The 142,737-nt window shown below is 35.0% G+C and overlaps 13 protein-coding genes and 1 long non-coding RNA gene across 19 annotated transcripts; 7 read left to right on the top strand and 7 right to left on the bottom strand.

The window, feature by feature from the left end:
- Positions 1-1,015: 1,015 nt before the first annotated feature.
- On the top strand, positions 1,016-18,165 carry LOC147399177 (UDP-glycosyltransferase 83A1-like). Of its 3 annotated transcripts, none has more exons than XM_086448638.1 (2): positions 1,016-1,821; positions 17,143-18,165. In XM_086448638.1, exons 1-2 carry the CDS (start codon positions 1,323-1,325, stop codon positions 18,012-18,014), a joined length of 1,371 nt encoding a protein of 456 aa, XP_086304764.1. In that variant the 5' UTR covers positions 1,016-1,322; the 3' UTR covers positions 18,015-18,165. The 3 variants fall into 3 exon arrangements, with proteins under 3 accessions (XP_086304764.1, XP_086304763.1, XP_086304765.1); XM_086448637.1 differs by lacking the exon at positions 17,143-18,165 and adding an exon at positions 2,039-3,018 and having other exon boundaries at positions 1,034-1,821; XM_086448639.1 differs by lacking the exon at positions 1,016-1,821 and adding an exon at positions 16,180-16,666.
- On the top strand, positions 8,112-10,172 carry LOC147399179 (UDP-glycosyltransferase 83A1-like). Its single transcript, XM_086448636.1, has 2 exons — positions 8,112-8,908; positions 9,154-10,172. Exons 1-2 carry the CDS (start codon positions 8,353-8,355, stop codon positions 10,023-10,025), a joined length of 1,428 nt encoding a protein of 475 aa, XP_086304762.1. The 5' UTR covers positions 8,112-8,352; the 3' UTR covers positions 10,026-10,172.
- On the bottom strand, positions 16,201-17,159 carry LOC147399178 (uncharacterized). The gene is made up of 3 exons (XR_015180102.1): positions 16,823-17,159; positions 16,424-16,748; positions 16,201-16,339 (listed from the first exon to the last, which is right to left on the bottom strand). It is a non-coding gene; the product is annotated as an uncharacterized LOC147399178 (long non-coding RNA).
- An 11,968-nt stretch (positions 18,166-30,133) lies between the features above and the next one.
- On the bottom strand, positions 30,134-32,667 carry LOC147399176 (expansin-A23-like). The gene is made up of 2 exons (XM_086448634.1): positions 32,485-32,667; positions 30,134-30,878 (listed from the first exon to the last, which is right to left on the bottom strand). Exons 1-2 carry the CDS (start codon positions 32,639-32,641, stop codon positions 30,268-30,270), a joined length of 768 nt encoding a protein of 255 aa, XP_086304760.1. The 5' UTR covers positions 32,642-32,667; the 3' UTR covers positions 30,134-30,267.
- Positions 32,668-35,300: 2,633 nt separating this feature from the next.
- Positions 35,301-36,290, bottom strand: LOC147399175 (expansin-A25-like). The gene is made up of 2 exons (XM_086449041.1): positions 36,129-36,290; positions 35,301-36,016 (listed from the first exon to the last, which is right to left on the bottom strand). Exons 1-2 carry the CDS (start codon positions 36,238-36,240, stop codon positions 35,406-35,408), a joined length of 723 nt encoding a protein of 240 aa, XP_086305167.1. The 5' UTR covers positions 36,241-36,290; the 3' UTR covers positions 35,301-35,405.
- Positions 36,291-41,277: 4,987 nt separating this feature from the next.
- EMB2773 (PHD finger family protein) lies at positions 41,278-58,482 on the top strand. Of its 3 annotated transcripts, none has more exons than XM_086448631.1 (28): positions 41,278-41,828; positions 42,020-42,129; positions 43,493-43,629; positions 43,710-43,809; positions 43,900-44,156; positions 46,712-46,819; positions 47,008-47,119; positions 47,331-47,427; positions 47,545-47,731; positions 47,826-48,245; positions 48,321-48,853; positions 48,931-49,141; positions 49,220-49,270; positions 49,384-49,542; positions 49,632-49,799; positions 50,790-51,089; positions 51,169-51,336; positions 52,282-52,451; positions 52,738-52,846; positions 54,449-54,616; positions 54,708-54,812; positions 54,892-55,125; positions 55,314-55,447; positions 55,529-55,813; positions 55,900-56,203; positions 56,578-56,670; positions 56,794-56,919; positions 58,004-58,482. In XM_086448631.1, the coding sequence occupies exons 1-28, from the start codon at positions 41,578-41,580 to the stop codon at positions 58,232-58,234; spliced, it is 5,328 nt and encodes a 1,775-aa protein (XP_086304757.1). In that variant the 5' UTR covers positions 41,278-41,577; the 3' UTR covers positions 58,235-58,482. The 3 variants fall into 3 exon arrangements, with proteins under 3 accessions (XP_086304757.1, XP_086304759.1, XP_086304758.1); XM_086448633.1 differs by having other exon boundaries at positions 41,280-41,828; positions 51,184-51,336; positions 54,455-54,616; XM_086448632.1 differs by having other exon boundaries at positions 41,280-41,828; positions 51,184-51,336.
- A 1,511-nt stretch (positions 58,483-59,993) lies between these two features.
- On the bottom strand, positions 59,994-64,446 carry LOC147399173 (biotin carboxyl carrier protein of acetyl-CoA carboxylase, chloroplastic-like). The gene is made up of 7 exons (XM_086448630.1): positions 64,179-64,446; positions 62,195-62,248; positions 61,940-62,106; positions 61,540-61,855; positions 61,284-61,355; positions 60,266-60,331; positions 59,994-60,187 (listed from the first exon to the last, which is right to left on the bottom strand). Exons 1-7 carry the CDS (start codon positions 64,353-64,355, stop codon positions 60,164-60,166), a joined length of 876 nt encoding a protein of 291 aa, XP_086304756.1. The 5' UTR covers positions 64,356-64,446; the 3' UTR covers positions 59,994-60,163.
- Positions 64,447-66,034: 1,588 nt separating this feature from the next.
- On the bottom strand, positions 66,035-69,481 carry LOC147399172 (microtubule-destabilizing protein 60-like). Its single transcript, XM_086448629.1, has 8 exons — positions 68,433-69,481; positions 68,288-68,333; positions 68,061-68,153; positions 67,569-67,688; positions 67,070-67,168; positions 66,679-66,738; positions 66,491-66,585; positions 66,035-66,334 (listed from the first exon to the last, which is right to left on the bottom strand). Exons 1-8 carry the CDS (start codon positions 69,311-69,313, stop codon positions 66,223-66,225), a joined length of 1,506 nt encoding a protein of 501 aa, XP_086304755.1. The 5' UTR covers positions 69,314-69,481; the 3' UTR covers positions 66,035-66,222.
- Positions 69,482-75,483: 6,002 nt separating this feature from the next.
- On the top strand, positions 75,484-78,274 carry LOC147399171 (UDP-glucose 6-dehydrogenase 4). Its single transcript, XM_086448628.1, has 2 exons — positions 75,484-75,692; positions 76,524-78,274. The coding sequence occupies exon 2, from the start codon at positions 76,546-76,548 to the stop codon at positions 77,986-77,988; it is 1,443 nt and encodes a 480-aa protein (XP_086304754.1). The 5' UTR covers positions 75,484-75,692; positions 76,524-76,545; the 3' UTR covers positions 77,989-78,274.
- Positions 78,275-79,848: 1,574 nt separating this feature from the next.
- On the bottom strand, positions 79,849-95,926 carry LOC147399170 (pre-mRNA-splicing factor ATP-dependent RNA helicase DEAH1-like). Its single transcript, XM_086448627.1, has 28 exons — positions 95,666-95,926; positions 95,433-95,559; positions 95,188-95,318; positions 94,197-94,382; positions 94,009-94,077; positions 92,740-92,826; positions 91,957-91,990; positions 91,825-91,879; positions 90,603-90,662; positions 90,371-90,442; positions 89,453-89,516; positions 89,230-89,309; positions 88,984-89,051; positions 88,826-88,883; positions 88,042-88,099; positions 87,842-87,910; positions 87,637-87,705; positions 87,326-87,415; positions 86,776-86,862; positions 85,914-86,029; positions 85,760-85,826; positions 84,613-85,653; positions 83,864-83,926; positions 82,892-83,015; positions 82,706-82,806; positions 81,747-81,809; positions 81,577-81,649; positions 79,849-80,140 (listed from the first exon to the last, which is right to left on the bottom strand). The coding sequence occupies exons 2-28, from the start codon at positions 95,530-95,532 to the stop codon at positions 80,091-80,093; spliced, it is 3,135 nt and encodes a 1,044-aa protein (XP_086304753.1). The 5' UTR covers positions 95,533-95,559; positions 95,666-95,926; the 3' UTR covers positions 79,849-80,090.
- An 8,187-nt stretch (positions 95,927-104,113) lies between these two features.
- LOC147399169 (uncharacterized) lies at positions 104,114-106,394 on the top strand. Its single transcript, XM_086448626.1, has one exon. The coding sequence runs from the start codon at positions 104,582-104,584 to the stop codon at positions 106,253-106,255; it is 1,674 nt and encodes a 557-aa protein (XP_086304752.1). The 5' UTR covers positions 104,114-104,581; the 3' UTR covers positions 106,256-106,394.
- Positions 106,395-110,629: 4,235 nt separating this feature from the next.
- On the top strand, positions 110,630-112,648 carry LOC147399168 (uncharacterized). Its single transcript, XM_086446791.1, has 2 exons — positions 110,630-111,679; positions 111,833-112,648. Exons 1-2 carry the CDS (start codon positions 110,630-110,632, stop codon positions 112,646-112,648), a joined length of 1,866 nt encoding a protein of 621 aa, XP_086302917.1.
- Positions 112,649-115,022: 2,374 nt separating this feature from the next.
- On the top strand, positions 115,023-119,393 carry LOC147399167 (uncharacterized). The gene is made up of 3 exons (XM_086448625.1): positions 115,023-115,588; positions 116,633-117,040; positions 118,624-119,393. Exons 1-3 carry the CDS (start codon positions 115,181-115,183, stop codon positions 119,221-119,223), a joined length of 1,416 nt encoding a protein of 471 aa, XP_086304751.1. The 5' UTR covers positions 115,023-115,180; the 3' UTR covers positions 119,224-119,393.
- Positions 119,394-123,278: 3,885 nt separating this feature from the next.
- On the bottom strand, positions 123,279-129,647 carry LOC147399166 (putative WRKY transcription factor 57). Of its 2 annotated transcripts, none has more exons than XM_086448623.1 (4): positions 129,001-129,647; positions 127,669-127,812; positions 126,428-126,817; positions 123,279-123,794 (listed from the first exon to the last, which is right to left on the bottom strand). In XM_086448623.1, the coding sequence occupies exons 1-3, from the start codon at positions 129,384-129,386 to the stop codon at positions 126,436-126,438; spliced, it is 912 nt and encodes a 303-aa protein (XP_086304749.1). In that variant the 5' UTR covers positions 129,387-129,647; the 3' UTR covers positions 123,279-123,794; positions 126,428-126,435. The 2 variants fall into 2 exon arrangements, with proteins under 2 accessions (XP_086304749.1, XP_086304748.1); XM_086448622.1 differs by having other exon boundaries at positions 126,423-126,817; positions 129,001-129,646.
- Positions 129,648-142,737: the final 13,090 nt, after the last annotated feature.

Here is a 142,737-nt window from a genome sequence, read left to right as displayed (position 1 = left end):
CTTTCTAAATGCTCCTCGTCTTAACTAGATCAAAGAAACAATTGTTGCAAAGCCTCAAGATTCAAAAATTTAATAGAACATTATATCGTAGTTCATTAACTTTGTTTGGATTGAGAGAAGCGGAGAGAAAAGAAACACATTAAGAGAAGAGAGGAGAAAAGAAAGGAAACTCAATTTCTCTCCACCATGTTTGGATTGACAATAGAGAAATTAGGACAACCTTGGAATTTTAAAATATCTTAAAAGAGATCTAGGGGAAGAGTTGGAATTATAAAATATTTTAAAAGAGTTTCTCTCCACTTTTGGAAAGAAAGAAAACTCACATGTTTTTTTCTCCTCTCTTCTCACCCCACTTAACAGTCCAAACAATAGAAATGGAGAGAAACTCATTTATTTTCTCTTATCTTCTTTCCATTTCTCTCAATCCAAACATGGCAAATAATTTTCCTTCCAATTATAGGAACTTCTTTCTAAATGTCCTCTTATCTTTTGGAGCTAAAACGGTGAATTTTTTTCTTTCTAAATGTTCCATACCTTTTAACAAAAATGTTGAAAGTACTGAAAATATCACTTTCTCATCTCTTTTAACGTTTCTGAATTTATCAAGAGGGATTGTGATTCATTTAGGAGATTTGTGACAGCGAATGATGAACCAGTTTTTCGAAAAGGATTGTGGCCCATTTTGGAGATTTGTTATTGACCACTAAAAAATTGATTATTTTAAATCAAAAATCTTGAAACCCAATTAAGTCAGTTGACTTTTCATAAATTCGGCCGATATTTTTAATACAACATTGAAGGTTTGTGGGGTTCAAGTTCAGCTTAACCATTAAAACAAGAGGAGTGGGTCACGTGTTGGTTTAGATACCTACCATTATTGACTACAAGATCTTTTTTTGAAGTCAAGGTTGGTGATGGCGGGAATTAAACTCAGGTCTATAATATCATTGTCCGTAAAGTACCTACTAAAGTCGACACCTTTAGAAGCCAAAGTCGAAGAACTTTAGAATACAATAAATTGCCCTCAAGTTTGAAGACAAAGGCCTACTGGAAAAATAGAAAATAATGGGCATTTCCATCATTTGTCTCAAGTCTCTCGTGGAAGACTACTCTCAAAGGAGATATGCCATCAGTTCGAAACCGGGGAGTTGCCTCCAATTTTCACAAAAACTTGGATGGGTTTCTCAAAATTTTCCATTAGAGAAAAAAAAAAAAAAGACATATATCACTAGTAAAAGTAGGGATGATTGGGAGAACAAATGAGCCTGTACTAGTGAGAAATTAAGAGCATAGACACAAGTAGAGGAACAACAACAACAATCATGAGCACCCGCAACCAGCCGCACGTGTTAGTTCTTCCATACCCGGCGCAAGGCCATGTGATGCCTCTCATGAAATTCTCATGTTGCTTGGCTGATAGAGGGATCAAGGTGACATTTGTGAACACTGAGTGCACCCATGCTAGAGTCATGGATGCATTACCTGCAGTAGTCAAGGAAAATGAAGTTGGTCAGATTCGTCTAGTCGCAATTCCAGATGGGCTTACACCAGAAGAACGGAGCGACCCCTTCAACATACTTGACACTATCCCAAGAACCATGCCAACCCATTTAGAGAAATTTATTAGGAACATAAGTGAATCTAGTACGAGCTGTGAGAAGATCGCATGTGTCATCGTGGACACGACCATGGGATGGGCTTTGGAAGTTGCCAAGAAAATGGGAATACGGGGAGCTGCCTTTCTTCCAGCAGCTGCAGCAAACAAGGCACTGGGGCTTAACCTTCCAAAGCTAATTGATGCGGGATTTATCGATGAGAATGGCAAGAACTTTCTGGTTCAATTATATATCTAATTTCTTTTTCGTCGCCATCTTATCTCAAATATCAGAAACTAACTTAGTGAATCATTTTTCTCCAATCAATTCTATCTGATGTCGCATAACTCATGTATTTAACTGTATGTAATACACTAATTTTCTTCTTTTTTTTTCATCCTCTTTGTTTCTTTTCTTATCTTTTTTTGGTTTTGGTTTTGTAGGAACTTCGAAGAAGAATGACACGATCTACTTGTCTTCAACCATGCCCCCAATAAACACTGCGAACCTCTCGTGGCACTCCCTAGGTGACCAGACTGTGCAACAGAAAATTTTTCGATCTATGCTTAAAGATAACCAAATTAAAGAGTTTGCAGATTGGTATATCTGCAACTCATTCCATGAGCTTGAGCCTGGAGCTATTGCCATGGTACCAAACATACTACCAATAGGCCCGTTACTTGCAAGCAATCAACTCGGAAACCTCTGGGCCGAGGACTCAACTTGCTTGAGCTGGCTCAATCAACAGGCTATTGGTTCAGTCATCTATGTTGCCTTTGGAAGTTCTACGATAATCAAACAGCACCAACTCGATGAACTAGCACTAGGGCTCGAACTTCTCGGCCGACCATTCTTATGGGTTGTTAGATCAGGCCTCACTGGTGGGCCCAGTTCCACATACCCAGATGGATTTCAAGATAGAATAGCTCAATTTGGAAAGATAGTAACTTGGGCACCTCAACAGAAGGTATTGGCTCACCCTTCTATTGCTTGTTTCATGAGCCATTGTGGATGGAACTCAACCATTGAGGGAGTATGCATGGGAGTTCCCTTTATATGTTGGCCGTACTTTGCTGACCAGTTTCTTAACAAAAGCTATATCATTGATGTTTGGAAGGTTGGTTTTGGGTTAGACCCAAATGAAAATAGGATCATCTCAAGGGAAGAAATTAAAACAAAGGTGAATCAACTACTTGGAGACAGAGTGATTAGAGAAAATGCTCTAAAACTAAAAGAAATGGCCATGAATAGTATTGGTAACGGTGGATCTTCGTGGAAGAATTTGGCAAAGTTTGTTGAAGCAATAAACACTTGAAGATGTTCTATTTCTCACTATCTCTAGATTTTCATCCAAATTTAAGCATGTAATCTGTCAAAACAAATCATTGTTTGATCAATACAACAATTATTTGCTTGGTTCAAATTTTATAAGAGAGCATTTGAAACAGTATTATTTTCATCATAGATCAATTTTTAGATCAAAAGTTATCGTACTTATAAAATTCAAATAAAAACATAATTATTTTTTAAGATATTAAGAAAGTAAAGAAAAAATATGTGTAGATATGTTTGATTACAATTAAATATCTTATAAATATTGTAAATATAGATAAAATAACTTGGACTTTGATTCGTGATTTTTAAGAAAACGAGTAGGAATACCATCATATATTCTGACGGTGAGTCCAAATAGTGGAGAGATTGAGGGATGTGAGGTGGAATTTGGATGAATGGATGTTTGTTTGGATTCTTTCAATCCTGTCTAGAGAGAGAAAATCAAATCAGATTTTGTGATGATTTTATATCTTTTCTTGAGTAGGTAAAGAGTTGGGAATCTTACTTTTGAGAGAGGATGGATGTGTTTGGCATCAGATTTCAATAATTATTCTTGGACAGAGTATTTTCAATAATTGATCGTGCCGTGCATGAATAAGACCACATTTTTATGTGGACTTAAAGAGAGTGTTTTGGAAACTTATCCCAAAAATGTAGAGGTCGCCACCCAATGTTGACTGGAGGGATGTCTTGTAATTGGAATTGTGATTCAGATAGATCATGATTTGTGTAATTGTTGACTATGAGCATCCGATGAGATTTTAGATTGGATCTATCGAACACTCTTGATCCAATTTGACTTGCCTTAGTCAAACCTTCTTAAATTGATTTGCTATCAAGATATGGGTTTTGTAAACGTGTGCCCTAGGCACACATTAGAGTACAATAAATTTGATTCTTTTTATTATTTGATGTTTTTTTAACTTTTTCTTTGTGTGAGTGAGTGATTTGACAATATTTTCTTGAGTGCTGATTTTGTGACTCAACTTGACAGGGCAACTCAAAAACTCACTGACATGGCACGTACAACATTCATAGATTTTTCTCTCGGGATATACAAGTGCACATGCTTTATGGGGATGTGCGGTTGTGCATCCCGAAAGGGAAAAATTATAGTTCTTGCCAGGTACACGTCAATTAGTTTTTTTTTTAATCACCCTATCAAGTTGAGTCACAAAATCTTTATACTTTTTTTTTATAAATAAGGTGCATATTGTATTGGAAAATTACTTAAAAGGATCGTGGTTGAGGGATTTCTTTTAGGAGCAAGATCCTCTGTAGCAAGCTTTTCCTATAGATCTTTATAGATATTTATCTACAATGGAGAGAGGATCACATTAAGAAAAAAAATAAAATATCCCTCTACTGTTAAAATCTTAGATTTGGTTTAAGAGTCATGATAATATAACTCCCCATTCTGACACATTCATCCCTACCCCCCCTGTCAATTAGTTTTTTTTTTTAATCACCCTGTCAAGTTGAGTCACAAAATCATTACACTTTTTTTTTTTATAAATACGGTGTATATTGTATAGGGAAAATTACTTAAAAGGATCGTGGCTGAGGGATTTCTTTTAAAAGCAAGATCCTCTATAGCAAGCTTTTCCTATAGATCTTCATAGCAATTTATCTACAATGGTGAGAGGATCACATTAAGAAAAAATAAAACATCCCTCTAGTGTTAAAATCTTAGATTTGGTTTAAGAGTCATGATAATATAACTCCCCATTCTGACACATTCCCCCCTACCCCCCCCCCAAAATCACAAAATCGTAAGAAAAAAAATTTATGATTATGTGTATCTAAAGGCAAATGATCCACGGTTCTGTAATGGGGCGTAGGGGATGTGTGCCAGAGAGGGAACATTAGAAAATCATTACACTAAAAGAAATTACAATTATTCTTATGCGTCCACCATTTCTCTATCTATTCTCGAGAGTAAAAATCCTAACAATTCCACCATCTTCTCTGTCTATTATCTCTTTCTTCTCTACCATCCACTTCTCTCTCTCTCTCTCTCTCTCTCATTCTTCTTCTTTGCATCTATAAAAGTTTAACAAAAGTTTCATGTTTCAATATGAATTTTCCCCTTTTCAATCTTACATTTTTTATCTTAATACCGAAAAAATCAATTGAGTCAAAGTCATTTATATGAGAAAATTTGCGTGTGAAATCTCCAATTTAGTATGTCGGTGCTGAATTATTATTCTAAAGCTCAGTAGGTACCCATCTAACCTACACACAAAGATTCGAGAACAGCATACTGAACTGAAGATTTACACACACAAAATTTGTTCAGTAGGTACTTATCAAATATGTTTTGTAATGTTAGATAGATACCTACCGAATAGAGCTTTCCTATGTAAATCTTTGTGTTCAGTATGCTTGTACGTACCAAATTGGTTTTGTAATCATCAGTAGGTACCTATCAAATCAATTAAAACAAATTCGATTTTGAACCTAGGAAGTTCGTTCGATGACTTTTAAGAATTTTAGTAAATGGGCATAAAGAGTATTATGAAAAATTAAATGGGTGAAATGAGTAAATGGGTGCCAAGAGCTTATATGGTGGGTGTGAGTAGCACGACTAAAATGTGAGACTGTGATATAGCAGCATCATAACATAAAGAACTGTTGTTAACACCCTAACTTTTACTTATTGCACCCCAAAGTCTTAAATTATTTTTACCTTTGTAATTACACATTAAATTATTAAAACACAACATTCAAGCATTACAAAACTTTTGGTTCAAATTATTATTTCAACATGAGTTTTCTAAACTGACTTCATTTGTCACTATGCTGACATGGCAGTGTTGAGAGAATCATAGATTTTTTTCCTCGAGATACAAGGAGAAAAATCTATGGTTCTCTCAACACAGCCACATCAACAATGTTGAGCATTGTGTTAAAGGAAGTCAATTCGCATATTCCTTTCAACATTACAAAGCGCCATAACCCATTGAAACAACTTCAAGAGTTGTTTACAATTAAGATTAGGTCATATAAAATTTTAAATCTAACAAATAAAAATATTTAAATATATATATAGAAGAAGTTTCTATTGGCAGCCCAAGTTTTACTTATTCTTAATCATTGACTTATTTTTTTGGGATTCTTTCCAAAATGTGTACAACTTATGTCCAAATTCCTATTATCATACATTGGTCATTTTAATTCTCAAAACACGTATTTCGAGTGAATTCATTACCTTAATAATCAATGAATTCACTGGTATATCTACGAAATCATAGATCTTAAAAGTGACAAACTCATGAGTCCATAGGTTATAAAAATGACATATGCACGTTTTGAGAATTAAAATGAACAATGTACCAAACTGAGAATTTCATCTTATTCGACGCAAGAAATGAAGAGTCAACTTTTCTTTTTTTTAATTAGGGTGTAATAAGTAAAAGTTGGAGTGCCAATAGCAACTCTCTGAAAATATGAACAAACCCCATATAATTATTATTATGGCAACTTCTTCCAACGATCCAATCACCAAAACCTGAAGATTTGAGATTGAATTCCTCCTCTACATACAATGTCCTCCTACCTCGGTGTTTCAAAGAATCTTTAATGCCGAAGTCAGATTTCTCAATCACATAAAAAACTTAAATGAAAATAATTATAATTTTTTAATAAAATAAAGTAGATTAGAAGATGTTTAGTCATAAAATCATATTCTATTTATATAATAAATATTTACATTCTAAATTAAAAAAATGTATTACAATCAAAATCCTGATTGACTCAATTGAGTTTTATTGACTCAGACAAGATTCTCAAAATATCGATCAAATCATCTTGTTTATATTTTATATAAACACCGTTTTGAACGATACCAAGATAATTTGGACGAGATTTAACATCATGTTTACATATGATTTACTTTTCTTCTAATAGCACTGTGGCATCATATCTCATCCCAGTCGTAATAATTTTCTCTTTTTAAAAAGTGTTTTATTATTCAATTTTAAACAAGTTGTCAATTTCATAAATAGCATAAAATTAATTTTATATTAAGAACTGAATCTTGAATATAATTTCAAATAAAATTTTAGATCTCAAATCAACTTCTCTAATATTTAATCTTTTAAACTTTGTGATTGCTTTTTAAGATATTTTTTTTGTGGTCCATTTTGGAGATTTGTTGTCGTCCACTACAAAAAAATAAAAAACTGGTTATATTTTCAAGCAAATTAAATTGAAGTCTTGTGGGGTTCAAGTTCAGCTTAGCCATTAAAACAAGAGGTAGAGTGGGTGACAGAAGACATGGTCCATATAAGTCCATCTTAAATGAGATGAATGATTTGGTGATGGAGGGAATTAAACTCGGGTATATGATGTATCATCATCCATACACTTTACCAACTAAGCTCGACACCTTCTGAAGACAAGGACCAACGAAGAACTTTTAAAAAAACAAAAAACAAAAAATTGTCCTTCAGTTTGAAGACAAAGGCCTAATGAAAAAAATAAATAAATAAAATAAGATTAAAGACTACTAGGGCTTTTCCATCATTTTTTTCAAGTCACTCATGGAAGACTATTCTCAAATGAAGTAGGTATGACATAAGTTCGAAACCAATTATCCACAAACGGTCTGTTTGGATTGAGAGAAACAGGAGAGAAGAGAACAAGAAGCAACTTTCTGTCCATTATGTTTGGATAGATAAGAGAGAAAAATAATAATAATAATAATAGAATAGGAAGTAATTTGTTCTATTTTCTCACTTTCTCTCCGATTTGGAGGAGAAAAAAAGTAAACAATTTTCTCTTCTTGATAAATTTGGAGATCCAATTCAAAATCAATTAGCAATGAGTGGAGATGCTCGGGTGCTTATAAGGAGAGAGACAAGGCAATGAATGTCTGTTGGGTTATGTCTTCTATTCTTGTATATGGAGATTGTCGTGGATTCAAACCAGATTTTTGATGATCCGTTAACGACCCGCATGACCCGTTTAATTGGTATTTGGTTTGGTTTTGGGTCCAACCCGTTTAACATATTTGTAACTCTAAGTATATAAAGGATAAGAGATGATACTCAAAAGGGTTGTAAGAGATATACGAGAGACAGAGAGAAATTGTAACTTAGTTCTTCTTTGGTTAATATAGTAAAATCGTTGTTTTCGCCCGTGGACGTAAGTCAATTCTTTGACCGAACCACATATATCTTGTGTCTTGTGAAATTCTTGTATTCTTGTTGATTTATCATTCGGATCATAGGATTGTGGGATTAAACTCAACACTCCTACTTTCTCTCCATTAATTTTCTCTTCTGTCCTCACTTAACTTCCCTAATTAACAAGAAAAAATGGAGAGAAAACCGATTCATTTCTCTTCTCTTCTCTCATTCCAAACAGAGTGTAAGAGAAAATAAAAACCTATATCACTAGTACAAGTAAGGATGAACAAATGAGAAAACATATAGACACAAGTGAAGTTACGACATCGACGACAACCACCATGAGCACCCGCAACCAGCCACATGTGCTAGTTCTTCCATACCCGGAACAAGGCCATGTGATGCCTCTCATGAAATTCTCATGTTGCTTGGCTGAAAGAGGAATCAAGATCACATTTGTGAACACTGAATGCACCCATGCTAGTGTCATGGCTTCATTACCTGCAACAGCCAAGGAAAATGAGATTGGTCAGATTCGTCTAGTCGCGATTCCAGATGGGCTTACACCAGAAGAACGGATCATACCCTTCAACACATTTCACACTATCCCTAAGACCATGCCAGTCCACTTGGAGAAATTTATTAGAAACATCAATAAATCTAGTAGTACCAGCTGCGATGACAAGATCATATGTGTCATCTTTGACACGGCCATGGGATGGGCTTTGAAAGTTGCCAAGAAGTTGGGAATACAGGGAGCTGCCTTTTTTCCATCAGCTGTAGCAGTAACAGTCTTGGGGCTTAACCTCCCAAAGCTAATTGATGCAGGATTTATCAATGAGAATGGCAAGATCTTTTTATTTCTTAAATTTATGTATCTAATTATTTTTCTACATCATCGTCAATCGTCACCACCATCTTATCTCAAGTATCTGAAACTAACATGATACGTCACATAAATCATATATAGTTTTCCCATCCCCTTACAACTACACAAACAACTGAAGTTGTTTAACGATAACGAGGAAGAACATGCACTACAAATTAATAATTAGTGTACACTAATGTTTCCTTCTGGAGGGGTTTTGCAGGAACTACGAAGAAGAATGAGATGATCTACTTGTCTCCAGACATGCCCCCAATGAGCACTGCGAACCTCGTGTGGCACTCCGTAGGTGACCAGAGTACCCAACAGAAAGTTTTTCAAATGATGCTTAAAGAAAACCAAATTACAGAGTCTGCAGATTGGTGTATCTGCAACTCATTCTATGAGCTTGAGCGTGGAGCTATTGCCATGGTTCCAAACGTACTACCAATAGGCCCATTACTTGCAAGCAATCAACTCGGAAACCTCTGGGCCGAGGACTCAACTTGCTTGAGCTGGCTCAATCGACAGGCTACTGGTTCAGTCATCTATGTTGCCTTTGGAAGTTCTACGAAAATCAAACAGCGCCAACTCGATGAACTAGCACTGGGGCTCGAACTTCTCGGCCAACCATTCTTATGGGTTGTTAGATCAGGCCTCACTGATGGGCTCACTGCCACATACCCAGATGGATTTCAAGATAGGGTAGCTCAATTTGGAAAGATAGTAACTTGGGCACCTCAACAGAAGGTGTTGGCTCACTCTTCTATTGCTTGTTTCTTAAGCCATTGTGGGTGGAACTCAACCATGGAGGGATTATGCATGGGAGTTCCCTTTATATGTTGGCCTTACTTTGCTGACCAGTTTCTTAACAAGAGCTACATCACTGATGTTTGGAAGGTTGGTTTTGGGTTGGACACAGATGAAAATGGGATCATCTCAAGGGAAGAAATTAGAAGAAAGGTGAATCAACTGCTTGGAGACAAAGAGATAAGAGAAAATGCTCTAAAACTGAAAGAAATGGCCATGAATAGTATTGGTAATGGTGGGTCTTCATGGAAGAATTTGGAAAAGTTTGCTGAAGCAATGAAGAGTTGATGAAGAGGTTCTAGTTCTCACTATCTCAAGATTTCCATCCAAATTTAAGCATGTAATCTGTGAAAATAAATCATTGTTTGATCTGTATAACAATTATTAGCTTGGTTCAAATTTGCAAGATATCAAATTTTATATGGGTATTGGTTAGAGATCTCGTGTGAGAGCTTTTGAATCAATAAATTTTTTTTTTTTTTATTAGTGAAGAATCTTTATTGAAGAAAGAAGCATGGTCAAGATGACCATACAAAGTGAGTACAAAGTAAAGACAAGAAAGAAATGAATCAATTCAACATACATCAATTTTCAGATCGAAAGTAATGGTATTATTAGAATTCAAACAAAAGTATAATTACTCTCTAATATATTAAAAGAGGAAAAGAAAAATATGTGAGTAGATATGTTTAGTTACAATTAAATGATTTAAAAATATTATATTGTAAATATACATGATATAAAAAGATTGTCATAAAGATGCCTTAGATAATGTTATTACCAAGAGTTTGCCGTGTAGGAACATTCTTGGCAAAAAAAACATAATCAAAATATTAAATGTCACAAAGGTCCGTTTTCATTGTATCAAAAAATAAATAAATAAATAAAAGAAGACAAGTTGAATTGCTGGCAGGGGATAAAGTTGCAAACACAAGAATACAAAAACATTATAAAAGCATAAGAAAATGATGAAAAACAGATGACAAAGGAATGCCTACAAAAAAAAATGACCTAATGAAGCTATAATCTTGCCTGGTAAACTGGAGGAGCTAATAAAAGAAGATCAATGAATCTGATGCAGATAATGAGATTGCACTGGAGGTTGCAGAGAAGATGGGAATTCAAATTGTTGATACAGGAATTATTAATCATGATGTTAAGATGATCCAAGCTATTTTATTTTATATAGAAGAGCTCATCAAGTCCTTTTAATTGATCCCAGATTAATTGAAATTCTTTGCAGGAACCCTGAATGATAAAACACTAGATGATCCAACAATTACCAAACCCAACAATGCCATCTAGTATGGCTCTGCATTGGTGACTTGATGACATAGAAACTCATGTTTGAAACAACAGTCAGAATTAACCAAGTTGTCAAAGTCGCTAACTAGCATATTTGCAACTCAAGTTACAAACTTGATCCGCAGCTTGTCCGAATCCGATCAGTCATTTACATTGCCTTTGGGAAGCTTCACAATCTTCGATCAAACCCAATTCCAGGAATTGGCACTGTGGTGGGTAGTGCGCCCATACATCATGGATGAATCATCTGATGCCTACCACCCATGTGGCTTCCAAACTAGGGTGGCCACTTCTGGGCAAAAATTGTAGGGTTGGGCCCTCAACATAAATGTTTTTTTCAGTCACCCACCCTTTTAGAAAAAGTCATCTTTGGACTATCCTTTCTTCAGCCATTGCTTGAGATCTTTGGAAAGAGAGAAACAATTGGGTGTTACAGAGTAAGGAAAGTACGTCTCAAGCGGTGATTTTGGAGATTTTGGGGTTACTTTACTTTTGATTGAAGATGGGTAAGGACTTTGCAGGAATGTGCTTTCAAGACTTTGTTTTCAATTGGGATTTCATTTATGACACTTAGCCCTCTTTTAGGCATGTTCTTCTTTTTTGGCTTTTTTTTTTTTTCCTCTTGTATGGGGGGCTATCTCAACCTCTTTTCCCCTTTTTGTTTCTAATAAAATTTTTAAAATTATCAACAACAACAAAAAAATTGAGGGCATAAGCAATGGGATCAGAAAAAAGAAATTTAGAAACCTCGAAAAAAAAATATATAAAAAAGTTAATTTCCACAGTTGAATTTTGAATTTATATTTGGAATTTCGGTAGTCTTCCATTTTCAACATCTTGAATGAAGTTCAAAACATTTTTTTTTTATTTGAATATGAGTTTGTCCATGAAATCTAGGAAGCTCTAATGTTGGATTGTCAATGTGGTAATCCATATGGGCCCAACTACTCTTAGTAATATTTGAAATTTACTAAGTTAGTAAGAAAATTAATTTTCTTATTGGGATATGATTTTCACTCAAATTCATCTTCAGTTTGAGTAAAACTCAATTTGATATAACTTTGAGTAAAGAATTAGAAATTTGAATTTGAATAAGGGTTGGAGATGGTCTTACAGTAACTTCAAAGAATAATAATAAAACGGGCTCAAAAAAAAAAAAAAACCCAAGGACACTCAACTGAAATGTGCAGTATACCATGAAGTTTTTGTATTTGTATCTCAAGGAAATATCTATGTTTTCGTGCACATTAAAGATGTCAAGGGTACCTGATTACCCAATGTGCCCGAAATTGATTAGTCGGCTTTGGGTCTATCCTTACGGAACCGATTATTTTTTAGTCCGATTCTAGGTAGCTATCTTAAGGACCCGACAAGAACCAGGTATCTAGCGGGTATCCGATAGTACCCGACTGATAAATTTATTTATTTATAATACTCATAATAAAGTTAATAGTCTAATTAAAAACTACCAAATAGCTATCTTGCAGTAAATGTACTTGAACTCAAATTAAAATATAAAGACAATATGAAGTGCTTAAATTTTACATTTTCCCTACTTGAACGTCCATTCATTTTTCGCATATTTTACAATTTCAACAACAAATAAATAGTTTGTACCATAATTCTATACAATTTTACTCCTTAATTGATTTGCTTGAAGAATTCATTGTTGGTCTTTATTTTCTATGAGGAATTACAAATTAAATTATTACATTTATAAATAATTATCTATTTTATTGGATACTTAAATTTTTTTCTTAATCAAAAAAAATTATCAATCTTAATGGGTACCCGATGGGTATCAAGTATTTGTAAGGTTAATTCTGGTTCCAAGGATGTCATACTCATAATCGAGATTTTATTTATGTTCTGATTCTAGGTATATGTAGAATCAACCCAGAAAGACACATTGACACCCCTAATGCACATGCCACGTTATCACGTCTGTATACTAATAATAATAATAGTAGTAGTAGTGGAAATCATATAGCTTAGTTAGTAAAGTCTTCGGGTGATGATACTAGACACCTTAGTTCAAATCTTGTCAACATCGACTTATTTAACTCATTAAAAGAAGGTTTGCCAATTAAATAATAACTCATAGGTTTACTAAGCAAACTGATTATAATGCCGTGATTACAATTTTCTTAGTTTTTACCAAAATAAATCATATTATATTAAATTTGAATATATTAGTGAGGGCATTTATAGCCACTCAAATTTTGGTGTTGAACTACCTTTACTCCGCCTTCCCTCATTATAGTAGCAAAGATGATTATTACCACTATCATTATTGTTGTTGTTATGGCAACTTCTTCCGATCACCAAAACCTTAAGATGAGATTGTGTTCCTCCTCTTTTACAATATCATTTTACCCTGATGTTTGAAAGAATCTTTAATGTCAAACCCAAATTTCTCTAGATTTTTTTTGGAACAAGATATCTCTAAGTCTAGCGAACTGACTATGGTCCATTGGATTTTGTCCAACTCATAGGACATCCTTATCCAGACTTAATCCCTGAGTGTCACACCATATCCAACACCTTATCACGTAACATCATTTAAGTAGTCACATTGTTGTAGAGAGGCATATAAAAATTTGAAGTTAGGACCAAGGAAGCATACCTAGACCCTCCTTATCATATCAACTAACCCCCAATGGGTATTTCTCTAGATTTTACGCGCAAAAGATAAAAAGCTTAAAAGCTAAGATATTATCTCGTACTAATAACTTGATTCCTTCTATTTCCATTATAAGTTGATGCCTCTACGGAAAAGTTAATTCATTGGAATCGACACCCCTTTTTTGTCTTTTTGAATTGTCTCTACATTAGCCATTCGTGTTTAAGAGTACAGCCCAACTTATCAAATCTGATTTTATGAACTGATTTAAACACCCTTTCGCCTTACTGATTATGAAATAGAACCATAAAATAGTAATCAATCAAATCTGATACAACGATCTAAACGAGATGATTGCGCCAATTAAGTGGTTTTATTTGCTCTATCTAATTATCCACCCTATTTGAGGGTGACTTTAGGCACTTTGATATAAAGTTACAAAATTTATAAAAATGCAATGGGTCGGGCTTTGGTACGATTCGGCCTGGCCTGTCATGAATCAGGTTTGGATTTGGGAGCTAGACCTATTGGGTAGTCCGACCCACCCAATTTGTTATATATAAAATATTTTTATACGAATGTATATAATAATTACTTCTAGAAAAAGTGTTTTGAGGGAAATTTTTCTTACTAAAAGGTCATGAATTCAAGGGAATACATATAAGTAAATGCTGATCCTGGACAAAAATCAAGGGTTGGGAAAGAGGTTTAAGATAAGGGTACTTTCGATTATTCGTTGTTGGTCTTTCGTAGATGACCATGATAAGGGGTATATTATCAGTCAAAAAATATAAGGGTTTCCCAAATATTCATCAAAACCTGAACTTGAACTAGCCAGGGAAAAAAAAATACCAAATACATGCTTGTCGTGCCCATTGAACTTGAACCTACATTCAACCCGACCAACCCCATTGACAACCATACATACAAGGTTTCAAAATTCTGTTTGACGTCTAGACAAAATAAACCATTTAACTCGATTTATAACGATTTATTTATATAAATTTAAATGGGAATAATTATATTTTTTTAATAGAATTAGGCAGATTAGAAGATGTTTAGTCATAAAATCATATTTTATTTATATAATAAATAGTTAAATTTTATATATAAAAAAATTTATTACAATCAAAATCTTGATCGAGTTTTACTAACTCAAACAAGATTCTCAAAATATCGATCGAATCATCTTGTTTATCTCAAGAGATGGTGTGAAGGCTGAAACACTATGTTGAACAAAACCGAAATAATTTGGACAAGATTTAAAATCATGTTTACATATGATTTACCTTTCTTCTAATATCACTGTTGCAGCATATCTCCTCCCCAGTCATAATAATTTTCTCTTTTTAAAAAGTCTTTTATTATTCAATTTTAAATAAGTTGTCATTTTCATAAATAGCATAAAATTATTTATATATTAAGAACTGAATCTTGAATATAATTTCAAATAAAACTTTAGAAAATCTCAAATCAACTTCTCTGCTATCATCACGTTTCTTATATTTTGCATACTAAAACTTTGTGATAAGAGGATCACAAAATATTTAATCTTTTAAATTTTGTGATTGCTTTTTAAGATATTGTTTTTGTGGTACATGTTGGAGAATTATTGTCGTCCACTAAAAAAAAATAAAAAGTTGGTTATATTTTCAAGCAAATTAAATTGAAGTCTTGCGGGGTTCAAGTTCAGCCTAGCCATAAAACAAGAGTTATAGTGAGTGACAAAAGACACGGTCCATACGAGTCCATCTTCAATGAGATATATCATCATCCATACACTTTGCCAACTAAGCTCGGCACCTTTTGAAAACAAGGATGGATGAAGAGCTTTTAAAAAAAAAAAGCAAAAAATTATCCTTCAGTTTGAAGACAAGGCCTAATGGAAAAAATAGAAAATAAGATTAAAGCGTACTAGGGCTTTTCCATCATTTTTTTAAGTCACTCACGAAAGACTACGAGGTAGGTATGACATAAGTTCGAAACCAATTATCCACAAATGGTCTGTTTCGATTGAGAGAAACGGAGAGACAAGAACCAGAAGCAACTTTCTCTCCATCATGTTTGGATAGATAGGAGAGAAAAAAATAAATAAATAATAATAATAATAATAGGAAGTAATTTGTTCTATTTTCTCACTTTCCCTCCAATTTGGGAGAGAAAAAAATTAAACAACTTTCTCTCCTTGATAAATTTGGAAGTCCAAGTCAAGACCAATTGGCAACGAGTGAAGAGGCCTAGGTGCTTATAAGGAAAGAGACAAGGCAATGAATGTCTGATGTGGGACTAAACTCAACACTCCTACTTCCCCTCCACTAATTTTCTCTTCTCTCTTCACTTAACTTTCCAAATTAATAAGAAAAATGGAGAGAAAACTGATTCCTTTCCTTCTCTTCTCTCAATCCAAACAGAGTGTAAAAGAAAATAAAAACATATATCACTAGTACAAGTAAGGATGAACAAGTGAGAAAACATATAGACACAAGTGAAGTTACGACGTCAACAACCACCACCATGAGCACCCGCAACCAGCCACATGTGCTAGTTCTTCCATACCCGGCACAAGGCCATGTGATGCCTCTCATGAAAATCTCATGTTACTTGGCTGAAAGAGGAATCAAGATCACATTTGTGAACACTGAATGCACCCATGCTAGTGTCATGGCTGCATTACCTGCAGCAGCCAAGGAAAATGAGTTTGGTCAGATTCATCTAGTCGCAATTCCAGATGGGCTTACACCAGAAGAACGTAGCATACCCTTCAACATATTTGACGGTATCCCTAGAACGATGCCACCCCACTTAGAGAAATTTATTAGGAACATCAGCTGCAACAGCAAGATCACATGTGTCATCACCGACACGACCATGGGATGGGCTTTGGAAGTTGCCAGGAAGATGGGAATAGGGGGAGCTGCCTTTTTTCCATCAGCTGTAGCAGTCAAGGTCTTGGGGCTTAACATTCCAAAGCTAATCGATGCAGGATTTATCGATGAGAATGGCAAGATCTTTTCACTTATATATCTAATACTTTTTCTATGGTTTGATAGATACCATCGTCGTCACCATCTTATCTCAAATATCTGGTTAGCAAATGAAGTTGGGTTCAAGAGGGTTTCAAACTTAGGACATGGGAAAAACACTCCACACCTCTTACCACTTAGCTAGGTTGGCACTTCACATGAGTCATAGTTTTCCCATCTCTTTTAAACAGCACAAACAAGCAAAGTTGATTAACGATGATGAGGAAGAACCTGTAAGAGGAAATGGATTAGAAATTACTAATAATTTAACTTAAAAAACGAACTAACAGAAATTCGTGAAGGAAAAATAATATTTCTGGTTATTGAATCATCTTCAACTATGAAACAGCTGTGATTACCAACAATTTATCATTATAGGTTATTATTTTGTGCATCTAATGTGTTTAACTATGCGTAGTACACTAATGGTTTTTTTTTTTTTTTGGTTTGGCAGGAACTTCGAAGAAGAATGAGACGATCTACTTGTCTCCAAACATGCCCCCAATGAACACTGCGAACCTCCCATGGCACTACATCGATGACCAAAATATGCAACAGAAAATTTTCTTATCGATGCTTAAAGAAAATCAAATTACAGAGTTTGCAGATTGGTATATCTGCAACTCATTCTACGAGCTTGAGCCTGCAGCTATGGCCATGGTTCCAAACATACTACCAATTGGCCCGTTACTTGCAAGCAATCAACTCGGAAACCTCTGGGCCGAGGACTCAACTTGCTTGAGCTGGCTCAATCAACAGGCAATTGGTTCAGTCATCTATGTTGCCTTCGGAAGTTTTGCGATAATCAAACAGCACCAACTCGATGAACTAGCACTGGGGCTCGAACTTCTCGGCCGACCATTCTTATGGGTTGTTAGATCAGGCATCACTGTTGGGGCCACTGCCACATACCCAGATGGATTTCATGATAGAGTAGCTCAATTTGGAAAGATAGTAACTTGGGCACCTCAACAGAAGGTGTTGTCTCACCCTTCTATTGCTTGTTTCGTAAGTCATTGTGGGTGGAACTCAACCATGGAGGGAGTATGCATGGGAGTTCCCTTCATTTGTTGGCCATACTTTGGTGACCAGCTTCTTGACAAAGGCTACATCACTGATGTTTGGAAGGTTGGTTTGGGGTTGGAACCAGATGAAAATGGGATCTTCTCCAGGGAAGAAATTAGAAGAAAGGTGAATCAACTCCTTGGAGACAAAGAGATAAGAGAAAATGCTCTAAAACTGAAAGAAATGGCCATGAATAGTATTGGTAATGGTGGGTCTTCATGGAAGAATTTGGAAAAGTTTGCTGAAGCAATGAAGAGTTGATGAAGAGGTTCTAGTTCTCACTATCTCAAGATTTCCATCCAAATTTAAGCATGTAATCTGTGAAAATAAATCATTGCTTGATCTGTGTAACAAGTATTTGCCTGGTTCAAATTTGCAAGATATCAAATTTTATATGGGTATTGGTTAGAGATCTCGTGTGAGAGCTTCTGAATCAATAATTTTTTTTTTTTTTATTAGTCAAAAATCTTTATTGAAGAAAGAAGCACGGTCAAGATGACCATACAAAGTGAGTACAAAGTAAAGACAAGAAAGAAAAGAATTAATTCAACATAAATCAATTTTCAGACCGAAAGTAATAGTGTCATTAGAATTCAAATAAAAATATAATTACTTTTTAATATATTGAAAGAAAAAAAGGAAATATATGTTTAGTTACAATTAACTGATTTAGAAATATTATATTGTAAATATAAATGATATAAAAGGTATGTCATAAAGATGCCTTAGAAAATGTTATCACCAAGAGTTCACCATGTAAGAACATTCTTGGCAAAAAAATAATCAAAAAATTAAATGTCACAAAGGTCCGTTTTCGTTATATCGAAAAAATAAATAAATAAATAAATAAAATAAGACAAGTTGAATTGCTTGCAGGGGAAAATTTTACAAACACAAGAATACAAAAACATTATAAAGCATAAGAAAATGCTGAAAAATAGAGGACAAAGGAATGCCTAAAAGAAGATCAATGAATCTGATGCAGATAAAGAGATTGCACTGGAGGTTGTAGAGAAGATGGGAATTCAAAGGGTCGATACATGAATTATTAATCGTGATGGTAAGATGATCCAAGCTATTTTATTTTATATAGAAGAGATCATCAAGTCCTTTTAATTCATCCCAGATTAATTGAAATTCTTTGCAGGAACTCTGAATGAAAAAACACTAGATGATCCAACAATCACCAAACCCAACAATGCCATCTAGTATGGCTCTGCATTGGTGACTTGATGTACATAGAAACTCATGTTTGAAACAATAGTCAGAATTAACCAAGCTGTCAAAGTCACTAACTAGCATATTTGCAACTCAAGTTACAAACTTGATCCGCAGCTTGTCCGAATCCAATCAGTCATTTATGTTGCCTTTGGGAAGCTTCACAATCTTCGATCGAACCCAATTCCAGGAATTGGCACTGTGGTGGGTAGTGCGCCCATACGTCATGGATGAATCATCTGATGCCTATCACCCATGTGGCTTCCTAACCATGGTGGCCACCTCTGGGCAAAAATTGTAGGCTTGGGCACCTCAACATAAATGTTTTGATTCACCCACCCTTTTAGAAAAAGACATCTTTTGGACTATCCTTTCTTTGGCCATTGTTTGGGATCTTTGGAAAGAGAAAAACAATTGGGTGTTACAGAGTAAGGAGAGTACGTCTCAAGCGGTGATTTTAGAGATTTTGGGGTTACTTTACTTTTGATTGAAGATGGGTAAGGACTTGGCAGGAATGTGCTTTCAAGACTTTGTTTTCAATTGGGATTTCATTTGTGACACTTAGCCCACTTTTAGGTGTGTTCTTCTCTTTTGGCTTTTTTATTTTCTTCCTCTTGTATGGGGGGCTATCTCAGCCTCCTTTCCCTTTTTTGTTTCTAATAAAAATTTTAAAATTATCAACAACAAAAAAATTGAGGGCTTAAGCAATGGGATCAGAAAAAAGAAATTTAGAAACCCCGGAAAAAAAGATTAATTTCCATTGATTTTAAATTTGGCATTTCGGTAGTCGTCCATTTTCATCATCTTGAATGAAGTTCAAAACATTTTTTTTTTAATTTGAACATGAGTTTTTCCATGAAATCTAGGAAACTCTAATGTTGGATTGTCAATGTGGTAATCCATATGGGCCAACTACTCTTAGTAATATTTGAAACTTACTAAGTTAATATGAAAAGTAATTTTCTTATGTAAAAAAAATGACCATTGGGATTTGAGTTTCACTCAAATTCATCCTCAATTTGATATAACTTTGAGTAAGGAATTAGAAATTTGAATTTGAGTAAAGGTTGGAGATGGTCTTACAGTAACTTCACTCAACTGAAATGTGCAATAAACCATGGAGTTTTTGTATATGTATCTCGAGGAAATATCTATGTTTTCAGGCACATTAAAGATGTCAAGGGTACTTGATTACCCGATGTATTTGAACTAAAATTAAAATATAAAGAGAATATGAAGTGTTTAAATTTTACATTTTCCCTACTTGAACGTCCATTCATTTTTCACATATTTTACAATTTCAACAACAAATAAATATTTTGTACCATAATTTTATACAATTTTACTCCTAAAAAATTGATTTGCTTGAAGAATTCATTGTTGGTCTTTATTTTCTATGAGGAATTACAAGTTAAATTATTACATTTATAAATAATTATCTATTTTATTGGATACTTAAATTTTTTTTTAATCGAAAGATATTATCAATCTTAATGGGTACCCGATGGGTATCGGGTATTTGTCGGGTTAGTTCTGATTCCAAGGATGTCATACTCAGAATCGAGATTTTATTTATGTTTTGATTCTAGGTATATGTAGAATCGACCCAGAAAGACACATTGACACCCCTAGTGCACACGCCACGTTATCACGCATGTATAATAATATTAATAATAATAGCAGTAGTAGTGGGAACCAAATAGCTTAGTTAGTAAAATCTTCATGTGATGATACTAGAGACCTAAGTTCAAATCTTGTCAACATTGACTTATTTAACTCATTAAAAGTAGGTTTACCAATTTAATAATAATAATAACTCATAAGTTTACTAAGCAAAGTGATTATAATGTCGTGGTTACAATTTTCTTAGATTTTACCAAAATAAATCATATTACATTAAATTTAAATATTTTAGTGGGGGCATTTATAGCCACTCAAATTTTGGTGTCGAACTCCCTTTACTCCTTCTTTCATTATAATAGCAAAGATGATTATTACTAGGGGTGCAACTCGGTTCGGGTTGGTTCGGTTTCGAGCAAAATTAGAACCGAACCGACCAAGGTCGGTTCCATTATATTGAAACCGAACCGAATTGATGTATAACCAAACCGACCTTCATTCGGTTTGGTTCGGTTCGGTTCGGTTCCATGGGTTGCCAAATACATGTCATCAATAATTAAGCAAAAAAAAAACATTTTACAATAAATTTTCTACTGCCATGCCACCTGCCATCTTACAGGTCATTCTACCAGCCATCTACAGGTCATCTTACAGTCGATGCAAAAGACGAGAGAGAGAGATGAACCGTCGGCTGCAGGAGTTGAGGCAACCCACAGCTGCAGCTGCACGCTCGTACAACCGCAAACAATTGCAAGAGAGAGAGGAATGATGGTCAATCGTTGGCCGCCATATTTGAGGCTGCAGTCGCAAGTGAGCTGCTGCACGCCGCACAATCGCACACAACTGCAAGAGAGAAAGAGAGAGAGAGAGAGAAGAAAGAAAATGAGGGAGGGATGATCGCCGAACGTCGACTGTTAGATTTGAGCCCACCGTCGCAGGTTGGCTGTAAGAGATGAGAACGATAATGAGAGTAGAGGGAAAGAACGAGTGAGATGTTTAGGGTTTAAAAAAAAAAATCTTATATGGGTTCGATTTTCGGTTTGGTTCAGTTATATATAAAGTCTGAACCAAGAACCGAACCAAATTCATCGGTTCTTCATTTTTTCAACCCAAAACCGTACCATTATTAATTTAAACCGAACCAAACCAATCCAAATCTCACGGTTTAGTTCGGTTCTCGGTTTGAACAGAATTAACTTGCACCCCTAATTATTACCACTATCATTACTGTTGTTGTTATGGCAACTTCTTCCGGTCACCAAAACCTTAAGATGAGATTGTGTTCCTGCTCTACCTACAATATCCTTTTACCCCGGTGTTTGAAAGAATCTTTAATGCCAAACTCAAATTTCTCTAGATTTTTTTTGAAACAGGGTATCTCTAAGTCTAATGGACTGACCATGGTCCATTGGATTTTGCCCAACCCATAAGGCATCCTTTTTCAAAATTAATATCTGAGTGTCACGCCTCATCCAATACTTTGTCAACTGACATCATGTAAGTTGTCACATTGTTATGGAAGGGCATATAAAAATTTGAAGTCAGGACCTAGGAAGCATACCCCCGGTGGGTATTTCTCTAGATTTTACTCGCAAAAGATAAAAAACTTAAAAGCTAAGATATTATCTCGTACTGATAAGTTGATTCCTTCTATTTCCATTATAAGTTGATGCCTCTATAGAAAGGTTAATTCATTGGAATCGGCACCCCTTTTTTTTTCTTTCTGAATTGTCTCTACATTAGCCATTCGTATTTAAGAGTACAGCGCAACTTATCAAATCTGATTTTATGATGAACTGATTTAAACACCCTTTCGCCTTACTGATTATGAAATAGAATCATAAAATAGTAATCAATCAAATCTGATACAACGATCTAAACAAGACGATTGCGCCAATCAATTGGTTTTATTTGCTCTATCTAATTATCCACCCTATTTGAGGGTGATTTTAGGCACTTTGATATAAAGTTACAAAATTTATAAAATGCCTTCGATAGTCATATAATTAGAACTAGCAATGGGTCGGGCTTTGGTACGATTCGGCCTAGCCCATTATGAACCAGGTTTGGATTTGGGAGATAGACCTATTGGGTAGTCCGACCCGCCCAATTTGTTATATATAAAATATTTTTATATGAATGTATATAATAATTACTTCTAGAAAAATTGTTTTGTGGGAAATTTTTCTTACTAAAAGATCATGCATTCAAGGGAATATATATATATATATATATATGTAAATGCTGATCCTGGACAAAAATCAAGGGTTGGGAAAGAGGTTTAAGATAAGGGTACTTTCGATTATTCATTGTTGGTCTTTCGTAGATGACCATGATAAAGTATATTATCAGTCAGAAAACACAAGGGGTATCCCAAATATTCATCAAAACCTGAAGGGGCATTTCTTAATTATTGAAAGATCAAACACTATTCTCCAGAAAAAGCTAGAGCTTTAAGCTGAAGGTTTGAAAAACGACATTTTTTTTTTTTTTTTGATAATTAATGTATAACATCTCAAAACAAATAAATAAAAACGAATGAACAAATCAAACAAAACCCAAATCACAAATCGACGAATCTCCCTCCAAAAAAGCTCGTAAACTTGAACCATTTAGAAATAAAAAGCAAAACCCATCATGAAAAATCTAAAATAAAGACAGATTAAATGAGCAACTTTTTTTTTCCATTAACGAAGTTACTACTATACAACCCCATTATTTTCATTTGAACCATAAAAATCAACCAATCTTTGCAAAATGTTAACTTGGGTTCTCAGAAAAACAATATAATCCGCAGTTTCTTCAAACAAGTTGTCTGCTTTCATCTCTGAGTTTGTTGAAGGAATCAGATTCTTCAAAGCTTCTAATTTTTCCGAAACACTTACTTGTTTTGTTTCTCGTTTGCTATTAAAGATCTTTTTAAACGATTTTCGAGCTCCACAGACACGAGGCTTCGATCTTCTTCTTCGCGAACTTCTCCTTCGAAGAGTCCTGATGAGGCTCTTTGGTCTGCAGTTCATGGCGTAAGAAGTCTCGTTTGTTTTTCTTTGAGGGTGTACGCGGTTTCGAGGGGTTTAAGTAATTGTAAACTAAGAAAATGACATTGTTTTTTCGAGGAAATTACATGAGTGCCATTTACAGCTTTTTCTTTTTATAGTACACAGTGCTTTTAGGCCTTTTGGCTTTAATATTTACGAAAATTCCTCAGTTTATAAATAATAAACTTTAAAAAGAAATTTTATTAAATTTTAAAGTGTGGACTCGGGTTCAACTCGATCCATGTAAGTTTGATTGGTGATTCAAGATATCAACTAATTGAACGGATGTGATTGGTGAATTAGTGTGGGCCCATGTTGGGTATCTTTGTAATTTGAACGCGTATGAACGCGGGAAAAGGACGGGCACAAGTTGCGAGTTAGAGAATTATGGAGTGGGAGGAGGCTGGCAAAAGCCTGCACTTCTGGAACGGCACATGTTGAGTTTGGATTTGTTATTTATATTCCTAAAATGCCCTTGTATGATTAAATAAAAAAAAGGTAAGAAATAATAATACCTGATGGACTTTTTGTGAGATTTTCATTAATTATTATTAAACTTTTAATTGGATAGATTTGGTATATTTTCTCAATCATTTTTATATCAAGTTAATAATCAAATTGATGATTATTTTAAAAATTAAAAAATCAAATTGGTCTATCCACATTGTAAGACCTTGGTTCACTTTTAAGGTGAATTACCATTTCGTATGTTGAAAATGAATTATTTACTATTTTGACTAACTGTTCATTTTAATTATCGATCATGAATGATCACATTTTCGTTATAAAAATTTTAGAGTGATTATTTTGTAGGTTTAAAGTGACAATTTCACATTAAACCTGTGAAACTGTCACTTTAAAAATCTCTGAATTTGTTATCGTTCATGATTTGGTAATTAAATTGAACAGTAAGTCGGAATCGTAAATTCATCAAAAGTTAATCACTTTTTCGTAAATATACCTCACTTTTATTGGACTGTTTATATTTATTACAAAATTTTAACAATATATATGATTTCTCCTAAATTATTCTCTTATATTTTAATAAAAAATTGATATTAAATATTTATTAGTAAAGTTTGAGTATTAAAGGATCTTCTTGTTACAAAATTATATAATCTTTCAATCCTATTATACGAAATTAAAATTTATTATGGTGCATCTGTGTTGTAGTGTGCTAGTTGTAGCACACTAGTGCTCCATGTCTTTCTTCCTAATGATTAATTCATGTTTCTATTTCGAACCGACAATGAAGACATTGCCACATCGTTCTCATGTCGTGGAAAAGATTAGAACCCCTGGCGTGTACAATTTGTGCCCTCACCCCCCAACAATATCTTTTAAAATGACAAAAAAAATAAGAAAATTATAGTTCATTCGATTCAAAATTAAAGAACAACCATTGTCGTCATCATCATCGAAGCCTTATCTCAAAGAAATCTTGAATAACTCATTTTGTAATAATTACAATATTTAGAAAATTTTAATTCTACTTGAATTGGATCAGACTTTATTGCAAAACATTTCAAATCGTTTTGGACCATCGACTCGATTCCTTCTTTTTTAAAATATTAATAAATAAATAAAAAAGTTTTCTAACCTAAATCCAAAATAACTGAGATTGTTTCTTTCTTAGATATCAATGCATATTTCTTACAAATCTATTTTCTTAAGGAATCCAATAGAACATTTTTTTTTTCTTTTGTAGCCATATGGAAAATGTGGTTTGAGACTAGAATTTTCTAGATAAATATATTTGAATGATATTTTTTATATTTTAAAATTTGGTAAGTCGTGATTTTCTAATTCGAAAATTTTCACTTGGTCTGTATACGATTGGAGTGGCAAGGACATAGAATCATAAATCTTTTTCTTAGGGATACACAAAGAAAAAGATCAACGGCTCTATACCCTTACCACGTAATCTGAGAACAAACGGAGTGAAAATTTTTAAGCCAAAAAATCATTAAGGAATAATTTGTAAATCAAACCATTATATATCCTCATTAATGGTATTGGTACCACATATATTAATAAATATTATCATGAGTAAAAAAGAAATGGCATTATTAGATAAAGTAGAGAAAATAAAAGGGCAATTTGGTCATTAAAATGGATGAGCGCTGGTGTCCTAGTTGTTTGGAGCGTGGCTTCCGTAAAAGGGCGCATGTGAAGGTGGCATGGCCAGCGAGGACAGAAAGAAGTGAAGAGAGGAGTGAGGGGTGGGTGCGCAGAGCGCACATGGGTGCACATGGGAGAGGAGTGGTGTAGGTTAGAGAGGAAGCATGTGACAAAGGTGGGACACTGATCCAAGAAGAAATATGTACAGCATGTTCTGCACATTCCCTGCATCGAATTGATGTGTGCTTCGCTGCACCCACCTTAGCCCCCCCTCCCTCTTATAACCTATTCCTTGTCGCACGTATATAGATTTATTATCTTGTAACTCACACGTGGTTCCAGGTGTATTAAATATTTTCATGACTGACACGTGTTTAATAAAATGCCCCATATGGGCCTAATATTTGGTAGGACCCGCTATTATTGGCTACTGACGCGGGATTTTCACATGTGAATGTGATAACTGTATGCATGCGGATTCTTTTCAACTTACACACTTGTTATGTTAATTAGATAAATAAGTACCACACCCAACATTTTTTTTTTTTTTATATCTTCCCCCTTGACTTGGGTCCATGATGATCCTTAAATAGTATTTTTTGGAAGATGTTGACGTATTGATGAAAAGACATCTATGGGTTTTATACACACATTCACGTCAACAATGTATAAAATCGATGTCAATTTTAATGTCAATATAGCATGACTCGTATTTTTTTTTTTTTTTTTTTACTATAATTCTCATGGTGATTTTTTATCATTTTAATTGGATTGTGCTAACAATCAATTACTTCAAAATCCTCTAGTTTTGGGAGCATAGATCAAATTTATTATAAATATTAAAAAAAAAAAAAATTCACAAGACTTCTTAAAAATCGTGATCAAAGATTTTTAAAAAGAACGGTAGTTTAAACTATGTGGATTTAGTGTTTTGTTAATGTGACAATATATCAACCGTCTTGAGACTTGATACAACTTAGATAAAAAAGAATCTCACAACCTATATGTCGGTCGAGTAAACTTTGGATTGGATTGAAAATAGAATCTCAGAGAGACTAGAAGTTAGAACTATGCATATACACGTCTTTTACATGTGCGAAGGAACAAATGGAATCATTTTATATGGAGATGTTCTATTTCTCTTTTCAAGAGTTCCTTTTGTGTCTAAAGGGAGGGGGAAACATTGATGGATGGAATGTGAGGGACATCATGATTCAAGGGGGTGTTGTTGGTATTTGGACACCTTTTGTACTTGTTTTTAACTCTGCTAACCATGTGCTTGCTTTTGTTTCTCGGTTGGCTCAGCCTCACTAACCGACACCGACTATGGGCCACATATATTGGTACTGCTCTCTCATGGCTTCGACCCCACCACCATTCTTTTCTAGAGAATATGTCTCTTTCATTCTAAGTTTTGGCCAATATTTGAGATATCTACCCCCCTAATGCTTTTAAATATATGACTTACCCCTTTGACTATGGTTTTCTATGAGAGACTAATTGAAAATGATGCAAATGTCCTCCTCATCTTCAACATCCAAATTCTTCAAACAACTCTTCAAAGTTTTTATGACTCAAAAATTGCACTCAATTCTGCTTAGATTTTGGCTAATTCCATCTTGGCTAGGTGATTAGAGGTAACCCAATGGCCCAACCTTGATGTCCGACTAGGCTAGGGTTAAAAATTATCTAGTTTAGATTGGGCCTGGGGCTATATCTTTTCTCATTTATCTTTGCAACTAGAGTCTCCCTACCGTACTAAGTAAGGATTTCACCCTTACTAAGGGTCCTTGGTCTCACTTCTTCTTGGCATACAAAAACATGATCCGGAGCTTCAGGGTTGTAAAGGACAAAATAACATGAATTTCGAAAAAGAAAGTTGCTTTTCACCTCAAATTTCATTTTTTTTTTAGGTTCGGGAGTTATGTGGAAGCTTGGTAGCCATCTATTTTCAAAATCAGTTCAAAAGAAATTATTTTTTTTTATCTAAGTTTTTCAATGAAATTAGAGGGCTGTAGTGTTGGATTTCTAATGTGGTAAAGCATTTGAGCAAAACGACCCTTAATAAGAATCAAAATCTTACCATACGTTAATATTAAGAAAAGAATTTCACTTGTAATAATGATCGAACGACAATTAACTTGATTTAGATCGAAATTGAAAATGTGCAATTTTACCATTAACAACACTCACTGTTTATAGGAATCCACTATCAAGCAATCAATCAATAATACCAAAATCACTCGTGTATTTGGTCATGATTATTGGAACAATGAAACACATCTCACATGTGCCATACTCCTAACTTTCTTTTTTTTCTTTGCTAAGTGAACAAAATTTGAATTTGAATTTGAATTGAAGTTGGGAAAATCCCTCAATTTGTAATTTTCGCCGGAGTGGTCCAAACTTGACTCAAGAAACAAAGTTTTCTTACTAGATTTTTCAGCAAATTAGCAGTTTTTGAAAAGTCGTTTTAGCTCTCTATTTCTCACCAATCACCGTTGCTTATGATAAAGCTTAAGCAAATATGTATTTATAGACAATAAAAATTTGGAAAACGATGGACTGCCTGCATTGGACACTGAGTTGGACTATCCAACCGTTGATTTTTAACTTGTATTTTAAAGAAAACAGATCTATGGTTATCCGTGCATTATCACACCAGCTTAGTGTTGAACGTAATGTCCAACACAGTCAGTGTACCACGACTCTAAAAATTTTCAAGAGGAAATCAAAATTAATGACATTTTAATTGTGGCATCAAGAGTAATTTAATGAAGTAAGCTTACTTCTTTCCAACAAACAAACAATTGAGAAAATATAATAATTCTCATTAGAAGTTCACTGTGAAAACCTTATCAAGAATAATATTTAAAATTTAACTCATGATATTTCTTTATTTCTATATATAATCAACATCAATATAGTTCTTGAAAACAGCACCTATATTAGTGGAGCATATTTAGTTAAAGGCTTTGGCTAGGTTGATTCACAAAAAATGGTTCAAGAAAAACATACAATCCCGAAGTGCCAACGTGTAACCACTTAGTTCAACTGCCTAGACTAATTCTCGAGATAAGTATTAATGGAATATCTATTATTGAGATACATAAAAATCCTATAAACACTTACATGGCCAGATTGTGTATTTTGTTCTTGAGTCATTTTTTGTAAGTCAATGAAATACAACCATTATTAAATAACTTAAATATTTTTTTTTTTTAATAGATTATCAACATCTCTAAATAATCAGATGGCACACTTCAAGCCAACTGATCTTATGGGAAAAGACAATAAGTTTGAAGAATTATTATTGGAAAAATGGTATTAGAGGAAAGACAATAAAGTTGGAAGGGTATTTTTAGAAAGGGGTTAGAAGAAGAAAGGCAATAAAGATAAAAGCGTCATTGAGATTCGTAGAGAAATTAAATCCCTACCTATTTTATATAGACTAGAGTTTGCCACGATTATCCTCTTTGAAATAAAAGGGTAAAAGAAGAAAAATAATAAAAGTATATGGATATTATTGGAAAAGAGATAGAAACATAAAAGAAATAAAGTTGTAGGAGTATTAATGAAAAAAATGTGGAAAGAGGAAAGAGAATAAAGGTGGAAGGGTAAAAAAGAGGTACTTTTGGAAAGGGAGGGGATAAAAGGGAATAAATTTGAAATTGTTCATCGAGATGCATACGATATTGAATTTGAATCACTCTTTATGGGGATAAACATTTGGGGAAGACAGCTATTATAATTTATTATATAGACTAGAGTTTGCATGTGCCTACAAGACATGCATCATCTCTGAGGTCAAAAGGGTAAAAAAGAAAATATAATAAAATTAGAAATATATTATTAGAAGGGAAAAACAAAGTTGAAGGAAGTGAAGAGGAAAAGTAATAAAATGAAATGGTATCCATCCCACTCTATTGTAATTGGATTGAAATGTTTATACCCCATCAATTGTAGTTGGAGTGGGACCTAGCAGTATGTTTTATCATATGGATTAGAATTTACATGTTTCTACTTCAAAAGTATCCTCTTTACAGTTAAAAGAGTAAAAGAGAAAATATAATAAAATTAGAAGGGGTACTATTGAAAAATGAGGTAAAAGAAGAAAGTTAGTAAAAATTGAGAGATATTATTGAAAAAGGGAGTAGAATAAAATTAAAGGGGATGAAGAGAAAAAGCCAATAGAGTGGGATACTCTGGATTCCATTTCATTGCAATTGGAGTGATACAGGTATACCCCATAATTGTACTTAGAGTAAGACTCATTGTTATGTTTTATTATTATAGATGGGACACCCACCACCATCCACAAAGCTAATAAACCTCATCAGTTTGTTTATTTATTTATTTATTTTGAAATTAACAAAGTTGAACTATTAATGAAACCATCACGCTTTTTTCTTTATTTTAATTATTCAAATAGAAATCCACTACAAGTCTGGTTCATTACATTTATGGAGCCAAAACCCACAAAAATCCCAACAAACATAAAATGAAAGAACCTAACATTAAAATTGCTTCCCCACAAAAGTCTGACCAAATTTCCAATTTGAAGGTGCAACATTATCAGACTGAACCATCTTGCCATCACTAGCAGTTACTTGAAAGCTCAAGCTTTGTCCTTGCAATCGAGTAAAAGTCTGCCAATTTTGGCCCCAATTTCGCGTCATTTGTATCCAATCAGTGCTCGATCCCTTAATTTTAAGGTTTGTAATGTCCCCTGCACCGGCAACATTGTATACTAGAACTAGCATCCAATAAGGATTGCCCTTGATCTCAAATTTCATTCCTCCGCTCTTGACACATGGGATTCGTCGGTATAAAACAGGAACAATGCCAGCCTTGTATACTCCTATCTTTAGGAACATGGGCAAGGAAAGGTCGAAATGCTTCTGAGGGGGGTTACACCATACGCCTACGGTCTTGGTGTAGTTAGGCGGGCAGAAGTTGGTCGCGGTTACATGTATTTTGCCGGGTAAGCACCATTGTGTTGAGTTGTGGCATTTGATCTCGAAGCAAGCGCCACACATTTCGCCATTGTTGAACAAGGCGGTGCTCAACGCAGTCGTCTCTAGGCCATAGCCTTGTTGGAACATGTTACCATAGCCACAAGCTCCAACTATGAACAAAAATTAGTTGAACTATATCTTCAATTTCTATTCATTATGATGTTATTTTAAAAAAACTCAATAAGAAAAAAATAGAAATTCACCCGCTATTAGATTCTTAAGTACGGTGGTACATGTTGTAAACTTCCACGTACCAAGAGTTTTCTTTCTTTCTTTATCTATATAAAACGATGAGTCGTGATTTTTTGACTCCCCTCCCTTGTCATACGCTCCTGACATGGCATGTGCGAGAATGTTGATTTTTCCTTGGGATACATAATTGTGCATCATTCTAAATAGGTGTGGTTTTGTATCCCGAGGAAAATCTATGATTCTAACACATGTCATGTTAAAGGTGTCAGTTTGTCATTATTCTTATTAAATGAGTTGTGATTTTTTGACGCGATTTCTTTCATTTGGTCTGTACTCAACTGATGTGGCAAGGGCACAAAACCATAGATCGTTTTCTTTGGGATACACAAGAAAAAAGATCTATGGTTTTGTGCCCTTGTCACGTCAACCGAGTATAGAGTGAAAAAAAATCGAGTCAAAAAATCATTAGCCTTATAAAATATACTATAAAATGATTTTGTAATCGTGAATTCATGATCTCCATTAATCCACTTTATAACCAAAAAGAAATATATTTTATAAATAGAAATAAATAGTTTTCAATTGATGCCAAATCGGTTTGAATCAATTTGAAAGGATTGACTCAATCGATTCAAATCAGAATCAAATAGTCCAAAGCATACTCCTCAGCCAATCCAATCCAAAATCTAGCTCTTGATAGTAATAAAAAAATGTTTTTGACGCAATCAAGATTCAAAAACTATTTCCACATGATTGACTACTAGATATTCTATTGCCACACGAACTTTTACAAAAAGCACCCCAATTCATATGATATTAATGAAGAATTAGCACAAATGTTGGGGTCCATTTTTTGAGAGTTTCTGTTGCCCCACAAACTTTCACCATCACCACACCAACCATGTGCAATTCTTTGGTGATTTACAGGGGGATTGATGTGGTATTAGTAAAAGTTGGTGTGACAGTAGAATCTCTCTTTTAATACCCTTTTTTTTTTGGCAGATTTACCAAAACATGCACAACATTTCGAATATTTACCAAAACAGTACACTGTAGCAATTAATTCCGAAAATGGTAAATTTACCGTTTTCGGAATTAATTTTTTTTTACCAAAACGGTAAAAACAGTAAAATGTATTTTTTTTTTACCGAAAATGCCCTTTTTTATTTTTTGACTGAAATTACGAAAATAAAATTGATTTTGGTAAAAAAAAATTATAAATACATATGATTGTTGGATTACCGAAAGAAAGTGAATCTTTTTAGTTGGATTTTCATTTTTTTAAGGTTAAAATTGTAAATATATATGTAAAACAAAAAAAAGGTATTTTCGGTAAAAAAATATATTTTTTACTGTTTTTACCGTTTTGGTAAAAAATATTAATTCCGAAAACGGTAAATTTACCGTTTTTGGAATTAATTGCTACAGTGTACCGTTTTCGGAATTAATTTCGAAAACTCTACCGTTTTGGTAAATTATTCCTTTTTTTTTCCTACCATTTGAAGAAGAGAAGTAGAAACTCACACATGGTCTCGTTGCCCTTCATATCACCATAAAATGTTGCATGGGCAGTACTCCATCGAACTTTTCCATGCCCACGACCACCAATCACAGAGGGCAGGACCATGGCCAAGACCAAAATCACATATACATAACTCGCCATTTTAGCTCTCCTTCTCATCTAACTATAACTTACTTTTGCTTGAGACAAAGCTTAATCTAATGGGTATATTTATAACCAAAAATTTGTGAACCTAATTTTCAAGATAAATTGGAAATTAATGTCATTCAGTTACTCCATAAAAGCAATTTAGTGATTAGTTTTTTATAGTAATTAACTATTGGCCATGGAATGTAAGTTAGCTAGTACATTTAATAACCAAAATAAATTATACATATTCAAAAATTAAAGATTTCGGTGGAAATATTTCCATAAACAAATGTTTTAAAAGTCAGACCAACAATACTGTCACCTAAGCAATTATTAGTTAGAATCAGGATCTAATACGGTGTCCCGTTCCTTTAAAATAAGAACGGTGTCTATGTGGCATGCTTTACTTAGAGTTTAAAACACTTTAGGCTCCTAACCAAGTTGTGCACGCAGCCCAATGTGTTTATTCTCCAATCGAAACGTGTCATGTAGACATTGTTCTTATATATGGGAACAGGACATTGTTCTGGATTGTGACTCAGTCAGAATCAGAATCCAATACAGTGTCTCGTTCCTCTTTTATAAGAACGATGTCTATTTGGCATGCTTTAGTTGAAGTTTAAAGCACCTTGGACTCCTAACCAAGCTGTGCACGCAACCCAATGTGTTTATTCTCCAATCGAAACTTGTCATGTAGACACTATTCCTATGTATAGGAACGGGACACCGTTTTGAATCGTGAATCTATTAGTTATTTTGATAATGGGGACCTTCTTATCCTTACTTGGACATGGAGTGCACATTTAACAATTGAAATAAATTATACATAATGTTGAATTCAAAAATTAAAGATTTTGGTAGAAATATTGCCATAAGTGTATTTTCAAAAAGAATTGGAAACTTGGGGCATTTTTGTTATGCCACCAAATCAATTTAATGATGCAAGGTTTTTTTTTTTTTTTTCTTCTAATAATTACCTATTTTGATGAATAGGGCCATTTTATTCTTAGATGGCCATGGAATATAAATTAACTATCACACTTAACAACTAAAATAAAATGTATATATTTTAATGTTCAAAAATTAAAGATTTCGGGTGAAAATTAGAAATTTTCTCATAAACCAATGTTTTTAAAATTGGACTAAAAACTTGCCAAATTAGTCAGAACGCATCATATCCTGGCTCAATTTGGATGGACCCACTTATTTTTAATTAAGAGTGAAGCTAAATCCACATTGTTCTTGGCCAACGCCCCTAATGCTCTTTTCTCTCTCTTGCACATAGTGAAAAAAGTAAACTTTCTGATTTGATAATCTTGTGACATTCAAAAATATGATTCGATGCAATGGAATTGTAAATGATAAAATTATATGAAATTTAAAAAATAATTATTTTTCACCATTGAATTTTATTTTTAAATTTAGGTGAATAGTGGCCGTCCATTTTCAATTCCTTGGATCAAGCTACAAAAACAATATTTTTTTAATATGAATATTTTCCTAAAATCTAAAAGGTTGTATTGTTAGATTGTCAATGTGATAATCAATGCGGGCCCAACTTTAAGATTTGAAATCTATAAAAATAAATATGTGGGTAGCGGGCAAGAGAGAGAAGCTTTCTCTATTACTGATGTCATTGCACCACATGTCAACCGATTGTTAGGTTGTGAGCCAACTCGACATAGGGTGTATGGGGTGTTGGACAAAAACAACGTCAATTTAGCATTTCTTTTATTATTAATAGGAAGATGCTGGATTGACACAAACGAAGAGACAAAGGTAACAAAAATGATGTGATGGTGCGCACATAACCATAGATGCTTTTTACTCGTATCTAGCGGAAAAACATCTACAGTAATATGCACGAAACCACGAGTTTTTGTCACCCTTGTGTCACCCCAGCATGACTCTTATGAATATATTTCTTTGTCTATTGAAACGTGATTACCAATAAATAGTGATTTTGCTAAAACATGAGCATATACGAATCTATTAAAATAGGCAACTTTGAAGTGATGTAAATCAAGAAATGATTCAAATTTATAAATTAAAAAAATATATATTAGAATCCTTCAATTAACTTGGGATCCTAAGGTCCTAATCTTTGAGAAAAACTATTTCAAATCATTATATAAAAAAATTCTTTCTAAAAAATAACATATTGTTTGTAAAGTATCAACTTAATAATAATTTTTTTCCACTAAAAAGATGATTTAATGACTTCTATTTTCAAAAATTAAAATTTACCATCTTTACAAGTAATAAAAAAAAAAAAATGACCTATTTTAAGCTCAAATATATAATTTATATGAAATTTGAAGAACTTTATATCATATATATTAATTTTAAAATATAGGATAACCTTCAATCATGTATAATGTAAAAATAAATGACAAAATAAACGGTTCCGAGTACCCATCAGATAGACCTAATGGTTCCGGTTCCTATCGTTTCGGTTCCGGGTAAATGGGTACCCATTGACACTCCTACTCGTAGACATTAGATTCACAAATTATTTTCTTGATCAAATAACAGCCAAGTTCTTGATCACTGGGCCCTATTGTACTGTCAAAAAAGGCCCAATGGCTTATGAACTGGGCATAAACCCATATATGGTACCACTGTAACAACAACAACAACAACAAAGATGAACAAATAAAACTAAGCAATAACTCTTGCTATTTTTTATTTAATTAGAAATCCATTACGAGTCCATTAATTCCTACTCTATCTTCGAAACCGAAAAAAAAAAAAACTCAAAATAAAACATTTGAACCAAACATGGTTGATCACATTAAAACTGTTTCCCAACAAAAGTCTGACCAAATTGCCAATTTGAAGGTGCAACATTATCAGACTGAACCATCTTACCATCACTAGTAGTTACTTGAAACGACAATCTTTGACCTTGCAATCGGGTATCAGTCTGCCAATTTTGACCCCAATTTCGCTTCATTTGTATCCAATTAGTGTTCGATCCCTTGATTTTAAGGTCAGTAACGTCTCCTGCACCCGCAACGTTATATACTAGAATTAGTGTCCAATAAGGATTGCCCTTAATCTCAAATTTCATCCCTCCAGTCTTGAAACATGGAATTCGTCTATATCGAACAGGCACAATCCCAGCTTTGTATTTGGCTATCTTAAGGAACATTGGCATGGAGAGGTCAAAATGCTTCTGAGGAGGGTTGCACCATACGCCTTCGGTCTTGGTGTAGTTAGGTGGACAAAAGTTCGTAGCAGTGATATGTATCGTGCCGGGCAAGCACCATTGTGGTTCATTGTAGCATTGGATCTCAAAACAAGCTCCACATGTTTGGCCATTGTTGAACAAAGCTGTGCTCAACGCCGCGGTCTCAAGACCATAGCCTTGTCTGAATAAATTACCATAGCCACAAGCACCCTCTGTGACCATTAAATATCACAATTAATTATATATATATAATGATCAATAAATAACGAATAATAATTATTTAACTTGATTTGAACCAATCGATTAGGGGACGAAAGAACTTACGCATGGTTTCGCCGCCACGCATGTCACCGTAAAATGTTGCATGGGCAGTAGTGTCCCATTGATCACCAAGGCTGATTACAGCCCCAGACATCGAGAGCACAACCATGGCCATGGCCGTGACCACAACTATGTACCTTAAGCTACCATATTATTCTTCATATATCGATCTCCTTATCATGGCAAGCTTAGTGAAATGTGTATATATTTATAAGCAAAAAGTGAGATTAGCAAAAGAGGAAGAAAATTTAATGTGGTAAATATCATAGTTGGCAAATGTTCATGTCGAGATCCACAAATGGTATAATGGATGGCAACACTGAATCCTACTAAAATAATTACAAGTGAATTTATGGAGAATTTTCTTTGGGTTTTGGAATATATTTGTAGGGAAATATTTTATAAAACTTCCATTAAAGGTCACAAGAGAGAATATTGGTTCCTTCATCTTACAATAACAAGGGGACACGTGTATAAAAGATCAAGGATTGTGATTGGGCCAAGCCCAATAAATAGGGTCGTTGGTTATGTGTACTTTCTATTATTATTTAAAATTACATATTTGCATAAATTTTTCCTTAAATATGAGGCACAAAGGAGAGATTGTTTTGGGAAGAGAATTGTTTTGGATTTTGCTTGTTTTTTTAGGGGTACTTCTGAAATATGGGGTTTGTTAAGGAAAATGTCGTAGTAACATTACAATGTACATCGACTCTCACATCGCTGACATGGATGTATGTACGAAATCATAGATGCTTTTCATCGAGATCCAAGTGAAAAGCATCTATGGCTATGTGTATACCTCCACATCAGCAATGTGAGAATCGATGTACCTTTCAATGTTACTCTAGCATGACTTTTTTGTTAACATGTGTCCTAAGGGCACATGTTAAAGTGCAATAAATACACTTTTGGGAATAAACATATGAGAGCATTTTGGCAAAAATCGGTTTCAGATCAACCATGGCTTAATACAAGGGCACAATATTTTAAATTGTAAGATTGTAAACTATATTATACATTTTGTTTGAGAATAATGATAAACTAACCTTAAAAAAGACACTCAAAATTCGCTCAAGTGCATAGAAACCATAGATATTTTCCTTGTATATCCCGATGAAAAAATCTATGGTTATATGCACATGGCACATGAGTTGAGTGAATTTTATGTGTCTTTTTCTTACACAATTTATCACGACTCTTTGTTTAAATATATGACGTTAAATTGGATTCTAGACCTGATATGATTGTTATTGGATCTTAATATTGAAATCCAATCAAACAATGATCTAAGTCCGATCTGATCCCTATCGAATTGGTCCTCCATCGGCTTCAATCCATTGATAGCCCTATTATCAAGGGGTTAAAAGAGATTTATTTATTTTGGAGAGTTACTATTGGCACCCAACTTTTACTTGTTACAACCTAATTTCTTAAATTATTTATCACACACCAATTAAAGATTAATACACACTCTTCAAACATTACCAAGATTTGGATCACATTATAATCTCAATAGTACAAAACATCTAGTTCAAACAATTTCAGTTGTTGTTTACAAGTATGATTATGCTTATATAAAATCCTAAACATAAAATAAGTAAAAAATCTAACCAAAAGACTAATGAGAGAACTTCTATTGGCACCCCAACTTTAACTTATTATCAACTATTCCCTTATTTTTCTTTAGGGATTTTTCCCAAAATGCGCGCAACTTATGTCAAAATTCCATATTCGATGCACTATTCATTTTAATTCTCAAAACATGCTTTTTCAGTGAATTCATCACTTTTATAAGCAACTAATTCATTGATAAATTACCAACAAGATTGTTGATAAGGCAAAGTCGTTTGTATTTTATCAGCAAAATTGTGGATTGTAAAAGTGATGAATTCACTGTAAAAACATATTTTGATAATTAAAATGAACAATATATCAAAATCAAAATTTCGTCATATTCAGCACACGAAATGGATATTCACCCTTTTCTCTATTCTTAATTGGGGTGGAATAAGTAGAAGTTGGGGAGCTAATAACAGCTCTCTTATTTTGGTGATTGAGTTTTGATTCTAGATAAATAATCTTAGGCGAAGTGTCAACTGGATGGGCCGGACAAGCCCTGAATGGCTACTTGTAATCCCAAACCTGTCTCTAACCCAACCCAACAGCATTTGGGTCAGACTGTGAGACAGGCCAGTCCAATTGCTTTTTATTGAGAGAGAGTGAGAGAGAGAGAGAGAGAGAGGTTGCCAAGGGGCCTGAATTCGTTTTGTACCATGGGCAGAAATTTTTGGGCCAAACGGCCCATATTCAGTCCCAAAAAAAAAACACACACACACGCGCACGCACACGCACATGCACAAGCTCAACCCAAGCAGGGTATGATTGATTGGGTTGCATCATCGATATCATTCGTAGAGACGTGATAATATGACTAGCCAGGTGGCATACTCAAATGACTCTGTGTCGTGACAAGTTCGGGTACTGTAGAGATGTATGCATCGGGATACACAATTGTACTTTCCCGTAAAAAGTGTATCCTAAGGCTTACAAATCTACCATTCCCGAACTTGTCCATGTCATGGAGGCATTTGAGTTGTCACATGGCGAGTCATATTACCATGACTCTTATTCATATAATCAATTCATTTCTTGAAGAAATCATAATGTTTTTTTTTTGTCCTATAATATTTGACTGTCACTTAGAAAATCTAAAATAAAAAACTAGACATGTTTAACGAATAATGCTCAAGTGATCTCAAGATTGTACCTCACATCGCACATCCTGACTTGAAAGTGTATGGGAACCATAGATGCTTTTCATCGAGATACAAGTTAAAAAGCATCTATGGTTCCTATCCACTTTCACGTCAGGATGTACAATATAAGGTGTAAGCTTGAGGTCACTCCAACACAGCTCACGTTTAACTTAGAAGAAGGGAAGAATATGAAGTAAAAGAAATAAACTTTTTGTCATTGAAAATGATTATGTTAGACAGTTGCTTTTGGAAAAACGATTATAAGATCCCTGCAAGTGTATATTGGTTTCTTACTTTAAAAAAATGAGTCAATGTTGGAGTGACCTCGAGATTGTACCTCACATTGCACTTTCTTGATGTGGTAGTGTACGAGAATCATATATGAAGATTTGTTGAATAATAATTACAAAGGTTGAGAATGACATGATATGTAAATAGTACAAAGATAGTAATCATTTTATTCAAATTTGTCATTTTATTCTTAGTAATTACAATTTTACCATTTTTTGTGATTATTAATAAGGGAAGACCTTCATTTCCGATGATTTCAAATAATCACCAAGTCGGATTTAAAATGGCAAGGACAAATTTTTGGAAAAAAAAAATGGGAAAGAAACAAAAATGAAACTAGACGTTAACATTGTCCAACACTTTTTTTTTTTTTTTCCTAATAATATCTCTTTTCATTTTGTCTTTTAATGAAACAGACAAAAGTATATTGGCATTTTACACAATAAATACTTACTTATATAATAAATGTTATGAGTATTTAAGTATTTTAAATTAATACATTTCCTTTTGGTAAATGTTTTGACAATTAATGCTAACATAATAAATATATTTATTATGCCATTAATAAATGCATTTATTACATAATAAATATATTTATTGAGGTAAAGACTAAGATGCCCTTGTCTTTTTCACTAAAAAACAAAACAAAGAGAGATATTATTAGGAAAAAAAAGTATTGGATAATGCTTATATATATATATATATTTTATGATGAAAACAAGTCTGACAATATATCATTTCAGCAAAATAACATATTATTGAAAACATTTAAGAACCATAATATCAAGATATTGAAAAAGGGGTTCTTATTATTTATATTTTGTTTGAAAAAAATACATCTTTAAAACATATTTTTTTTAAATCAAGTTTTTTGTATTTATTTTAATCGTTCAAGGTATAAAGCAAATTTTAAATGAGACTTGAAAAAAAAAATTGTTTGTTACTATGATCCTAAACCTCATTTATAATTTTGAGGGAAGGTGCAAACATAAAACCTATAAATTGCTTTATGACCAACTTGAGCAAGAAAGATTTAGAGGGTTTTATCATTTTTTATGAAATAAAATAAAAAATTTACAAATCGCACCTAAGTTTTGAGGTCAACACAATAAAAGATCAAATTTACATATGTTACAAGATTTTTTTTGCTACATCAATATTTTCTTATAACACCTCAATTTTTACGGCATCCCAATAAATATCAATGACATTAATATATTTCTCCAATGTTTATCCAGGGTTTTCACAAATTTGTAAAGAAGGAGAAAAAGGAAATGACAGTGGCAACTTCATTTGCGCCTCACTATCTCTACCCTTATACCTTCCTTTTCTCTACTCTCCATCTCCATCTTTTATTTTACTAGAGTTTGGATGATGATGGTGGTTGGTCTCATTTTCCTTCTCTTTATATTTATTTTGCTCTCCATTTATGCTCATTTTCTCTTCTTGGTGAATTAGGCCATGGTGTTAGCAAACAATTGGAGGTGATTGCAATGACAACTAATGGTAATGATTGCTCTTCATCCCTATTTTTAAGTTTTTTTATCCTCTTCTCTCATTCATCTATCCTGGGTAATTTTCATTTCCTTTTCTGTTTTATTTATTTATTTTATTTATGAGTTATCCAAGCTTTTTAGGGCATTTGACTAATCATCAAGGCATGTGTAGTTCCTTCTCCCTACATACACCAAGTAATTTTTGGGGTAAATCACTAAGGGCCTACTGGAGGGATTCAACTGCAAGACCTCCACTTTCTCTGTATATTTATAATAATATAATAAATAAATAAGAATTTTAGTCTCGACTAACCCAAACCGAGTCCCTTTGTTCATCTAACAAGCAAAGCTTATCAAAACAAGGTGACATGAATGGTACATATGTATTTTTTGAGAACACCTTAAGATGTGAGCTAATTGTTGGGTGATTTCATAGTTAATTGGAGTGCTCTTAACAATAGTTAGTGTGGCAATAGAATCTCCATTTGTTTTTCATCCTTTAGTTTAGTCCACCGGAAAAGACAACCTTTGACCTTGACAGTGTGTTATAGAGAGAGATGGTAGAGCACTTAAACTTCTCTAACACGTCGAAGAAGAGAACACTTTTTCGTAATTACGTAGCAGAGGAAGGGCATTTATGATTTTTCACTCTCCGACTCCTTACCTGGACTATAAAACTCGCCATCCCCTTACGCCGAAAAATAATCCCCAATTTCTTCTGCATTTTTCCCGGCCTTTTGCCCTCTCAACTTCTCGCTGTTTTAGGGTTTTCTCTGCGTCCTAAACCCTCTATTTCGGAACCCTAATTTCGTGCCAGAAACCCTAAATTCACGCATTTCGTGCTCGAATTCTCATTCGATGAATGCTGATCGATGTTTTTGTGTTCTTCGTCTCGTTGTTTGATCGATGACAAACTCCAGCGGCCTAAACCAAGGAGGTTTCGGCCATGAGAAGGCGTGCAGACTTTCAAATACGATACATTCGGAGGTTGCACCTTCCTTGCCTTTGGCTTCGCTTCCAGTCTTCTGTGGAGCTCTTGATCAAGAGCTTCGACTATTCGATGAGCCGAGTAGTGTTCGATCCCTCAATCGGAAGGATATTCTTGCTCATGCAAGTAAAATCGCTGATCTGCTTCGAGACACTGATGTTGCTTACTTGTAAGTTTTCCTGTAATTCTGTCGCTTTTTTATGCTTTTAGCTCAATTTTGTAGTTAAAACGGCAAAAAATTATATTTGTTAGAAGAAAGTGGATAAATTAAGTGCAAACTGTGTATAAAATTGGACCGTTTTCAATGATGATTGTTCTTTGTGGCATTTCCAGTGTTTGATTGTTCTTTGTTATCCACAGGAGTCTTAGAGATGGGACGACTTCTCTTCTCTGTAGCTCTTCAGAGTCTCTAAACCTTTATAACGAAGTTCTCCAATACAATTCTGAAGCATTTGAATATTCTGTTCCAGGTAATCATAGTATTTCTCTATTTCAATTTTCTATTTTGTGTTTATGGGTGGAGTATTAAGTTTTTTGGTATTCTCCAACTGTTTGGGCCTCTCTATAGGATTACTTCTGATTGAAGTTAATATTATTTCTTCAATTATTTTTTGCATCTTCTTTCTGAGATATGAGATAGTTATTCATGTGCTGGAGGCTTAAAATATCGTATCAATTGAATGTTTTAGTTAATGAAAAAACCGCTGATGCATTTGGTAATATACCCAATATATTCCTGAAACATTGAACGTTTCACTTAAAATATCGTGTGCTGGAGGCTTAAAATATCGTATCGATTGAATGTTTCAGTTAATGAAAAACTGCCGATACATTGGGAAATATATCCAATATATCAATGTTTCGTATCAGTCTCAGCCGATACCGATATGCATCGACTGATATATTCCGATATTTTAAACCATGGCTGGAAATGTTTTAAGAAAGTATAACTTTCTTCTGAGGCTAGATTATCTGTGAAACCTGGTTCACAAATTTCTAACTTTATCTACTTATGCCGCGAGAAAATTAAATAATATTTAATAACAAATAACTTCTATAATATAATTGCAGTATATACACGTATGCCGTGGCTGCATAACATAAATGGTGATAGGAATAGAAGAAAATAGAAAAATGCACATGCATTGGGAGAGCTTTCAAGAAGCGTGTTTAGCAAGAAAAAGACCATTGAGGATGGAATTCACATCCTAATCATACAGCTTGGTAAAACTTGAGGCATGGAATTACCGAAGGAAGTTGATGTACATTTTACTAATGTCAACTTTGACAAGTATGTTAAATGGAGTAGAACATTGCTTTACTGGATCACTTATCAAAGAAAACATTGCTTTACCAGATCACTATGCCATCATTACCCAATAATAATGCATTTAAGCGAGAAACAATTTGGGTGGTTTTGCATGTTGTTGGGGTTTTCTTACCGTGTTAGCTTTGCATATAATGAAGTGATGGATTTTCTTCCTAGAGGATTTCTACAGATTTATTCTCGTCTTGAGCTTAAGCCATCCCAATGTTAGAGCCTTCCACATATTTTTTTTCTTGTGCTCTGTGTATCTTGCAGTTCTTAATAGAAATTAAAGGAAAAAGGGATTTCCTGGAGGCAAGCTTAGGAAAATACCATGTAATAAGGCTTGACTGATAAAAGCAGGAGACCGAATTCCTTCTACTTTTGCAGTGGTCCTGTTAAGATTATCTTTTCTGTATATTTGAAATGGGTTTATTCCCTGATTTTTCTCCCAAACTAAAAAAAAAAAAGAAAAAAAAAAATTCATGTTAGTGATCTGTTTGAGCTGTTATTGTCAAGTTTCTCAGGTCTTATCCATGAGCGGAACTGTAGTAATTCAGTATGTGAAAGAAATCCCTTTGAACAGAATGTACCAAGTATTAGTGAACCACAAAGAGAGTATGAAGCAACTGTTAATCATCACTCAGACAGATTTCTTGTTAATGTGAGTCAACATTTCACTCTCGCAACACATTTGATTATGTTGATTATCTGCCTAAATTTGAAAATCAATTCGAGTTGCAGGATCTACAGGCTTCCGTATCTTCAAGAAAACCTAAAGCAAAGAAGAAAGGAAGTGATGATGTCTCTTTCTCAACTAGGCCAGATCCCGTTGAGCTGCCAGGTTGGCCTCATCAGTTGTATGGTTTCTTATGTCCTCCTCCCTTTTCTTTGTTATATGTTAGAATTAATGGTGAAAACATTGAATCTATAGATGGCATCATTCGATCCTTTTGTGAGACGTTGGAGGATTTGTGCGGCAGAGCAGAAACTGTTAATGAAGATCAAGATGAAGCTGATGTACAACCCTTGTCACCCACTGATCTTAAAATGCTTGTAAATGAAATATTGTCTGTCCGCGCAAAGAAAGTTCTGCACTTGGTTCCTGTAGATATCCTTGTAAGACTTTTAAATGTTCTAGACCGTCAGATTCGTGGGGCAGAAGGTTTGTCCATCGATGAAAATGAAAATGTAAGTTACTATTTTCAGCAAATAATTATATTTTATCTAGGCAATAGCTTTACTAGAGAAAGAGTAGTTCGACACCAACATTTGCATCTCACAAATGTCCTTTGGTCAAAAAACAAGAAAATTTCAACCATGACCTTATAATCACGTGTTAGTTTTCAAAAATACAAAAATATCCTTTTTACTTTCTCTCTCTCTCTCTCTCTCTCTCTATATATATATATATATATATATATATATATATATATATATATATATCGGTAACCCTTTAATTAATCTGTTAAATTTCAAATAAACCCTTTTGATACATGTGTGTTGCACATGCCACTTTCCATTTCCAATAATAAGTTAATGTTTTCTTTATTTGGTATCTCACAAATTCCCCCACTTTTACATTTAAACTTATTATAATCAGGGTTATTTTGGTCAAAAAACAAGAAAATTTCAACCACGACCCTATAATCACGTGTTAGTTTTCAAAAATACAAAAATATCCTTTTTACTATATATATATATATATATATATATATTCAGAAACCCTTTAATTAGTCTTTTAAATTTTAAATAAACCCATGCCACTTTTCATTTCCAATAATAAGTTAATGTTTTCATTATTTGGTATCTCACGAATGCCCCCACTTTTACATTTAAACTTATTATAAACAGAGTTATTTTGGTCAGAAAACAAGAAAATTTCAACCACGACCCTATAATCACGTGTTAGTTTTCAAAAATACAAAAATACCCTTTTTACTGTATATATATTTAGAAACCCTTTAATCAATCTTTTAAACAATAATAAGTTAATGTTTTCTTTATTTGGTAATTTTTAGTTGCGACTACATTTATCGTTCGGTACCCATTTAGAAATTGCTGGTTTATTTTTTTAGTTTCATCTAATAGTGTAGTCGAGGCGAGCGCCTTAGTGCGCCTCAAGGTGTGGCGGACTGAAGGCTCCTTAATACATGTGAGGTGCACCAAGGCATGTCCCACGATTATGCCTCGGTCAAGGCTCAACGCTCATCAGGAGTGCGTCTCGCTAAAAATGAATTAATTTATTTAATTAAGACACTAATTTCAGATTCAATTGTATACTTTTTACATTCAAAATAAAATTCACTTGGAAAGCTCAATTTTTTACCATTAAAAATATTGAATTTTAGATTTGGTGATTTTTTTTCTCTGTCCAAGTGCGTTAGGACTTAGTTGACTTAGGCTCGATAAGGGTATCAGGCTAGTCTAAGGTTGAGCTCTTCTTTTTAAGGTTTGGTTAGTGCTCAACCAAGTCTGACCAGATCCCACCCATTGATAGTTATAGTTGTTGTTCTGCCGTAACAACAACAACACGTGTTGTTGTCCTACTTTTACTTCTTTTTCTTCCCTTTTTTTATTCTCCTTATTCCTCTATACTTTTTCTTTTCCCATTGATCGTTCTTTTTGAATTGTTGAATACTTTACCTTGTTTGTAAAAACTCACATTTATACATGTTATAATTGTAAAATATCTAGAACCCACATTTCCCTGTTTAATTTTTCTATTTTTTATAATTTTATTGTGCCTTTACTCAGGCATGCGCCTCTAGCACTTGGAGGCCTTTGCTCCTTAAGTGTGCCTTTCGCCCTTAACTACCCTGTCATCTATTCTATTTTAGCACCTTGGAAGAATCATATTCCAAACAAATGTTCAGAAGGTCATGTCACTTCACAGGCAAAATCTGTCACGGTTTTATGAGTAATTGTGATATCACGTAAAATTGAATGGAATAATTAGACTTCAAAGCAGGCTGTCACAAATGATGCTTCCAGCTTGCTTACTTTTTGTGTAACCTTATTTATATTGTGGTTGCGAATATCTTTTTGGAAGGTAGACTTAACCTTTTTTCCATTCCCAAACATATTTCTAATTTTTTATCCATAACCATATGGTTAAGAAACATGCACATTAGGGACATTGAGGAAAAACATGCATTGGCATTGGAACTTAACAAATTCTTTCATGATCTGGATTTGGTTTAGTTTTCCTTTAGTATGTGCGCAAACTTAAATCAACAATTTCCTATGAAGTTTATAGTTGTGATAAGAATAATGGTATTATTTTTTTTTTGAGAACAAACAAACTATAAAATAAGAACTTGTAAGACATACACATCTCTTTGTACATTCAATAGCAGTGTGCATCTGTATTTTTCCTGTGTCTTGTACCATCGTGCATGGTATGTTCCATTCCGTTAGCTTGAGAAATGCCGAATGGCTGAATGATACTGAGATTAAACTTTGTTAAGGCTTTCCAAATCTCGCTCTTAGTAATTTTTTTTCGAATCCAATGCTATCTGGTTTGTAAAATGCTCTTTGGAGGATAGAAGGAAATAAAATTCAATGTTCTATGCAACCTTGGTGTAAGCTTTCAGCAGAGTAAATCTTCATAGTACACATCACTGATATCTGTATACTTTTGGCAAATGATGACTTGCCCTTATATAATTTATTTTCATTTGTCATTCTTATTGGATAATCCAGGACTGGAATGGTTAAGTGTATATGTTTTTTTTTTCTTCCAGCTTGATTCAGATGCTGTGTCCTTGGTTATTTGTGCTCTAGAGTCGACTCATGCAGCTCTAGCAGTAATGACTCATAAGGACATGCCAAAGCAGCTTTATAAAGAGGAGGTATGTGCTACCTCCTAGTTTGTGTTTGTGGTTTTTTTATTTTTGGAAAACGGAACATTTGATGCGTTGTTCTTAATTCATACTCTGTTTCTGTTGTGCACTCCCAGATGTTAGTATCCTACTTTGATTGTCATTTTTTGATATTATTGAAGTCCCACTGACTCTTTTGATTACACTTTCATTATCAGATTATTGAAAGAATTTTGGACTTCTCTAGACATCAAATTATGGACTGCATGTCAGCTTGTGATCCATCTTATCGTGCTCTGCATAAACCAAGTGAAAACGGGGCACTTGATGGTAGCCTCCCCTCCTTGTTCTTGATGGCTTGATAGGCACTTCTGTTTTACCATATTTGTGAATGTTCTGCGATATTGTCTAAAGTTATTATTTTAATACATTCTAATTCCTGGCCAATAAAGAAACTAAATTCTACCCTTTTTTTGCAAGCATTATTGATAAAAAAGTTCTCTTCTGGATAAGCTTACTTACGTGCTTCTCTTTTTTTCAGGTGAAGAAGATGATGAGGGCGATGATGATTTTGGTTCAGCTGGAAAGAAGCGCCGTAGTTCTAGGAGTGTTAAAATGAAGAGATCAACAGGGAACAAGTGTGCTTATCACTGTTACCTTTCTTTCTAACTTTGTATGATTTTCTGTACCATGATTAGCTTTTTTGTAAATCCAAAATGAGGCGCTTCTAATTTTATTGTATCTTCTTGTATTAGGGTTCCTGCTGCTGTGAATGCCGTACTTCAGAAACTTTGCACGATTCTTGGTTTTCTTAAAGATTTGCTGTTAATAGAGCGCCTTTCAGATAGTTGCATTCTGCAATTAATGAAGACTAGCTTTTCAACTTTCTTGGTAGATAACATCCAGCTCTTGCAATTAAAGGCTATCAGTTTAATTTGCGGGGTATTGATTGATTGATTTATTTACTGTTCTGTTTCTCAGTGGCAACCGTATGCTTTACACTATTTTGTTTTGATGTGTTTGTAACTAACTGCAGGTTTTTTCTTTGTACACACAACATAGAAATTTTTTGATAGATGAGACAGTTCAGCTGCTCTGGAAGTTACCATATTCAAAGCGTGCGATTAGAGCATACCATCTGCCTGATGAAGATCAAAGGCAGATTCAAATGATAACTGCCTTGCTGATTCAGTTAGTTCAATGTAGTGCAAACCTTCCTGAAACATTAAGTGCTGATTCCATCTTAGAGCTTTCGGTTGATGCTAATTACCCAACTAAATGCAATGAGGCTGCCACGGAAGCATGCTGTCTTTTCTGGACTCGTGTTCTTCAGCGACTTACATTCGCGAAAGCTCAGGATGTGTCCGAGTTGAAAGTGATTATTGAGAATCTTGTTTTGGATTTGCTGACAACACTGAACTTGCTTGAATATCCTGCCTCAGCTTCTATTCTTGAGGTGATATTTCTGATTCAAAATTTATTTTAGTGCATTATTATTATTTTTTTCCTGTTAATGGATTGTTTCATGCAGGTTCTTTGTGTCTTGCTGCTCCAAAATGCTGGTTTGAAATCTAAAGATATCTCTGCACGTACCCTTGCCATTGACATTCTTGGAACCATTGCTGCTAGGTTGAAACGTGATGCTGTCCTTTGCAGCAGGGATAATTTTTGGATTTTGCAAGAGTTGGTTGGTGCAGAGAGTGCTGATCATAGTAACCTGAAAGATGCGTGTTCTGTTTGTCTTGATGGAAGAGGTGGAAAAAGGTTATTCGTTTGCGATGGTTGTCAGAGAGAGTTTCATACAGATTGCATGGGAGTTGCAGAACGTGAGGTTCCTTCACGTGTTTGGTATTGTCAGTTTTGCCTCTGTAAGAAACAGTTAATTGTTCTACAATCATATTGCAAGTCACAGTGCGAAGATAATGGGAAAAAGAATCAGTCCATACCAGAAAGCACTTCCGAAGCTTCAGAATCCATTACCAAACCGGAAATTGTCCAACAAATGCTTTTGAATTGCTTGCAGGGAGTTGGTTCTACTGATGATGCACATCTCTTTGCTCGCTGGTTTGTAATTCACTTAGAATTTCTTTCTTAAATCATTGTATGTTGGCATTGATGCTATATATGCTAATTATTTGCAGGTTCTATCTTTGTCTCTGGTACAAAGATGATCCAAAATCTCAAGAGAAATTCTTTTACTACCTTGCTAGACTGAAGTCAAAAGCAATCTTGCGGGACTTTGGGTCTGTTTCTTCTTTATTAAACAGAGAATCAGCCAAAAAGATATCTCTGGCGTTGGGGCAGAATAATTCTTTTTCTAGAGGATTTGATAAAATTCTTTGCATGCTTCTTGTAAGTATAATTTCTTGCTTGTTCTTTGTGCTATTTTTGAGATTAAGCCTTTTTCTGAATTGTTCATAATTGCTTCAGGCAAGTTTAAGGGAGAATTCTCCTATACTTAGGGCCAAGGCATTACGTGCGGTAAGCATAAACTCTTTATTCTTCCAAATATTCTGCCAAGTATGTCTTGGAGATGACTTTTTTGATAACTCTGTTAGAGTCACCTCACCACATTTATTTTTCAATGAAAACAGGTTAGTATAATTGTGGAAGCTGATCCTGAGGTTTTATGTGAAAAACGTGTTCAATCTGCTGTTGAGGGTAGATTTTGTGATTCTGCTATCTCTGTGCGAGAAGCTGCTTTGGAACTTGTTGGTAGGCATATTGCTTCACATCCTGATGTTGGTTTGAAGGTATCTAAAAGCAAACTTCTGCTTGATCTTGTCAATGTGGATGACTGTTTTGTTAATTACTTTCTCATTCCTTTCCCTTGAATTTCTAGTATTTTGAAAAAGTTGCCGAGCGAGTCAAGGATACTGGAGTCAGTGTGCGCAAACGAGCTATCAAAATCATTCGAGACATGTGCACTTCTAATGCTAATTTTTCAGAATTTACAAGTGCCTGTATCGAGATCATTTCTCGCGTCAGCGATGAAGAATCTAGTGTACAGGTCTGTTCGAAAAGTTCTTATTATAGTGCTGTTAGATTCAGCTTTGCTCTCATAAAACTTACACAGGTCCTTTAACTTTTCTTTTTTAATTATAGTTCTCATCTGATACTATAAACACGATGTTTCCAAGTATTATGTGGAGACAATATAATTTGATGTGGTTGTAGGATAAACAAACTGGATGGCCTATGGGATTGCAGATTTCTTTGCACAATTTTATTTGTAGAATCACCCATTAGGGAACAAAAAAAAAATCTTTCGACTCAATGTGCTGTTTGGACTCATTGGCCTAACAATGAACTCTCATCCAACACTTGCTAACCATTACCTCCTCTTTAGAAGCTTAGAATTTTTTTTTTCTAGAAAAAATGTTTCCATGGAAATAAAATATCTACTGTTCTGAAAAATTCTTTGAATATTCCAAACAATAGAAATTTCCTTTGACGGAAAACATTTCTATGGAAATTCCCTGTAAGTCTCCATACAGGGACTTGTATCATACTTATGGAAGCTATTTAATTAAATAAAATGTCTATCTATATGAACATATCTAGCATCTAGATTAGCTGTACAAATGATGATCTTTCTAGGAAGAGGAAGATTAATAGTTTTTCCTAATATTTCTGTGGAATGTTAGTTGACCTATCATCTAGCATGTTGTTTACCTAGACACATGCAATTGGCAACAAATGTTGAACTGTCCTCCAATCTTTTGATGCACGAATTCACATGTGTATTCTTGTGTACATACAAGCATATTTTACATATATATGTTGAACCAATTATTCTTGGTATGACCTATTGCAAGTAATCAGCTGCAATAAGCAGTGATACCATGGGATAATTATTAACATAAGTTATCCTTTATATAAATATCATGTCTTCTAACGTATTTCTCTCACTAAATTTGTTGCCTGATATCTTTTGAAGACAACTTTGGTTTCATGGAAAGTATTTCACCTGGTTCTGTTTTCCATTTTCATTTGACAGGATCTTGTATGCAAAACATTTTATGAGTTCTGGTTCGAAGAATCAAGTGGTGTCCAGACTCAGTTTGTTGGAGATGGTAGTTCTGTACCTGTGGAAGTGGCAAAGAAGACTGAACAGGTTGTTGAAATGTTAAGAAAGATGCCGAACCATCAACTTCTTGTAACTGTCATAAGACGCTGCTTAGCACTTGATTTTTTTCCACAATCTGCCAAAGCTGTTGGAATCAATCCCATGTCTCTGGCATCAGTACGCAAACGCTGTGGATTAATGTGCAAGTGCTTATTAGAAAGAATATTGCAGGTATGGCCTCTGCCTTGCTGACCCTTCACTTCTATAAATTAGTGCTCTAGATAGTTTTCAGTCCTAAATTATTTGTTAGAAACTTGTTTGTCAGGTAGTCGAAACAGATAATGAGGAGGTGGAGGTGCGCGCCCTCCCATATGTGCTGGTTTTGCATGCATTCTGTGTTGTGGATCCAACACTCTGTGCACCGTCATCCGATCCCTCCCAGTTTGTGGTTACTCTCCAGCCATACCTTAAGAGCCAGGTTACATCTGGTTTCCCTTAGAAATCATTTTGCTCCTGTTTTTGTTATAGTGGTTTCCCATAGAAATTGTTTTTCTCCTGTGTTTGTTAATAGTGGTTTTCTGTAGAGTATTTTGCTCCTATATTTGTTGTGTAATTGTTTTGATCAAGGTATTAAAGTTAAGTTTTGATGTCTATTTTGACCATAGTCACAAAAAATGGCCTTTATTTTCGAAAAAGTTGCGTTTAAGATGCGTTTTGTACCTCTAGCGATTAGAATAATTAAAAAAAATGCATTTTTTAAAATATCATTTATTTTATGCTTATTATTCTTTTGGGAGAGTTTTTAAAGATTTTAGAGGGATCTTCTTTGAAGATTTCCTAGTGAGGTGGGACTGGGTTTTTATTTTTATCTTTGGCGTAGTCTCCTCTTGTTTTTGTGGCTGGTTCCCTTGACTGCTCTTTTCGTTTGGTTTTGAATGAATTCTTTATTTGTAAGTTATATGAAAAAAATTGCTTTAATGGCTCATCCCCTCTGGGGTTCTTCTGCCAAAGCCATGCCATGCAAGGTTTTTTTGGCTGATCAAGCCATACAAGTAATGTCACCTTTCATGAGAAATTTTGTTTCTTTAACGATGTGCTTCTTTATCCACTTGGCTGTATTTGATATTTGTGATAATTTTATCATGGAGTTTTCTTCCTAAAAAATTGCGTTAACCATGCTTGTTGGAAGCAATAGAGTAGTAAGGAAACCTATGTGAGTATTTCCATCAGAAGTGTGGATGCCAGAAGCCTCCCTATATCCTTTGGTGCTATTCCAAGTATAACTTGATATTCTTATCGTACTGGTCAAATTGGTCTGAAATGCATATTTCTGCATCTATCCTTTTTTCTTCCTTCTCGAGTAATTTCTCTATCTCTCTCTCTAAGTCTTTTTATTGTATGACTCATTTTTCTTTATATGTAGGTTGATAATCGAGCAGTAGCACAATTGTTGGAGAGTATAATCTTTATAATTGATGCTGTTCTGCCTCTTCTCCGTAAGCCTCCTGAGAGCGTTGTTGAAGAGCTTGAACAAGACCTCAAACACATGATCGTTCGGCATTCTTTCTTGACAGTCGTCCATGCTTGCATCAAGTACCTTGTTTTCCCCATTCTCTCCTTTATTTAGTTAGTGATGTAATGTTACCTAAAATTATTGTTCTCAAAATGCTTTTAGCAAGTAGATTCTTATTTCTGATATTTTAAGTCTATGTGCCTGCATTAGTACTTGTATTTTTTTTTTTTTTTATTCAAAAAATATATTAGCACTCAAATTGCTTTTCTCCTACTTCTCTCCAAGGTTGGAATTGCTCGATGGTTCTATAAATTTTCCGATTGCACATCATGTCATGCTCATTTGACTCAAAATTGTCTTGTTCAGGTGCCTTTGTTCACTTAGTAAAGTAGCAGGAAAAGGTGCCACTCTAGTTGAATATCTTGTTCAGGTTTTCCTCAAACGTTTGGATACCCTTGGAGTTGATAGTAAGCAGGTTTGTTCCTTGCTCAATTATATGTCATACCATGTGAAATATTATCCCCATTTGCTTAGATGATGCTACCCAAACCAGGCAGTTCTCATGCATACATATTGGAGATTGGTTTTCTTAGTTGTCACATCTGTCGTAAGGAAACTCTAGGTGTCAGGCATCCAATACTACCAAGCTTTATCATAAGTACAAATCTGGCATAGGAATTTTGACTGAACTAAATTTTTGCATATTCTACATGCTTGAAGATAACTTAATTATAATAGCTAGAGGAAATGTTTAATAAGGAAAAGAGTATTTAACAGCTTATCGTAGTTGTTTCTTTGTGTGAGAAGGCCCTGAAGACCCATTCTAAATGTCTTCATATAATCAAGGATGGAGAGATAATATACTGATCAACGTATAGTAAGATAGAAATATGCTAATTTAAACAAACCTGATATTGCATATAAGTATGGGGACATTTGAATGACCAACTCGTGCTTGTTGGGCTAGGGTTCCTGGCCAGGTGAAGCAGTCCTCTTGACGATTCTTTGATTACTATTTTGTACATTGCTAAAGTAACTCTTTGAAAAAAAAATAACTCCATAAGGTAATGCCTGACTCGGGACGGGAGCATGGGTTCTTGGGATTTGGGATTTAGGAGGAACTTCAATGATTGGGAATTGAAGGAGGTTACATCTCTTCTAGATCTCCTTAACTCTATCCAAGTAAGAGAAAACGAGCAGGACAGAAGGGAGTGGATCAAGGTTAAGGATAAGAAGTTCTCTATTAAGTCCTACTACTATTGCTTGATACCGATGGGGGATATTTCGTTCGCTCAATCTGTCGTTTGGTCCGATCTTGTTCCTTCTAAGGTGTCTTTTTTTATTTGGCTTGCTTCTTTGGGTAGAATTCTCTTGTTGGATAATCTGATCTATCGAGGGTGGATTACTCCAAACTTTTGTTTTCTTTGTTCTAGTGATGGGGAGTTTGTCAATCACATTCTGATTCATTGTTCTTTTTCTAAAGTTATTTGGATGTTTTTCTTATCTCGATTCCAAATGGATTGGGTTGTTCCTCTATCTTTCTTTGAGCTTTTGGAGGGGTGGAGTTTCAATATCTTTTTCTCTAGAAAGAGACTTCTTTGGGCTATCCTTCCGTTGGCTATCACTTGGGGCCTTTGGAGAGAGCGCAACAACAGAGTTTTCCAAGGCAAGGAGAGCCCGTCTCATACAGTGATCTTAGAGATTTTGGGATTACTCTTTCTTTGGTCCAAGTTGAAGAAAGACTTTGAGGGAGTTAGCTTCGAAGATTTTGTTTTTAATTGGGATACCATTTGTGGCTCTTAGCCCCTCATTGGGTTTGTGTTTTTTTGCTTTCTTTTTTCTTCACTTCGTTGTTTCTCCTTTTTTGTTGTTTGGGGGCTATCTCAGCCTCCCTATCTTCTTTTCATTAATACAAGTTATATTTATCAAAAAAAAAATAAAAAAGTAACTATATCTTGTTCTTGTTTGCATTCCTATAAAAATATTTGTTTGAAGCTTTGCGTAAGCAACTCTCTTTTAGTTGATACCCCCCAACTAATTTGACTGAAATAACTCAGAGAAATCTGATTTCTGTTAGTTTCAGCAAGTAGGTCGTTCTCTTTTCTGTCTTGGGCTGCTCATCCGCTATGGGAAAGAGCTGTTAGTTACCTCTTATAGCAGAAACATACATTTTGATAAGAGTCTCCGTTTGCTTAAGAATCATCTCCGTTCTGAGGATTTTGTCATAAAGGTCCGGGCATTGCAGGTGAGCTCTTTTCTTTCTCTTATACTACTCAAAAGATTTATATTATCTTAATTCAAACATGTACCTGATGAAGCTTTGTTTACTTCTCTAGGCATTAGGGTTTGTTTTAATTGCTAGGCCCGAGTATATGTTGGAAATTGATATTGGCAAAATAATAGAGGCAACATTATCCCCTGGTTCTGATGCCCGACTAAAGGTACAAAATTTTCATGCTTATGCTTGCTGCCTACTTTCATGTCTATTCTGTTTCTTATTTTTTTTCCCATGTTGTCCAGATGCAAACATTGCAAAACATTTATGAATATCTACTTGATGCGGAAAGCCAAATGGGACCAGATAAGGCCGATAATACTGTAGTACAGTATCCTCAAGAAGGGGGAAATAGTGTGCCTGTTGCTGCTGGTGCAGGTGATACTAATATTTGTGGAGGTATAGTTCAATTGTTTTGGGATGCTATCTTGGGAAGATGCTTGGACATGAATGAACAAGTTCGACAGTCTGCCCTTAAGGTAAAAACTTGGCAACTCTGTTGATCTTGCACATGTTTACATGAGTTCAATTCAAGTAAATGCTTGCATCTATTATAACTCCTTGTCCCATGTGATGACTAAATTTCCCATGCAATGATGAATTTCTGGGTTCTTGTTGTCACTTGCTGATTTGATATTCAGTTCCTTACTTTTTTTCTTTGATGTAGATTGTTGAAGTTGTGTTGCGTCAAGGTCTGGTTCATCCAATCACTTGTGTGCCATTCCTTATAGCACTTGAAACGGATCCGCAGGAGGTGAACTCAAAGTTAGCACATCATTTGCTAATGAACATGAATGAGAAGTATGCCCCTCAAATGCCTTTTGTAGTTAACATTTATATCCGATTTTATGTTTATGCCTTGTAATAAACTTGCATTTGCAGGTATCCTGCATTTTTTGAAAGCCGTCTGGGTGATGGCCTTCAGATGTCATTTATTTTCATCCAGTCCATGACCAAGAGTTATGTAGAATATGCCAACCAAAGTAAGGTATCTGGAAATATGAAAGGTAAATCAGATGGCAGCTCTTTTGCTTATGCAAGGCTTGGAGTTTCTCGGATCTACAGGCTTATTCGAGGAAATCGTATTTCAAGAAACAAATTCATGTCATCTGTTATACGCAAATTTGATTTTCACAGCTGTAACCAGTCAATAATTCCCTTCCTGATGTGAGTATTGTATTGATGTTGAATCTTATGGTCCTCTGTGATATTGAGTTCTGAGTTGTGTTTCCCTTTTTCTTTTTTTTTTCAAGGTATTGCACAGAGATCCTGGCTTCACTTCCTTTCACATCACCTGACGAACCTCTTTACTTGGTCTACATCATAAATCGAATCATACAAGTTAGGGCAGGCGCCCTTGAAGCAAATATGAAAGCCATGATTTCCCGTTCACTAGAAGGCGGTTCTCACACTGCTTCTCATGAAAATGGGGTGATTCAAAATGAGTCATCTGCACATCCTGTTTCAGATCGTATTACTACCGAAGATGCCAATATGCATTCTATGACTTTTGGTGATTCTTGTGGTATCTCAAAAGATGATCTAGAAAATATCCAGGTACATTTAGTTAGAAACTGCTTTCTTATCTTCTCATAGCTGAATGAATTAGTTGATGCCAAACGTGTACCAAAGTGTCTACATGAAATATATGTAATGTTGTACACTGTTCTAGAGCCCAGTGAGAAATTAGTTTGTTTTTTAAGCCATCTCTTTAATGGAACTTTTTTTTTTGCTTTTCTCTGTACTTTATTACCTTACCTTTGATTCTTCTTTCTTCATTGATAAAGAAGAAATGAAGTTAAATGTCTACTTCTTTATTACCTTTGCAGATACTTTTTTTTTTACCTTGTTCTTGAAACAATTGTTTTTTGCTCCAGAAAAGAAGATAAAAATGTAACATTTTAAAAATTAACATTGTGGTGCCTATACAGGCTGATTGTCAGGCGGCAATAGCGTTGCAACTCCTCCTAAAGCTAAAGAGACACTTAAAAATTATTTTTGGACTAAATGATGCTAGATGTCAGGTAACACTTTATCTTAATTTTATCTTTCTACCATTGTTTCTTCAACATTGACACATGTTTTGGTTCAATAATTGACCTATAAAGCTGAGGCTGTTGTGACCTGTGTTTTCTTTTTCATTTAAGGCATTTTCTCCAACTGAGCCCCTAAAACCGGGAGAAGTTCTTTCTAAGCAAAGCATTCCCTTCGACATCAGTGAAACATGCATGAATTTGCCTACCTCTTATAAAGAGATGATTGAAAGATACCAGGTAATATAACAATTTATGTTGGAACCTTTTCACCCTTTTAGTCACTTTATTTTTTAGTTTTATTTTTCCTTCTATGTGCAATCTTAATTGCTTATAGATGCTGTAAGGTGAGTAACGCAGCCTGGATGCCTAGGTTTTTTTGTTTTTTTTTGTTTTTTCACTTAATGCCAACATTTGGTCGTAAGTAGTAAAAACAAAAAATACAAACTTGCAAATATTTCTATTAAATATTAGGATCTTCCCATGTATTACAAATGGTCTGTGTCATTTACCATCCTATGAATGTGATGTAAGGTAAATTTGGTTTTGTTATTTATTATGCTGATTATTGAATAGTAGAAAGAAAGTGAGGGATGTCAAAGCAAATGACAAGGATACCACTCGATAAATAACTATATTTAAGAGTTGTTAAAAGGGGTTGTACAACTTGGAGTAACTACAGTGTGGTGGCTTCCTACCATGGATGATGGACCTTGCTTACATACTTGTAGTTGCTGCTGCAAAACACCCATCCAGATCTCTAGGCAATGAAACCACTTTGCCGATTGTAGTTCAAAAATCACAGAAACAGTTCTAAGCATCTAACTGTCTAATATTGTAATCTGTCGTGGAGAAAATGCGAAGCTCCAATGGTTAAGATAATCAGATAAGTAAGATTTTAAGTCATGGTTTATTGAAGCCAGTGATTGTCCAACCCTGGTAAGTTTGAAGTGATGTTTAGTACGAAACTACCATTATCTGTCCTATCTGTGTTGCATGGTCAGCCCTGTTAATTCAGACTTGCGACTCTCCAAGGACTCTAGTATAATAATACATCCAAATTTATTTTCTTTCTCGCTCGAGGAAACTAATTAAAATATATCTTATTATGTTAATATGCTCGTTATCTTTTTCAATTTAAAATGTTCTATTATGTATGAATATATTGTACCAATCCTAATGTGGCATTTAATATGTTGGGTTTATGAATCTCTCATTCTGGGGTATGCCATGCCAACATTGATTGTACTAGAAGCAGAGCGGAATAAACTTCTCCATGGTGGAGATTCCTGAACATTATTTGCTTTGATTTCCATACAAACAGGAATTTAAGGCTGCGATGAAGGAAGATACTGTGGACTACTCTACTTACACTGCTACAATCAAGAGGAAACGGCCACCTGCCAGAAGTTCTAGAGGTGGGAGATCTGGTCGTGGTGAAACTGGTGGCTATGATGAAGAGGAAGACAACGATGAAGATTGGAGCGGTTCTTATCGGAGGCTAAGCAACAGTGGCCGAAAAAGCTACAGTGGTAGAGGGAGACAGCGGCTTTAGTTGGCCGTGATAAGTATTAGAATATGGGTGGGTGGGCTAACTTTGTACATTATTTACCAAGAGTAGGAAAAAAGAAAATAGGGGAAAATAGTGAAGAAAGAAGGCTGAAGTGAGCCACAAAAAATATTTTTTTGGGCTCAGTTAGAAGAGTGCTTTCTGCAGTTGTTTGTCCATTTGTATTTTTAAGGAGCGCTGTACTAATTGTGCCCCTGTTGTCCTTCAATGAAATTCTTCTTCAATTTTATTCATGTCTTGGATGTATCTGTTGTCGCTCTCACATGGTCTGTCATCTTGGCTGCAACCAGGTGGGAACAAATAAATTTGGTTATCTTCTCGGAGATGGAATGTAAAGTTTCTATCCAAACTCTCTCTCTCCAGTTTTATATATCCTGGTTGGTTTGGGCCCTTTGCCCCAATTTATACATGTATTTTTTTTAGTGGGCCCAACAGTTTGATGGTTCCCATCAGTGATGTATTGTGTGATGGGGAGTTGTATATATCGAGGATCCGGAGGATGGTGAATGGACCACCCCCATCCTCAAAAGTCCCTATACCAACTAAATGAATCCAATTCCTCCATTCTACTGTCTGGACTCTGGAGTCGTGTCTTTTATTATTTAAAGAGTATTTTTATCTGTTTAAAATCATCTCCATCGCTCTTGGGGGTGGGTATTTTTTCCTTTAATATAACATTTCAAAGAATATTTCTTCTAATTGGAATTAAACCATCTCAATCTACTTACTTTTAGTTCATTGTTTAGGAGTTAAGCCATACTATTTGCGATTGTTTCTTACTTTATCTATAATAGTATATTGATCTTCGTGACGTTTCATTGGCCAATATTTCAAATTAACATGACGTTTCTAGACCACCCAATATTTAACTTCTTGCATGTTTTTAGAGAAGCCAACAAGGTGGCTGATTACCTTGCTTCTTTTCTTTTTTCTTTGGGTTGTTCGGAGATTGTTTGTGGATCTTTGCCTTCCCTCGTTTCTCTTCTTTCCCAGGATAAAAGGGGCTGTCCTTTCCTGAGGTTGTAGCTGGTCTGGGTCTGCCTTAACCCTGTTGACCTTTCAAAAAAAAAAAAAAAAAAAAAAATATTCAACTTCATAAAGTATAATTGTTCTCATTGGCATCATATAAAATTTTCCTTTTTAATATGAGTGATATATGTCTGTCACTTAGCATTACTGAAGCACACTTGTGATCTTTGAGCAACATTTTCCTCAATGCATCTTTCTTTATGTATAATAGACTAGAGATAACTAAGGTGTTCACTTTTATCAATTGTTACTAAACATTATCAATTCGTCCCCCCACCCTCCCCATGCGGAATGAGGTCAACAAGTGATGTGTTGACCGTTGAATCAAAGCTCGAAAAACAATATTTTTATAAATTTTTTTTTCATGAAATCTAGAAGACTCTTGTTGGATTGTAAATGTGATAATCAATGTGGACCCAATGGCCCTTTTTAAGATTTGAAATCTAAATAAATAAATATGTGGGCAGCGGGCAAGAGAGAGAAGCTCACTCTATTGCTGATGTCATTCGGGCCACATGTCAAACGTTTGTTGGGTTGTGAGCAAACACGTTAGTTAGAATCAAGGGTGTGCGCCAAAACTGCGTCATATTAGCAGCACTCTATAAAATTTGAAGGTTTTAATAGTGTGAGAAGAAGATAAAAATGACATGGACTGAGATACCAAGAATAGATATGAAAACAGTGTGTGTTAGTATGTGTGTGAGAGATTCTATACTGCTTCAACAAATCTACCCCAATTATATTGAAGTGAAAAAACTGTTGAACTCATACATTATAAATAACTCAGATTTTAGTGAAACATTATTAAAACTGTCAAAATTAAATTTCTGAATATTGTCCACTTCCTTTCCCTACAAGTGATAACATCACACAGCTTTCCTACTTTCACGGCTCAATGACAAATAGAGGCTGCAGGGAGAAAAAAAAAATAACTTCAGAAAAAGCAAAGCAAAGGCTAGAAAAGTGCGTGTGAGTGAGTGAGAGTACCATGTCCAGGCTAACTGGTTTCCCATCTTCTGCGAGTATCTCAACTATGGTTCCTGACTTATCAGCCTGACAGGAAAAGAAAAAAAGAAAGTAGAGAGTTACACTGTTGATCTTGTCATTTAACATCATTCAAATTGAGGCCTTTGCACGTACGTAAGGAAAATACATATGTGACACGGTTTACAAGTGGGCATGGACATATTGCTATGCAAATTTGAAGTCATGGCTTCAAGTTCAGCTTACTCATGAAAATATTGAACAAAAAAAAAAAAAAAAAACATAAACAAAAAGATATTATACAATTTCTCTGCTGAACAATGACTGTCAAGCAGCCGTATGTTAACTTTCCCAAAAGATTAACAGATTAAGCTGATCCTTTTTTTTTTTTTCCTTCTTATTGTGGGTATTCCCGCCCTGTGGGTGAGACTAATCCACGGTCACAGGCACCGTCCCCTCGGAAAGTCCTACGTGCAACTGGTTGAGTCGAGGGTCAACCAAACCCTGGAGGGTGGCTCTAAGGAGTTCAAAGCTTCGTGGGGTTTCAAACACCCGGCCTACCCTTCCTGAGGAGCTGATCCTGAGAATGCCTAGTCAAATTTTATGACAGTCAAGTATTCAGATGATTTCTGTTAATGTTCAAACAAGATACGATCTGAAGGACGTAATCAAGTTTCTGGTCTCAATCACGAGGCGAGTTATGATTCTCAACAAAGGTCTGACCATTCATCCAAGTCAAAAGTTCTAAATTAATGATGCGTCACAAATATAAATGCCTACAGACAAGTTTCAACTTCCCAACATTATTCTAAAAGGGCACCCATAAAATAGGGCAAACATGTTATCATCACGATAGATTAATGTAATGTACTTACTCTATTCACTTAAATGATAAATAAATAAATAAATTTTTTTTTTCAGTTGACGAGCTCAAAGAGGAATATAGAACTTTTCTTCACTTAATCATATAACAATAAGAGTTAGCATTTACTACGGTGAATGTAAGGATCGGGAGACTTACTTCAATCTCATTCATAAGTTTCATGGCCTCAATGATGCACACGACCTGACCTTTCTGGACCTTATCTCCCACCTGTAGAACCACAGGTACATACTAAGTGAAAAAAAAGAACCATATAAAGGAAGATCACTCCACTGCCACAGCCATTTATGAAGACATGCATACATATACACATAAATACAGGTACACCTCCACATACATCCATGTAAAACATTACAAAATATTGGTGGTTAAAGGAATAAAGGCAACTATCTACCTTGACAAATGGTGGTTCCCCGGGTCCAGGAGATCGATAAAATGTTCCAGCCATGGGGCACTTCAGAGGCGGATGTGATGACTTTGTTGACTTCTCAGGGGCAGGAAGAGCTGGAGCTGAAAGAGCAGGACTTGGTGAGGCAGTGGGGGCCGGGGCAGGCGGCGGTTGAGATGGAAGCATAGCTTGTGGAGGATAGTGTTGCATCATAACAGGAGCTGAAGCTGGTGCTTGTGGCAAAGCTTCCTTTTTCCTTATTGTCAGCTCACAATCCAGTTGCTTTAACTGCAGCTCCATTATATCTCTTGAATCCACAAGCCTGTTAAAAGAAAGTAATATCAACCCAACATTTATCTTTGTTTACCCATGAAAAAATAAATTAGAAAAAATGTTGTTCAATTACTTGACAAGATCTGCCACTTGAGTCATGAATGCCGAAATGGATGATGTGTCCGAAACTGTGTCTTTGATACCAGGTTCTTCTGCTGGCTCATCTTTTTTGCCAGATGATGGGATTTCTAATTTTTCTTGGGACACTGAAGTGGAATTTGAAGATTTTTGCAAAGCAACCTTGGATGTAGAAAACAAGTTCAATAGAGCCAGCTTGCAACAAACCGAAAAGAAAAAAAAAGCTAATTAATTAAATTGTGCAGCTTACCTCATTACTTTGAGCATGCACCTTCCAAATGGTGGATTGGTTCTGGGTAGGTCCCTGCAGAAGATGAAACGACATCGTTGAGACAAATTGAAAATTAACCTTGCTAAGTGATTGGTATATATAGGCCCTATGTAACAAGAGCACGGCAATTTTAGGATTTTTTCTATATTGGACATGAGCCGATGCACGGACACATTTGAACATTTAAGGTAGCGTCACCCTTTATTTTAATGGTCTTCTAAATGAAAATCATGGTTTTATATCAAAATCTGCTTTTATAGCCCTTGTATGTATTATTTTTGTGTAGTAGGTATTGATTTTCCCAAGGAAATCCTTCCCCTTTAGTTGTATTTTCAGCATTTTCAATATAATTTTTGGTCTCTTATCTGGAGAAAAACTATATGGCATTAGCCAATCCACTGAAACATAATATTCATTCCAAGTACGCTTGAACATGCAAAAGTAATGTGTCCATAATCACTACCCAACATAGCTGGATCCCAAGCTATACATAATATTATCCACTATGAACCATTTTAATGACAAAATACAATTATGGTAATACCGTGCAGCACACAAGTTAAACCTACACAATATCAAGTTTTCCATTTCTTAATTCACATAAAACAATAACATGGATGCCCAATATATCTGGATTCAAGTCATACACCTCCACTACCCATACAATGAACCATAATTTACTTACAAATCTGCTGTTTTGCACAAACAAGTAATTGTGTTTGATGTGCATCCAAGCCTGAAAAAAATTAACTTCTTTGTTCTTGTAAATTTTTTTGGATGAATAAGGTTGTGTGCATTAAAATGTAAACTTTAGTTGTTAATTACGAGTGAACGTACATGTGGTTTGAAAGGTTGGGTGAGGTGACTCCGATTTTCACCTAAACCGAGATAATGACCGTTCAAAGTTGTCGTTGAACATAATGGAGAGAGAGAGAGAGAGAGAGAGATGATTTGAGTAATATCTTCGAAAGAGGTTTATAGTTTTTGAAAATACGTTCCCTAGTCTCCAGTTGTCATCCTATTGTGAACTTAGCGCAAATCCTTTCTTAGTGACCCATGGGATCCTATTTATAGAAGCATAAAGTGATGCAAGGGACAATGATGCCCTTAGTTTATTTTTGATGCCCCATGGGGTTAACATGTGTCAAGGCTAGGTGATACGTAGCGATTTTGTCAACCTAATTGCCCATAGCCTGACAAATCATTAACTCATTTCTATGAGTGACCTTACATGGATACTTTTATTGGTAGCATAACAGATCTCATGGCATTATCACGCATCCATGGGTCTCCTCCCCAACCATCAAACATTACCCTTTGCTTGTATCGTCACTGATTGGGCTCATCTGACATAACTTCTAAGCTGGTGATATGCCATGTCACCAATTAAGTGTTAAAATACACATCATCATGCGTAGTGATGTGTGCGCATGACTTAGCATACATTTAATGTTAGACCATCATAAGTGGCACTCTGCCGCGATAATGGTTGACTCAATTGCTCTACATGGTGATCTAAATAGCTTTTTTGTAGCCTTATAATGAAGATTTGTGGTAATTCATAACAAGAGGTGCAAGACCCAAAATGCTTCATTTACAAGATTTAACAAAAAATCAATAACAAATAACAATATAAGGCCACGAAAAGTTGCGTGCTTGTCCCAATTGACCAAAATACAAGTCAATATCTTTATATTAAAGCTCTACAAACGTGCGACATTCAAATCTGCTTCCCAAGAATACTAAAAGTTGAACATAAATTAAAAATAAGTACTCATGAAGAAAGAAATGTTACAACTCATCAACAATAATAAAGGATTTGAAACATGAAATTAGAAAAAAGGGGCAAAATGTCATCTTTCAGTAAAAGATTAACGGCCAATATGATAAGAACGACAATTTAAAAAACTGATATTCGATTTTTTTTTTTTAAAGTATCAGACGAATTAATCAACCAAAGAACCTGAAATCTGAAAAATGCAGATTGATCTAGCGAAGAATATCCAGCAAGAAACGAAGGCTTCCTTGACTTCAAAGCCGATTGAAATAAGATCTTCGATGACTGTTGTTGTTGTTGACGTGGAGATCCAAAGAGAGCCAATGAGGAGGACTTAGGGCACGAAATCGAGAGCGAAGCCATGAAGGAAGAAGAACCAATCTATGAGAATTGAGAAAATTTGATTCAGGTTCTCTCAGAAATCGAAAATGGCGGATTTTTATTTTTTATTTTTGTTAAGAGAAAAAGCGGCGATGATATCGAAGGAGGAAGAGACGAAAGTGGGCCCAACAAACATTTTAGAAAATTACTTGTGTCAAATGACGTTGGACCCACTATGTCAAACGAACGGCTGGGATGGAAAGATATTTCATCCCTGATTTCTAAGAATCTCTATTTCTCTTAGTCAGCTGGAAATCTCTACATCTCAGCCGGTCATGGGATACCTGTCAGAAAAATCCACCCGTTTATAACAGATTGGGTGGGCCCACACAACCTATAGATTTATTCTGCTAAAGATGGAATTATCTAAGTTCTTTATCATGAAATACTCCAATTTCAAAATTCTTTTAAGCCCATTTAATTCACTTAAAAGTAATTTTTTTTTTTCGTTTCTTTTAAAGTTGAAAAATCAAAAACTTTTTTAGGTTAATTTTAAAAATTATTTTGAAAAAATCTAAATTATTTTTTAATTTTCAAATTGTTACTTTCTCTAAATTATTTTCAATTTTCTAAAAGTTATTTTTTTGGGGTCACGATAACTATTATTTTTATAGTCGTGTTGGAGTAACTTTGAAATGTACATCTTGAGGGACATTTCTGACGTGGATGCGTGTCAGAACCATAGAAGCTTTTCATCGAGATAATTATCCTTATTTTTATGGTCTGATAACAATTCAACCGATTTGGTAAATTTTGATTTTGATCATGGGATCAGTTTTTCAAATATTATAAAAAATTATTTTTTCCAAATGAATGTAAGTAGTTGAATTGTGAAGATTTGTTACTCACCCTATGAAAAAAATGATTAAGGACATTTGTTTAATCTAGTTATTTATGTGTCGCTATTTGTTGATCCCGAGGTTATGATAGACAGATTGGAAAGATCAATAAATAATTTAAAGTTGAAGGATTGTGGTGATGAGAACAAAGATTACCAAATGGGAACACAAAAAATGTGGAGCCATAGTGCACTTGGTTGACAGATTGAGTAGCAATTTTGAGAGGGTTCAAAACATGCATAAAAAATCGAATAATTCCCAAAACAAAGTACTATTGAACTTATTTCCAAAAACAGCAATTTACCGTTCTTAAGGGTATAATGGTAAGTGGGCATAAAATTTTTAAAAAATGGCACTTTTTTATATAAAAAATTACCAATGTACAGTTCATATTATTCTTTTATCGTTTTGATAAAAAAAATTAATTCTGAAAACGGTAAATTATCATTTTAAAAAATAAGTTCAATAGTGCTCCGTTTTGGAAAATTTCTCTTGAAAGCATGATAATATTTTTGTCCATTTACATGAACTTCATTTTTGTTTAACTTTTCTTAAATTAATGTATTTTTGCTATCCTCCTAATACAAGTTGATTAAGATAGTTAAGAAATGTACAACAACAACATAGAGCTTTGGTGCAAAATGGGTAGGAAGAAAACATGGTGAAAGTTTTAGGATTTCATATCTAATTATTGGATGTTTTCCGATGAAAATTGCGATCTAAAAGCCATTATTTCTTTCATTCTTTTTTAGATTATGGGGTTGTGTACAATTAGAGAGATTATTGAATATGAGATATCAAAGTATAAGTGAAGGCTAGTAGTGCCCATCAAAAAAATCTTGCCATTAAGTTTCTGAAAATGCAATTACATCAGTTGTTTGTCGGTCATACAAAAAATTAAAGAGAAAGAATTAATGATCTTGAGTGACCGATGAAGGAAACAATAAACGATTTTGATGGTCTTTTTTTTTATATTGTTTATCAACCCAATGTCTTCCTTCCCTCTTTCATCAATGCTGGTGGTTGTAAATGCTAATGTCGTTCCATGACGTGCACTTGATCTTCTTGTGTTGAGGAATGTGAAACTTTGGCTCTCTTGGAATAGTTGGATTCTTCACTGATCTTTAAAACGCACAAAACACAACCAAACAAGAATCTCACAAAATTAGAGATGACATCTTATAAGTCCAACTAATAAGGTTCGGTCAAGTATTGGAGATCGATCTTCAATAATAAATAGAAAACATCAATTGAAATCAGATTAAGACATAATAATACCTTTGTGGGATGAAAGGTCTGTCAAAATAAGGCATGGGTTGAGCTCTTGGAACAAGCACTCTCCTCAACCTCTTTATTTCTTCCTCTTCTTCCATCTAAAGAAGAAAAAACAACAAAGAAAGATTCCACATCAAACAAACTAATACAGCATTTTATTGTAAAAGTTGTGAGCCTATATACACACATACTTTTTGTTGCCTCTCTTTTTCCGATCGGTATTGCTCAATCAAGCTTAACTTTTCGGCAACCTGCCAAGAAACAAAAATTAAATCAAATAACAATAGAGGGAATTTCAACAACTAAAAGAAAGATAAGTCCTTTGGGTTCCTTCATTTATTCAAACAGAACAAACATAGAAGAAAATCAGATTAGCTTAATTCGTTTATACGCCCAATAGAAGTTAGACAACTATGCACCCGAGGTTCGTAATCAAATAACTTTATTTGCCCCTAGAATGAATGTTAGAAGCTTGAAAGAATTTTTATGTGCTTGAGGGCTCATGTTTAAATTCACACTATTCTTAGAACCAAAATATTAGAGTTTCTAGTTGTGCGATAAAGAAATCTGTTAGATACTTACTTGATGATCGAATTCAGCACGCTCAATTGCCCTCACATCGCTGTGAAGCTTCACGTCGACTGGTCTTGTGATTTCTTTCACCAACGGCTTTACCAAACACTGCGATGGCATGTACAGAAAATTGGATGTCAGTGAACATGCACAGAGAACAACATATATGGACTACCCCAAATAAACTTTCATTTATAAAATTCAAAAACAATCACCCAATATAAGGAAAATTACCCTTTCTTCTAAACTATCCTGAGTACCCATTTCAGAATCCTTTGGCTAAAAATAAATATGATTATTAATTGTTATCTTGACAGAAATATAAACATAATTTATTCAAAATTTAACATTGTTAACCTTTATTCTATTTCTCCATAAATGTAGAGAAAGACCCATCAAAGTATGTAGTTTGAAAATGTAACTTTAAGAAGAATAGTTGTAGTTATGCTAAATTAATATAACTTATTTGAGATTTTACTGTAAATAAAATATAAGTAAGGCCCCTAACCTCTGGCTCATCTGTTGTCCATGGGAGACCTTGTGCGATAGGTATCCGCAATTTCTCCTCCTCAACGAACATTTCCTGCACTCTCTGGATGAATTCCTCCTCTTTAAATCTCCCTCTTTGCTGAAATGAGAATTCGATCAGTAATGTCTTTGCAAGTTGGAAATCTTTTTTATTTTTATTTTAACTCTTTTCGTCAACACTTGTATACTCATTTAGTAAATGAAAATTAAACAATATGTTTATATTTCTGATAGAAGTAAATGAAAAAAATGGATTTCCAGACTAATTATGGGATGCTTGTTGTTTAAATCATAGATCAAAAAATATAATTTAAGAAAAAATATGCAAAAGGACTATTTTAAGGCCAATAGAAAAGAGGGCATCTACCAAATCATATATCCAATAAACTTGATCAAATTTCTCAACAACAGTAAGAATTAACATCGATTTCAAAACGATGAGGTGTCTAAGGTAAATTCGGACAATGGGTACCTCTGTTCTCAGCTTGAACGGCTGTTGGCGGGTGAGTTTGAGTTGCTTCTTCTTCCATTTGCTTCCACCAAATGTCCCCGAGGACTCGAAGCTCTGAAATTGCAAAAAAAATCAAAACTTTATAAGATAAGAAGAATTCTAAAGTTTTCAAATTTTCAAAAACAAATCAATTGCACATCCCTAATAATGATGAAGGCAGGAAAAAAAAGGAAATACGAAATTCTTACACTTCGCCTGCTCCTTCGGCCACCACCAGAAGTCCTGCTTGTAAAACTGGAACTCGAAGGCGAAAAAAGATTAGAATCCGATAAAAATAGAATAAAAGGAAATTGGATGTAATGTTTTATAGAATCAAATTGAATTTCTACAAACCTTCCTCTACTGCCATCAGACGACGAGGAAACCTTCGAATCCATACCAAAATTATCTGATGTGAAATACATCTCTGATGGAGAAAAAGAGGATAAAGAACCCTCTTCTGTCTCTGGAGCTTTAGGTCGTTGCATTCCTGGTAATGGTACCGCCCATTTCGCCGTTTCCTCCGTACTTTCTTCTTCCCCATTCAAATCCTTCGAACTCGGGATAGAAAGAAGTTTCTCAAATGCTTTAACAAGATGCAGAACCCGTCCACAACCCGCTTCGGGAACACTCTTCCTGGCTTCTTCGAGCAATTTTTCTCTCCTTCTCTTGATCACCGAACGACCCATTTCGCTTGGTAACTCATTCTCGTCGGCATCTTCGTTACTTCCATCATTTGGAGAGGACCCATTAACTTCTAAAGCAGAATCTTCGAACCCATTTAAAGATTCCAAGTTTTTGATGATCTGGTTGTTCTCTCCCTCGTTGCTCTCAGCTCTCTGGCAGTTCTTGGACTGATCCGATTCCTGATCACATTCTTCGATGCTGATCCGTTTCTGGAAGAACTCCTCCTGGGACACACGGAGGTTCTGGTAAGCGATACATGGGCATTTCTTGAGATTATTCCCCAACTTATCTTTGCATTTGCAAGTGATCGATGAAGCCAATGACACTGCCTTCGGATTCTTCTTTGCCACCACAAACCTCCTATTTTGAATCTTGTTTCGGGGAGAGACCATTTGATTTAGATTCTTCGACACTGATTTCTTGGATTTAGCTGATTTGATTGCAGGGGAGTTTCCTTGTTTCTGCACAGGACTTGAATTAGAGTGATTGGGATTGGAATTCTCCAACCCACGCAGTCGAGACGTTTGTGGGTCTTTCACAGGTGTCATCTTTCCGGTGTTGTTTGGCCAGAAATCGATCTAAAGATACCCAAAATCGATCGAAGGATGGCCAATGCAGAGAAGATTTGGCCTGAGATGGGTTTCTTTAACGATCTGGAGAGGTTTGGATTTTTTCTTTTTCATCTAAGTTTTGAAGAAGATAAAAGAAGGGGCGTAATAGATGGGAAAAAAAGGAACGTTGGCTTTAGAGGCTCATGTAACGGCTAGTTTTGTGGGATTGTTTGCCACTGTTGGATTCTAAATTTGAATTTTGGTCTGTTGGTGACCGTTGGATTTAAGTAAATGAGAAGATCGGAAATTATTATTTTAAATTTTAATTGTTAACCGTTATTGATACTTAATAATTTCTTACTAAGTTACGGAAATACCCCTCAAATGCAGTAATTCCTTAAATAAAAAAATTATATTGTCACACCAACTTTTCATTATAATATATCTATTCGGGAAATTAACTTTACTAACACATTAAATAAGAATTGATGAATACCATGTATTCTATCTCTTAAATTTATTCAGATTTTCTTTGAACAAGAAACCCTAAAATTGAAGATCCCCTTCTCTTCTTCATGAGTTATAGAAAAAGTAAGAGCTTGAATCCATAGTTCAATTGGTTGACATATTAAAATGCAACTTTGAGATCAATTAATGTCAAGGCTGATGTAAAAGACAATAGTTTGGTGATAGGTATTTGGCTTCATTTTTTATCTCATCCTCGTATGAATATGCCCTCACTTATATACGTTGCCAGTCAATTCCTATATTTCTTACATGCTTTTTTTTTTTTTATAATCGAGTATTCCTATAGACAGTGAACCAAGCCGTATTTGTACTTTTACCCCGTCTATAGACCATGATCTTGTCCACGAATTAGTCCTGGGGTACATGCAACGCTCCACATTACATGTACAAGGTAAGTGAGGGCGTGCTCTTGCAGGTGACCCCTGAGGAATTAATGCTCATATTGAGTATCAAACTCACAACCTGCAAGCATTAACCGGTTATTGGTCCAAAATTGCCATTGGGCAACTCATCGGGATTGTAATTCTTACATGTTGATGAACTATAAGAATGGTCAACTTAAGATATGAATAAAAATCTTTTGAACATGAGTTTAAAAAATAATTGACACTCCCACTCAAAGGTTTCCCACAAACTAAGAATATGTGGATACTTCTATACATTTTTTAAATATTTTACTTCATATATTATAAAATAATGTAATAAACTAATATTTTTCTAAAACTTAATTTAACTATTAACACAAAGCTTTATTAAAACACAACAAAAATATTCTTATTTCACAAAACTAAGATTTTCCATCAAGACCCCAATTCCAAAGTAATAGGGATAGAGGATAGCCAAAAAGAAGAGAGAGAAAAACAAGTGGGTACATTTTACCATTTTGGTGTGTGCAAATAGACCCACCCTAAGTGAAGCCTTTAAGTCAACCACCCCAAAATATGTATTGATACCATATAAGAGAAAATCTGGGCTGGTAAAGTCTGACCAGTTTGAAGATGACTGGGGGGGGACAAGGGTTTTTGGTTAGTGATTGAAGAAAAACGCATTTAGGTCATTTCTTATTAATCTATAAAGAAGACTTAAGTAAAGCGGGTAATGCCACAAATTTAAAAATATAAGATATCTCAAATATTCAACAAAATTCCTATATGCCCCTCGACCTAGGTGTTCTCCAATAGACTAATCCAAAATGGCCTAATTACCCTCGTTTTCAACCTAAAACTAGAAAACCTTTTATTTATCTTTCCAGAAGTAGTCATCTTTAACCTCTTGAATAAACAAATTTCTCTAATTTTCAACTTTCAGTGTAATCTATTGTAACTTTCAAATCTAAAGAACTTTTGAATTAGTAGATTATGAGAAAAAAATTTTATCAAAAATTCTATGATTTTCCACAAGGGGTAAAATTGATGTTCAAAACAATGGATTAAAGACAAAATTAAAATTAATTTACAATGGAGGTTAAGATCTTGAGATGACTGATTTTAGGGATAAAAATTAGGGGTTTATTTATTTATTTATTTATTACAAGTTGAAATCTTTGCATCACATCCAATTCCTGGTCAAAAAATTTGTCATTCTTTAGCTATGTTTTCTCTAGATTCTATAACGACTGTTAAAATATCCAGAAATACGGTTCTTGTCGTGCACTTTTCAATCTTATTAAGAAGTGTAATGATTTTCTGATGCCCCCCCTCTGACACACACTCTCATCACAGAAACGTAGATCATTTGCCTCGGGATATACAAGAAAAAGATTTATGATTATGTGTATCCCGACGCAGATGATCTACAGTTCTGTGATGGGGGCGTTATGTTATCATGACAATGTAAGAATTATGTGCCATTGGATTCGAGTAAATTTCTTCATGAGCTGAAAATCCAAGAACCATAATTTCATTATAATGATATTTGCGCAAACACAAAAGCCTAAAAAAATAGCTCAAAAGACTTTGTGTGTGTAACTCCACCAGGTTTAGTCTTTTAATAACTCTCCTTTCATCTCCACTAGCAAGCCTTACACCCATCTGAACAAGGCCCATTGGGCCATGTATAACTCACGATGTGCCGAGTTACTTGACTCGTGTAATCACAACCGACTTGATCAAACCACTCGGGACAAGGATCACAATTCAATATCACATGTATTATTGGACTTCTTTTTTTTTTTTTTTTTTTTTTACGGGGGTATCCAAACTTTCGTCCGACTAGTGTGACCGGAAGAGAGAGCCAGAGACTAGACCAAGGCGTGTGGGTTCCATCCCCCTGGCACGTGCAACGTGCCCACATACGCACCCAGGTAAGTGAGGTTGCGCCCTCATCAATTATTGGACATGGTTGCCTATAATTAAAAGCAACCTCATCTATTAAACATCACTGATTCTTAAGTTTTTTCATAATTTTCTCAATGTTTTTAGATTTTTTTAGGCTAAATTATTAAATGTAACATGATATTTTCATCATTATGGGACCATCACATAGGCACACCTCTTTCAGATCCACACTTTTTTATTTATTTATTTATTATTATTTTTTTTTGTGAGGGGGGGGGGGGGGGAAGGTTTTAGTCTTTTGGATAGTAAATGAGTAGCATGTGGGCCCAATGATTGATGTTAAAGGATCGGAACCTATGGACGGCCGAGGGGGAAGATATTATCAAGGGGATCATTACTAAACGGATCCCGATTAATTTGTGGGTAACCTTAATTTATCTTCCCATCTTAGTTGTTCGTCGGAATTATTTTGGTGTTTGATGTTGTAGAAAATATCCTCAAAAGGATGATTTCTCAAAAGAAATGGTAGCTGATGTTTGATTCCACCAACCATAATGTCAATTCTTATACCTATAAATTGTAATTTTCTTAACGATTTTCGTTGGCAATCATTGAGATCCTTAAGTAAGACTACAGAGAAAATATTTTCAAAGAAAAATAAATTTCTCATAAAAATCATGAAAATGAATTTTCTGAAAAACTAATAAGTATTTTTTTTTTATCGGTAAAAAAATTGAATTGCAAGAGAATGCTATTAGGAGATTAAAGAATTTGAATTTTTTCTTTCGTCAGAAGAGAAAATCACTTTCGTACGACAAATATTTCCATTACTTTAAATGGTGTAACAATCACTTGTTAGATTATTATTTAATCGAAGTGATCCAAACTATTTATTATGTATAAGTTCATGAACTCATAATCCGTAGATTAAAAAAAATTATCACTATAATATCGAGATGATTGTTGCAAATTCTTAATGTTTAAAAGTGTGAGAATCAACAAAAGTGCAAGAGTTTGCAAAACTACTAAAGACTAGAAGATTGAAAAAAGAAATGTTGGTTACAACTCCAAAGATGAAAATTTCCAATCAAATAGTATTAGTTTCTTTACATGCCAAAAGGGTAAAATTAAATTTAGGATTGTTATTGGAGGGGATTCGGGTCGGGTTTTGATGAGCCCTAATTCAACATTAAAGAGACAGATTGTATCTTAGACCAATTCTAAACTCTTATCTAGCAAAGTTCGATAAGTTTAAGCTCAATCCCAATGAGGATTGGAATGACCTTTGGTGACTTTTCAAGTACTTTAATGTTAAATTCGTGCATTTTTCAAACTCATTTAGAATCATTTGATATATTTTTTTCATCTATGTGTTCAATCTCTCTATCCTAATCGAAAAATGTTAGGATTGAGAGTAAATTCATCTTTTGTCATAAATTATATTCTTATTATGTTATAAGGTAATTTTACATTTTATTTTTCAATAACATTGAAATGACCTCAAGTTTGTACCTCATATCACACATCTTGATGTGAAAATGCAAGGAATCATAGATGTTTTTCATCAAGATATAAGTTAAAAAGCATATATGGTTCCCACATACTTTCACGTCAAGATGTATGATATGAGATACAATCTTGAGGTCACTTCAGGACAACTCTTTATGTCTTTTTGGAATCGAGATATCAAACTTCTTAGAACACCTGAATAATCCTCGGGGGATGTGTAATACCATCCCTCATGACACACCATGTAATTTATGTGATAAACATCGAGAGTGGCTCCTAACGTAGGATTTGTACTCAAGACATCGCGAAGTGTGATCCCAAACATCTCACCAACCCTTTGGGGTTAGTTGGATTGGACATTGTTAATTCCTTCTCGAGCTGGCCAAAAAAAATTGAACCCAACATGGGGAGTATTGCAGCTCGAGATCAAGTCCGAAATCTTTAAGAGGACAAGTGGCCAAATTTCTTCATAGAATATGAATATTCATTCATGAGAGAGGCTTGTTTTTTTTTTTTTTTTTTTATAATGATTGGGACAAGACACGTGTACAGAAAAAAATCTAAATTAAAATGGATTAATTTATGATTTCGATTTTCGAGAGGGTAAAATAAAGAGAGATGCTATTACCAAATTAACTTTTACTAATGCCACATCATTCTTATATAAATCTCCAAAGAATTGCACACAGTTGGTGTGGCAATAATAGCTAACTAGTTAGTTATGATGAAAAACAAGGCACGTGTATTGAAGCAAAACTTTTTTTTTATTTCGAAAAAGACAACTTTACCAACCATATCAGCAAAGTAGTGACACGTGTCATGTCATAGGTTTTAGCAAAACTATTTCACTTAAAATAAGTTGTGACTTTAAAAGTCTATCAAAGTTAGAACCTTTGATCCAGTACTATCGACACTACAAAAGTAAACGTATTATTCTTACGTGGAGTGTTTTTATTGGAAAACATGGATATATCCATTAATAACTTGCCACGTAGAAAAGTTACTATTTTATCATAGTTGTCACAGTCTGGGATCATTCCCTATAGTTAGCCAAAATATTACATAAATAAACCCTAGAAAAAGGTCATTTTTTTTTTTTTTTTTTTTTGTGGTGCTCTTAACGTTTGTCATGGATTTTTGCGCGTAATTTCTGAGGTATAAAATACGTTAATCTTCGTTCATTGAAACTTGAAATTAGGGTTTGTAAATGTTGTTTCTTTAATGCGTAGCTTCGATCTTACTCAAAGCTTCTTGAACCCCACCAAGTCACGTTGTTTAGTTTGTTTGTTTGTTTCTGGGTTTTGAAGCTTTCTCTCGCTTCTTTTTACTGGAAATAATAAAACTCTCGTGTTTTGGTTAATATTCTAATAATGCTGCTTGGTATAAGTTTTGATTTCGCTTTTTTGTTGGAAAAATTGGGTCTTTTTAGTTTTTAAGAAATGGGTTTTATTTGAAATTGAGTTTTTGAACCTGTTATTAGTTATGTAAGAAAGAAAATAGTTTTTTTTTCTTGCAAATTAATGCTTTTTTATTGAAAAATAAAATTAAAAAAAGTATCATTTTATTTTTCTGTTAGAAATGAATTTCATAATCTGAGTTTTTAATTTAATTTCATTTCATTTACTACTTTTTTAATATATTATAAATGAATCTTTAATTGAAAACGCGTTTAAATAATTCTGGTTGGTCTCACTCCTTTCACATCCGCCAATAGTTTTGTAGAAAAATTGAATTTTTATGAAAAAAACTGGTTTGGTAATTGTGTTTCTGAAAAACATAAAAAATAAAAATAGAAGTTGGCGTTTCTTTTGTTTGTTAATGGATGGTGGTAGGTTTGAAAACGTAAACGTGTTGAACATTACGAATTAGCTGTAAAAGCTGACTCGGTTTGGAAAAAATTAAAATAAAATAAAATCTGAGGGGGTAGATCTCAGATGGGTTTTGGGTATTTAAGGGAGGTCTCCAAGTCTTCTTGTTTCCAGAAGAAAATATAACTGTTTTCTTCTTTCTTTTCTTCAACTTAGTCTTCTTGAAGTAAAGAGAAAGGAGGAACAATTCAGAAGGTAATAATATTTTGTTCTGAAATCAAAACTTCCAATAAACTCTTGAATGAATTCTAGTTATGGGTTCGTGATCTGTTTACTGTTTATGTTCTTTTTAGAGAAGAATTTGTTTCCTTATGTTTAATTCTGTCTTTTTTTTTTTTTCCTACTTATTTGATTTATAGGAGGTTTCTGTGTTAGATTTTGTTGTTTTGTTTGATGATTTGAAATGGGAATTCGATTGTGTTAAATGATCTGTTCGTAATATGGTTAGATCTGTTGCTTGTGTCACATTTTGTTGTGGATCCAATAACTCTGATTGCTACTCTAGTTTTTAAGTTTCTCATTTGATCTTGTTGTGTCTCATTACTGACATTTAACTGCAAATCAAGCTTTTCTTGGATGGATTCAGTAGGAAGTTGGACTCACTATATATATTCAATCTATTATCTATATCTTTATTTCAAGCTAGTGTTTGTTGTTTGTGCTATGTGGGTCTCTAATTTGTGACTAATTTATTTTATTCTTCGAATATCCCCAAATTCTCTGATTTCTCTAAACCAAAATCAGTTTTTAGTCCCCTTCGTTTTGTCAATCCTTGTCTACTTAATTTGCTTCAAAATGGGTTTTTCTGTTAGGTGGAATTCTTCTCAAATAATTTGTTGGCGAATGAACTTGAGAGAACTTAGATTTATTTAGCAGATCTTTGACATTCTTTTAGGATCCATTGCTGATCGTCCCAATGCATCGTTCTAGACCATCTTGTTTAATTGTTCTGGATATAGATCTAGAAATTAGATTCTCTTAAAATGGTTGTTCTTTACTGATAGACATGGACTTCTCGTGTTGCAGGTTGAGAAAAATAGAGGAAAAAATGGTGAAAATCTGTTGCATTGGAGCTGGATATGTAGGGGGCCCTACCATGGCCGTGATCGCACTCAAATGCCCATCGATCGAAGTGGTTGTTGTCGACATATCTGTACCTCGAATTACAGCCTGGAACAGCGATCAGCTTCCCATCTACGAGCCAGGTCTTGAAGACATTGTAAAGAAGTGCCGAGGAAAGAATCTCTTTTTCAGCACCGATGTAGAGAAACACGTAGCAGAGGCAGGTATCATCTTTGTCTCGGTCAATACCCCGACCAAGACTCGTGGCCTTGGAGCAGGGAAAGCTGCTGACCTGACTTATTGGGAAAGTGCGGCCCGCATGATCGCTGATGTCTCGAAATCCGACAAGATCGTAGTTGAGAAATCGACGGTCCCAGTGAAAACAGCTGAGGCCATCGAAAAGATTCTTACCCATAACAGCAAAGGCATCAACTATCAAATTCTATCAAACCCGGAGTTCCTTGCTGAGGGAACTGCAATCGAAGACCTCTTCAAGCCTGATCGAGTACTCATCGGAGGTAGGGAGACTCCTGAAGGCCAGAAAGCTATTCAAGCTTTAAAGGATGTTTATGCTCATTGGGTGCCCGAAGACAGAATCATAACCACCAACCTTTGGTCCGCGGAGCTTTCGAAGCTCGCTGCCAATGCCTTCTTGGCTCAGAGGATCTCATCTGTTAATGCCATGTCAGCACTTTGTGAGGCAACTGGGGCAGATGTTGCACAGGTGTCCCATGCCGTTGGGAAGGACACAAGGATTGGTCCAAAGTTTCTCAATGCCAGCGTTGGGTTCGGTGGATCATGCTTTCAGAAGGATATCCTCAACCTTGTATACATTTGCGAGTGCAATGGCCTCACTGAGGTAGCAAACTATTGGAAACAGGTCATCAAGATCAACGATTACCAGAAGAATCGGTTTGTAAACCGAGTGGTATCCTCCATGTTCAACACAGTCTCAGGAAAGAAGATTGCTGTGCTCGGATTTGCCTTCAAGAAGGACACTGGAGACACGAGGGAAACCCCTGCGATTGATGTGTGCAAGGGGTTGTTAGGTGACAAGGCCAAATTAAGCATCTACGATCCACAAGTGATGGAGGATCAGATCCAGAGGGATCTCACAATGAACAAGTTCGATTGGGATCACCCGATTCACCTCCAGCCCATGAGCCCCACTACGGTGAAGCAAGTGAGCGTGGTTTGGGATGCCTATAAGGCCACCAAGGACGCCCACGGTATCTGCATTTTGACCGAGTGGGATGAGTTCAAGACGCTTGATTACCAAAAGATTTACGATAATATGCAGAAGCCCGCATTCGTGTTTGATGGGCGGAACATTGTGGATGTGGAGAAACTGAGGGAGATTGGATTCATCGTATATTCGATTGGTAAGCCTCTAGATCCATGGGTCAAGGACATGCCTGCTATGGCATAAAAGAGAAGAATGCTGCATAGATGGAAGCTTGTAGTGGAATCAAAACTAGAAGAAAAAGAAGGATGTTTGAGAGACAGTTTGATTATTTTATATTCTTATGATCTTACTTTCAGACATATATGGGTCCCTTGTGTTTCTTAATTTTGCCTAATAGTTTAGTCTGGAATCTGGATTACCTACCTACCACCAATATGGAGGCTTTGGGTTTTGCCTTCACAGTGTACTGTGTTCTTTACTTGGGTTTTTTGCTATATCATGAATAAATTCTTATAACTTTTAGAAACCATCTCTCTCTCTCTCTCTCAAAATACTGCACAGCCATAGAGTTACAACCATGTATTTTTGGGCATGTTGTATCTTGTGTAGGTAAAAAAATAAAGAGAAGTTGATTGAAATGATTTGAGCATGTATGATAGATGGTAATAAGAGTGTCGATAGTGGGCATTTTAGTAAAAATTGAAGTTTGTAAAAGGAGTGCGGAACGCTAAGAATAACTATTGAAAAGATGTGAAAACATATGCCTAAGTAGATATATAATTATAGATGGTTGAATGCCAAAATAAGACTAAATGCTGAGATCCCATATCATTGGGCTTAAGACATGATGAAGAGGAAGAAGAAATACTAGATGTTTTGCAAATAAGGTAGTTTTCAATCAATTTCATAGTTTTGTTCGTTCTTACAAGTTTGTTTGCAATCAATGTCATAGTTTTGATCATTCTTTAAAAGATGTTGGTAACGATGTTTGGATTCTGTAACCATTCAGTGGGGGCTCAATTCAGATAAATTTGGAAAGTTATAAAAGAATCAGAAAAATTCCAATAATATGCAAATGATGCGTTTCGGTTTTCTTTTTTTTACCAAATGCCATCATCTTCAACCTCTCTGAAAACCCCGTCTCATTCATTTGAATGTTGAAAATAAAACTTGAGGGTAAAGCGTAAAAATGTTACCATGTGCCACAATTAATTGATAAATTGATGATTCATTTGTCAAAATACTGTTTTAGACGGCTAGTCTCTTATTGAGAATTTTACGAAAAAAAAAATTGGAGAATTTTGTCACTATGAATGAGAAGCTACTTATCAGATCTCGATATTCAGACCCAAATCAGTCCAGTAACAATTGATTTGGACCAACGAGGATCAAATCTGATTTGATTTAAAAAAAATATACATCATACATTTAAGTAAATACATTAAGCAATTTATACATGTTCTTACATACTTTTGGATTGGACATGATTGATCCAAAACCAATCCAACAATTAATTAGATCAGATCCTTATTAGTTTGGGTCCTCATCAGAATCCAAACCCTAGATCCCTAACCCTAGTCCTTAGATCGAACGGTAAGTAGAATATACCTTAAAAAAATGGGTAGTAGAATATGAAAATATTTCAATGGGCAGAAGTTGAAAATTTGGCTAGCAGTCGTTTCATTCCTTGGTTGGGTAGAACCCAAAAAGATTAAACATCACTACCAGAGGCACCAGAACTAACATTAGTTAGGCTGAAACCATGATTTCAGACTACCAGATTTAACCCCATTTTACCAGACTTACCAAAGTCAACAAGGGTTAGTCTTCAAAACCTAATTTTCTTGTATACTTTGTATTTGAGTCAAACCACTAACACCCACTAAAATGTGCTCTTGTTTGTTTTCTACCCACAAAGCTGAAAGACTAAATCCAAGCCAACCATACATGGTGGTGGTTTCTCTTTTTAAAAGAGAAGCAATTAGGTCCCAAACAAGCAAAACAAATTCAAACCCATCTTCTCATATTCCAAAACTAGACGACAATATTCAGATGACTTTCAACCAGACAAAAAATGGGGAAAAATATATAATAGACAAGAAATTGATGATAAAAAATAAAAATAAAAAACTATTTATTAAAATTAATGTAGTGTTTTAATCTACACAGATCAAATCTAAGTTAAAAAACCAAACAGTAGGGTGAAATCTGACACATCGCTTCAGATGCCACCAAACAAAAATGTGCTTTCCCCTGCTAAAAATTCTACATGGTGGGTAAGAGCTATCTTTAGCTTTGCCGTAACAAACATATTTACAGCTTCTTATTTCTTCTCTGAGCAGTGTTTAGTCCATCGTTGCACGCCCTTGCGCACGGGGCATTTTCTTTGCACCAGCTGTGACATTAAATAAAATTTATTAATCTACACAATATAGGGAAATATTAACTCATTAGCTACATCATCAAAGTATCTTGCAGATTTCAATGTTGCAAATCATGTTAGATAAAGGTGACCTAAGGACAAAATGATTTTGCAATCAAGTTTTAGGCAATGAGGATGGAGAGACACAATGTACTTAGGTTACCCAATGATACCGCATGTACATGCCATCAATGCGGAACATCCAAATGTTAGGATCACCCATAGGGAAATATAGGTCAGAACCCCAAAATTCTCCCTCAGACCATTTCTATAAGATGAAAGCCCTCATGTGGATAGAAAAATCAGTGTGAGGACCAGTCCAAAATTGTTGGGGCATAACTACAAAGATTGACGAACATAATTGTGTGAATTGTACAAAGTTTCTCAGTTCTGGCCATTCCAACCACAGGCACCAAGTCAGGGTTTGGGATAAGTTGGAGAGGAGAAAATGCCGAAAAAATCAGCAAAATTTGGGAAGCTGGGGAAAAAGTCATGGAAATTATTAAAAATTATATATATACTAGATGCACATGTATCATAAGGGTCCGTTTGTAATTAAAATATGAGCTAAAGGAATTTTGAGAATACTATTAGAAGGAAAAAAAAAATGAAATTTTTATAATTTAAAAAGAGAGCTTTTGTTGCCATACCAATTTTTACTAAGGGAACCCCAAGATATGTACTAAATGCTTCTTTGACATCACATGAATTGGAGTGCTCTTAATAAGAGTTGGTGTGGCAATTGAATGTCTTGATTAAAAAAATAACCAGAATATAAGGTTGACCAAATTGACCCCTGATATTATAAGTTCAAATATGAAATTGGGAATGGGATTCAGATTCGTTAAATTTTTCTTTATTCATATTTAGGGAAAATATGCAATCAAACAAAAATTGCATTTTCAAGAAAAACTTTTTCTACCTATTTTTTATGAATAATTTTTTGAAGAGTGAACCTTTTATTTTTTGAAAGGTTGAAGTAGATAGAATCTGCTTGAAGAGTAGGATATACTCAATGGGTTTTGAGAAGTAAATCAAGGGTTTTTTTAACACTTTAAAAACAGGGGGATTTAGGTCTCTTTATTTGTGAGAAGTCAAGATTTCCTAGTAAAAATCAGATTAAAAAAATAAAAATACATATATATGTATTGGCTTGATCCATGATATTGGTAGAGAATAGATGTTAAGAGGAGGGAGGGGATATGATATGTATTTGATTGAAAGAACTGAGGATATTATAGGTATTTAATCTTGTAAATGATGTAGCGCCCACTCCAAGGTTTGTTGGGTAACAAACTTGGTAAAGTAATTACCTTGGAGTTGTTAGAACACCAAGGGAGTATTTTTAATAAAAATGCAACAGAGAGATAGTGAAGTGAGAAAAATCATAGGGGAGAGAGAGCACATACTATCTTCTATGTCCTTCAATTGGTAGTAGTGGGGTGCAATTTCCACCAGCCAATCGGGTTTTAATTCAGTAACCTGCACGATCAAACTTCCCAATTAGCTTTGATCACCTTAATTTGCTCTATGGACCATACGACGAGTGTGATAGCAAGATTTCTAGCAAAAAGATTACCTGTCTCATGTACTCCTTTGTAGTAAGCACCAGCTCGTGATAAATTACCCACCTAGGGAGCACCTAAAAGAAAGAAGGGAAAAACAGAAAATCAATAAGAAGTATACAACTCACATTTGATGCTTAGGCTTCAATAAAAAGCTTGTATGTATATGTAACTTCCTTTAACTTTGTCCGGGACAAATCTTGTACTCATTGTTTATAAAGATTCACTATGCTGAAAAATGTGTGTGTGTGTGTGTGAGTGAGAGAGAGAGAGAGAGACCAAATATCACGTCATCTAGTTCATAGACCAGGCAAGTAAAGTGATGGAAATATCATACTCTGATATCCGCCTTTCTTACCTTAGCCCTACATCCTATAAAAGGTGGACTTTAAGCTGCACAAAGGGGGAGCATTTGTATGAGGCCACCTCACGTGTAAGGGCAAGGATACAATGAAAAGGCAGTTGCGATTAAAGAAATTCTGATATCTGCCTTTTCTTACCTTAACCTCCTTTCAAATATTAAAATTAAAAAAAAAAAAAAAAAAAAAAAACTAATTTCGATGAAGTTTTTTTTTTGGGAAGAGGGAGCGGGATCGACTCCTATGGTAGAAGGATCCTACTACTAACTGTGCATGTGTATAGTACACGAATTCTTTATATTTACTTTTGTGATAAGTAAAATTCATTAGTCAAGAAAAGGAGATTGAGATGACCATCCCATTACAAAAATAGGGTGAAAAATGGGTGAAATAACCATGCAACACACCGCAGATCTGTAACCCACTTCACGCCTCACTAACTAATATCATAGACCCAATCTCATCTACCCAACAAATCCTCAAAAAAAAACTCCCCCTTGGGTTTGACACATTGCAAAACAACTTTGACATAGTACGTTCAAACCCAGCTTACCCACCAAAAAACAAGAAAAATTCGAATAAAAAACATGTTAAGGTATATATGGATATTTCACCTGTGATAGTCCAGAACTTGGATGTATATGAACTGTCTGAGGATTTTTAACGGTTCGATAAGCTCCACTCTTTTGCAACCTTGCAGAATGGTGAAAAAATCCTGAAGTGGAAGTAGAACTAGCATCAATAAAAAGAGAGAATGATTTTAGTTACAAGAGTCCTAGGGAAAAGAATTGTGTGGTTACCAGCTGTTATGGCCTTCTTTACTGCTTCCAAATCGTTGGGATTGGATGAGAGTTCAATTTCGACTCTCTCCAATAAACCCTCCAATTGATCCCTTATATCTCTGGCACGTTTCATACTCCTAACCTGACATATTAAAAGTAAAGACAAGAAAAAATTGTTAAGAGATAAAAGATTCATCAGACGTTAAAAAAAGTAGTTGTAGATAATGCTGAAAGGAGCCAATATAAAAAAGACACAGAAATGTGCGTCATTGCTCAAACCAGTACAAAGTGTCAAGATACTGAACCCCATGAACAAGTAAGAGGATAAATATAAAGTTTATACATAGGAAGGAGCAAATAAATATATAATTTTTAATATACATTAAAAATCACATGACCAATATATAAGTAATAGCTGAATTTAAAAAAAAAAAAAAGAATAAAGATAAGGGATTTTTTTAGACAGGCTGACGGCATGTGTCCAAAAAATGGATACGACACTGTCCAACAGCATATTCTTGGAGAACATGTCCTTGTTATATGAAGGAGCTTATAAAAATTCTCAACATATCGCGGATTTTCCCTGGTCTTCTTAAAGTTTAATTAGTAAAAGAAGTCTGACTGCATGTCTCCTACGCGTGGAAATGAGACTGTCCAATGCAGCAAGTTCTTGGAAAATGTAACCCTCTTGTTACATAGCAAGGAACGCATAGAAATTCTCAATATAACTTTCTTCCCTGGTTATTTTTATTTAATAAGTTATTTAATTACCGGTCATAATATTGAACCAATACTGTAGGAAGACATTAAATTGTTGATACAAAACTTTCTGAATATTGATCGAGTATTCAGAAAATTTAGTGGTGTGGATGTATGTGACTCAAATATTTCAAGAAAGCCATCAACCAAAACAAAAATCTACCAACAGAAGAATGAACAAAAAGAAAAATACGACGAAAAATGACCAATGTGAAGCACATCAGAGTCTACCTGGATGTAGTTCTCATAACACCATTGAGTGGAAAAGTTTGTTTCCTTCCATGATTCATAGACCTGACAAACCACAATAGCAAGTAGGGTAAGGACTCCGGGTGAATCATGAATTGAAGGTTAAAAAACAGATGGCAGTCGTCAATGGGTTTACAATACTTTATTTTGGTTTGGATAGTCAATGGGTTTACAAGAGAATCAAAATTAAAACAACAAAGGGAAATATGGGTTAAACCAAATAAAAATATAGAACAAAGATGTCATGAACCCATCACCCAAAAATGTCATGTGGTGAACTCTTTCAGTCACATGACCAAAAAAATATGCAGCCAACCCTTTGTTGTACCTACATACCTGCCTGATGATTTCTATCAGTTAGATATGAGGATTAATTTTTCATAATGTCCTTGAAACCTAATGTTTTTAGTCATGGGCCTGGTCCATGATGAAAAATGTTCAAATCCAATGACTGGATATTGTTCTTCATCACTTTAGCGTATAGGTGCACCAAGAAGTCAGCAGACAATTTGTGGGGATCAGTGAGCCCTAAAATATGTGCTACGAAGCAACTTTGAGTGCATACTCAATAACCCTAGGATCGTGACACTGCTAGTACTACAGGATCAATACTGACATGCGAGCATGTGTACCATTTGCACAGTAGAGAACCTTTATATTTATAGTACAAGTATTTTGCTGTCTTAGACTCTTAGTGAAACACCTTAAATACACATGCAATAGTAAAGCACCTTAAGCAATGCAATATGGTCCCCCACATTCCCAGTGTGAAAATTCAGCCTGGCATTATCAGCATGAACTTGTTTGTCCTTTGGACGATAAAAGATTGAATTCCCAACTGAGAGCATAGCAGCAATTGAAATGACCTCTTCAGAACACGTGTACTTCTCCGATGCAACTATCATTTTAGAAAGCATGGGATCAAGAGGAAACTCTGCCATCCTTCTCCCAACCTTAGTGAGCTCCCCTAAACTATTCAGTGCATTAAGGGCAAAGAGCAACTCCAGGGCTTTAAGTAAAGCTTCAGCTGGTGGAGGGTCCATGAAATCAAAATTCAACAAGTCATGAATTCCAAGGCTCTTAAGAGTGAGCACAGTGTTTGCAAGGTTAGTCCTTTGAATCTCTGGCACAGTATTGTCTTCCATATCATTATGATAATTGTAGGCAGTATACAGACGAAAGCACTTCCCAGGGCCAGTTCGTCCAGATCGACCGGCCCTTTGCATTGCAGATGCTTTAGAGATGGGATTGACTTGTAAAGACTCCATACCTGTCCGTGGGTTATAAGCTTTCATCTTACAGAATCCAGGATCAATTACATACTTTATCCCATCAATTGTGAGCGATGTTTCAGCTATGTTTGTTGCCAGAACAACTTTCCTGGCCCCTTCAGGAGTGGACTCAAAAATTTTAGATTGCAGTTCGGTTGGAAGGTTAGCATATATCGGGCAAATTATGAGTTCTGCAATTTTTGTTCCCAGTCCCCTAGTTCTATGTTTAAGAATCTCTTCTGCTGTTTCAATTTCCTCTTGTCCAGTAAGGAAGACCAGTATATCACCAGGTGGCTGGGTCACATGGATTTGAAGAACAGTGACAATAGAAGCATCTAAGTAATCAGCTTCCGGTGCTTTTGTATAGTGTATATCAACAGGGAATCGCCTTCCTGGTATTTTAAAAATTGGAGCGGAGTCAAAATAATCACTGAACTTCTCAGCATCCAGAGTCGCACTCGAAATAAGCAGTTTAAGATCACTTCGGAACCGAGCTATGTCCTGCAAGAAACATCAGTACAAGTCGGACAATTAATTAGAAGTGGAAAAGAAGAACATGGAAAGGCCCTCACAAAACTTTAAACAACTTGAAGGAGTTTGTGCTTGCCTTGACGAGACCAAATAAAATATCTGTGGAGAGTGTTCTTTCATGAGCTTCATCTACCATCACCACGCTGAAGATTTAGCAGAGGGAAAACATCAGCAATATATGAATTCTCTATCCAACATAGCCATAAATGTGACAATATAACTTAGCTTACCTGTAGCTTGCTAGATCAGGTTCACCAAGGAATTCCCTTAACAGCATTCCATCTGTCATATATTTCAGGATTGTCTTTTCTGAAGTGCAATCCTCAAAACGAATAGAATAACCAACCTAAAAGTAGAAAAGATAACGATCAGCGCCGGCTACTTGGAAGCTATTAATTAGATGACAATGTAAGTATATAACCTAGGGTTGGGATCAGTAGACTCATGGAAGGCGAGCTCATATGTTCACTCACAATCCCAACCCTGTAAACATGAAATGCAACGGTTGAAACAATATATGTATCTCGAGAATCCATCACATATCCCTAAGATTTCTCTAGACCGTTGGATTTTATGTTTACACTGTCAAGATTGTGAGTGAACACATGAGTTCATTTTCCATTAGTCTATGGATCCCCAACCTATAACCTAATGATTGTGGACTTCAATTGACACCAATAAATAATATCAGTACATGTATAGGAAGTACGATCAATATTATTTTGTTGTCAAGTACTTAGTTATCTAAGACAGAGAACAAAGGGGGAAGTTTTGATCTTAGGTCTGCCTTCACCACCGTAATTTTTCACAAGAAATATGCTCCCATTTTTAATAGATTTTTTGGTATCACTTGGATTTTCCTTGTCCAATTATTTCTCTTTTTCAAAGTTGGCAGTCCACAGCCCTTTTTTTTTTTTTTTGGATAATTGTAGAAAATTATTAAAACAAGAAGAAAAGAAATGGAGGCCGAGATAGCCCCGATACAAGAGAAGGGAAAAAAATGCATGTTTTGGTTATTTTCAATGTTAAGTCTATTATTGAGATAATATCTTGGCAGAGTACCGGGCCGCATTTACAACCCAAAGGATATACCTCGTGACCAAGTTTAACACCCATTTCTTGGGAAACTCGTGCAGAAACACTCATTGCAGCAACACGGCGTGGCTGGGTACATCCAACCTGTGGAAAAGAAGAAAAGATTGTGATAATCCAGGCTAATAAAAAATAAAAATAAAAGAACTGCATGGATAACTACGCAAATTGTTCCATGTGATCAAAAGTTCACAATAAATAAATTAGGGAAGTGAATGCAACAAATATATCCCAGATCATTATTCAGCAGAAAATGCATGGAAGCCAACCTATGAATGATTTTGCTCTGACTCTTCCTCCGGCATCAATAGACAAAACAGAGAAGCAAGAAATATAAAGGACCGGTAACCATAAATTAAAGATGCACTTCTACAAAATCAATGAAATTGTAGAAACTTTCCAAGTCATAGAAGACAGATCGTGCCTACCATACTCAATTTTTAACAAATGAAGCAGGATACATCACAAGGTGGTGAATCATAATTGTAAAATTGCCTTAGTGTGTTCCTTTTATTTCACAATATAAAATGAAATAAAATACTAACCATACCTTTCCACGTTTAGTGTACCCAGCTTCATGAAGATATTGTGGAATTTGAGTAGTCTTTCCAGAACCAGTCTCTCCAACAATTACAAGAACCTACAAGAGCAAGAAGACAAAAAATACAAGTTGCATTTTCAGTGCAATAATGTGAGCAAAATTAAATGACCGCTTACGAACATAAAAGGTTTTTCCGGATACATAGACAACGTGTATACACAAGTGCAAGAAGCCATAAAATTCCATCAACAAACATGTTACTTAGAAGGCTCATAGTAGTTTAATGGGGAACATAGATCTAACACAAGAACTTCATAAACCTGATGATCGGAAATAGCCTGGAGTAGCTCTTCTCTATAAGGATAGATAGGCAGAGTTTTTCTATCGTCCTGAATGAACAAAGCAAATATTAAAAGAAATTATATAATGCTAATGAGTTCAAATAGTATGTCCGGCTTGGACACTTACTAGACAAAGTTGGAAAAATTCATTCTAGACAAAGAACAATGCATAGGAAATGCACACCTGAAGTTTTTGTAACATTGTTTTGTCCTTGAAGCCCTCAGGTGACTCGGAAGGTAGCTCATCCTCATACTAACCAGAAAAAAGAAAATTTAGAAGGAAAATATATATATAATCTCGCATGGAGAACATCGTACAAGAAGACAAAACAGAACTGCCAATGATAACAGAAAACATAAACAACTGAAATATCTTCCACATACTTTGACACCATCCATAACTGATGCCTTGATGAACTCAATCTGGTCCTCAAACACATACCTAGACATTTAATATTTAAGAGAATTATAAGTAAATATGCATTCAGGTATACAAAGAAATGAAAACTATGACAGTGGCATTCCAAGAGAAGATCTTATTTTCTTAACAAACTGAAAACTATATATATATATATATATATATATATATATATATATAGGGAAATGTTCAGCACCCAACCATTTACCCAACAATTTGCCCAACATGTTTTGTCCTACACGGGTTAGAAGTTTTGGAATGGGCTGATTTTTGGCAAGGATGATCTCTATGGTGAGAAGATCATCCTCACCAAAAATCAGCCCATTCCAAAACTTCTAACCCATGTTTACAAGTTGAAAAATCGTGGACCATCCATTTTTTGTAAATCATTTGTGATGGGGTTAGAAGTTTTGGAATGGGCTGATTTTTGGTGAGGAGATCATCCTCACCAAAAATCAGCCTATTCCATAACTTCTAACCCATGTAGGACAAAACATGTTGGGCAAATTGTTGGGTGCCGAACGGGACCCACATATATATATATATATATATATATATATATATATATATATATATATATATATATAATATTATAACAAAAAAATTCTTATTATCTCTTCTTGTTTTCTTGTTTTTTTTCCCTCTTCATTGAGAGGGTAATCTTGGCCCCTTCCTCTTTTGATGATTTTAATAAAATATCTTTACTCATTAAGAGAGAACAAAAGAAATGGTAGCAATCAAGTAACTTACTGATAATCATCTGTTATTTGTTTTTTGTTTTTTGAACCATACTTCAGGGTTGCCTTTCCTGCAAGACAGTATTTTTAGATTAAGAACATTGAACAATAAGATGAACTTGAATACTATATTTCAAAAATTTAGTGACGAAAATATCAACAAGAATTGACCAATTTGATGCTCTTCCCATGCCTCCTGTTCTGCAAACGGGTTCATTTTATCTCCAGAATTTGGGTCCCTAATCACAACAACGACAAAATTATAAACTTAAACAGACATACAACACACAGCAATGTGCATTTCCAGAACATGAAGTTCATATCCCCATCTAGTTGAAAAGGAGTCTCTAAGGAATTGTGATTTGTGCACGTGTATGGTTGTGGTGAACCTTGGTGTCTCATCAAAAGAAAACTGACCTGTACCGCTGCACTGCTGCAGCAAATCTCTTTTCCTGATTTACAACCCCATCCTGGTCATAGGCTTCAGGCATCCTATACTGCACTTCAAAACAAATTTAAGAAACCAATCCAATCATTTACTAAGAACTTCAATGAAAGAATAGAGTAATAAACACTGATTTACAAGAGACTACACATCAATAAACATACATAATGTACCTCTCTATAAATTGGCATTTACCTCATTGATATCATCCAAATCTTCAGATTGCTTCTTCACTAGCTCGTAAATTTCTTTCTTGTACCTTAAAATAAACATGCCATTAGGCTTATCAATGATGCAAAAAAGATTATTCTTTGAAAAATTCTTCTATATGCTTCGTGTTAGGACCTTTGGAAGGAAAGAAATCAAAGGATTTTAACATTGTATTATGGTGCAGAGAAAAAATGTACAACGCAGTTTAAAGGGCTCACATAGAGTGGATTCATGGGCAGTTCATTGTCACATTTTCTTAGTGGTTGGGGTTTGTCATTGGTGGAGGCTTTTGAAGGTTAAGTCAAAGCCAAGATGAACAAGTTAAAAGACATGTCATCAAATTTTACAGTTCGAGTAAAGGATACCATCAAAAATTAATATTGGTGTTAGTTGTGTTGGGAATCTAGGACTAGCTGGAGTTGGGGAATGATTAAAGATGAAAAAAACATGGTTCTTAAGGCATTTTCTAATCCCATTTTTTAATCAGTACTTTTTCAAATCCCATTGGTGTTGTGGAAACCAGGAGGGTAAAGGTTGGATTGTTTCTTCAAGGTTTACAAAACTTTAGAGAGAATTTTTCTAGAGGGAGATTAAGCTAACACAAGATTAGAGAACTATTGAAAGTAGCTTTTGCACGTAGGGAATTTGTTTCTCTAATTTTTTATGGGAATAAGGGTGAAAGAAGGGTTTTGATCCCATGTCTGTGATACCATTGATCACATAATTTACCAACTTACCATGTTGGCACCTTCCCTCATTCTTTTTTTCTTTTTTTTATTTATTTGCAAAGTTCTTTTCATATCATTGTAATTTTTGTAGTACATAACGAAATCTAGTTACTCATCACAGTACCAATCATTTTGAAAAAAATCAAGATGCTTACCCAAGTGACAACCAAATTACCTTAGCTCACGATGTTCTGCTTCAGTCAGCTTAACACCTTCAAAAAGATACTGCTCATCTTCTATGTCATCCCTGAGATTGACATTGGTTTGCATGAGATCAGAGAAATATTATGGCAATAAAGATTGAATTGGAAGGCCAAATATTAGAAAAGCATTAAAAAAATCTATTATTGGAATAAACTACATTACAGACAAAATAAACAATGAAATGAGGTATAGTTCTGTCATACCTGATCTCCTCCAACTTCTTTTGCTCTCTTTTCTTTAAATATTCTTGTCTCGAAAATTTTCTGTGACAGAAACAAGACTATTAAAAACAGGACATGTAATTGATACCTAGGTAAATCAATCAATTCAACCAGGAAGCTGCAACAAGTTACAAGAGTAGGAAGTATTTATGGGTCATTAAAGAAAAAAAATTAAGCACGTTAATAGACTCGCCAGTTTTATATATATATTTGATTGATAAGATAAAGAAAGGATACAAAAACAAAGGGGGAGGTCAAGGTGACCCGCCCAAAAGAAAGCGGAAAAAAACAACACGAAACAGAAACAACAATAACCGCTAAGGTATTTCAATACTACAAATGACCTCCCACCGAGATAAGAACTCCTCGAAAAAGACCCCTCACCAGGTTTTTATATTTACTTAGAAATGCAGATGAACTTATGATAAAAGAAAAACAAAGAGATCGATTCCAGCTAACGTTTCTTATGCCTTTTTTATTTGAAAGTAATCTCAGCAAATCCAAACCATCCTCTCAATCATCTAAAAAAACTCAGTTAAATACATTCCAAAAAAAGAAGTTTTCTCTTCTGCTCCTTTCCTTCCTTTCTTCTCCCTAAACCAAGCAACCCTAAGCTACTCCTATAGAATACTGATCTTTCTACAAAGAACCAATCATTAATCTTTTGTCCACTTTAGAGTAATCATCATCACTGAAGACTGGTCCCCAAGTCCCAACAATTTAATGTTCGGTACATATGCTTTTCAGTTTTTATTTCAGAATACAACCTGACCTCCCCCCCCCCCCCCCCCAAAAAAAAAAAATAATAATAATAAAAAATAAAAATAAAAACCAACTGAGCTTTGCTAATCTAAATCCAAACTCATAACCCAAATAGTCTGTTTGATGAGCATCAAGTAAATCTAGCTAGGTAAGAAACTCAGTCACATTTTAAGGTTATTGTCCTATTTTCAATTGTGTTCCCCATTGTTTCAATATTTTACCAAGCATTTCGTTAACTCAGCCAAGGGACTGACTTTCATCAACTAAGCCAAGTCAAACTCAATGCTCAACATATCGATGGCCAAGTCAACTAAGATTTTCTAAAATTCACAGATTTTCAACTAAACAGTATCTTTAGAATGGTTGGATATGGAGCGCAATCACAAAGAACAAAAACATGTTAATCATTAACCAAGCACGACTGAAGAATATAAAGATCAACCTTAGAGTCCCCGTCTCATTTTCCTTCGAAGCTTTGGATCTCCGAATCACTTCCTCTGATATACAACTGTGTATCAGATTGAGCCAGATAAAATAAATAAAGGGATGTGTGAATTAGTAACAGGATTTATACCTTCCTCCTTCCGTGATAATTTTGGTTCTGTCAACTGCCAATAGAAGATAATAAGAAAAGAGAAGGTTATTTCATAGGAATTCCAAAATTAACAAAGACCACTCTATAATATGTGCAAAAAGTTTCAACCTATGAAAACCATTGGTACAGTTATAGAGATAAGTAAATGACACAGCAAACCGTGAGAAAATAGAAGAAATTATTCGCCATATATCCAGCAATGCTAATATATGAACAACTGTACATGTAAATACACATTTAGCTGTGTATACACAGGAAAAGAAACCTGCTGGCAGCCAGAAATTTTTTTTTTTTTTTAAAGTTTGTTGGGGGGGAGGAATTTTCTCGGCATATTTAAGCCAGTAAGTTCCAAAACCTACCAATCACTGAAACAGAAAGTGGAGCAATCTGGCATCCATACACTTTCGTGGCAGATCCCACCGGAAGTCACCAATACGGATGCTATATATGCATGTACATATAAATATTTATGTATGGATGCACATGTGTGAGCACATAAACATACAAATATATGAAGAGAGAGTAAAACTCAAACACAAATCCCTGAAGCGATTAGCATAAAGATAAAGAACACTTTAATATAACATTAGGAAATGTTGCTCTAGGCATGAATTGAGTAAATTTGCTTCTGTTTTAGAAGTCACTTTCTCATTAGAATACTTTTGGTCTTTTCAGGTGCCAACTAACAGCTATCTAATGCATGGATTCAGCATGACACCACTGATAATACCGTGTGTGTGTGTATTAAATTACAATGCATACCTTCCGTGTTCCTGCTGCATCTCTTTCTCTTATGTTCCTCTCCAGCTGTTCTCGTTCTTCCTGGTCACGCAATCTGGCTTCCTCTGACTGCATGAGGAAGAAATAAATCCCATATTAGAAATAAAGAAAGATATGATATTTCTTAAATAGAATTCTGTGTGATGACCTTACTAAGGTATGAGTGTTTATTACATTTACCATGATTAGAAGATTTAAATGAACAACAACTCAAAAACAAAAACAAAAAATACATGAGGAGATGGAGATCTTCACCATATTGCACCTTTTTTTTAAATGCAATGAGGTCATTACAAAAGCAAATCAGACAGGAATGATTATGGAAAATTGCATTAGGTGCATCATTAAATGAAATATTATATCAGAGAAACTCTAAATGAACAAAGAGAAAAAAGAAGAATATTAAGATTTTTTTTTTTTTTTTGATACATGGGTATCCAAACTTGGTCCAACTAATCCCATGGACATGCCCATTACCACTTCCAGCACGTGCCTTGTGTACCTGGCCTTTTAAAGCACCAGGGTGGTTGCCAAAGAAAATTTGAGTAAATAAAAGAATAAACAGAAGACAAAAAATCTTCCATACAATGGTACACCGTTTGCAGTAATGAAGGGATACTTTCAAATTAAAGGTCTAAAATCTAAAGAGAAAAATAAAACAACTACATACCTCCCCCACCTAAAGATAGGGGAGTCATTGCTTACCCAAGGAACGGGTCCAAAATGGTTCCAACCATATGGGCCAATTAAAGCCAATGGGCAACCCATCCTTATAATTTTGTAAAATAAAGAGGGTAAAATCAAGATCTCAGCTCCTCTCCAAGGCATGTTTATTGGTCACTCACTTGTCATCACTGTCATCGGACCTACTAATAAACTCACTCTGATCTTGTTTTCTTTTCTTCCTCAGTAGAAGTTCAATAAATTTTCTTCAACAATTCCATTGCTTTGGAAAGGATAATCATATACCTTGTATATATTTGGAAAGTGTATTACAGGTTTGAGGTATTGCTCATCGGCCATATCCTAAGGATCCTTATTTGTAAGAGGAAAAGAGACAACTGTAACTTGAAAAGCTCTTGCTTAAAGCCTCTGAGCATGTTTTGTATTTTCACTTTTCAGAGCTATCGATAAGAAAATAAATCATATTGTTCTTGAATTTTTCATGTTTCTTTACAGGTTTACTTCATGTAATAGAGAAAGGCCAGCATATTGAGTCGTGGTTCCTTTAGAGAAGAAAAAAAAAGGTACCTCGAAGTCATCTTCATCCTCGGTGATTCGTCTTCGAACTCGTCTTTCTTTTTGTTCTTGAGCAATTGCCTGCAACATAGTATCAAATCAAAACAGAAGTAAGAGGTGTACAAGAAAATGTTGATACAACCCGCTTACTTATATGGGGGAAAAGGTGAATTCTACCAACAAGAGTACAAAAAGTATGCCTCGTCATCTTCATCGTCTTGATTATCAGTCTTCTTCCTAAAATGCTTTTGGCGGGAATCCGCTTTCTTCGATTGGGATATTTGGTGATCCCCACCATCATCGTCGTCATCATCAGCATCCAAAATCGCATAACTCCTTTGCTTCCTCACCAACATAGCTGCTTCTTTTTCTTCTTTTTGATAAGTCTGATGTATAAAAGAAAAAAAAAAATAAAGAAAGATTATGAAGATGATTTTGGTGAAACAGAAAATAGTCAGTGCAGCAACTATAGAATGTTGCTGAATTTGAAACCTTAGAGAGATATTAGTTCGATATTTTAAAAGGCATCAAGGAGTGGCCCCAAGCACTAAACACACTATTTATGGGATAAATGCTCTTCTAAATATTTTGGAGGCCTCAAAATTAAGAGCATTCCTTTGAGCAACTCGACCTTTTATTAAAAGCTAGCTCGGATCCCCATGTCTAATCCCAATTCTTTCCATAGAATTCTTGAAGCCAAATATTTTAAAGTAAAAAGTTTATTAGAAGCTTCTTGGGGACACTCAAAACTCGTCTTGGGGGTGGAAAAGCTTCCTAAAGGAATGCCTCTAATGAACATTGGCATAGATTAGATTATGGGTCAAAGAAACATAAATCATAACGCATCAGGGATCACAGTAATATCATGTTAAAATCTATACCAAATCAAAGACAAATATCAATAACAAAGCTCATCCCATCAGTCTTGACCCTAACAATGAGGATGAACTCATTTGGTCCCCACAACATGTTGGATCGAATTATAGTTTCCACAGCTTAAGGGATGGCTAAACGAAAGGAGGAAATTAATAGCAATGCTAGTAATCTTGAATTTTTGATTTGTTAGACAAAAACCGTGACTTTTATCCTCCAAATTAATCTTCAACATATCTTTATCTTACCAAAAACTAGAAAAAAAATAAATGGGTACGGTACTGCAGAACGAACTCCGACTAATAAGTAATAACTTACATTCAAACCAGAAGCTTTGCGAGGAACTCTGACAAAAACCTCTTCGGCAAAAGTGCGTGTTTCTGCCGATGACGAAAATCCAAACTCTACAAGTTTGCCCACAACCTCAGCAGGAGAACCCGCTTGCTTAGCTGCAAAATCAACAACGTTATTACAATAAGAATTGTACCCATTACCAACACATTGTTACATTTTAAGATTAAAAAACGAAAATCTAAAGCAGCAAGAGAAGTTTGGGAACTAACACAATCCAATGATGTATTGAACAATAGTGGACTGAGAGTATCCTAAAAGCGAAATCAATTTGTCCGAGACCCACGTTTTTAGATTGCTTGAGTCCGACATTTTCTTGGAAATTTGAGAATGAGAACCCTAGATAAGAGAAACAGAGAGAGATATAGAGCTTAAAGGAGATTACAAATTTAAAATTGGTTAAAAACAACACAATTTAATCAACAAAATCGATCAATTAGTATACCTAGTTTAGAGAGACGGAGAAGATTGAATTTGGATAAAGAGAGAGAATGAGGTGGTGCCGTAAAAAGAGGTTGAAGACATGAACTACCTAGGGTTTTAGGGGCAGAGAGAGAACCAGATTTTATGGGTTTCCTAGAGTCCAAATCTGCAGTGCAAGGAGAATGGAAGGTGAGAAGTTCTTCGGCTTGAAGTTCAGGCTTTCTAACAGTAGAGCAGAGGTTGAAGAAGACGACTAGACGCACAAGAGGGATGAAAAACTTAAAAGAAAAAACAGATTTTCTTATTTTCATTTTGAGTCTTTACAAAATGACTCGCCAGCTGGCATACTCAATCAACTCACTGACGTGGACAAGTTTGGAAATCGTAGATCTTTCTGCCTCGGGATACACGACTCTCTCGGATACACTTTTGCATGGGGAAGTGCAATCGTGTACAAATCTACGGTTCCAAACTTGTCACGTTAATGAGCCGATTGAGTATGCCACCTGACGAGTCATTTTATCACGACTCTTTGTTTTTTTGTTTTTTTTGTTTTCTTTTTAATTAGAATTGTGATGAATGCACGTGGTAAATATATATGCGGTTTGTACATAGTTGACATGGCAAGGGCATATAACCCCGGATGTTTTTCTTCAAGATATACAAGGAAAAGATATGCATTTTTATGTTCTTACCAATTTCAATTAATAGATATCTCGAGTCCAAATAGTGGTTTTTTATTATAATATATCGGTTCGGATTTTAATCGGATTGGATTAGGGTTAATTCGCAATCAATCCAATATTTTAACAGATCTATATATTTCAATCTAAATCCAATCTGAACCTCGAAATTATCAATCCAAAATCTTTTTTTATGAATCAGATTGAATGTTGGATAAAATTTGAATCATTACTAGTCTTACTTAAGACAATAATTACTACAGTAAGATCAACTTGAAAAAAAAAAAACAAATTAAGCCATTAAAGAAAGAATATAAACCCTAACACGGTGCATCTCAAAACCCTAGCTCCTTGTAAAACGATGACTAAACCCGAAAAAAATATATATAAACCTAACTCATTGTTATCTTCAAGAGGAAAATGCAACAAAAGAGAGAGAGAGAGATCCTAAACAATTAGCATAAAATTCAATTTCTCACATATAATTTTGAAATCTGATTCTATTCTCAACACACCGAGTAGGGCTACCAAAGGGTCGGATTTGACCATGTATTTGATCTGGTCCAATATGAAAAATATGAATTGAATCTAAAGTTTGGATTTTCGGATTGAATTTAATTTATCCCCTATCCAATCCAATAAACATTGAATTGAATTACTGCTCTACTATCTAGTTCTTTGATTTCTCATACATCGTGTATGCATTTACAGTATTTCCCCCAAAGGGGAAGGCTAGAATTATGTTTGTTTTATGGATTTTGAAAAGTGCAGGTTTTCAAGAACAGAAATCTTATGATATGTTGAGAATCTCTTACGATAATCATCCACGTCTAAAACGTATTTTGATGCCCTGGAGGTTGGATAGGATGGCTTTTTATGTAAGGATTGTATTGTCCCTAATTTTTATGAAATACAAGATGCTCATTAAATGGTTTTAAAAAAAAAACTCATCTTTACTTATACGACTCTAGATATTCAAAAAAGATTTTTTCATTTTGATTATTTTCGAGACGAAACAAAGTCATTGGATTCTCATTTATACATATCATGGACAAGCCAAGCTAATAAAGTTAACCAAAGGAGTTTTGCACCATTCATGTTGCAACGCGCACATCACTTAGATGGGCTTTAGAAAGTAATGGAGGGGGGAATGAAGAAATATAATTAGATACAACTATGATTGTTTTTTCAAGTTGTATGAGAACCATATTTGGATTAATTGTTAAAGGTGCAAAATCCCAATTCTCCCTCTTTCAACTTCGTTGTACATATGTGGGTTATGGGCGTTTTAAAAATGGATCAACATTTAATTGGATCAGATCAGATCGATTTTGGATTTAGTGACTCAAACAAGTCAAAAGCTTCTCACAAAAATGATAGCTAATGAGCTCTTAAATGTCGAAATAACTCACCTTATCATTCCCACCTCCACCCATTGCTTGTATTCCGTGTTTAAAACAAGATCACTCAAAAATGAGATAGTTAATGGTGGAACTTTCCAATCGAGATTAAATACCAAAAAACTGTGAACAATCGTTAATGATGGAGCTTCTAAAGGATATAAAACCCTAACTCTTCGTATACACTAACTAACTCACCGTCTGTTTTCATTCTCTTAAAGAAGATGAACTTACTGTTGATTTCTTTAGGATTTGATCCAATGGTGTAGATTGGTTTAATCCAATGTTTAAGATAATTTAACCTATGTTAGAAGGGAAACTGAAAAGAATGGCATTTTTGTAAAATAATAAGGAGAGCGGTATTTTGATATTAATATATGATGATATCAAAGGTAATTATTAACGAAAGTCCAGGAGAGCAGACCACATCTCATGTTTTGTGGGTAGGGACTATCACTAATTATGACAATTTCGTAGGAGGGTATTACTAAAATATCCTTTTTTTTTTCTCTAAGAAAGCAAGTTAATGGTCAGCAGAGGTGAAGGCATGTTGGATCCAATTGGAACTAGATGAGGCCATTAAGGTCATTTGGAATTAATTAAAAAAAAACAGAAAAAAAAGAAGAAGAAAGAAATAGAGGAAGAAGTTAGACTAGATGGAGTGACCGAGTGAGTCCTAATGGGTCTCGGAGCCAAATATGATCCAATAACAATGAGAAAATCTTAGATTGAATCAAATCCAATTCAATAAACAATTAGTATTTATATTTTGGACTACCAAACGCTGAATAGTCCCTAAATGGTTCAATGATAATCAAAACCCAAGATTATAGTCCAAGCCCGACCCATATAATGATTGGGCTAAACTACATAAAAACTCATCTATGTCGAAGCCCAGCTTGACCAACACGTTTTCAAGCCTATTTACTAGTTGGGCTAAATCAGGCCCATTTTCAAATAGTCATTTTCTTTCATTTATATAAATGGGTCAACGTACAATAAACTATAAATAGCTACATTAAGCTCTAGAGCTACTATTGGCACCCCAACTTTTACTTATTACACCCTAATTTCTTAAATTATTTATATCATCCCAATTAAAGATTGAAACACATTATCTAAATATTACAAAGATTGGGCTCAAGTTATCAATTAACATTTTAACACTTATTCAAACAATTTCAGTAGTTGTTTACAATTAAGATTCCGACTTATATAAAATCCAAAACCTAAACAATAGAAATCTAAAGAGAGGGAGAGAGCTACTATTGGCACCCAAATTTTACTTATTCTTAACCATTCATTTACTTTTTATTATTATTTTTAATTGGGGTGTAGTAAGTAAAAGTTGGAATGCCAACAACAGCTCTCTTAAACAATAGTATAAACTGGTCATTCTTTGATTCCTAAACCACATACTTCTAGATTACAAAGTAAATAATAAAAAAAGAATATAGAGTGATATAGTGTTATAGAATGCTCATCCAATCTACAACATCTATCACAAAAAAAAAAAAAAAGAAGAAAGAAGAAGACATGTAGGTGAGAGTGGACCCATGCAACATAAGTACTTGATGATCTATTATAAGAGTATTTCCCAAGCATTGCTGGTGTGTGAGCTTTGCTCACTAACACATGTTCCATTATTACCTCTACAAAGAAGCACATATGCACCTTTATCATTGGAACATATATAAAATATAGTGGTGGAATTGTAGTTGCTTTCACATAGAGCTCTTATATGATTTGAATACCCCCTCTTTTCTCTAAAGAAAATGTCATAATTGCATCTTTGAACACTCATATTCAATGGTGGGTTTTTGATTTTTGTTGTTGTTGTTTAAGTTGGACTTAACCCATGACCATAGTAACAAAGTTTGGATTCATTAATTAATCGGTGAGGGTTCAATTCAGTTAATTCGGATAAATTCAAGAAAATTTCGTTAAAAAAAAATTGAGAAATTTTCGGAGACTATACAAAATATTATATTGGATATCTTACTAAAACCGCTCATTTTAAACCTCTTTGTAAATTCTATATTCTTGATTTTTGAATGTTGAAAAAAGTAAAATTTTGGAGGTGAAGGGTAAAAATGTTACCATATTCCATGATTAATTGAGGGTTCATTGATTAATTTATCTAATTAATTCGCTAACTCCTAATTCAGAGAATTTTGTGACTCTGCCCATGATCCCAATTAATTGAGCTATATGGGTCCAAGTCCTATGTTTAGAAAGAATGTTCGAGATGAATATTCTAAAGGATTGAGAGAGGAAAATAAAGAAACAAATGTCGATTAATGTAATAAGAGTAGATATGGACAAAATTGAATTAACATAAGATTAGTCCAATCGGCCCCACATTTTTGAGACAAGACATCGATGATGATGAAATAGTTGAGTAGGTTTGCTCCCAAGTCCCAACCACCAGGATTCATAACTAGGAAATGGTGAGATCTTCAAATATCTATATAATTAGAGTTGCGATAATCTGACTCTCCCATGTGGCATACTCAAAATACTTTCCTGGCATGGCATGTGCTAGAAATATAGATTTTTTACCTCGGTATACACATCCCTATAAATATGTGTAGTTGTGTATCTCAAGGCAAAAATATCTATGGTTCTAGCACATGTGACATGAGGAGAATATTTTGAGTAGATTAATGCTAGAGTGACCTCAGTGAGAGACACACGAGAGACATTTTCTCGTGGTGGTGAGCACATGCCTATAAATGCATTTTTTCCGAGATACGAGTAAAATGCATCTAGAGACATGTGCGTGCCACCACGTCAAGGTGTCCCCCGCTGAGGTCACTCTAGCACGACTCTTTTGAGTATGGTGGGGGAGTCGGAAAATACTTACTCAAATGAAAGGTGTCAGTTAAAATCTTATTTTTAATAGATATTCTACCTATATTTTATTCACCTCATTCAACCCAAGGCCTAAAACATGCCTTTAATTTAACGTTTGACTTTCCAGTGTCACATTAGATTTGTTCACTTAATGTGGTTGGTAATAAACTGCGAATAGGATCATACCAATAGCAATCGACACGTAACACACCTAAGTCCACACCAAATATACTTTAGTAAAAGTTTATAAAATGATAATCAATGGCTTAAGATGTGCTAATGTAGTTTGGAGGAAGATTAAATCCTAAACCCAGTCCATTTTGATCTGATTACTTTGAGTTTGGATCAAGGATTTGGGTTCCAATAAGGATCATATATAATAACGTTCGAATAAATTTTGAATTAACCATCTTATATAAAATATGGTATATTATTTTTAAAATTTTATAATCAATACTATGTGAAAATGGGTAAATTTGACGTCAAGACCCATCAAATTTGCTTGGATTTAATTAAATTTGATGGACCTTGACGTCGAATTTATCCTTTTTTTCACATAGTGGATGTACGTATACTGAATCTAAATATTGAGATTCGATAAAAATCCAATCCAATAAGTTTTTGGTTCTGATATGAATATTTTCGTACTGTTATTGGATTGGTTCAGATCAACTCATCATCCAAACCCGATCCATTAATGTCTAATTTTGAGTTACATGGTAACTAGGTTTGGTTAAGTGGATGACTAATTGTTCATTGAGAGCAACCCATGTCCAATGTGGTTCTAGGGTTAGGTCAAGGAGGCCCAAGAGTATGGGGGACCAACCAAGCATAGACTAGGGCTGAGCATCTACAAATGTGAGAAAGCATAAGGAGAAGACAAAGAAGTGGCCAACCTTTCCTTGTAAGATGTCAAGTTGTCAATTTAAGCATCAATTTTGGAGGGTCTTAACTCTGAAGTAAAGTCTTTCAGGAGAGAAGTAATGCCAACACATGTATAGAGGAGACAATGGTACTTGTGGGTGGGTGGGTCCATGTGCTATGCTTAATCTTCAATATGGTCCTTCAATGTGTTGGGCCACTCTTTGATTAATCATGGATAAGATAATGTACAATCTCTCATTTACAAATTGTACGTTCAGGGCTTTATTTTTATTTTTATTTTTTTATGTCGGGGGTATCTGAATTTACATCCAACCAGGGGGATCGGAAGAGCCAAGGCATAGGGTCCCTCCCCTAGCACGTGCAAACCTGCACATCACACACACCAAGTAAGTGAGGGTGCGCTCCCATGGGTGGCCTCCAGGAAATATTGCTCATACTGGGGATCAAACTCACAAACTACAAACTCTCACTGCTTATTGGATCCAAAATTGCCATTGAGCCAATCCCTCGGGGTTGTTAAATATATTTTAGGGCATTTTTTGGATGGTCAAATGTATTTTTGGCATTGATCCATTATTGTTAAGTTAAAAATAGTTAAATCAGATGGTCAAAATTCACCCGCTCGCATCATTTTTGTGTCATTAGCCACAAATTTAAGGTACAAACTGAGAGGACCGTTCCGAGGTGTATGGTATCACTATAGAAAAATGTAGGAAAGTAATGTACTTTTGTGTAAAGCATTTTAATTATACCTATTAAGATGAAAATGTACTCACAATGTGCATCTACATGTGGGATTAAAAAAAATTTAAGTATAATTAACTATGTAATTCTAGTCTCCTTCACATAAAATTCCATAGTTCTTGAAATCCCCGACAAAAAAAAATGGCGTAAAATGGAGCTTATCGAGCAGTTTCAGTGTGATTAACAGTTGCTAATAAGACACTCGCATCATAATCATAATCACTGCAACATGAGCCGGCTCGACAAGAACAAGGCCGCACGATCACTCAGATACGGCCCATGCATGTTGGCCAACCTGTGACAAGATTATAGTGAACATAAACTAACATCCAAACGCCTCTTCATGTATATAAAACAAAGAATCCCAAAATCCTTAGATACCTAAAGTCAATATGTAAAAAAGTATATACGGAATGCTATAGCCAGGTGCATTAAATTTGGTAGTTATATTCAATGAATTAATGGAACTTGATCTGATGACATTGTATTTGGCAATACCTACCTTCAATCATTCTTCTAAGATTAAAATATTTTCTGAAGTCAAAAGCATGTTTGATAGACACAAGAATCCACTCTTGATTTCTTGAATTTGTCCAAAATTAGATTTTAAAAAAAAAATTAATAGATTTTAGGACGTAAATATCGTCAACGTTTAATTTTTCAGTAAATGATGAAAATTTTGTGAGATTTTGACTTTTATAGATACCAAAATTGCTTTTTTGGTTGATTTCAAGAAGAATAATAATTTTCTAACGCCCTGTCACAAAATTGTAGATCATTTACCTTGGGATACATAAAATTATAAATCTTTTTCTTATGTATCTTGAGGCAAGTGATCTACGATTCTATGATTGGGGTGTATGTCAGAAGGGGGCATTAGATTATCACGACTCTTTCAACAAAGAACCCATAACTTTTGGAAGTTGTTCAAGCTCCTAAAAAATACTTCCTAAAATGTTGTCACCAAACAATTGATGTTGTTATCACAATGAATAATGATGACTGCACGCGGTAAATCATACGCGGTCTGTATATGGCTGATGTGGCGAGAGCACAAAACCGCAAATCTTTTTTCATTGTGTGTCCCGAAGAAAAATATCAATGGTTTTGTACTCTTGCCACGTCAATCACGTGCAAACCGCGTATGATTTACCGTGTGCATTTATCATGACTCTTTATCACAATTTTTATGATAATAATTTCATATAAGCATTTGTTGTTGGAAGTAAAATAATGCCAAATAAAACCTACATTAATAGGAAGATAAGATAAGCTAAGAGTAAATATTGAACTTATCCAACATTCGAAAATATCACGTGGCACGTTTTTATAAACCTTGACCTCGTGATCTCTTAGTTATATAGAAGTGGTTCGAACGTGGTCCTCCTAGACAAGAAGAATCAACTTGATTGGTAATTTTTAGTGGTTGGATTTGAGATTTTTATTTTTATTTTAAAATCATGGGTTGAAACAACATGTTGATCCCCAAAGTATGATATGTAGGGATCATCAATCAGATTGTTTTTCTTTGTAGATTTTTTAATAGGTGGGCCAAACATTGATGGGTCAGTGGTCCCAATAAAGTGCCATAGATGATACTTTTGAGGTGTTTCTCCCTAACCATACCTATAGAGTTGAAATGGATATTTTATAATTGAGAAGAAGAAAGTCCAAAAGAGAAACGGTTGGAGATTCGAACCTTTCACCTGTGTGAGTTTCCTTAAGAGCAAGACAAAGGAAGGAATAGTTAGGAGTGGTTATTTTTGGTAAGTTTCTCACAACTAGGGATGCTCAAAATAGTGAAATCTTGGCCGTTGGATGGGGTAGCGTAGAGTACTCAGTTGAGTACACGTGCTGCTTGTTATCTTTTCTTTCCTCTTTCCATCTTTGCTTCCATGCATGGATTTCTCCTCCAAATATTGCTCCAAGAGAGAGAGAGAGAGATCCTTTATTTTTTCTTCTTTGGCCACTTCGTAGCCATCATTAGCAACAATGGTCGCAGACCCATTTGTTCAAGTTTGATTTTTTTTTTTTTTTGTGTGTGCTAAATTTCAATTACCCAAAGATAGACTGAGAGCAGAGTTCTTACTTTTCTCTGCATCAGATCTTGTTCTTGATCAAAAACAGTTTGAAATCTGAGATGGGTTCTTCTCGTGTCAGTCTACACATGATCTGATTCAATTTTCTTGCCAGATTTGAGTTTTTTTTTTTTTAAACTTAGTTTTCTGATCTGGGTTTTTCTTGATTCCTCTGTTTCTTTAGCATTTGTGTTTCTTTGATGAAACAAGATTGAAAATCAAACCATTCTTGCAGATTTGATCTTTGTTTTAGTTTCTTGATCTGGGTTTTTCTCTGGTTATTAAGTGATCAATGATGGAAGAAGATCAAGAACAGAGGCATCTATGCAAATTCTGCAACAAAAGCTTCCCTTGTGGAAGATCTTTGGGAGGTCACATGAGGTCTCATATGAGCAACACTTCAACTAAAACAAAAGAGAAGCTTGATAAGAAGAAGGTCTCTGTCTCTTCTTCTTTTAATGGTGGAAGCAACACTAACAACAACGCTTACATGGTTGATTTTGAAGCTGTTGGTCATGCTGGTTATGGTCTTAGAGAAAACCCTAAGAAGACTTGGAGAGTTTCTAATTCAATTTCAGGAACTTCGCAGCAAGAGAAGGTCTGTAAACAATGTGGCAAAGGGTTTAAGTCATGGAAAGCTCTCTTTGGTCACATGAGATGTCATTCTGATAGAGAGAAGATCTCTAATAGCTTTGATGATGATTCATGGACTGGTGAGACCCAAAAGCTTGTCATGGACAGCCAATCTGACAACGAAGCTTTGGCGCCAAAGCGAAGGAAGAGATCAAGAAGAACAAGGTCTAAGGCTACTATCACTACTACTACTACTACTACTAATACTTCTACTTCTGTTTCTGAAATTGAGCAAGAACAAGAAGAGGTAGCTATGAGTTTGATGATGTTGTCTAGAGATGTTGGGTATTGGGGTGGATTGAATTCTGTTGCCGAGACTTCGGATAACCATTCTGTCATTGTAGAAGTTAGATCTTCGGGTTTGGACTCTAATGGTGATCATCAAACTGTGAAAAAGATGATTAAACCAAGGGATAAGAAGTTGGATTCTATTGTTTCGGATACCGAAAATGTTCGATTTGAGAGGGAAAGATCTGAATTTGGAGGGTCTAATTTTGGGGTTCTGAGAAATGGGCTCAAGAAAGTAGAATCAGAAGTTTATGTCGATGGGTTTATTGGAGAAGGTAAGTTCAAGAAGCCTAAGCTAGATGTTGAAGCTGGATTCAAAGTATCTGATGCTGAATTGGGGAAAAACTCGTATAATGAGAACAGAGTCAAGTGTCTTGAAGCTGAATTAGGGAAAGATTTGATCGAGGAAGCGGATGATCAAGCTGATTCGGAGTGCGGGAAGTATAATTCGAGCAAGAGAAGTAGACATGATGCTGGTGATCTCGAACTTAGGGGAGATTCCTTAAAGAAGATAATGTATGGAGCTTCAGATTCACCAAAGAAAGGCAAATACTTGTGCACAACTTGCAACAGATTTTTCCACACTTACCAAGCTCTCGGGGGTCACAGAGCGAGTCACAAGAAGGTGAAAGGCTGTTTTGCGTCGAAAATTGAAAACAGCGAGAACAGCATTGAGACCGACGTCTCTCCTGATCTTACAAATGTAAGTAAGGTCATCAACAAGAACCCAAATGAAGTAGGCAATACTGAGACTAGTTGCGGGTCGAAGAAGACTAAGCACGAGTGCCCAATCTGTTTCAAAGTTTTCACATCAGGGCAAGCTTTGGGTGGCCACAAAAGGTCTCATGTGGTCGAGAGCTCTGAAGCCAAAGGCAGCCAGACTATTGTAGTTCAGCAAAAACTCCCCGAGATTCGTGATCTACTTGATCTCAATCTCCCTGCTCCAATCGAGGAAGATGCCAATAGCCACATCAGGTTTAAGCCGTGGTGGGGCGGAAGCAACCACAACAAGCACGAGCCACCAGTAGGTTTGATCTCTAACTGAGTTTACCGACAAGTTGGTGTCTTTGTAGCGGTTCCGATGAAGACCCGGGAGTGTACATACAAGTTGCTGAATATTATTTCATTAATTCTTTACAGATTCAAAACTATGCCTTATAGAGGTAACAGTTTCGTTTGCTGCTTACAGCCTCTAAGTAGCATTTTTTTTTTTGAGTTTCATATCTTTTTTTGTTTTTTTTCCCTTTAATTCTGAGAATAAATCTTCATTGCTGCAAATTTCAAGTTCTTTGATATGTTTCATTTCGAAAATTTGAGACTATAAATGAATATTGTGTTCTTCTTGCATTACATATTTGTCTGATCAACACTATCGATGTGAATTAACATTTTCTTTTTGTAATTAACTAACAAGGATAGAACCCCATATCTCAAATTTCTTGAAATTGGTTTCCTCCCAACTTTGTTTAACTCACATTGTCTTTACTAATTGCTAGCTAAAGTAGATCATATTTGGTAGTTCTTGTCATAGTGGAGTGAAAGGGGTTGTTGAGCTAGTTGAGATCCCATACTCAATATATTATTGCGGTTCCAAGTAACATAAACTTGAATCTCTTGCTTGGTTTTTATCAAAGATCATTGGGTTCTTTTTAAAAATCATCGTAGTCTTTTGAAAATATTTAATTGAGTGATCACCATTGTTACTTGGTATAGATGCAATTGATGGGGTAAGAGAGAGAGAGTTCTTTTCTTTGAAGTAAAGAGATGTGGATGAGTTTTTCTTGTTATGGAGTGAGGGGTGATGTATTAATTTCTTAAGGTAATAAGAAATTCAAAGACATTAGTTTAAGTTCTGTTTGGAAGATTAAATTTTATTGGTAGTAAATAGATATTACGGAGTAGTTGGGCTACTTTTTGAAGTCTTAAAGTTTAGAGTGGAAATGATGGGTAAGTGAAGTCATGAGGAAACAAGGTTGATGACCCTCAAAGCATTTTTTATAATACAAAAGATGGCATGTGAGCTCAAGGTGGTTGTTTAGTCACCTACAATAAAACATGACAACCCATTTCACTTAATTGATGTCTTTTTCTTCCTTTTCTTTACAGTAGCACTCACTCATAGGTTCTTTATTCTGAAGGCTAAGCTCTAATCACATAAATATGGAGAGATGTGGTCACAATTAAATTGGGTTTGGGTCATCTCAAAACCAGGACCACTTGAACACGATTTTGCGTAGTAGGATCTCTAGGTGTGCCAATGGGAACAATTCGACTCGACCCAACGACCCATTGTGGCGATTATGTGAAGTCAACATGTCCACTATAATTTTTTTTACATTATCTTGCTCTAATAACAATTTGGTTTCTATCCCTCCAATAGATTTAATCTCCATTCTTTTGTTAGGTAAACCAAAAGAACTTTCTTTCTTGATTTTGGTGTTTCACTTGCTCTGGTAGCTGGCACTTGCAGTTACTTTATCACAAGTAGAAAAATATTGAGAAAGTTTGGCATTTAGTTGGGTCCTTATCACGTTCCAGGATATTTTGGTCATTAAAAAAGTTTTGTAGGTGGGGAAAGGGGTATTTTGGGAAATACATCCCGGTTACAGCTAAATCCAACATTTTTAGTTAATGAGGGTAATTTGGTAATTTAAGGGTATCCAATTTGTTTTATTTACTGTTGTTTACTTTTATGTGAGTTAACATATATTCCAACATTCTAACGAATTCCTGGGAATTAACGAAGGACACTTCGATTCATTCATTCAGAAGGGATTATTATGTCAAAATGAAGTTCATTAAGGGTATTTTCGGTAGTTTGTTACAATGAAATACACAACTGACATCTGTCTCTATAAACCAATCAGTAATACTTTCTTTACTAACTAAGTAACATTTAAAATCTTATTAAGGACCGTTTATCTCAAATGGATTACCACATTGGCAATCCAATACGACAGCCCTCTAGATTTCATGGAAAAACACATATAAAAAAATAAATAAAAATAGATGGACTTGATCTAAAGTTTTGAAAATGGACGGCTACCAAACTTCCACGGAACTCCTGAATTTGAAATTAAAATTCAACAGTGAAAAATAACATTTTTTGAAATTATTTTTTCAAAATTCATATAATTTTGTCTTTTACAAGTTGAGCTCAAGCACCATTAGTAAGGGTGAAATCCTTACTAACTTAGTGAGGTTAGTCGCACGCTGAACAATATGTTCATGGAAGATGTGAATGATGAGATCAATGTTTTATAATTGAACCAATTGAATTGAAATTTGTCAAATTGATTGGGCCATGATCAAAGCCTAGTTCGATTTGACTTTCCCATATATTAAAAATTTGGAAAAACACATATTTTTTCCAAAATTATTTTCATTTATGTTGATAAAAGGATAATAACTACAAAAATCGACAATTAATTAATCGAATCGATTTTATTAAAAAGTAGAATTGGACCTGGTTGGATCGGATTATTGAATGGGATTGATGATTAAAAAGATAAGCATAGAAACAAACATAATAAAAAAAAAAAACGTAAATGTAACTGAATAGAAAACAAATATACAAAAAGTCGATTACGATGGTTTGATTGTATGCAACGAAAATCAATAATCATCTTAATTACAAGACATGCTAATAGATATTTAAATATTAAAGAAGAAGATAAAGAATGACATGGATCGAAGTGGTGAAGAATATATAAATACATTTCTAAGAAACAATAGGCATTAGTTTAGATGAATTGAATATAATAATGGATTTCCTTTAGTTGACTTCAAATTTTCTAGATAAAATAATATGGGTGAACTATCTTATGAGAATACTATTAGTGAACTATGGCCATTGGATCAAACCATGTTTTCACGAGTCTGGCTTTGAAGTGGTAGACCACATCAAAATTTTGGAGGAACCCTCTTCGTTGCAAGACACATGTCTTTTTGTATTTATTTCACTCCCCCATTTTCCTTAATATTTGGTATATTTCCTTAGAAACGCCACGTGTATTGAGGGCTAGCAATGGGTCAGATAATATCCATTTATCTGACACATTTTATTTGAGATATTTGACTAAGGGTACAAATTTTTTATCCCATTAAGAATTTCAGTAAATTTATCCGCAATTATTTTTATCTGAACATTTTTAGGGTTGGATAGGGATATATGTCCTATCCAATCAAATATTTGTTTATCCGTTTAGTATGATAAATTCACAATAAAATAAATGTACAACCTAAAATTAAGATTTTTTCATATCTTCACAATGAGGTATATATATCCGACTTGGATATCCGCTTGAATTTTGGGTAAAAGTTAGATACGGATATCCATTAAAAAAGTGGATAAATAATTGGATATGAATATCCTTAGAATAAGTGGGTAAATATCGGATATAGTGTTGGATAAGGATATGGAAATAACATCATCCGACCCACACTCGACCCATTGCCAATCCTATGTGTAATTCAAAGGAGAGGGTTCTACCGAAATTTTGAAACGGGATGGCCTCTTCACAGTTTTTTCCTTCTTTCACCGGGATGTGTCGTAGTGGGCTCGAAGCTCTTGATGGAAGAAATGATCTAAATCAATGGCTATAGTTACCAATCATGCCACTTTCAAATGTGTAGGTCTACCAAAGAGGGCAAGAGATTCATATGGGTCATCATTGTCATCTATATCTTTATCTCAATAAGTGGGGTGGGTGGCACTCATGGTTCAATATGCTCGAAACACTATGTCAAGTGATAAGAAAGGAGATGTGGTGTTGGGCAATGTTTCTCGTACCAAGAGAAAAAGGGTGATGGATTTGATCTTCGAGTGAATCTATATAAGATTCAATTTAGTCCAATTGATCAATCATCCAAATGATGGTTGTGGGGGAAAATTCTCGAAGCGCGGACACGTGGCTCGATCAGGGGCCAAGATTAACGATTTGAGGTCGTGGCTCGGTTTATTAATCCCGACGAATGCATGTATTCGAAGCTCGGAACTGTGCCATCAGCTCGTAGGTCGGTATGACGGGTCTGACAGATGAGCCTGCAATAGACAGCTAGCTCTAACAACCCACGTCATGTCAGGCCAACTCTGACTTCCTCAGAAGTGATGGGGCAGTTGCAACAACTCCTGCAGCTGACATGTCAGGGAGTAAGCTAACTACCCCAAGTCACCTCAAGGGGTAGCACAGAAAACGATCAAGCTGAACGCCTATATAAGGAAGAAAACTATGAGTAAAAGAGGTTCGAATTCTTCTTCTCTAAGCACATTACACTGATCAATTTGGCTAACTTGATCGTCGGAGTGGGCTGTTTTGCAGGTCCCCCGAGCTTAAAGAGAAGGAAAGTGTAGTGCCATTTCGTGCATCTACAATTTGGCGCCGTCCGTGGGAAACTTACAAGGAGAAAAACGACCAATATGGGAAGAGCTAGAGGCGAAAATCGTGGAGAGCCATCAAATCCACTACCAGCAGACTCGCCCCCAAATGCGCCGGATCCAATGCTAGCAATGTACAACTTACTCACAGAGATGAGAGAGGAAATGCGCAGGGGGTTGGAGAAACAGAATGATGAGATAGTGAAAATAAGAAAGGAAAACGAAGAGCTCAGGCAAAGGTTAGGCGAGCGTGCGGAGACTGAGGAAGGCCCAGGGGCAGAGCAGAGTAGCGACCATCCTGTTCGAGCGGCAAGAACGGAGGTAGATTGGACTAAAGATTCAGCAGCGATAAAAACGCAGCAGGGAAGCTCCGAAGTTAAAGAAACCATGACGAGGAAGGAAGTGGAGGAGATGCTCAAAAGGAGGGATGAGGAAGTCGCGCGAGGAAAGGATCCCGCGCAAAAGGTACGGAACGCAATTCGGGAACTCAAAGGGACACCATTCTCGCAGGCGATAATGAAGTCGGAACCACCCAGGTCGTTCCACATGCCAAAGTTTGAAACTTATGACGGGACGCGAGACCCCATGGACCATATACTGCACTACAGAAGTCAAATGGTGCTGTACCAAAATGATGATCCGTTGCTCTGCAAGCTGTTTCCGTCAACCTTGAGGCTCGGGGCCATGATGTGGTTCCAGGCCTTACCAGCTGGGTCCATTACGAACTTTTCCGAGCTGGAAGAAGCGTTCGTTGAGCAGTTCGTGCACCTGCGAAGGAAGAAGGTCGGAGTTAACACTCTATTTAACCTTCGACAGGAGCCCGGGGAGAGTATTAGGTCGTTCGTAACCCGTTTTCGAACGAGAGCCCTGGACGTAGAGGGCATGGACGAGGCCACAGCATGCGCGGCGTGCATCGCTGCGGTGATCCCGGGAACACGGTTGCATGAGTCCTTGATCAAGTCTGACCCTACTCGTCTAGAAGATTTGTATGCGAAGGTGGAAAAGTACATCCTGGTGGAAGAATCTGTGAAGGGCAGAAGAAGAAGCACCCAGACGGTGGCTAACAGCGAAGGAGGAGTAGACGCTTCAAAGGTACCGACCCACCCCGGAGTGGAATGAAGTAAGAAAAGGCGGAGAGATTCGAACGAGCAGTCGTGGTGGAAAAGAGGCCGGGTGTATACCCCGCTCAACGAAAAACTATCCGTGATACTGAGGCGCATAAGGGGGGAGCCCGATTTCGTTCAGCCGCCACGGGGGTATAAGGGGAAACCCGGAAAACCATTCTGCGAGTATCATGAGGCTGAGGATCACCCTACTGAGGACTGCTACAGGCTGCGCCATATCATCCAGGATATGATCGATGCAGGGAAGCTCAAAGGTTATGTTTCCACGGGAGGAAGGAGAAGTGGGGAGACTACCGAGAGAGCTGAGCGAAAGCCCGAGCAAAGAAGGCCAGCTAAAGGAGGGTGTCGAGAGGCGGAAGAGCGCAGGATAATTCATACCATCACAGGATTATTAGGGGCCGAAGTGCCGTCTAGGCGTGAGATTCGGGAGAAGGTAAAAAAGATCCGACATATGGTCGGGGTTAACAGTGTGGCGTCAGGAGTACGGGTAGTTGGAACGACAAACCACGGAGCAGATCCCCGGGCAATCGTATTCACAGAAAGTGACCTAAGGGGGACGGCAGGGCCCCATCAGGACGCGTTAGTAATCGCGCTTCCAGTGGGAAACGTCGAGCTCCGAAGAATACTCGTGGATTCGGGGAGCGCGGTGGACATTCTCTTCCTAAGCGCGGCTAAGAGAATGGGGGTTTCAGGAAGTTTGGAGCCAACGCCTACCCTCGTCTATGGGTTCAACGGCGCCGCTAGCAGCTCGATAGGAGAAATCACACTCCCGATCTCAGCAGGGTCTAAAGTGGTAATGACAAGATTTGTGGTAATAGATGCAGACTCGGCTTATAACGCGATCTTGGGCCGGAGATGGATACACGAGATGAAGGCGGTCCCGTCGACCTATCATCAAGTTATTCGTTTCCCGGGTAAGGAAGAAAACTATGAGTAAAAGAGGTTCGAATTCTTCTTCTCTAAGCACATTACACTGATCATTTTGGCTGACTTGATCGTCGGAGTGGGCTGTTTTGCAGGTCCCCCCGAGCTTAAAGAGAAGGAAAGTGTAGTGCCATTTCGTGCATCTACAATGGTCAACAAAATTATTAGAGGGAAGCAACACATAATAAAGACTTCTTAAGTTCTTCACGAGAATACGTTGGCAATGTGTCTCATTGGCATCCAAGTATTTAGCACTTATATGCAAGTCTCTTTCCCTTAAAAGCAAGAAATTGAGGAAAGTGAGGGTATTTGAATTTAAGGAAACTTCTCCTATTTAATGTGGGACTACATTTTTAATGAAAGACTAAGGTTTTACATATCTAACCTTGAGGGGTTGGCTCAATGGCAATTTTGGACCAGTAAACAGTTAATGTCTGTAGGTTGTGAGTTCGATATCTAGTATAAGCATTAATTCCTCAGGAGCCACCCGCAAGGGCGTACCGTCACTTACCTGTTGCGTGTGATGTGCGGGCATTGTACACATGCCCAAGGACTAGTCCTTGGACAAGGCCATGGCCTATGAAGTGGGCAAAGCCTAAATACGGGCCCAATTCATTGTCTACAGGGATACCCGATTATCAAAAAAAAAAAAAACATTCTACATATCTCTACATAAATTTATTTAAAATGTCATTTTCCTGCCAAACTATTAGGGATTTTTATGACTTTAGAAACACAAATGATAGTCATTTAAAAAAAATGATAATATTAAATCATTTTGAAAATTTGTAATATTCTTATTTTAGACCTTTTGAAATTCTTATTTGAGTATGGATGTCAATGGGCAAATTGGAACCGATTATCCTTAATTTGTGTCTACATATTTCAATAGCGAAAGAAAATTATTAGGAATTAGAAACATTTGAATATAATGAATTCTAGTTATGGGTAACGTTCAATGGCCAACAGTTTGGCAGACACATTTTTCAAAACATGGGTTAGAGGTCTTGGAATGGGCTGATTTTTGGTGAGGATGATGTCTACGGTGAGGAGATTATCATCACCAAACATCAGCCCATTCCAAAACTTCTAACCCCATAAAAAATGATTTACAAAAAATGGACGGTTCACAATTTTTCAACTTGTAAACTAGGGCTAGAAGTTTTGGAATGAGCTGATTTTTGGTGAGGATGATCTCCTCACCGTAGAGATCATTCTCACCAAAAATCAGCCCATTCCAAGACCTCTAACCCATGTTTTGAAAAAGTGTTTGCCAAAATGTTTGCCAAACTGTTGGCCATTGAATGGGACCCTCTAGTTATAGCTAGTTTGGTATCCTAATTGCACCAATAGATTAATAACCGATATAGATACATGTATGTATAATAACAAGGATGTAAACCAATGAGTGCTAAATGCGGTGGTCATGACCTTCTTTCAAAAAGGGAGAGGTATTCAGTTCAAACCCCCTCATCAACTATCCATAGGGATTTATCTCGGCTTGCCTGATATGAGTAGATGGTGCTTTAATAGGCCAATTGCCTCACCCCCTAGTCGAGCCTAGAGGGCCGGAGACCACCACCATCTAAAAAAAAAAGAAAAAAAGATGTCAAATATTTCCAATTTTTTATAGATGAGAGTATCCAATATTTTATTATAACTGAAAATAATCGACCTATTGACACCACTATAGTTGAGAAATAAGATATTCTTTTGGTTTGTCATATGAATTTAATGTTATTACACTTTTGACACTTGGCTTCTTGATAAAATACTCAAAAGATTGCATGATTAACGGGAAAAAAAGAGAAAAAAAAATCAAATTTTCTTCAAGTCGACCATGGTTTGAACAGAGAATACCTCGATTAGGGTTTAGACTAAACTTCTCATATCCAAATCGAGTTGGCTTTGGACTAAGTATGTTTAATTTGAAACTCACATTGGACTTTAACCAACCCCAACCTTAACCAATTTGCTCAAGTTGTAACCTAATCAACTTCTCTCAGCGAAGATCGAATCCATGACCTCCTGCAAAGAGAGGGTAATTCAGCTCCCTAAACCTTATGAAGGGAGAAGGTCACACTATGAATGATTAATAGAGGAGGTTGAGGTTTTAAAGGTGTCCCTAGTTCCCTTATCAAAATAATGGAATAGTGATGCAAAGGAAATCCTTCCAAACAACCCCTTTCTCTATTTGAGTCGTGATACGCGCTAGAGGGTACGCAGTTGACGTGGCAAGTGTACAGAATAATAGATCTTTTTCTCCGGGATACACAAGGAAAAGATCTACGGTTCTGTGCACTTTCCACGTCAACCGCGTCATTAACATTTACATTTTAGCGCCTCCCTTCAAGTATGCGACTATGCGTAGGATAAGCTTCTCAACACACCTAGCTCAAGTTAGACAAGCCAATTAAAATCCCAAATTCCCCATTTTTTGCTCTGCAACAACGAGACGAGACCCTCATCTCCCCACCAAACGAATCTCTGCGAGAGAGTGAAAAAGAAAGAAAGAAAACTCTCTCTCTCTCTCTGATGTTCATCGATGGATCTCAACAGATGGTCTGAAATACAACAACATCCACCAAATCCAAACATTTCAACCTACGCATACCCCCAATTCTACAATGCACCGCAGTCCTCCTACGCCAATTACTCTTACTACAACCCCTCTCACCAAATCCAAAACCCTAATACAGGTCAAATTCAATCCACCCAATTCGATGCCAGCCTCGATTCTAGTGTCAGGCCACCAGGTACCGATTCTTATGCCCACATTAACTCGAACCACCCTCCCCATATCGGTTACGAAGGCCAGCCGACTGTTTCTTATGGTCACCAGTCGGCTCAGGTGGGTCAGCTATTAGAGGCAACCAATTATCAGGACCCAAGCGTTGCGCAGAACTGGGACTCGATTCAGCATTACGGAGATGATCCTCTTAGTTATCCAGTTGTAAGTGTTCTTCACCTCATTATCTGAAAATGTCAACATTTCTATCTAATTATGAGAAATTTAGGTTTTTTGAGTGTTTTGGATACTGGGTTTTTTGTTTGAGAGTAATGGGTTTTGAGATGAACTTATGGGTTATTCTATTTGTTTAGGAATAGTTTTTTCTATTTTTTATTTTTAGTTTGGGTTTGATTTGTTAGTGATGAAATTTTGGGTTGCATGGCCATGTGTTGTTTATGCACCTGTGTAATTGTGTTTCATTGAATCTGAAAATGCATTATTATTTTTTGCTAATTTTTATGGGATTAATGAGTTTCGGACTAACTCTTTTTATTGATTTTTTGGTTATAAGTTACCTTTGGGTGTATTCACATGTTGATCTTTTTACTAGTATTTGCTTGGAGTAAGTGGTTCCGGGTTAGAGCATGTACCACATTTAAAAAAAATAAAAAAATAAAATAATAAAATAATAAAATAATAAAATAATAAAATAAAATTCATGTGTGTGTGGGCGGGCGGGCAGGCTCATTTCCTTGTCTTTTCCCTATCAGTTTAAAAGAAGTTCACAAGTGATTTGGTATTTCATTTTTTGCATGTATTTTGTGATGTTTGTGTACAACAGATACATGCACTCTTGTGTACATAGTCTATATATAAGGGTGTTGTTGGTTGGTGGGGGTATTTATACATGTGTGGATATATTAGTACTTGTGCATAACTATGAGTAGCTCAGCAGTGTAGTTAGCTTTGTCGTCTGTGATTATATATACAGGCATGACACATGCATGGATGCATATATATCCCACTCCACAAAATACACACCTCATTCATATAAAGTTGTAAACTTACATGCTCATATGTATATATATCTGGATTGTATGTATAGGGTTGAACATAGTACAACCCATTGGCTCTTAAATACATGAGAATAATGCACCCCTTTAATCTCTGATTGACGACATAAGATACTTATGTGAAATAGTTGTAGTAAATTTTTGTACTCTGTTTTCTACGATTCAAAATCAATCTCTTGTGATCCTGCCGCAGGCGATAAAATCACAGAACACGAAGACAATAGTGTCAACGAGTTTAACCAATGATGTTATAAAAGGGACTCCAAAGAAAACCAAGATAATGCAATCTATGCGATGTGAGGTTTGCAAGATTGATTGTAATAGTAAAGATGTCCTTGATCGACATATATTGGGAAAGAAACACAACAGGAATCTACTGAGTAAAGTCTCTGTTGTACATGCTGTTGCACCAACATCCAAGAATCCAAGGACCACCAAGAAAAGAAGTTTTCCTGGTGAGGATTTGGAGGTGAAAAGACGGAAGCTTATGGAAAGTGGAACAACAGTTGATTCTGTGACGGTGTGCACCATATGCAACGTGGTGTGCAATAGCCAAACAGTGTTCAATTTCCATCTCAGGGGGAAAAAGCATGCTTTTCAGGTGAAGAAATTGGAAGCACAACTTTAGTTGTATAAATATTTTCCTGAGTGCTTCCCCTGTTCTCGAATTTCTCACTTGCTTCCTACACTCTTACCACCAACTTACTTACACCTTGATTTAACCCAGACAAGATCACCTCAACTAGTTTGCATAATTTTTTATAGATGTTTACATATACATGAGTCAGTTTACTTATATAAAATGCATGAGGTATTTTCTAGATCACACTTCTTATTGGTCAATCTTTATTAAACAAGCTAATGAGAGGACCCAGTCAATAGGTCCAGTCCAGAAAATCAACAGTTCAAGACTATGGATGAGTTCGGTCCCAAAACATAGATTATAATCCTTACTCTGTATTGGCTTTCCTCTTGGCAACGACAAATAAATGCCATGACTTAGTAGGCTCAATATTGGGTGATCTCTTCACCATAATATTCCATAACACACACTCAACATTTCTTTACCTTTTATGACGATGATGACGACAATAATTAAATTCCTTGGCGACAAACTTCCATGTATGAAACATGGTGGAGTGTGTATTTTTTCCTTGAAGCTTCGTGGACCCAGAACCGTAATAAGAGCTGTGCTATGTTTTTGGACGGCTACAAACTACCAGTATCATATTAGAGGAACATTGGGGAATCTGGTCCTGCTATTTGTCAGTACTAATAATTGATTTGTGTATATTTAAATTTCTACATCATAATAATGTTATAGCCTGTTATGTAAGATTACCAATAGGTTACCACCTAAATAATGTCTTTACCAGGAATAGACCCCAAACCCCAGTAAGGTCATATCCTGTATTGCCCAAATTAATATATTCACCACTGTGAATGTTTTCACCACAATTTTGACTCGATCTTTAGATGGGTAAGTAGTCATTAGTCCTTTGTATGTGATGGATATTGTAAATTAAGTTACATTTCCATTGAGCCTCTAGATTAATTTGAATTTTGTGGTCTATGAATATTAGAACATCGCAAGACTGATCATTCACCAATGTTCTTAAGGGGATTGTCATCTGCTATATGTTCTCCACTATATTCTATATTTGCATGTACTTTTCTCATTAAGACACCAATCATAGAGGGGCTTGGTTTTTTTTTTTTTTTTGGACACAAACCTGATCAATATATCTTATCTACACTACTTATCAAAAAAAAAAAAAAAAGTGCATCTTATCTAGACTACGGTCCCCTCTACGAAAAATGTAGTTCTTTTCCTTGAGCCTCAACAATAGAAAATGCATTAATTTTCACAGCAAGGCCAAGGCCCTCTAGTGCCAAACAGTCTATCTGTTCAATCTTCGAAGGACTGAGGTAGCCTGGTGGATTGGATGGAAACAAGTTGTCATCATGGAGGGATGGGGGGTTATAGATTTTGTGTTATGATCGACACTGGTGCATCATGTCTCGCTGTGGGATAGTTACAGAACATTATAGCTTTGAAGCTTGTCTGCTTTATGCATGTTGTCTTGTCTTCAATATGTCGATGCTTTTGTTTCTGTTGTTTATTTGAGTATTTTCCTTATTTTATTATCTGTTCAAAAATCAATCCCTCATGGTTACTGGCAGGCTGGAATAGGAGCACTAAATGGAGTGGCACCCTTGGTGCCTGCAAATCCAAATCCCACTTTCTGGACTAACCCAGTGATTCAGCCTCCTTTCAATACCGCCAAGCGATGGGGACCGAAGAAAACCAAGCTTGTGCAATCCATGTGGTGTGAGATCTGCAAGATTGACTGTAACAGCAAGGATGTCCTAGACAAACACAAATTGGGAAAGAAACACAAGAACATGGAGAAACTAGAAGAATTGAAGAAAACTACCAATACCTCTGTTCCCACCGCTGCCCATACAACAAATAATCCAATAATTGGCCCACAAGAAAACCCATTAGGAGACAAAGGCAAGACCGTTACCGTCCAACAATCAAGGAAGAAGCCGGCCTCTTCAGCACCCGTAGAGGATGTGGAGACAAAGAAACGGAAGCTCTTGGAAGGTGGGGCAGCATCAGATGCAGTGAGGATTTGCACAATATGCAATGTCGCGTGCAATAGTCCGACAGTATTCACTTTTCATCTTTCTGGACAAAAGCATGCTGCCATGGTGAAGAAACAAGCAGAGACTAGTAGAATGGCTGCCCCTGGCCCACGGGTGGTGACCGCTTCCTAAAGATGGGTGGCATGAAACAAAATGAATTTTTTTTGTTAATGGGGTTAGATTTGGTGTCTTGTTAGATCATCTGTTTACCCTTTTCAGAAAGATCATTGTAACCATTTTCTATCTGATAATCCAATCCTAACCTTTATTTTCAAATTAACATGGAATGTCGTGTTGGGTGGGTGGGTGGGGGACTGAACTTCCCACTTTTGTGTTTGTATATGTGCGTGCGCTCGTGGGTGTGTTAGGCAAGTAAGGGGTTGATGGTTGGCGTCAGGTTGGGTTCAATGAGATTTGAACTAAGGTCATGGAATAGAAACTGCACATGCCTTGCCAATTTAGCCAAGTCGGGGCTTCTTTTTCCTGATTTTTTTTGTTTATTGGTTTGGGTTGTGTCTATTTCTTTCATAATTCTCTGGTTGTCCATTTCTTTGATTGGGAGGATGGTGGGGTCTATTTGGATTTTTTATTCTTTCTCCTGTTCTGCAATCGTGGAAACTCATTGTTTAAGCTTTCAAAAATGGTCAATATTACAGTAGCTCATGTGGTGCACATACAAGGTACTTTTAACTCATCATTTGTTATTTCATGTTCTTCACATAGCAATTGGAGATATGTGTAAGATCCCATATGTTGTGATTGGAGACATGTGTGGAACCCTTATTTTATGGTTGGAGTTATTATAAGTGGGACCCATATTTTACAATTAAAAAATCAATCAAGGGACTAAGATGATTGATTCATACTCCATGCATGAGAACATATCAATGAGGGGATTTAGCCCAAATAAACAGAAAAAAAAGTTAATTAACTCTCACTCTCCACTCTTGGTGGTGGTGGAACTTCAAAGAGATGACTCTTCATGATGCAACTCTACCAACCAAACATTCATTATTATAAATCTAAATTATATAATTGGAAAATGCTGAACTGACTTCCTTCAGATGTCAAGCTGATATGGCAGTGTCCAGATCATCATATATTTTTTTCCTTGTATCTCAAGGAAAGAAATCTATGGTTTTGTACACACTGCCAACTCAATGTAGTGTTGAGCACAGTGTCAAAGGAAATCAGCTTAAAACAACTATATATAATTTAACTCAATCAACTTAAATGTAGCCGACAAACAAAATGACTGAGAATCGATGTGTATTCGAATCATTGGAGCTTGTTATCATTAATATACTTGCATTTGTGGCGTTATTATTTCTATATCAAATACTCAACGCTCCATGTGTTCGAAAAGATCAAAATTGATAGTTGTACCAATATCACATAACTCAAATTAATGCTTGATGGCTATCATTATAAGATATGATGATCATGCAACCAATCAAGTAAATGGATGAAAAAGGAGCTTGAGTTTTTGGTGGATCTTGAATTTCTCTAGTCCAAAAAGGTTGTGCTGTTCAAACAATCTAAACCATCTTATTGATCTAGGGTTAAAAGTAAATCAAATTGATTGGGAATAATGATGCTCATTCTTTTCCAACAATCATATTCAATAGAGTGGTTCGACACCAAAATTTGAATCTCACAAATACTTCTCCACTTGTACAGTTAAACTTGATATAATCAAGGCCTCTTGATTATATATTCTTATGAAATCCTTTAATCAATATTTTAAATAACATGCATGTGCCACTAATTCTCGTGATTAGTGGGCTACATATATGTTTAGTTCGTCCTGTAATCAGAGAAGGCAAAGTAAAAGTGATTCTGACTCTAAAATTTTGATTTAAAAAATACCCTCACTTTAACGTTTAAACTTAATATTATCGAGATCATTTAGGGAAAATCAAAGAGAATGGTAAATACAAGTGTCCAAAATAAAAAATATTCTTTTTTACCCTGTAATCATTAAAATCATACTTTAATTAATATTTTAAATAACAAATAAGCCCTTTAGAAATATGTGCGTTCGCACCCGCGTTTGACTAACTTGACTCACGAGTCAATCCGGGACCTCTCGAGACTATCCGTACGGAAAATGTCGGTCCGAGGAATTGCGAACCGACTGACGATGAATTGAAAACGATTAGTTACGCGCCCACCGAATAATGACGAGTCATCCTCATATGACTAAACATGACGTAGGCCTTCTTTATTAACGACACGTGTATAGTAAAGAAAATGTCTTTTTTTTATCTTGAAAAAAAGCTGAATAACGCTAAGACCGAAGCAACCTCGAAATTAGCGATAGTCACGGCGCCACTTTAGTTTCAGAAAGAATTTGGTGTTGTCGTCCTAAGGAGAACATCTTCCCTAGATCCAATGCGTTGACAATCATTATCATCGGGATTCGAGTATTTGGATATTTTAATGATGAATATTTGGAAACGTGTGAGATTTCGTTTGTGATCAGTGAACGTGGAACACAAATTTCAATTTTTTCTTTAAAGAAAGAATTGAGTTTTTATTGCCACACCAAATTTTACTAACAGCACCCCAAGGTGTGTGTTAGCTTTATTGTGAATTTACATATGAATTAAGATGTTGTTAACAAAAGTTGGCGTGGTAATAAAAGATCTAAAAGAATAATACTGAGGCTGCTTAAACACGATTCATTTTAATATTCATAATTTCATGATAAAATTATTTAAAATTCTAAATTATTATTTTATATAAATTTATTTTCATAATTTTAATATTATCAAAATGATTAATAAATGGTGACAACATTCATGATGTTGTGTAGGGCTCATTAAACCCAAAGCTAAGTTTGTTTGACATACCGCAAAGCAACTTGGAATTATTGATATCGTTTTGGATGATCTAATGGTATATGTACACTTCAGATATCATTCTTACAAAAACATAAACACATTTTTTATTCTCAACTTTCATGAAAAATTGATTTGAAATTTCAAAAAAATTAATGTGTAAATTTAAATCATTATTTTGAGAATTTACAGGGGCGGAGCCAAGATTTTGCCCATGTGGGGGCAATCAAGAATAGAATTTTTTTTTAGGGGACAACTAAGAGTGAAAAAAAATAGTTGTGGGGGCAACTAAAAGTGAAAAGAAATTTTGTGGGGGCAATAGTGACATATATATTTTTTTTATTTGTGTTAAAATATGTCGCAATAGTTCACTAATCCATAGAATTTTGAAAATTCTTGTGGGGGCAAGTGCTCCCCATAACCCTCATTGTAAATCCGCCCTTGAGAATTTATATTAGAATAGATTGATTTATTATTGTTTTTTTGTGTGAAAATGGTTGTCATGTTCAACATTAATCCTTTTATTGTTGGACAAAACTATCAATGAACAAGTTTAGGTTAGACTTAGTTAATTCCTAACTTGGCCCTAAGGAAGTGAGCTTTACATTAGACAAGTCTTACATCTCTATTGAGCAAAAGTCTACTAACCCTACTTCATCCCTAGTGACTCGTGTTGAATTCAACATTTTAAATTAAAAATATTATATTTTTAAAATAAATTTTCGTTGATTATCTAATCAAATCTAGAATTAGTTTATCCTTTATTGTCATAAATGAGTAATTGTAATATCTTTTACTTTTAATTGAATTTTAATATAAAAGCACACATTTAACTACATCTTATAAATATATATCTATAAAATACAATAAGGGTTTGGATCAAAAACTATTAAACCCTAGTCCAACCTGAATTTGATTTGATTAAAATATTTTGAAACTTGAGCCTTCTTTTGGGCTCGATATCAATCCCCTAGCCGTTATTTTTTCAGGTGGGCGAGCGGTTGAATTGACACCCTTATGGTTGGATTCGTTCAACATGCAAATTTGACTATACGGTGTCCTATCCGCTCCTATAAAATAGGATAGGTGTCTACGTGGTACCTTTTAGTTGGGGTTTAAAACATCTCGGACTCCTAATCAAGCCGTTAACGCAGACCAATGCATTTATTTCCTAACCAAATTGTGAATGGCGATTGAAGCCGTTAGCTTACCTCAAAGTTGCCTAGCTTGCTATACATCAACCAAATGAGCTTAAGTTCCATGCCCTCACACGTGGGAATTTTGAAATGTAAAAATCTCCAAAGATTGAGATAGATTCTGAGAAAAGGTACAATATATAAAAACTTAAGACATCACAACCTTAAAAAGATAAATACCTAATTATAATATTTTTCATATACATAGGTGACTACCAAGAAAAAATTAGGGTTTTTTCAGGCCCCTACACGTGCTTGTCAGCTAGTCTACATTCTGGGTTCAAACTTAAGAAAACTAAGAAATCAAATATTTTCTCAACTATGTAATGGTAAGATACATATGATTTAAGAATACTCCTCAATCATACTTACACGTGTGACCAATATTCAATTATCCATTCCTAAACAGATAAAGTTTAGCTATATGAAAGTTAGTAGCATCTCAGATGATCATGCATGTGGGCGATCGGTGTGAAAACTATCGTCTAGGAAATCAAGGAGGATACACATACATTATCGCAGCGGGCATTTGGGTAGAACCGAAGAATCCATATCTCGATAGAAAATAGTATATCGTGGTGATCATTAGTGAAAAATTCCTCTTGGAGGGCAGAATCCATCCAGATCCCATGGCCATGACTCTACAACGTCTATGATGAATGGCCTGCGAACAAATATATAATTCAATATAGAAAACACAAATTAGTGTATATCTAAAATCCCAAATTCTAAATGAAGAATAATTTTATGATAATGTGATACAACCCTCGATCGCAACTTGATGATCAAATCACCAAAATAAATAAAAATATAAATAAGATGAGAGATTGATCTGATTTGAGGCAGATTAGACTTCTTGACCAATTCGGGATATGGTAAATCTACTAACTTGATTTTATTCTAAATTAACCCTAATTCAAATCTAATAAAATTCCTAATCTAAATCCTAATCAACTAACAATACTACTATGTAGCAAGACCTATCGTATTATCGTACTCCCCCACTAGTATAATCAAGGTACATATATAATGGTAATTAACTTGCTTCCTTGATTAGAAGAAAAAAAGAAGTTCCATTGAAGATGATGAAATTTCTTACAAGTAGTTTCATCTAATCTAAGGATACAATTTATGAGATATAAACTTGATCTTCCTTAACAAGTCATAAGTCACAAAACCTCATAAAACAAAGTGCAGTGATAAGTAAAAAACACAATTTGAATAATTGAGGACATATTATGATAAGGTAGGCCATGAGCACTAATTGTAGTTTTTAAGAGATAAAGATCAAATCACATTAAACAATATGCCAGAAATGATGCATGGCCTCAAATAATCAAGCATACAGCAAATCCATGATCAACTAATATTATTACAGTCATTATCATCATCATCTCTTCATATATAGTTTTTTGTATAATTGTTTGAAATTAAGTTAAGTGTTAATCAACTTAACAACAATCCATATTGATCACGCACTTTGTCAAGTAGTTCAAAGCCACACCCTTCAAAACAATGATGTGAAACACCAACCTATAGAACATAAAGCCCCACATCAAATTTTTTCACGACACACCAGACAAATGAAATTAAATATGGAGTCTAGTGTACGGAAAACCATATACAATTTTTTTTTATTGACCACACTCCCATATTTTCTCTTTTTTATCCTTCAAACAAGCTCTTAGATTCAGGTATTCTCTCAGGTGATAAAAGGTCTTCATGATCTAAAGAGAAACTGATTAAGCAACAAGTGTTTGAAAAAACAAAAAAAAAATCAAAGTTGGGTGCTATTGAATTGTCGTCACAGTCCTCTAAGAAAGAATGCACATAGTGCACCTGCATGGTAGTAGCATTTCCTGAAATCTTCTTATTCTTCTATGCAAAATCCCTCATAATTTTTTTAATGGGAAAATGGTGTCAGTTTGAATAACTGTAACAATCCTTTCTTTAAACATTTCTGCACCATTTGCTGGATTTTTTTTACTATCCAAAAGAATATAATTTGTCAGAAATTAAAGTCACCCCAGATAAGATCTCTTGAATGATGGGTTCAATAACCACCAGCCATGTGTGTTAGATATAACAATCGTGAACTTTAAACATTTCCTTATGTGGTACCATGGCTTCTACTATCACCAGCAAACTAGGGACGGACTAGTTGCACGTCACCTTGTAACGATTGCACTCCAACCTAAAAAAAAGGCTTATTTTTTGTGTTTTTTCTAACTTCTTTTTTCAATCTGATCCTTATTTTGTTACACTTGCACCTCCTTGAAAGAATTTTACATCGATAATGAAGATAAAGAACCCATCATTAGTAGGAGCTCCTGCACATTTTCATCGATAATCATGAAACTTTGAAAATGCATTTATATTAGTGTTTATGAAGCTTTGGTGCAGTGGTTCCTATCTGATTTTCAAGAAGAAGAAGAGTACAACCTTTTGTTCTTGGGAGTGCAATAGTAACAATGGAGAGAGAATTTTTTAAGTGGGGCGCAACTGGTACTAAGTGATGCGCAACTAGTTGGTCCGTAAAACAATATTCCTATTTATTTCCCCACTTAGTGGACATCGATAAAAAGAAGAAAAGTAGCTAATTTAGATATACCCCTGGGGTTTTGGTGAATATTTGTGGTGCGCCAGCTTTAAACAGTTGACATATCTCTTGATCAGTCTTTTATGAGAGACTAATAGAAAAGGAACAAAATACCATTCTCGTAGACCTCTTGCCAAAACCTTGGTTTTTTTTACCAAAACCCCAATGTCTTCAATCTTGGGTTTTAATGACAAGATCGACACTTTTTCCCTATATGATTTAGTTAATAATTCAATTTCCTTTACTATATATATAAATCAATGAGGAAAGAAATAAATAGATGATGTTTTGACCCTATGATTGTGCCAAATAAATCAAGGTTTGAAAGTGATAGATTTTTTAGGGAAATATCAACAGTTATTTTATTTTAGTTTTTTAAAGTTTATACCCTATAGATTGAATAGGTTGAAGAAAGATAGATGGTTTTTAAGGAAAAAATAAATAAAAAATCAAGGGGTTTTAATTTGACAAGAGTTTGAAGAAGAGGGTATTTCCATCATTTTCTGTTAGGGTTTGGGGTTTAGGGTTTAGGGCATGTTTCAGGTGTGGTACGAATGTCATCATTTTGAAAAAACAGAGGGTATCTTACATATTCACATAAACCCGAAGGGGTGTGTTTAAATTACCTAACAAACATCATGAAAGTGAAATAAGTTTAAAAAAAAAGAAGCAATTACTTCAATAAATTCATACCGTACTTTCTTCTTCATCTGCGCATTCCAGCAGGCACAATATCATCCAACAATCCATAATCAGTTGCAAGCTGAGGAGCTGTATCAGTAAGAACTTGTGCTGTGGACCCTACTTCATGTTGGAGATGATGTGATTGTCGCCTGACATGATCAAATGGATGAGCTCCAATGGGGTATTGCACCCCTGGAACATACATCTGTGGGATTGAACTAATAGAGTTCATACGCCCAGCAAAGATGGCGGCCTCATGAGAAAGGATACCACCACGGGGGAAGCTGACAGTGTGGTGACAGTGTTGACCTTCGTATGTGGTGATTACAACAGTAGGATCTTTAGAGGAGCGTTCAACCCTCTTCTTTACTGTGCATTTGCTGTTTGTACAGCGATAATAGCTCCTGTGGAATCAAATAGTTAAATAGATAGGGTTAATGTCCTTCAAGGGTTTCTTTTCTTTCTGAGTATTCTAATGGATTTCTTCTCAAACTATGTTAAATGGGTAAAAAATCTTCATGCTTATAGTTTGCTAGTTAAACTTTTCCGCTCTATCTTGATTATTATTTATCAAGTATATTAATTATCTGTTTCTTTTGATTAATTTTTTTTTTTTTTGGCATTTCTATAACTCATTGAATTGTAAAATAAAAAATAAAATAACCAACCAAAGTTACAAGTAGATTCTGATTAGTTTATTTTGATTTAATATAATATAAATTTCTACAAATCTGAATTTTAAAAGAGAAAAGAAAATTAACTGATGCAGCTAGTTCATATGATATCTCTCTCTAAAAAATTGAAATTGGGGAGCAGATACCACTGCTCTTAATTGTAAAGTAAGTCTTAAAAAATTAAGAAAGAGAAAAAATATAGAAATGCCAAAGAAAAGAAAACAAAAGAAAAAGGAAACCATTTTCCATCTGATCATGCAAAGTGTAAAATTAAGAAGTTCTATGTAAAATTAAGGTCAAGAATAACCTATACAAAGAATAAAGTAAAATAAATAATTCCACATTAAAACCTAAAAGAATTTTGACATACCAAAGAAAGTAGAAGGTAAGAACTGTTCATGAAAAACAACATAAACTTACAAATGGATGTACTAAAGGAAGGATGTATGCACTCATTAAGGGGGAAAAGAAGGAAAACTAATAAAAAAAGAAAAGAATATTGAGAACACAAGAGTTTAATCTTGAGCCATTCCCAATTGAAAAATGGGAACCCATGTAAATTCAGTAGAGAAGTATGAAACCTTGGGTATGGGCTATTTTTAACGGCCTTCTGTCCGTACTTCCGCCATCTATAGCCATCTTCAAGATGATCGACATCACTCTTAGTCATGAATGCAACCCGGGATTGGCGGGTTCGCTTTTGCCCCTTCTTTCTACCCTTACTCCTACACAAAATTTTACCTACAAATATCAAATTAAACAAAGAACTAACAAAAAGAAGAAGAAAAAAAAAAAACAGATTCAATGTAAAAATAAAAATAACTCCCTAAATGCAAATTAATAAGGAAAATATATATTTTCACTTAGATAAGAACAATTAATCATATAAAAATCCAAGAAATTTATAAAAGTATGTATATTTCATGGAATGATATGTTGAGGGTCACCTACTGAAATGCCAAATTAAGGTGCTCAAATCAGATTAACTCGCACATCTTTCTGCATACTGCTTTAGAGACTACTGCGAGTTCAGTTGTGTTCTAAGTGAAGGTCAATCAATCTAATTATCACGAATTCATGAATATTGGTCCAATTAATTGTTCCAAAAACTAAATCCAATAAACAAACCTCTACAATTTGGTTATAATTAGAGGTTTGTTTATTTACGCCAAAATTGTAGTGTTCATTTGATGAACATTAATATGCTTAGATTACAAACAAATACTTTCATGTCTTCATGTTTACAATTTGGTTATATAATTTAAAGGAAAGAGAAAAATTAACAAATACCCATCAAATATAACCACCAAATTAAAACTTAATGAGAAGCAACTAATTTGAAGTTACCAAATGCATGAATAAGGAATTTTAAGAAAAAAAAAAAAACTATCAATCAAAGTTAAACAAACACCAACATTTGATGAGTTGAGCAGATAAAAAGCTGATATCACACTGTTAATGGATGCATGAACAAGGCAGTTTTGCATCACAAATTAAAGAAACTACATTACAGAAGTAAATAAAATAAAATAAAAACAGTCTTGAAAGTGCTTTTTTTTATTTTTTATTTTATTTTAAGAAAAATAACATTTTGTTGCCGTATTTAATAAAAAGACACACAACGCAATTCCCGCCGCAACAAGGGCTACAAAAATAACTAAAATACCCCTCGAATTTACATAATTTGCCCCTACCGACTTTCAGATGCGCTCAAGCTTTTTGGGGTTTCTAGAAAACGTGGATTGATATTTCCCTCGAAAAAGCTTTAAAATTTTAAATATTCATTCATTTTTATTTTTATTTTTAATTTTCTGTGAAAAGAACATATAATTGCCTCTTAACAAACTACTAATTACGATTCTGCCACTGAGAAGAACCCTGAATCCCGGATAATATAAAAAACCACGACTCACGGTTTGTCCGGCGGTTTTCCGTCAGATCCCGTCGATTTCTCCGGCTGCTCATCGCTAGAGCTTGAAGATACCGAGGGATTCGACGTGGAAGCATCTCCGGATTTATCAACCGATCCAGTCGGAATCACCTGGTTAAAACATGAAGAAGAGTGGTTTTCCGGCAATGGAAAGCTTCTCGTCAAATCTGTTCCCTGGTCCAAATCGATCTGATCGAAATCCATAAAACTGCTTGTTTCTTGACTCCGATCTCTCTCAGGCTCCAGATTCCATCCGAATTCTCTCAGAATACTACTTTCGCCTTCACTGCAGAAGAAGTTAGTGGACTTCATCCAACTTGAGTATCCAACTGTATCTGTTTCTGGTTTCAGATTCTTCTCCTCATCCATGAACGATCGATCGAATCTGAATTTCTACTAAGATCTGGTCCGAAAAAGATCAGAATTCGAGATTCTCGGAACGAATTGTGTCAGATTCTGACCAAGACTAACGAACGCACGACAGAGATAGAGCGAGAGAGGTTAGGGTTTTTTGAGGTTTAGCTTTTCTATCTCTATGGTGGAAACGACGCGTAGTTTTTGAACACTTTTTGAAGGCTTTGAAAGCGTTGTCCCGTCAACTCACTCTCTCTCTCTCTCTCACTAAAATGAATGAATGGCAGACGAAGAAAACGAAAAGAAGGATAAGTTTTTAGTAAAAAAAAAAAAAACTCGCCGTCAACTTCCATCGTACGGAACTATAGTATTTTAATTTTATTTTAAGAAAAAAAAAGAATTATTGTATTTCTAACGAGAGCATGGTGCGTAGGTGCGCACGTAAGCTTTTCTTAATGTTTGTTCATGTAAAGGTCCAACAACAACAAGGGACATAAACTCTGTGATCCGACAGTGTTCACGCGTTGCGCGGTGCATGCGTCGCACCACCCTTTCGGCGTGGCTTGATCTTCAATCTGTATGATTAGTGAGTTCTAGCCGTTTGAATATTTATGTACGACTCCAATTTAATAATTTCTAGAGAACTTTTACTGCCACACCAACTTTTTTATTTTTATAACATCCTAACAAAGAAAAAGAAGAGAAGTTATCTTCTTGAAACAAGCTTGGAAGCCCTTAGTGCTTAGATGCGAGAATATACCTTCCCAGATTTCCAATTCAAATAGATTTTGTTACTCTTACTCGAAGTATTACTGACTTGAGTGTTGGAGAATATACTTTACAGGGTAGGTGAAAGATTCATTAGAGATCAAAACTGAAGGCAAGGTTTACACAAGTAATGAAAATGGAATTTTTTTTTATCTGCCATTATTATTTGTCGCAATGATTCATATATTCTTAGAGTTTGAAAATTCTTATGAGTGAAAATGCCCTCATTGTAAATCCGCTCATATTTTTTTCTATGAAATTCTTTATCTATTTATCCCACATCTCCCATCTTTTATTCTTGGAATTAGTGCCAATTATGCTAAAAATCTTTCATTTATATTATTTTCTATAAGAAAATGTATTGATGATCAAGTTAGTAAGTAATTTAATAGACCTTCAACTTTGAAGGGTGAAAGTTGTGTACCTTTGCATTTGTTTCTTCTATATTTATATAAATACGATCTTTGGTTGTAATGCATGTTGATGATTTAGGTTTCATGTTCATAAGGTGATGACATGTAACAAAATAAAAACTTGTTTTCCGTGCAAATCATGCTATGTCTAGTTGTATGCATTCTTAATTAGTGTACATTAGACTATAGAAGGTGAGATGAGATTACTTTAATAAATCATTACTTTCGTTTGATGTTTTGGTTAATTGATCTTGGTTACAAGTTATTGTGGAAATGATCCCTAGATATGTTTAATGACATCCCTACGTTATGCGATTTTCCTCTATTTTAGAGATATGTTTAATATTATACTTAGAAAAATCCTTGTGAATAATGGCCCCTGCAATAGCTTTGATGACCCCTTACACGACACCTTAGCCCCTACAAATAGGTCCTAAGTTAGCAAAACCCAAGCCCAGCCTAATAGGCTTAAGTTGAGTTCGATTGATATTTTGAGTTTGATAAAAAATTAAAATCCATGTCCCTTTTAGAGGGATCTAGTTGGATGAGTCATGATAATTTGACACCCTCCTTTGACATATGCCCCCATCACAAAATCATAAATCATTTATTTGAGGATCTATAATAATATTTTTTTAATTCTACATATCCCAAGATAAATGATCTACGGTTCTATGAGAGGGAGCGTGAGAAAATCAATATTCTTGTTGGATTCAAATATTAAGATTCTAAAACTTATTTTCTTGAAAGGGGGATGGGGCAGGTGTAGTGGACAAAATCACATCTCTATATTTCTCTCTCCTATTAATGTCTAAACTTGTGTGAAAACAGGTATTTACCACTAAAATTATCATTAATATTAGTGAATCCAGGCCATTGGATGGACCTCGAACATTACGAGAGAGAGAGAGAAGATTTGCCACGTATTTAGCGTGTTTAACGGGCGCTTTACGAAGATAACGTGGTGGAAGTACTGTATTTATAGATAGAAAGGGGGACCAGAGTGGGGACTTAACTGATGATACGAATCTTTCTTTTTTATGTTAACTTGTCCCTCACGCAAGCACGTCTATTTCAACCACATTTTTATCCCACATTTATAATTATTTTGATGCACCATACCCCCCAATTTCATGTCTAATCTTTCCTCAAATCTAAGACTGACCCGAAATCTTATTGGTTCTGATCCGAAATCCTCGGTTTGGGCTTTAAATGATCTAATTTGACAACCTATTGGATTGGTTTTGGAGTTCTGATTTAATGAGGATCCGTTTTGTAAAAATATATAAATTATATAATTTAGATAAATAGTGTATATGAGACTGAAACCCAATCCAATTATTATAGAATTGGATTTGAATCCAAGTATTGATATCTAATAAGAATCCGACCAACCCGAGGGGTTGACTCAATAGCAATTTTGCATCAATAAGCAATTATTGTCCTTAGGCCGTGAGTTCGATACCAAGTATGGGCATTAACTCCTCAAGGGCCACTCATGAGGGTGCACTCTCACTTACCTAGTGCGTGTGATGTGTGGACGTTTCACGTGTCTTGAGATTAGTCGTTGGACAATGCCATGGACTATGGACGATACAGGCCGTTCTCTACAAGATACCGATTATCAAAAAACAAAGAATCTGATCCAATTAGGACATAATAATGTCTTTCGAAAAAAGATAGATGCATGAAGAAAGTAGAATGTAGAGTGATATTATACAAAATGACAAATTTTGTTAGAATAGTGACGAAAGAAGTTTTTTGCTAAGTATCATCATTAACCTCTTTATCAAAGTTTTATCCCAAATATTTAAAGAATCTAAATGAAAAAAATCAACCGTGAAGAAATAAAAATAGATGATTGAATGATAAAGTTCAAACTTTCAAAGGATTATTAGAGAAAATATTTTATGACTTGGTAACAAAATGAATTGTGAAAACTTTACAAAACGTTAAAAATAATAATTTAAACAAGATAAATATATGATGTAGAATAACTTGTATAATAAATTGGCTATGAGAGGAGAGAGAGATATTTATAAAATTGGAAATGGTAGAGATAGAATTAGATAATTGTTCGAATTAGATGTTGGAGAAGATTAGCTAAATTTCTTCTTTTTGTAAGAGACGGAGAAATTAAAAAAAAAAAAAAAAACAAAGGGACTGAATTATTTTCAAAATTACCAAATAAAGGTAATTTTTGTAAACTAAAACTATAAGGAAAGGATAGCAAAATAAAGAACACAAAACTCTAAGGGGGTGGTAGCTCAATGGAAATTTCGAATCCAATAAATGGTGAGAGTTCGTAGGTTGTGTGTTCCATATCTAGTATGAGCAATATTTCCTCAGGGCCACCCGCGACGGCATTCCCTCACTTACCTGGTGCGTGTGATGTGTGAGCATTAGGGGTGCAACTTGGTTCAATTTGGTTTGGTCAAATTGGAACTAAACCAACATAGGTCTGTTCCACTAAATAAGAACTAGAACTGAACCAAATTCCTTGGGAACTGAATCAACCCAAATCGAACTAAAGTCGGTTTGGTTTGGTTCAACTCTATGGGTTAAGTAACATTGTTTAATGAAAAAAATAAACAAAGAATTTCATACAATAAATTATTAATCTATCTATAAAAAGTCATTAGTTTATCGTGGAACTAAACTATAACTTGTTCCAAACCGAACCAAATCACTACAAAACTATTGGTTTGGTTCGGTTCGATTCTTAGTTTGAACTAGACCAAGTTGTACCCCTAGCGAGGGTTGCATGTATCCAGGGGAGGGTTTCATATGCCTTGGTTCTGTCCCTGATTCATCCAGTAAGTCTGAATACCCTGTGATAAATTTGAGGGTCCAACTCAAAATCAATTGACAATAAGTGGAGAGGCCTAGGAGTTTATAAAGAGAGAGGCAAAGTAATTTGTGTCTGATGTGGGACTAAACTCAACATGCCCTTACATGTGTGGACCGGACTGGACCAAAACACGTGGAGATATAAACTGAGTGACGTGGAGAAAAGAAAGACTCGCTCTGATACCATGATAAATTTGGAGGTCTAACTTATAATCAATTGACAATAAGTGGAGATATCCAAGAACTTATAAGAAGAGAAGTAAGACAATTTGTGTCCGATGTGAGACTAAACTCAACACCCCATTATAAATAAATAAAAAATATAAAAAACACAAAAACTTTAAGGAAAAAATTATTTGAAGTGATTTTGATATATGAGAATGAATGCTACTCAAAGTGGGGGCATGGGATTTTTGTGTGTGTGGCTAGAACGGACATGATAAGAAAATATGTGTAAGAATGTCAAAACTAAACATATAGTTTCTTTGGGAAATATTATGAATATTGTTGACCAAATAGTTGGTATAAGATATAAAACGATGTTGATGGTTCAAGAGGCCACTCAACTCAATATGATTGGATTGACCCACTATTGCACTCTTCTGGGGCTGTGAGTCACCCAGCCTTACAAATATTTGGCCCACCCCACAACAAGACAGACTTAATATATAGTGATTTCTAGATGAACAAATAAATGCTCAAATCCAATTTACCATGAACCACTAATAAAAAGTTGCTTAAATACAAGAGTTGTGATATTCTGACTCGAAAATTTTCGCTCGATTTATACGTTATTGACGTGATAAGTCACAGAATCATAGATCTTTTTCTTCGAGATACACTAGGAGAAAGATCAACACTCCATGCCTTTGTCATGTCAATTGAGTATAGACAGAGTGAAGATTTTTGAGTCGAAAATCATTATGTGGGTACGATTGTGGTCCTAAGAATATGCCATGAGGTATTTTAAGGAGTCATCTTTATCAAAATTTTGATAGAAACATATTCGTTTTAATTTTTTTCTAATTAGAATAGAATATCTAGGTACATGCACCTCCCCTCAACTCATTGGTTGGACCCACATATGAATTTCACAAGGTTGTACCAAAAACAATCTTTTTTCGAAAAGCTGATCAGGTCCAAAAGATTTTTCATGATTATAAAGATTTGTACCATTTGCAAGTGTGCCATGCACCATGTCTAGTTGTTTGCGCCAATAATAGTATTTGGGCTCCTTTTTCATATTACATTGGTTTCTAAACATTTAACATGAAAAGTAAATTAATAAGAACTCACTTTCAATAATATAAGACTTAACTTTTAATAGAATAGAATGGAGGAGTAGAGCAAGATCCTTTTAACCAATCTGAATAGGTAGAATAAGGTTTTGTTGCTTTTGAGATTTGTTTACATAGATTTAAGAATGATTTAGTAAGGTAGTTAGATAAGTAAGAACATGGTTCGACCATTACCACTGAAACCTATTTATAAAATTTCGTCTTAAGGTACTGTGTCGGTCGATAAAATTTAATCTTTTCTTACTAAAGGAGAGCCATGAATCATCTTTCCAAAAATAATTCTTAAAAATAGTTCATAACTAGAATAAATATATGAACACAACCCAAAAACTATATAGTCAAAATAACACACAACTATCCTCCTTCTTCAATAGCGTTTCAACCACCTCATAGGGGGGATTTTTTTTAATTATATTTAAATTAATTATTTCTCTAATTTTATTTTATTATATATTTTTTATAAATTAATGAAAATATATTTTGTTACAATGGTGGACTCCTCTTTTTTTTTTTCTCTACAAAAATGTAATTGTTACAGTTTGGTGGGAGTATAAAGATTGAGACAAAGAAGTGAGATCCATGCAACTCTATTTTATTATTTTTCCTCTTCTCTCCTTCAATTTTATCATCTTTCTCTTCTTTCCCCATTTTTTAAAATTGAGATTTGTTGTTTCGAAAATTATGTGCTGCGTTGATGAACCAATGGCATGACGTCATGTGTATTAAATGAGCAAAAGTGATTGGTCACAGAGAGAAAATTCCAAAAGAAAATTTGGGAATAGTTTAATTATGTGCCTTATTTTTAGTAACTTTTTAATACACATGGCATCGTGCCTTTGGTTTATAGACTTAACACATAAGTTTGAAAACAACAAATCTCTATTCCTTTTTTAATAACACCCCTCTGACTTTACTATAAGGAGAGAATTGTAGATATTGTTGATCAAAATTCACATTACATTAATTTTTTAAATTCAAAAATGTCATTGGATAGATTTACTAATACATTCGAGATAACTTATAATTATTTTTTAGGATTTAAAAGAAAATAATGTTTTTATCTTTAAAATCCTCTTAGATAAGTAATAAAATATGCAACAACAACAATAACTCACAATTTTGAAGAGACTTTACTCTAGTACTATATGTAACTTCCCAAGTGGTATGATGAGGAAAAAAGAAGTTGAACTATCACTACGTGAAAATTGAAAATTTCTAAAGGAAACTTGTGATGTTATCTAGATTCGACGGTTTAGAGTTATCAAATTTCTCCCATCCGCCATTAATTTGACGATTTCGACCCATGAGAAGAAAAAATTCAACAATGAAAATTTTGATGCCATGAACCTTTGAATATGAGCTTTTTTTCACATTGTGTATAAGATATCCATGCAATATTACTTACATTTAGTTAGGTATATTTGTTATTAGATCAAATGGAAGAAAATTTCAAATTAACCCCTAAACTAAGTCAAGTTCAATACAAATTAAATGATCTTATTGGCCTTACACATTTAATTAGATTAAATAATTAATAAAGTTAACTAGAATTTGAAGATCATCAAATTTCTGACCCCACTAATAATTTATTTGGTACCTCTCAATGATCGAAAACTATGTTAATTAATTGAAATCAAATGAATTCAAGTGGAATTTTTTAAAAGATATGACTATTATATATGCAAAAACTTGCATTACCTTGAGATCTGTGATGAAGCCTCACAATTTTCTCTTCTCGTTCTCCAGGGTGTGCCTGCAACAACACCACTTCGACGTCTAAGTCAGAGATTTAATACAAAAATAGTGTAAAGTTTAGAGGGGGAAGAGTTCATACCTTTTAATACCTCTATCCATCTATTTATTGAGATGAAACCCTAGGATTCCTTTAGATCCTGTTATTGATTTTATCCTTATCCAATTTAGAAAGAGATTTAGGAATGTATCTAGTCAATATCCGATCCTCATACATTCCTCCTCTTTTGGGATTTTTCCTCACTAGAATTTTAATCACTTTTGATCTAATCCCTGATTGTATTTAATCGAGACCCGAACCCAAGGTTGGTTTGTGATCGAGCCGCTGAGTTTATCCTCGTATCTCCATGTCAAACTCGAATCCCTAGATGCCACGAATCGTCCCTTGGTACCTAACGAGAAATATCATCCACAATTATTTAAGAACATGTGGAGCTCATAGAATGTCTAAATTAAGCGCAAGAGAGAACGTTCTCTTGCCAAACCATTTCCACCATATGAATTAAATACTAATATTAATTTGTACACGCAATCTTATTTCATGATCTGGCTAGGCTCTATTTTGATTTTTGTCATTTCCTTCTTGGCATACAACATACTATTTCTCGACAGTACATATTTACTTGTTTGATTATAAGTTATTTCTTACCGTCATTATCATTATCATCATCTGTTTTTTTTTTTTTTTTGATAATTGGGTATCCCTATAGACGTAAGACCAGGCCCGTATATAGGCATTGCCCTGTCTATGGACCATCGTCTTGTCTAAGGATTAGTCCTGGGGTATGTGCAACACCCGCACATCACACGCACCAGGTAAATGAGGGTGCACCCTTGCGGGTGGCCCCTGAGGAATCAATCCTCATATTGGGTATTGAACTCATGACTTACGGGCAATAATCACTTATTTTCCGAAATAGCCATTGAGCCAACCCCTCGGGGTTTATCACCATTATCATCTTCATTGTCGTTAGTTCTGAGAAAACTCAAGTGGAGCTACCCATGCTGGGCTGACGCACCAAGTGCAAAGTAGGGTTTGGATCCCACCATTTGTTATAGGGTAGTAAGACCCAGTCCGGCCTAGTTGAGTCAACTCATGCCAGAAGTTAATTCTATTTATGATGAGATTGTTTAGACCTTATTTCAATGGACCATGATGGGAATGAGAACAAAATCAGCACCGTTAATCAGAAATAAGATTGGTCAACTTCTACATGTTAAATACTTTCCAATTTAATTTCCTCTCTTACTACTACAATTATTGATGTTATTCTGAGTGGACTAAATTAAAAGGATAATCAAAATCATTAAAATAATAAAAATATTAAAGTATTTGGTGGTGCCAAATCAATATCATAGCTCACAATTTGGTGGTTACTTACCTTCCAAAAGAAAAGATTTTTCTACTCCACTCCCCATGTATGGCTTAATCTTTGACTTTTTTTAGATTATGCCAACTATTTGTAAAAAAAAATTAGGATTTCTTGAATATGATTTGCAACCCAATTAGGGAGACGAAACGCATCAAATTGTTCTTTCTAGAGCCTCTGTTTGTTGGGTTGGAGTTTGCTCCTACATTTGCAAAATGAAATAAATAAATTTAAAAACACCATAGACGATAATGAACGTAAATCACCACCACCACCATTGTCATCATCGCTACCTCTACCCTTTCTCTTTCTCATTTCTTCTTGATTTATATTTTTTCTTCGACAAAAGGGCAATTAGTTAGATATTTTGAGATAAAGAAATCAAATGAATTAGGTCATTATAGGGGTAAGGGAGTTTAATAATAATAAATAGTGATTTGTAATCAATTTTTTCAATGAGACAGATTGAATTATATCGAATCAAGCTGATTCTTCCGATTGTCTTGAATCAAACTCATCCTCAGTTCTTAAAATTGTTGTTGTTGTTTTTATTTATTTATAGGTCATACCGATTCTAATCAATATTCTCATTTTCCTTGGTTATTATTACTACAATTATTGAAGAGATTAAGGGTTGACTGACACACCTTTAAACATCGATGCATGATGTATTAAATCGAGTAGGTGATGTGTCGTCATATGCGCACCGTGCTCGTTTTTGAAAGATAACCACAATTATTAAAATAATAATAAAATAAAAAACTTAAAGTTATAAAAAGAGTCGTATAGGAATGACATTAAAACCAGCATTGATTCATACATTGTTGGCATGGAGGTATGTACAAAACCATGGATGCTTTTCACTCATATCTAGATGAAAAGCATCTATGGCTCAGTACACGCATCTACGTCAAGCACTGTGTGAATTAACGCCATTTTTAATGTCACTTCAACGACTTCCTTATAAAAATATTTGGAGGGGCCATGACACATAACGAAGTTCATGGTCACGATTTGGCCACCTCCCCTTTTACTTATTATATGAAGTATGTCATGCTTTAGGGTGCTTTAATTCATTTATTGTTCCGGAAATTTTTTTTGAGCAAATATTTTTTTCAAAAATGATTTTTCAAAGGAAATGTGCGTTGATGTTTGATTGCACATGGAAAAATGTCTAATTTTAAAAATTAAAAAAAGAAAAAAAGAAAAAAAGAAAAAAGGGAAGAAGATTCACCTAGAGAAGGCACAGGTGCAACAACAAAACTGAAATCCTAGATTAGCTAGCAATTTAAGTTTGGGGAGATGAAGAGAAATTTTGTATGTTTTCTTGTAGAAGTGGGAAAATTATTGCCAAGGGGTAGGGATGTAAATAATTATTTGTCTCAAACAAAAAAAATTAGCTAGTTTGAAAAAATAACTCTCATCTTTACGATTAAAATGAGAGAAGTAGTTCGACACCAAGTAGTTTAAAGTGGTCTTTTAGGTTGAAAACCAAGAACATTGAAATCTCACGTCCCTTAAATCAAGTAGTTTAGTTTTAAAAATTACAAAAATAATCTTTTTTTTTATAGAATCCTTTAATTAAAATTTTAAATTACAAATAAACCCTTTAGAATCCTGTGTTTTTGTCCATGTCACCTTCTAGTAATAATAATGAGCAATCAAACCTTTAGTAAACAAAGCTAGAAGGATATAAGAGCATCAAGTTCAAAAATATTTTAGGGCATTTAGTGCCTTTAGATTATATATATATATATATAACGTCAAAGAGTTTAAAGGGATGTTAGTAGAGTTCTATTAATTTATTGGACACAAAATGCCCTTCTGAGAACTTTAATGTATTTTACCTTTAGAAGGTAATTAGGTATTTTTCAGGACAAAAGAGGTAAAAATGAAAATTTTCTTTTTTTGCTTTTTATTTAAAATCGGTAGTTGAAGATGTTGAAATATTAAATGTTAACTTGGTGAGCCTTCATATCCTAATTAAATATTAACTTTTTTCTTTTATGATGGGGGTTCTGGACCGTAGCCCCGACTAGCATAGACGAGGTAATTGGCCTTACCCCACAAATCACACATACCAAGTGAGCAAAGATAAATCCTTGTGGGTGGCCAACAAGGGGACTTGAACTCAATACTTCTCCTTTGTTGTTATTTATTATTTTTAAAGTTTTTCAAATAAATTTAATAATTTTAAGAATAATTTTTTATTTTATTTTATTCACTTTTTTCTATTATCCCCTAACTTCAATAATCATAAATATATATATGTCCATTTTGACCTCATTCAAGATGTATGGAATGGTGTGTTGACCACTAAGTCTTCCTTTTCCTACTAAAAACTCTCTTTTTTGCTATTTTTCAAAGAGCAACTAAACACTTAATTAATTTTATTTTACCAAAAATTCTTTTTTTTTTTTTCTGGAATTAAGTTTCTCCTGAAAACAAATTCCTTATCATGATGAGGTTAAATGTTCAAGGAGGTTACTCAAGTTTTTTGATTAATGGAGAGAAATAAATTAGTCCAACTATTCAAGGAGGTAAATCAAAAACTCGATTTTCTAAGAATCAGGGATATATGTCTAGTATGCTACTTTAATGAGGGAGGCAGTTCTAATATTCTACATTTATGCATGTGGCCCCACCACTTGCATATTTTACTTCGTTGGAGCTAATAAGTTGTACACCTCTTGATGGACCACAATAAAAACCAATCAACTGAACTGTCCTTGACCATCTGTTTGACTAGTATTTTATTTTTTATTTATATATATATAAATAAAATAGATTAGCAAATCCTAACAACCTCAATTATGGACTAATTATCTTTCCTACTAATCTTATTCTTTCTCAACTATCCCATTTTTAGAGTAGGCTTGAATGGTTAAGATCCACTCATCTCTACCGACGGGTGGATCTCAACAATTCGATCCTAATTGGGAACAATTGAATCATGGAAAATGATTCATAAAAAAACATGAAATCCTGACCATTAAATACAAAATACAATGATCTTAATTTATCTTTGACATGTGATATAATCATAAGAAATGTGTTTTATTATGATTGATTTCATGTTTTAATAGTTGAAAATTTGTGTTTTTTAATTAGTTTCACGGATTCCCCTTGGAACGATAAAGAAAAATACTTTAAAAGCCTACGTGGACCAGTAATAAACTACAACATCATCCACTTTTTAATGGTAATTTAGTTAATAAAATTATGTATCACACACCAAATAAGGTTATCTTCGCAAAGAAAAGGATTTTTGAAACAAAAGTAAAGTAATGGTAATAACCTTTCGAAAAACAAAAGGGGTGCAATCATCAAATAATAGAATATGATTATCAAAACCCATACACCATCTTTTCAAAGTTCTAAAAATTGGTGTGGCAATATAAACTCTCTGTGTTATCTCATATTAGCATTACCATTGGATTTAGTGTTAAAGCCATGATTCTTCAACATCTTGTGTTCCCCTTTTGAGGGTCCTGAAAAAGACATTTGAAATCATTTGAACCAGAAATACATTTTAGAATCTCAACTGCTTACACAAATATGAACACCCAATGCATGAACCTAATTTTTTGAAATAGTTCTTATTTAACTTTAGCTTTTGATTAAAGAATCATTAGAGATTTTAATTAATTAAAAGCATCACTTTATGGTGCTAAATCGACCACCTGTCGATCTTCCCTGACATTTTCTCAAAAGTTCGATTCTCATTGGCTTTAGGCGTGCCCTACGCTAGGGATCCAATTGGTCGAAAAAGGGTTCAAGCCTTTTTTAAACAAAAAAGGCGATGGTTTAGGCGGTAATCAAGATCAAGATCTTTCCTTTATTGGATGGTGCTCTTTATCCTACTTTAAGGGTCATATTTTCGACAAAAAAAGAATATACATTTGATCAACAATGCAATTTGCCATGAAAAGATTTCACCTGATAGGGTTGCAAGTTGATACAATCGTGTTATCACCTCCTAACATGAATCTTAATCCTTGTTTTGAGTTAGTAGATAAAATTGAATTAAAAGAACCAATTTGTGGGGTATGTCATGTACCAGGGGAATTTGGGCGAGATATGGTGCACTAAGGGACCAGTTGCCTTGCCCCTAACAAACGGGCCAGACACCCTTCATAAAAAGATATTAATAAATAAATAATTGAACAAAAGAATCTCGGAGGGTGACTCAATGGCATTTTCAGATCCAATAAGCAGTGAGAGTCTATAGGTTGTGAGTTCGATACCCAGTATGAGCAGTATTTCCTCAGGTGCACCCACGCAGGCGCAGCCTCATTAACATGGTGCATGCGATGTGTGTGTGGGTGTTGCACGTGCCCGGGGGAGGGACCCATATGCCTTGTTTCCGGCATCTAGTCCTCCTAGTCGGACATTAGTTCGCACACCCCTCTTTTCAGAGAAGAAAATAATAATAATAATTGAACGAAAGAACATGATAATTCTACCAATCCTAATTTTTTTTCCCTCATTAGACTTGTAATGATGGTGACGAAAAGTTCCAATCTGTCTGGCATTTTTGTAGAATTTTTTGGGATCCAATTTTAATGGGCACTAGACTCGAAAAAAGTTTGTTTAGTGATCCAAAACTGCTCCTAGGAAAAGAAAATGAATTCTTGAACTTCTTTTCGCGGTAATAAGAAAAGAATAATATTTAATTTATCATAATGGATTCCCGTGCTAATTTAAAAATAATAAGCAAAACTTACCCAAGTTGTCCCCAAAACCTTATTTGTCCTCCATTTTTGTTACTTTAGGGTATAGGCCCTATGTGAGTTATTCATATCAATGTGACATTAAGAAGATAAGCCTGAAAGTAGCTTTCAGAAAGGTTGTGATTCCAAAGTGTAACCATATATGCTTTTAGATTGTATTATATATATATATATGGAAAACC

This window comes from Akebia trifoliata, chromosome 7 (assembly GCF_017979445.1).
Source record: "Akebia trifoliata isolate Shusen 1 chromosome 7, ASM1797944v1, whole genome shotgun sequence".
NCBI lineage: Eukaryota > Viridiplantae > Streptophyta > Magnoliopsida > Ranunculales > Lardizabalaceae > Akebia > Akebia trifoliata.
This window is presented reverse-complemented; position numbering and strand designations above follow the sequence as displayed.

Excerpts from the sequence above, each read along its gene's own strand:
- LOC147399172 (XM_086448629.1), bottom strand. The coding sequence starts at position 69,313 with ATGACACCTGTGAAAGACCCACAAACGTCTCGACTGCGTGGGTTGGAG. Across the intron at positions 68,334-68,432 it reads TCTGATGGCAGTAGAGGAAG|TTTTACAAGCAGGACTTCTG; the intron begins GTTTGTAGAAAT and ends TTCGAGTTCCAG. Across the intron at positions 67,169-67,568 it reads GGACAACAGATGAGCCAGAG|TGTTTGGTAAAGCCGTTGGT; the intron begins GTTAGGGGCCTT and ends ATGCCATCGCAG.
- LOC147399175 (XM_086449041.1), bottom strand. The coding sequence starts at position 36,240 with ATGGCCATGGTTGTGCTCTCGATGTCTGGGGCTGTAATCAGCCTTGGT. Across the intron at positions 36,017-36,128 it reads GCGTGGCGGCGAAACCATGC|AGGGTGCTTGTGGCTATGGT; the intron begins GTAAGTTCTTTC and ends TAATGGTCACAG.
- LOC147399169 (XM_086448626.1), top strand. The coding sequence starts at position 104,582 with ATGATGGAAGAAGATCAAGAACAGAGGCATCTATGCAAATTCTGCAAC.
- LOC147399170 (XM_086448627.1), bottom strand. The coding sequence starts at position 95,532 with ATGTCGGACTCAAGCAATCTAAAAACGTGGGTCTCGGACAAATTGATT. Across the intron at positions 95,319-95,432 it reads TCAATACATCATTGGATTGT|CTAAGCAAGCGGGTTCTCCT; the intron begins GTTAGTTCCCAA and ends TTGATTTTGCAG. Across the intron at positions 83,016-83,863 it reads GTTATGAGAACTACATCCAG|GTTAGGAGTATGAAACGTGC; the intron begins GTAGACTCTGAT and ends TTAATATGTCAG.
- LOC147399177 (XM_086448638.1), top strand. The coding sequence starts at position 1,323 with ATGAGCACCCGCAACCAGCCGCACGTGTTAGTTCTTCCATACCCGGCG. Across the intron at positions 1,822-17,142 it reads GGGATTTATCGATGAGAATG|GAACTTCGAAGAAGAATGAG; the intron begins GCAAGAACTTTC and ends TTGGTTTGGCAG.
- EMB2773 (XM_086448631.1), top strand. The coding sequence starts at position 41,578 with ATGACAAACTCCAGCGGCCTAAACCAAGGAGGTTTCGGCCATGAGAAG. Across the intron at positions 46,820-47,007 it reads AGCAGCTTTATAAAGAGGAG|ATTATTGAAAGAATTTTGGA; the intron begins GTATGTGCTACC and ends TTTCATTATCAG. Across the intron at positions 54,617-54,707 it reads TAAAGGTCCGGGCATTGCAG|GCATTAGGGTTTGTTTTAAT; the intron begins GTGAGCTCTTTT and ends TTACTTCTCTAG.
- LOC147399173 (XM_086448630.1), bottom strand. The coding sequence starts at position 64,355 with ATGGCTTCGCTCTCGATTTCGTGCCCTAAGTCCTCCTCATTGGCTCTC. Across the intron at positions 62,107-62,194 it reads TGCATGCTCAAAGTAATGAG|GTTGCTTTGCAAAAATCTTC; the intron begins GTAAGCTGCACA and ends TCTACATCCAAG. Across the intron at positions 60,188-60,265 it reads AACCAGTTAGCCTGGACATG|CCTCTATTTGTCATTGAGCC; the intron begins GTACTCTCACTC and ends TTCTCCCTGCAG.
- LOC147399171 (XM_086448628.1), top strand. The coding sequence starts at position 76,546 with ATGGTGAAAATCTGTTGCATTGGAGCTGGATATGTAGGGGGCCCTACC.
- LOC147399168 (XM_086446791.1), top strand. The coding sequence starts at position 110,630 with ATGGGAAGAGCTAGAGGCGAAAATCGTGGAGAGCCATCAAATCCACTA. Across the intron at positions 111,680-111,832 it reads GAGGAGTAGACGCTTCAAAG|CCGCCACGGGGGTATAAGGG; the intron begins GTACCGACCCAC and ends GATTTCGTTCAG.
- LOC147399166 (XM_086448623.1), bottom strand. The coding sequence starts at position 129,386 with ATGGATGAGGAGAAGAATCTGAAACCAGAAACAGATACAGTTGGATAC. Across the intron at positions 127,813-129,000 it reads GGAAAACCGCCGGACAAACC|GAGTAAGGGTAGAAAGAAGG; the intron begins GTGAGTCGTGGT and ends AATTTTGTGTAG. Across the intron at positions 126,818-127,668 it reads AAAAATAGCCCATACCCAAG|GAGCTATTATCGCTGTACAA; the intron begins GTTTCATACTTC and ends TTGATTCCACAG.
- LOC147399167 (XM_086448625.1), top strand. The coding sequence starts at position 115,181 with ATGGATCTCAACAGATGGTCTGAAATACAACAACATCCACCAAATCCA. Across the intron at positions 115,589-116,632 it reads ATCCTCTTAGTTATCCAGTT|GCGATAAAATCACAGAACAC; the intron begins GTAAGTGTTCTT and ends ATCCTGCCGCAG. Across the intron at positions 117,041-118,623 it reads GGAAAAAGCATGCTTTTCAG|GCTGGAATAGGAGCACTAAA; the intron begins GTGAAGAAATTG and ends GGTTACTGGCAG.
- LOC147399179 (XM_086448636.1), top strand. The coding sequence starts at position 8,353 with ATGAGAAAACATATAGACACAAGTGAAGTTACGACATCGACGACAACC. Across the intron at positions 8,909-9,153 it reads AGGATTTATCAATGAGAATG|GAACTACGAAGAAGAATGAG; the intron begins GCAAGATCTTTT and ends GGGGTTTTGCAG.
- LOC147399176 (XM_086448634.1), bottom strand. The coding sequence starts at position 32,641 with ATGAGAAGGAGAGCTAAAATGGCGAGTTATGTATATGTGATTTTGGTC. Across the intron at positions 30,879-32,484 it reads GAAGGGCAACGAGACCATGT|TTGGAGCTTGTGGCTATGGT; the intron begins GTGAGTTTCTAC and ends TTTTGTTCATAG.